Source organism: Hypanus sabinus, chromosome 8 (genome assembly GCF_030144855.1).
Source record: "Hypanus sabinus isolate sHypSab1 chromosome 8, sHypSab1.hap1, whole genome shotgun sequence".
Lineage (NCBI taxonomy): Eukaryota > Metazoa > Chordata > Chondrichthyes > Myliobatiformes > Dasyatidae > Hypanus > Hypanus sabinus.
The window spans coordinates 146,747,056-146,891,234 of NC_082713.1; the positions used below are offsets into that span (position 1 = coordinate 146,747,056).

The 144,179-nt window shown below is 41.6% G+C and overlaps 1 protein-coding gene and 1 long non-coding RNA gene across 4 annotated transcripts; both read right to left on the minus strand.

Moving 5' to 3' along the window:
• Positions 1-4,805: 4,805 nt before the first annotated feature.
• On the minus strand, positions 4,806-62,516 carry LOC132398559 (uncharacterized). 3 transcript variants are annotated; one of them, XR_009513694.1, is made up of 5 exons: positions 62,106-62,516; positions 16,913-17,069; positions 9,917-15,396; positions 7,422-7,589; positions 4,806-5,590 (listed from the first exon to the last, which is right to left on the minus strand). It is a non-coding gene; the product is annotated as an uncharacterized LOC132398559 (long non-coding RNA). The 3 variants fall into 3 exon arrangements; XR_009513693.1 differs by lacking the exon at positions 62,106-62,516 and adding an exon at positions 17,400-18,613; XR_009513692.1 differs by lacking the exon at positions 62,106-62,516 and having other exon boundaries at positions 16,913-18,613.
• Positions 62,517-86,005: 23,489 nt separating this feature from the next.
• Positions 86,006-87,418, minus strand: chrm2a (cholinergic receptor, muscarinic 2a). The gene has a single exon (XM_059976573.1). It carries the CDS (start codon positions 87,416-87,418, stop codon positions 86,006-86,008), a length of 1,413 nt encoding a protein of 470 aa, XP_059832556.1.
• Between the last annotated feature and the right edge of the window lie 56,761 nt (positions 87,419-144,179).

The following is a 144,179-nucleotide window of genomic DNA, read 5'->3' on the forward strand; positions in this document are numbered from 1 at the left end:
TGATTGCAACTGTTTTTTCCTCTCTCTTGCAGCTCCCACTTTGTGTAAAGCTTTCAACTTCCAGAGCAGCATGCAGTGTTAGGGGGAGACATCAGCTGATGATGGCTGCATATCTGGCAGTTATTTCAGTTTCTTTCAGAAATCCCTTATTCAAAAATTGAGGCTGTCCTTACCATCCGTCACCAAGGAAAGCATAAGTGATGCAGCAAGAAATCTTGACAGTAAAAGGTGAAAGAAAATTAAAACAAAATTAAGAATAAGAATATTAATACAACTAACCTGCTACAGAGCGAAAACTTTGGTAGTGCTGTCTGACCATGCACAGAATTGGCCTAATTCTCTCCCACCTGTAGGAATGAGAATTATTAGTATTTACCTGAGAATTGCTGACCCAACTGCACTCAGAACCACACAGGAACTCCAATCCCTTCCGATAACAATCCGGTCCCTTTATAGTTTGCACATCAGTTCTATTTTACCTCTTTTTCTGAACTGTCGCAACCAAAACGATACTTTCCCCTTGTGTCTCATTGTTAACTGAAGAACACATTGAAAGCTCGGTACAGTCTTCTGTTACAATCAACCTTTAGGAAAATCTGAGAATATCAAGCCAAGGTTATTTGATCTCTGGAGATCAGAATGCCGAGCTTCTCCTTCAGATGGTCACTCAGTGCAGAATGAAATACCCTTCACTGCCGGAGATTCAGAGCTGGTTCTCCGAGTGGTGACATTTTGTTGTAGGAGTTATGGGCATGCTTGTTCTCCCTGCTGAGTATTGTCATCAGATCAGACCAGAGCCAGCATTTGTTGCCAGACAACTGACCCTTGACCCTATTGCACCATGATTTCCACTGTGATTAGACACAGGCCAGCTACAGATGGATACAGCTATGTGTGATTTTAATCTTGGCTCACCAGTATTGCCTTTAGCTCTGACTCCACTCTAACAGTGATCCGCTGGGTATTTAAATATTTCACAATGCAACACCGAAAGGAACGGATTAGATCAACACTGCGTCTTGACTCTAAATTGGACATAAATGATCCAATGGAAGTAGAGTTCTTAGAGTCATAGGGTTATAGAGGAGTACAGCATGGCCCTTTGGCCCATCTAGTCAATTCTGAACCATTTAAAGTACCTACTCTTATCAGCCTGCACCAGGACCACAGCTCTCCATATCCTTACCCATTCATGCTTCTCTTAAAGATTGAAATGGAACTCACATGCACTACATGCACTGACAATTCATTCCACACTCTCAAAATTTTCTGAGTGAAGAAGTTTCCCCTTATGTACTCCTTAAACATTTCACCTTTCACCCTTCGGTTGCAATCCCACCAAACCTCAGTGGAAAAAGCCTGTTTGTATTTACCCTATCTATACCACTCATAATTTTGTACAGCTCTGTCAAATCTCCTCTCAATCTCTTACATTCTGAGGAATAAAGTCCTAACCTATTCAATCTTTTCTTATTACACAGGTCCTCCAGGCCTCGCAACATTTCTGTAAATTTTCACTGCACTCTTTCAACCTTATTTACATTGTTGCTGTAAGTAGATGACCAAAATTGCACACGATACTTAAAATTACACTTCACTGTTGTTTCCTACAACTTCAACATAACATCCCATCTCCTGAACTCAATGCTTTGATTTATGAAGGCCAATGTGCCAAAAGCTTTCTTTATGACCCTGTCTACCTGTGACGCCACCTTCAATGAATTATGGTCCTGTATTCCCGGATCCCTTTGTTCTACCTCACTCCTCAGAGCCCCACCGTTCACTGTGTGAGACCTACCCTGGTTGGTCCTACCAAAGTGCAACATGTTTCACTTCCCTGCATTAGATTCCAACTGGCACTTTTCAGCCTATTTTTCCAGCTGATGCACATCCCTTTGCAAGCCATGATAGTCTTCCCTGCTGGCTACTACACCCACAGTCCAGTTAACTACAGACTCGAGGGGCCGAATGGTCTACTTCTGCACCTATTGTCTATTGTCTATTATCATTCAGTTCGTTGATACAGATGACAAACAACAACAGACCCAGCACTGATTCCTGCATCACAGGATTCCATCAGAGATGCAACCCTCTACTACCACTCTCTTGCTTCTCCCACAAAGACCATGCCTAATTCAATTTACCACCTCATCTTGAATACCCAGTGACTGAACCTTCTTGACCAACCTCCCAAAGTGAGACATTGTCAAGTTCCTTGCTGAAGTCCATATAGAGAACATCCACCGCCTTGTCTTTATCTTCTTTCCTATTAACTTTCTCAAAAACCTCTATAAGATTGGTAGACATGACCTACCGTACCATGCACAAAGCCATGCTGATTATCCTTAATCTGTCCATGTCTATCCAAAAGCGTATACATTTGTTCCCTTAGAATACCTTTGAATAACATTCCCACAACTGATGTCAGACTCACTGGCCTACAGTTCCCTGGTTTACATGTAGAGTCTTTTTTAAACAGCAGAGCAACATTGGCTATCCTCCAATCCTCTGATACCTCTCTTATTGCTAAGATGATTTAAATATCTCTGCTAGAGACCTGGCAGCTTCTGCACTTACCTCCCGTAGGGTCTGAGGGAACACCCTGGGGATTTATCCACCCTGATTTGCATCAGGATAGCAATACCTTCTCCTCTGTAATCTGTACAGGGTCCATGCAGTTGGTGCAGCTTTGCCTCACTCTGTAGACTCTGTATCTGTCTCCCGAGAAAATGCAGGTGTAAAATAATTATTTAAGATCACCCCCATCTGTTTGGCTCCACACATGGATTACCATTCTGTTCTTCCAGAGGACTAATTTTGTCCCTTGCAATCCTTTTGATCTTAATATATCTGTGGAATTCCTTCGGATTCTCCTTCACTTTGTCTGCTAGGGCAACTTCATGCCTTCCTTTAGCCCTCCTGATTTATTTCTTAAGTGTTCTTCCTGGTTTTAGATTATCTGCCTATTCTCTCATTGCTTTGTTGGTGGGAATTAGTCACAATACATCCTGAGTTACACCAGCAAAGGTGCTTCAAAAGTACTTTCAAACTACTTGGGTCATCTGAGGTGGTGAAAAGCTTTATAACTGAATATTTGGCTTCTCACATATCCTTGGTGAAGTTAATCATTTTAGATTTCAGTGGGTATATGAATTATAATTTGTCTATTTAGCTACAGTAGCAGTGTTTATATCTTTGATGAACTGCCTATATGTGCTTGGTTTTCTAGAGAACTAAGCACTACAATATGTGTTTAGCTGGATTTATCATTGTGAGACTCTGCCCCAGCAAGGAAGGCTTTCCAGACCAAGAGAAATGGGAGGGAACCTCCACGTGTGCAGGGTTCCTGAGTGGGAGGTGCCTCTACCCTCACTATGACTGTGGTCACAGATCTCTTTCACCACTGGTTATTTCTGATCAGTGGATGAATTGTGGTTGCAAAGGCCATGCAGGTCTTTTAGTGCCACAGGGTCAGATCAGAATGCCACCACTGACAGTAGTTTAACTGTGCAGCTGGGAGTTCACTGCAGGGTGAGGACAATCTATTCTCTGCTCCATAAGATTAAAAGAAAGTTCTACTGGTTTGTGACCACCTCTTGCTTCTTTCAAATCATTTCCTGACTATAATGATGATGCCCTTATCCATCACTGGTCCTCCTCCACACAGATCTTTAGTTGGTGAGTGAGACTGTCAGAGGACAACTAGTTTATGGATCTCACTGGAAGCCAAACATTGACACGGAGGGAAACTTCAGGCAAAACCACATTTTCACCAGATTGAGATACCACCATTTTCTAATCCGGTCTCGACAAATCTACAAGGGTCTTCATGCATAACTACATCTTGCAATTACATAGGTTTGAACTACCTACATGACTGGAATGAGTGAATAGGAATATAACACATAAGATTTAGGGCCAGTAATATAGAGCCTTAGGCCAAAGTCTGAGTATGTAAAATCAAATTCTGCCAGACCATTTTGAGACATTCCCATAAGCTGAAAATAAAATCTGCACATTAATAAACCTAATATTAATAAAAAAGATTAGTAGCCATTTGGATTATTGTGCAAATCTAACTGGTTCACTGATGCTTTTGAAAAAGTAATCCTTTATTCATAATTGCTTTTCGTAAATATAATTTAAACCCCAAACCAAAATGTTGAGCTGGACTCTCTGAAGTGATCTAGAAAGCAGCTTGTGCCAAACAGCCTGAATGAACAGCACATTGACTGCTCCCATGTGCCTCCCTGGACGATCAATGCTGGCCTTGCTGTGATAGTCACCTCACCAGAATCCATTTAAAAGTAGATTTAATAGCAGAACAAAGACTTCAGTGCTGTCATCTTTCACACTCTTGTCTGCGGTGCCCGGGGGGCTGTTCTGCAGTGAAGCAATTGAAGAGGAAGAAAGTGCTCCAGGTCTGGATAAGATTGTAATAAATTACCAAGTACAGATCGATGGATGTGTTCTGTAGCCTGCACCTGGCATAGTGAAATGGGAAGGTGAGAATACTGCAAAGAAATCTCTTACTACGTGATCCTAATTTAATAAAATAGTTATCAGTTTGGGATGGATTCCAATCCTCTTCAAATAATTGGTATCAACCTGACACCACACCACAAGTAAGGAAGAATCATGTAAGCATACTGGTTCCCTTCCTCAAATACAGCTCGCCCCCGAATTCTATCTCATGCATGCTTGTTCCATGCAGGCCATGATACCGTCCTTGTGATCACAAAAGAAATATTCTTCATAAAGACAAGGCTGAAAACTTTCATTCATCTTTATTGCTGTAAGAAATCTTCTTTGTTGTTCAGAGGACTAACATTTCTTCAAAACACATAAGATCCTCATGAAGCACGACAGAGAATAATGCAGTGCCTCCGCCTGTAGGAAATCTTGACCAAGGAGGGCATGATTACAAGAGAATGGACTGGTCACTTACAATAGAAGCACATCGGAAAATCTTACAGAGGGTGTCAAATATTGGCAATTTTCTACTCCAATATGTTGTAGCAACTAGATCACAGGAGGCACCTAAAAAAGGGAGACAGCTACAATCTTGAAAGATCAGGATCTTGAGAGCTCTGTATAACTCATACATAAGAGGCCTTGAGGCTTGTGCGGATCGGCCGTGATCATCTCAATGTGACGGCACATTCTGCTCCGATTCCCTTGCGTATTCAGTGCTACATCTCACTCCAATAAATGTCACGCAGTGGTGGATGGAATCTTCAGAGCTGAAGGAGAAGCATTCAGTCCATAACAACTGTATTCCAGAACTAAAGTTATTCACACCTCAGTAACTGAGCAGTAGTATGCAGATCACTCAGAGGCCTCATTGCAAGTCTTTGTTGACTCATTCACTGAAGCATACAACTATATGGACCTTACACTCAATATCCACAAGACCAACCCCTCTACCAACCTATCCCCATTACATCTCCCAGATTACCCAATCACTCTCCTATCAACCACCAACCCCCCACTCCACCATCTTGTGCAGGGGTCTGCCATTGCCATGTCGAAGTCCTAGGCCAGCTGAGAACCCACCAAACTGGAGTTCCTCTCTATCCTGAAGGATGACCTAATATAGGGAACAAAAAATATATATTCTTAGAGTTACAGATACAGCAAGAAAGCTGATAATAGACATTGATGGTTTCCTGTGCACAATTTAGAATATAAATTGTAATTTAAAAAAAACTAAATTAAAATGTTGTACACATATCACATAAAGAAATCTTCTGGCATTGAAAATTACCATTTGTCCTCTAGGATTTTCCTTGCATGGAACATGGGATTTGCCTTGAATTAAGTGACACAAATTTTTTAAAACTCCTCAGGAAAAGATCTTTTTCAACGCTCCTTGCTTAGAATAATAATTAACCCAAATTCGCTTCCCTGCAATATTCTGTTTAATTGATTCAGTTGAATTATGTTGTTGCTACTTTACAAGTTAGATAGTTGCAAATTTATGCATCACTTGTGAAATTACAATGCATAAATGCACAGTGCATCAGTAGGTATCTTGAAAAGAGAGTAGAGGGTACTTTTTCAAGTTTTATGAATAGAAGATATGTCTTTGTAGGAATGAATGAAAGAACAGGAGTGGGGAAAAGCAGATAAATATCAAACATCGCTAAGGCTTTCTTCTGTCACAAAGAATAGTCAGTGTCCCGAAGTGTCCAGCAAATATGTCTTTATGTCCAGGAGTCTTTTAGATAACTGAATGTAGTGAATATTGTGCCACAATCACTAGTGTGAGATAGTTGGAACTTGTGTGAGAATTACAGACAGTGTTCAAAATCAATGTAACTTCCAGTTGGGGAGTAATTATAATGAGGAATGTGGCTGAGATATTCAGTGAATCTTCTGTATCCATCTGCAGTGCAGAAAGGAGACCAAGCAAATAAATTCCGGGGGAAGAAAAACTTAAGAGTAAAAGCATGAACGAATTAAGATTAGTAAAGTGTAAGTAATGGATAGATTAAAAGGATTAAAAACTGACAAGCTCCCTGGACTTAATAGCATGAATACTAGTGTTTTATAATGAATAGTTGAGGATATAATGGATGCATTAGTGATTTCTAATTCCCTTGATGGTGGTGTTTGGAAGGTTGGAAAAGTAACTTCATGTTTAGAGAAAGGAGCAAGAGGAAAAAAAATCAAAAACAATGGACCAATTAGTCTGACATCACTGCTAAAAAAACATGGGAATACGTTGTCAGGGTTGTTGTAACAGAGCAATTAGAATGTGATTAGGCAGGAGTCAACATGGTTTAGTAAAAGGGAACTCACACTTGACTAATCTAATTGGAATTGTTGAGGATGCACTTAGCAGGATCAATGAGGGAAAAGAGTGGATGTGATATAACTAGATTTTCATAAGATTGTTGGATGACATAATGACTCACTGATTTGTTAGGGAATGGGGGATTGTTGCCTGAATTGTGTACACTTCCCAGAATCTCTGTCCACACTTCTCAGGCCCAGATGTATAACTGAAATCATGCTGAGCTGCGGAAGGCATAGCAAAAGTGCAGCAGTGACAAGGAAGACTTTCTGAAGTCCTGTTCCTGTCTTTGACAGAAAGTAAAGATGACCGTACAATTCTATTTTCTAACAGAGACACTTATAAGCTATTAATGTTGATGTAAATAATTGAAAAGAAAAACTATTTAGTAATTTATTCAAAAAAATTAAAGCTATGCTCACTAAAGCACATAGAATTGCACATAAATGATTCAAGTCATTAAAGTAAAATAATATGTATTAATATCTGCATTCTCCATTGAGATACAACTAAGATCTGAATGTCAATTCCCTACAGTGATGCATTCAAGACTGTAACTTTGCATGAAGTCCAGCGATGGAAAGGAGACAAGAGACAGTCGCATCTGTCACTTTGGACTTACCCCATTTCCATAGCCGTTTAGTGTAAAATTGAGTACCAATAACTCTCTTTGGAATTCCCAAACACACTGGGCATGATTTAACTTCACTTATTCATAGGAGCAGAATGAGGTCATCTGGCCCATCAGGTCTTCTCCGCCATTCAATCATGGCTGATCCTTATTCTGGATCTGTTCATGACAGGAACATGGAAGATAAGTATAAATGCCTTGTTATCATTTACTAGTGTGCCGCAGCGCTGAGTGTCGAGTTTGTGGTGAACTACATGTGCCTGTCTGGACGTGCCCCCTGCTGACTGCTCCTGTGGCTCCTCCCATGGACCCCTGTATAAAGGCGATCAAGGCCTGAGCCTGGCCTCTCAGTCTCCAGGATGTAGGGTGGTGGTCACTCACTGCTTGTTCTTTCTTCCAGTCAATAAAAGCCTATATCTCGCCTCATGTCTCCGAGAGTTATTGATGGTGCATCAATTCTATTGGCTGGAAGTTTTAAAACATGGAAAGTATTTTACATCCGGAAAAATTAGACTTGGACCCCCAAGTTCCAGAAGCAGCTCTTGCCTTTGAACTCTGGCTTGCATGCTTCCAATCATACTTGGAAGCGATTCCAGTGACTGAGCCTGCCACAATGTACAAAATCCTCCTATCCAGAGTAAGTCCGAAAGTAATCTCCCTTGTCAGAGACCTGCCGACCTACCAAGGGGCACTGGACGCCCCCAAAAGACAGTACCTGCGGCCGGTGAACACCGACTACGCAAGACATCGCTTAGCGACGTGGGGGAAGTGAGCCGACGAGTCGAGTGGGGAGTTTCTCCGAGCCCTACAGACACTCATGCAAGCTTGCGACTGCAGAGGACTGACGGCGGAACAACATGTGGAGCTGCTAGTACGAGACGCCTTTGTTACAGGGATCAGGAAGTCTGCCACTGGGACCCCTACCGGCTTGGCTGACGTCCCCGGGGCCAGTGCTGCTCCGGAAACATGTGAGGAGCAATAAATACTCCCCACTGGTCGAGAGGGTTCACCTTCTACATGTGAACCCCCAGTATGCCTACATGGTCTTACCTGATGGGCGGGAGGACACGGTCTCCGTCCGCGACCTGGCGTCTGCTGGAACAGCAGACCACTACCCCGAACACTCCACGGTAACTATGAACCCTGTACCCGAGGTGACACAGCGCACACCAGGCCCTACACAGACTCCTCATGACACTCATATACTGGGCATTTCATATGCGTATATACCAGGCGCCTCGCACATGTGTGAGGGATCACTGACGCCTAGTGGGCTGACACCTCCAGTTAGGCCGGAACCAGCACAACCACCGTCTCCGGTGTAAGCACCACCGGCACCTGTGCAATCACAGCCGGTGCTACGTAGATCGCAGCGACAGATTCAACCACCTGATAGACTTAACCTGTAAGAAACTTCACCACATGGGGACTCTTTTTAAAACGGGGGGGGGGTGAATGTGGTGAACTATATATACCTGTCTGGACACACCCCCTGCTGACTGCTCCTGTGGCTCCTCCCACAGACCCCTGTATAAAGGCGATCAAGGCCTGAGCCCGGCCTCTCAGTCTCCAGGATGTAGTATGGTGGTCAACCACTGCTTGTTCCTTCTTTCAGTCAATAAAAGCCTATATCTCACCTCACGTCTCCGAGAGTTATTGATGGTGCTTCAGAGTTCTTTGTTGTCGATATTCTATTTCAGTCCTCTAAGTCAAAGCACAAAATGTACTGTGTCCATGATCATTGTGATACAAAGCTAGGTGTGAAAGTGACCTGTGAAGTCAATTCAAGTTGCTGACAGGGGAACACTGACAAATGAATGGGAAAGAACTGCTCAACCTCTTCCTCCGATGTCTTGTTTCATGAGAATAAAAATGGTGTTAATATTGCCTCCTGCCTTGGCATGGCTGTATTCTGCTCAGAAGTAAATAATGATGGTGAATGACCTTCAATGTCACCGCTGTAAACGACGATACCAGTGGATTCCAGCAGCCACATGTGCTGGGTCAATGACAGCAATCTTAATCAAAAGCTTCTTCAAATGGATCAAATACCGTGACATTGCTGCATTTACCTCACCGATACAGAGCAAACGTGTCAGGAAATGGAAGATGTTATTTATTGTAAATTGTGATAAACATCGTCCCGACACAGGACACCAATTTTAACAAATATTATTTCTTATGCTTCCAATTTTTTGATTATTTTTGCCTGTTTAATCTTATTCTGCATGTTTTAACAAATAACAAGTGGGAAGCTTTTAAGAGTGAGATGTTGAGAGTCCAGGGCAGCATGTTCTTGTTCGGGTAATGCAATGTTGGATTAGCTCCATGGGTCTGGCAAGTGAGACAGAAAACACTGACTAAGAAAAGTATATTAATCATTTATTTATAAACAGCAAAAATCCAACCAAACATTCATGTTCCCCAGGTTACAGAAACTACAAAGTTGAATATTCAACAAACATAAAAGCACGTGAAGAGCGTACCTTCCCAATGGTGATGTGCTCCGCTTGCCTTAAACAAACGGAAGACAGAGCAGGTCTCCTCCACGTGTTATTTTATACCCAGGATATTAGAAACTGGTCGCCAGGCAGCTAACTAATAGGAAAAGCAGCTGCAGTTTCTGAAACTGACCAATCATTGACTGAAGTGACTTTCAACAATCAAAATAAGCCACGCCTCCCCCCACCACCACCCCGCACCACTCCACAGGACAAGGAAAGGAAAAACCTGGCAAGCAGTTTAGGGTAAAATTCCAAGAGGTTCTTGAGATATATTAAAAGGGAGAAAGTTCAAGTTTTTGATTCTTATTTCTTGAGTGGATTCCCAAGTATCTTATTTTTATACACATCTGCCGGGTCTTCTTTGGACTCTGACACTCCACGGAATAATCCTAGCCTGCCAGACCTCATCCTACAATTTAGGCCCTTAAGTCCTTTGCAACATTCTTGTAAATCTTCTTTGCACTCCAATCCTCCCTGGTGTGCGGTCTCATCATTGTCTTATATAACTGCAACATAATGTCTCTACTCCCGTACTCAGTGTCCTGTCTGATGAAGGCCAGCTTGTCACACGTCATCCTGTCTCAGGTAACTATGTCCTATTATCCTCTGTGTCCATTTGTTCGACAACCCTCCCCAATGTCCTTTTGGACGGACACACTTGCCTATGGTAATAATTTTAGTTTGTGTCAAGAAACACTGCAAGACCGTTATTTTATTTGCCCCAAAATTTCTGTCTAAAATCCAATCTCTAAATTAGAAAAACTCTAAATTTAAAAAATCTCTAAACAGAAAGTGCCAGTGATGTGGAAGGATGTGCAATGTAAATCTTTTTTTATTAATTTTTTAATGCATTTCTACAAACCAACTACAAACAAAAAACAACAACAGTTAAGTGAAGATTAATACTGCAAAATAAACATATCAACAGTAAGGAAACAGTGCCCAGAATACAATCATAAAAAGTTAGTATCCTCCATAAATTTTGACATCAATTGTACAACATTCAAGGGCTATGGACAGATTGGGCTACTCAGTGTGAAAGTGGCTTCACTGCCAATGCCTTTTAGCTCCAAGCTCACATGTTCATTGTATCATTTGCTGGACCCCAGTCTGATCACATCTCCAACACGTTCCAACTCCTGGTTTGTGCCTAACTGCCCAGCTGGGCAACAGCCAAACGTGCAGTTGTGACTGTAATACCCACCTATGTCATCTAGTTAAACACTCAAATCTTCCTCAACTCCAAACCTGGGAATACTCCCCTCCCTCATCTCCTCCCAAAATCCGATGGTGTCCCAACACTCATATCACTACCTGACTGCAAGTCCAATGTTGTTCCTGATCCCCTTTCCCTAACGCTGCCTCACCCAATGGCTCATACACCTAGTTCAACCCCTCTACATCACAACAAGCCCTCTACATTCCCACTTCAGCCCATTCTCCATTTTATCATCAACCTGTGAGCTGTGGCCTACTTTATATCCTCCACCAGCCGTGCCATAGTGATAGTCATGGAGGTAAAGCTGTGTGTGTGTTTAAGTATACGGTGCCTGTCCTTTTATACACAAAACCTAGAGTAGCAGGAAGCTTACACAACATTGCTAAGGGCTGTTGCATCCTACGCAGCTCTAGCAAGCCTTCTGAGTGCACAAACTGTTCTGGGCTCCTTTTGTCTTGGTATAAAAATCTGTTGGAATATATAAATGTGAATAATAAGAAGATTCTGGAAACAGCTAATGAACCAATCGAAATGGCGTATGTTAATACTCATCATCAAATGGGATGAAACATGCATAATTCAGAAATCTGCCTGTGGAGCTCCAAATATTGTGTTGAAGAAACCTTAAATGTACCAGCTGACTGAATGACAAAGTCTTCAAGTGATCTGTGTACATTAAAAAGCCAGATAAGGGAACTCGTTGTGGGAAGACGATAACATTAGTGACGTACTCTATCCTTCAGTTGTGACAGGAAGCCTCCAAAAAGATGACTGCAACATAATGCTAAATATTACTGCTCTCCTCAATACAATCTCCTCAAAGCAGCTACCTCTGAGGGAAGTGTCTCCATTCTTCCTTCTGATGGACTGGGATTTAGTCATTTTAAAGGAAATGGAATAAGCATTTCAGAAAGTGCAGTATGAAATTAACTTAAAAAATGGAGTTTGACTAGATAACTTTAACTATAAAGACAGCATGAGAGTGGATTAGCCTCCTTCTTCCAGAAAGAGGAAATTAGAACTTTCACTGAGGCCGTCTGGCGGCCATTATTTTCTTCTACAGCTGAGCACTCTCAAAAGCCTCGTGAATGTGTATACATCGGGCTTCAACCCTTTGAGCTGGGAGAAGAGTCCTCTTCACACACGCAGTTCAGTGAAGGGTATGGGGCAGAAACGGAAATGGACCAGGAACAGCAGAATTGTTCCTTCAGGTGCACCGTGAAAGAGAGCGAGTCACTGTCATCTTGGGAAACAACCCCTGTCCTCAAACAAAATCATAATCAGAGTCAGATTTATTATCACTGAATTATGTGGTGCAAGTTGTTATTTTGTAGTGGCTATACAGTGCAAGGCCTAAAAACTTACTGTATGTTATGATGAAAAAAGCAATTAATAAACAGCGCCAAAGAGGAATAGTGAGGTTGTGTTCATGGGTTCATGGATCATTGAGAAATCTGATGGTAGAGGGAAAGAAGAAGATTCCAAAGCATTGAGTGTGGGTCTTCAGGCTCCTGTACTTCCTCCCTAATGGTAGTAATGGAAAAAAGCATCAAGATTCTCTGAGTGCTTCTATCATGCCCAGCACTCACCGAGTGTTCATTTCAGTGAGATGTTATTCCAATCACTCTTAATGAAGCTGATTGACTAAAATGGATTAGGATTTCTACAGCCTTGCAGCACAAAGATTCCCATCTACTTGTCAGTGCATTGACACATTGATTTTAAACATTAGTCTTTACAACAGAAATTTTGAATCTGCTAAATCTCAGCCCTGCAGTGTGTGCAGGCAACATTTGTCGGAGCATTTTGGGCTCCTTCCAGTCAGCCTTCAACACCCCAGCAAATTACAAATCTGCACATTGTGGCAGGGGGAGCCTGCTTTCTGTTCATTCTGTTGCACAGTAAGACCACACGAGAAAGATCATTGTACAGTGCTTTTATAGTTCTAGGACACTGCAAATTAACTAATAAATTAGGAAATACAGGTACAGTCGCTAGAGTTGCTATCTCATAGTTACAACTGATCCTGGCTCCAGTGCTTTCTGTGGGGTGTATGCATATTTACCCATGAAGGTGTGTGTTTTATTCTAAAGATATAGAAACGTAGAAACATAGAAAACCTACAACACAATACAGGCCCTACATCCCATGAAGTTGTGCCGAACATGTCCCTACATTAGAAATTACCTAGGGTCACCCATAACCCTCTATTTTTCTAAGCTCCATGTACCTATTCAAAAGTCTCTTAAAATACCCTATCGTATCCACCTCCAGCACCGTTGCCGGCTGCCCATTCCACGCACTCACCACTCTCTGTGTAAAAAACTTAACCCTGACATCTCCTCTGTACCTACTCCCAGTACCTTATACCTGTGCCCTCTTGTGGTAGCCATTTCAGCCCCGGGAAAAAGTCTCTGACTATCCACACAATCAATGCCTCTCATCATCTTATATACCTCTATCAGGTCACCTCTCATCCTCATCGCTCCAAGGAGAAAAGGCCGAGTTCACTCAACCTGTTTTCATAAGGCATGCTCCCCAATCCAAGCAACATCCTTGTAAATCTCTTCTGCGCCCTTTCTATGGCTTCCACATCCTTCCTGTAGTGAGGCGAACAGATCTGAGCTGGGGTCTGACCAGGGTCCTATATAGCTGCAATATTACCTCTCGGCTCCTAAATTCAATTGCACGATTGATGAAGGCCAATACACCGTATGCCTTCTTAACCACAGAGTCAACCTGCACAGCTGCTTTGAGTGTCTTATGGACTCGGACCCCAAGATCCCTCTGATCCTGCACACTGCCAAGAATCTTAACATTAATACTATATTCTGCCATCATATTTGACCTACCAAAATGAACCACTTCACACTTATCAGGGTTGAACTCCATCTGCTACTTCTCAGCCCAGGTTTGCATCCTATCAATGTCCCACTGTAACCTCTGACAGCCCTCCACACTATCCACAACACCTCCAACCTTTGTGTCATCAGCAAACTTACTAACCTATCCCTCCACCACCTCATCCAGATCATTTATAAAAATCACGAATAGTGAAGGTCCCAGAACAGATCCCTGAGGCACACCACTGGTCACCGACCTCCATGCAGAATATGTCCCATCTACAACCACACTTTGCCTTCTGTGGGCAAGCCAGTTCTGGATCCACAAAGCAATGTCCCCTTGGATCCCATGCCTCCTTACTTTCTCAATAAGCCTTGCATGGGGTACCTTATCAAATGCCTTGCTGAAATCCATATACACTACATCTACTGCTCTTCCTTCATCAATGTGTTTAGTCACATCCTCAAAAAATTCAGTCAGGCTCGTAAGGCACAGCCTGCCCTTGACAAAGCCATGCTGATTATTCCCAATCATATTATACCTCTGCAAATGTTCATAAATCCTGCCTCTCAGGATCTTCTCCATCAACTTACCAACCACTGAAGTAAGACTCACTGGTCTATAATTTCCTGGGCTATCCCTACTCCCTTTCTTGAATAAGGGAACAACATCTGCAACCCTCCAATCCCTCAGAACCTGTCCAGTCCTTATTGATGATGCAAAGATCATCACCAGAGGCTCAGCAATCTCCTCCCTCACCTCGCACAGTGGCCTGGGGTACATCTCATTCAGTCCAGGCAACTTATCCAATTTGATGCTTTCCAAAAGCTCCAGCACATCCTCTTTATTAATATCGACATGCTCAAGCTTTTCAGTCTGCTGCAAGTCATCACGACAATCACCAAAACCCTTTTCCATAGTGAATACTGAAGTAAAGTATTCATTAAGTACCTTTGCTGTTTCCTCCGGTTCCGTACACACTTTCCTATTCTTTCATGTCTTATCTTCTTGCTCTTCGTATACTTGTAGAATGCCTTTGGGTTTTCTTTAATCCTCCCTGCCTTCTCATGGCCCCTTCTGGCTCTCCTAATTTCCTTCTTAAGCTCCTTCCTGTTAGTCTTATAATCTTCTAGCTCCCTGAACCTTTTGTAAGCATATGCTGGTAGACTAGTTGACTGTAAGTTATCCCTAATGCAGGAGATGGCGGGCAATCAGACAAGACACAACAGACTGCACATGATGTAATCTGGAGTTCAAGAAAACCAAAGCACTGGAGGAATTCCGTGGGTCAGGCAGCATCGAGCAGGTAAAGAGATCGTCAATGTCTTGGGTCTATTTCAGGATTACTTTTGTCCCCAGTTGTTCCTGTCTCTTTTCTTCTCCATTGATGCCTCCTGCCCTGCAGAGTTCAACCAGAGGGGAGATTGTTAGCATGCGAGAGAACAAGCTACAAAGATATGAGTGGGAGGATGGAGAATAATGGAATGGCCGGGGAGCTGGCATAGACTCACCAGGCCAAATGGCCTCTCTCAGTGTTGCAAGGAATTACAAAAATATGAAGTGGCTCCAGAGTTACTTTCTGCTCTATTATTTTTCTGATATTTGATGGATAAATGCTGGCCATGATGTCAAGAAACAAGAATTATTTCTCTGGCTCTGAGGCACAAGCTGAGATGATGATCTGGGTCTCAATTTAATGGCTCCTTTGAAGGACTGCAGCAGCAGACACTGCTTCACTAACATGATTGCGCACATTAGTCTCCGGAATTGAGCTTAGCCCATCCTAACTCTGAGAGATCATGCTGTGGTATTCCTCTCCATAATAAACTCATAATAATTAAAGATGGAACTTTAATCTAAGTGAACAGGGAAAAGAATAAGGTACCACCTTAAGAGATGTAATTTAAAGTTGGCAATTTAATACAGAAAGAACTAAGCTGGAGTAAAGGAGGATTAAGAAGTTGAATTAAAGAGTATGAATGCATGAATTTAGTGTTTAATGGAAACATCTAAACATGGAAAGACAGGATGACGAAAGAGAGAGGAAAAAAGATAACTAGTTCCAAAAGAAATCCTGAATTTATATCAGTTTATTTCTTCTGGATAAAATATAAGTTCCAACACTCATTCACAGATTTCTGGCCTGGAACGTTCAATAGCTAGCAATCTATCAAGATCTCCAGTTGTGACCTTCACTTGTGTCATAACGGCATTTGAAAGGAGCGGGAAATAGTGAGGATTGTGTTTTTAAAAGCACTAGAAATGTTGCATTTAAAAATACAGAGGGATGATTGCCTAGAAATTCATACCCAGCTCCTGGCACTCTGCCACCAACATTCAATCCATGGGAGTTCAGAGCTACTCAAGATGAATTTCTAAGCAGATGTTGTTTCTTGCAGCAGATGAAATTTCAAGAAATCTCACCCAAACAAAGGCTGTGGGAGGATGTTTGACTTGAGGCCTGTGGGCTTGGCCACGTTTGTTAGTAGAGATTTGCTCAGATGGAAGGTTCGAAGTCTAGAAGCAAAAGACTGAGGAAACTGAGATTTATTGCAGTTACATATAAATTGCTTCAGCTCAGAATTCTGGGATCTTCGAAGTCATGTAATTTGTCTGTGGATAAATCTGAGAACAAATGTGGAAGGAACTGGTATCAACAGTTTAAAGTGTCATATACATATAATCAAGATACATATAAGGTATCAACACCGTTAATTTTTGCATAAAAATACACCTGATTAATAACACACTGAGGAAAGGAAGAAGGAAATAATTTTGCAACAAAATCACCAGCTTAACGACGACAAACCAAATAGGCAGTCTATGTGAATCAAACAGTAAATTTGTCTGTCTGGGTACTTAAAGCATAATTTAGTTCAAAGCATTCAGTCACTTCTTTGTGCGATGTTTCTTACCTATGCTGGAGGACTTGAGCCATTGATTAGCTTGGTTGTTTCATATTATCCTCCCTCTGTGCAGCAATCAATGGAGAAATGAAGCATCACATTCCTGTAATCCATCGCAGGCTGTCAGTCACTTACTAATCACTGTTTCTCCCTCAGTCTTTTAAACCTGCACAAGAGTAAGAAAATGTTTAATATTGCTCATAGAGGAGGGCACACACTGAAGTCTGCCTTCCGAAGCCTGGGGTAGCATCTTCACATTTTTTCACAGATCTGATTAAGAAGGTGTTGCATTTGACTATTTTGAATGAGAGAGGATGGCTTTAAAAAACATAGCTCATTAGTAGATACCTGAAAGGCAGTTTAATACATGAAGTGGAACTAGTTATAAGATCGGCATGGGTAGGATAAGGTCTCTTGGTGCTTAGGAATATCAGGAAGATAAATTTCAGAAGTCGGGAATCAATGTACACACCATGCTGCAGGAATCTTCCTGTACCTTCATCTATCAGGAAGTCTCCAACAGTCAGATGATGATGAGAGGACACCTGCAGTTTCCTCATTCAGAATAGAAGGCTCCACACCAGGGACACACATTCTGTGTTACTCAAAACAAAGGGGATAAATTAAGTCTACACGTAAAAAAAAGATACCATAGTACATATTTCACCAACATCTTCCTTGAAAATATTGGGAGGAGTACCCGGGTAAAAGTGTTGATTTCAACTCTCACAGTCCTCCCCATCAACAGTAACATGGCAGGATCCTCTCATATTTCAAATGGATGCTATTAGTACTGTTGTTTACCAGAACACACATTTAAACACAGATGAACATTGCTATTGAATGAATGGATGCTGAAAGAATGGAAGATTGTAGGAGAGTATTTGCAGGGTGATGAGAAACCTGACAAACCTTGTCTTTAGGTGACTGGGGGCCAAGATCCTAGACTAGTGCCTTTTGTCAGAAGACACTTGGAAGCTCTCTCCAAGGCTATGAATGCCTGCCCATAGCTGGAGCTCACTGTACTCCTGTCGGCTGAAGGAGAAGTGTGCAAAGATGTCTCTCTGTGATTATGCAGTTTGCACGACCTCAGTACGACAGCAGTGTGTAGCAAACCCTTGCACATGTCAGAGACCAACAGGAGCAGCTTGAAAAGATCCCAGATCTAGGAAGCTGAGAGGGCTCACGGTCAACAAAGGCAAAGCACATGAGGACCAATCTTATCAAGAACAAAGACTGCAGCTTGATGGATGAACTCAGTTTCAGGGAAGGTCCAGTTAGTATCATATAGACCAGCTTGCACATCCAGCCATTGTCTCATAGAAGGCCAGTAACCTAATGTCCTTGGGAAAACATTCCTCAATTGCTTCAGTCATTAAGGCCATAAGACCATAAGACATAGGAGCAGAATTAAGTCATCTGGCCCATCGAGTCTGCTCCACCATTCAATCATGGCTGATCCTTTTTTTATCTCCTCCTCAACCCCAGTTCCCGGCCTTCTCCCTGTAACCTCTGATGCTAGGCCCAATCTCTGCCTTAAGTATACCCAATGACCTGGCCTCCACAGCTGCATCTAGCAACAAATTCCACAAATTCACCACACTTTGTCTAAAGAAATTCCTCTGCATCTCTGTTTTGAAAGGGCACCCCTCTATCCTAGGCCGTGCCCTCTTGTCCTAGACTCTCCCAGCATGGGAAACATCATTTTCACGTTTACTCTGTCCAGGCCTTTCAACATTTGAAAGGTTTCAATGAGATCTCCTCCTCCCCATCCTTCTGAATTCCAACGAGTACAGACCCAAGGCCGTCAAACATTCCCTATATGATGAGCCTTTCATTCCTGGAATCATCCTTGTGTGCCTCCTCCGGACCGTCTCCAATGCCAGCTCATCTTTTCTGAGATGAGGGGCCCAAAACTGTTCACAATACTCAAGGTGAGGCCTCACCAGTGCCTTATAAAGCCTCAGCATCACATCCTTGCTCCTGTGTTCTAGACCTCTTGAAATAAATGCTAACATGGCATTTGCCTTCCTCACCACCGACTCAACCTGCAAGTAAGCCTTCAGGGTGTTCTGCAGAAGGACTCCCAAATCACTCTGCATCTCGGATTCCTGGATTTTTTCCCTATTTAGAAAATAGTCCACACATTTATTTCTACTACCAAAGTGCATGACCATGCATTTTCCAACATTTCATTTCATTTGCCACTTTCTTGCCCATTCTCCTAATCTATCTGAGTCCTTCTGCATCCAATCTGTTTCCTCAACACTACCTGCCCCTCCACCAATCTTCGTATCATCTGCAAACTTGGCAACAAGGCCATCTATTCCATCACCTAAATCATTTATATACAGCATAAAAAGAAGTGGTCCCAACACCCACCCCTGCGGAACACCACTAGTCACCGGCAGCCAACCAGACAAGGATCCTTTTATTCCCATTCGCTGTCTCCTACTGATCAGCCAGTGTTCTAACCATGTTAGTAATTTTCCTGTAATATCATGGGCTCTTAACTTGGTAAGTAGCCTCATGTGTGGCACCTTGTCAAAGGCCTTTTGTAAGTCCAGATATACAACATCCACTATATCCCCTTTATCTATCCTACTTGTAATCTCCTCCAAGAATTCCAACAGTTTCGTCAGGCTGGATTTTCCCTGAACGAAACCATGCCGACTTTTTACTATCTTGTCCTGTGTCACCAAGTACTCCATCATCTCATCCTTAGCGATTGACTCTAACATTTTCCCAGCTATTGAGGTCAGGCTAACTGGTCTATAACTTCCTTTCTGCTGCTTTCCACGTTTCTTAAAGGGTAGAGTAACATTTGCAATTTTCCAGTCCTCTGGCACCATGCCAGAGTCCAATGATTTTTGAAAGATAATTTCTAATGCCACCACAATCTCTAACACTACCTCTTTCAGAACCCTAGGGTGCAGTTGCCCTGGTCCAGGTGACTTATGTACCTTCAGGTCTTTCAGCTTTTTGAGCATCTTCTCTCTTGTAACAGTAACTGCACCCACTTCCCTTCCTTCACACACTACATCAGACATACTGCTAGCATCTTCCACAGTGAAGACTGATGCAAAATAGTTCATCAGCCATCTCCTTGACCCCCATTATTATTTCTCTTGCCTCATTTTCTAGTCGTTCTATATCCACTCTCATTTCTCTTTTATTTTTTAACATACTTGAAAAAGCTTTTACTATCCATTTTCTTCCTTTCACATTTCACCTTTTCCCTTCTAATGATTTTTTTAGTTGCTCCCTGTAGGTTTTTACCACTAATTTTCACTTTGTTGTATGCCCTTTCTTTTGCTTTCGCAGTAGCTTTGACTTCCCTTGTCAGTCATGGTTGAACTATTTCACCATTTGAGTATTTCTTCATTTTTGGAATACATATGTCCTGCACCTTCCTCATTTTTCCCAGAAACACACGCCATGGCTGATCTGCTGACATCCCTGCCAGCAGCTCCTTCCAATTTGCTTTGGCCAACTCCTCTCTCATACCGTTGTAATATCCCTTACTCCACTGAATTACTGCTACATCAGACTTTACTTTCTCCCTATCACATTTCAAGTTGAATACAATCATATTGTGATCATTGGTTCCTAAGGATTCTTTTACCTTAAGTTCCCGAATCGCCTCTGGTTCAATACATAACATCTAATCCAATATAGTGATCGCCTAGTAGACTCAATGACAAACTGCTCTAAAAAGCCATCTCTTAGGCATTCGACAAACTCACTCTCTTGAGATCGAATACCAACCAGATTTTCCAATCGACCTGCATTTAAAATTTCCCATGACTATCATAACGTTGCCCCTTTGACTCACCTTTTCTATTTCATAGAAGCAGAGAAAACCTACAGCACAATACAGGCTCTTCAGCTCAGAAAGCTGTGCCGAACATGTCCTTAACTTAGAAATTACCTAGGGTTACCCATAGCCCTCTATTTTTCTAAGTTCCATGTACTTATCCAGGACCCTATTGTTTCCGCCTCCACCACCACCGCTGACAGCCCATTCCATGCACTCACTCACCACTCTCTGCATAAAAAACTTACCCCTGACATTTCCTCTGTACCTGCTTCCAAGCACCTTAAAACTGTGCCCTCTCATGCTAGCCATGTCAGCCCTGGGAAAAAGCCTCTGACTAACCACACGATCATTGCCTCTCATCAACTTATACACCTCTATCAGGTCACCTCTCATCCTCCTTCACTCCGAAGAGAAAAGTCCGAGTTCCCTCAACCTATTCCCATAAGGCATGCTCCCCAATCCAGGCAACATCCTTGCAAATCTCCTCTGCACTCTTTCAATGTTTTCCACATCCTTCCTGTAGTGTGGTGACCAGAACTGAGTACAGTACTCCAAGTGGGGTCTGACCAGAGTCCTATATAGCTGCAACATTACCTCTCGGCTCTTAAACTCAATCCCACGATTGATGAAGGCCAATGCACTGTATGCCTTCTTAACCACAGAGTCAACCTGCGCAGCAGCTTTGAGTGCCCTATAGACTCAGACCCCAAGATCTCTCTAATGCTACACAATGCCAAGAGTCTTACCATTAATGCTATCTTCTTTCATCATATTTGACCTACCAAAATTAACCACTACACATTTATCTGGGTTGAACTCCATCTGCCACTTCTCAGCCCATTTTTGTATCCTATCAATGTCCGGCTGTAACCTTTGACAGCCCTCCACACTATCCACAAAACCCCCAACCTTTGTGTCATCAGCAAATTTACTAACCCATCCCTCCACTTCCTCATCCAGGTCATTTATAAAAATCACAAAGAGTAGGGGTCCCAGAACAGATCTCTGAGGCACACCACTGGTCACCGACCTCCATGCAGAATATTACCTGTCCACAATCACTCTTTGCCTTCTGTGGGTAAGCCAGTTCTGGATCCACAAAACAATGTCCCCTTGGATCCCATGCCTCCTTACTATCTCAATAAGCCTTGCATAGGGTACTTATCAAATGCTTTGCTGAAATCCATATACAGTACATCTACTGCTCTTCCTTCATCAATGTGTTTAGTCACATCCTCAAAAAATTCTATCAGTCTTGTAAGGCACTGATTTCCTGTTGCAACCTGTGGTCCACCTCCTAGCCACTGTTGGGTCGCCTTTATATAACTGCCATCAAGGATATTTTACCAATGCAGTTTCGTAATTCAAAGGATTCAACATCTTCCAATCTTATGTCGCATCTTTCTTCTGTTTTGATGTCCATATCTACACACAGCCTTCTGCAACCTCCACCTTGAGGCTCACAAACATTGTTTCAGACTGTTCTTCTCTTTCATTTCTTGTAGCATTGCTCTTTTCTTCCTCCCTTTGTTCAGTCTCTTCACACTTAATTCCATAACACCACCACTGACAGCTTGGAGCTTTGTGGTCCCAGCCAGCTTATCCACTCTTACTCCACTATAGTCATCATTTGAGGGAAAGGAGAAGGAACATCCAAGCAACGCATGTGATAAAGTATCCAGGGATATGAGCAGGCTTGATCTACTCCAGGTTAACGCGATTTTCAACAGCAGAACATTACTTCTCTTGAAGTTGAATTAACATATTTGTATCCCAAGATGCCAAGCTAGTTCTTTGGTCTCACCTAAATTTGGAGATACAAAAGATTAGGAAGGGTCTCAGCCCACAATATCAACCATTCACTTCTGTCCATAGATAATGCCTGAGCTGCTGACTTCCTCCAGCACTTTGTGTCTGTTGCTCTTGCATCAAGTTTGTGTGTCTTGTGACCAAAGAGTCAACGTATGCAGTTTGAGACCAAAGAGCCAAGGTATGCAGTTTGTTCCCTTAAGCGTTGCAGATCTGTGGGCCTGTGAAGAGAGTTACTTTAGAAAGTGCCTGGATTTATTTGCTTTTGCATCTTTGTAAGTAGGTAAAGTTGACCAATTATTTTTATGCTTCAAATTTAGCTGATACCTGGACATACAATTATACAAAATACAGGCAAAGTCAGCCAATTGGGCCAATCAAGTCAACATTCAAACACGGCTGATACTTTAACTCTACCTCATTCTCCTGCCTGGATGCATAGAGGGCTGTACTGTCTCCAGACGCACAGAGGGCGAGACTGTCTTCAGACGAAAGCCTGATCCCACTCAGTGCTGCAGTTGTCAATAGTCTGATTGGCAACTGAATGTCCAGGAACCTGGAAATTCTCAGTCTGGGTTCCCCACTCTCATGAAGCAGGCATTGTTTAGCTTGAGCAATGGCTTCCACATATTCTCCCGTCAATAAGGCCAGAATAAACCATGTGGGCTGGAAGAGCTGCTGAAGTTGCAGTGGGTTTATGAAGTCCAGGGTCCACTGCAGAATGGATACCAGGTTAATTTATTGCTCTTCAATTACTGTAGTGACGCACTGAATATTTTGTAGAAATTTAAATATATTGCTTAATTTATAACATCACACAATGCATTTCAGAGGGTCCGGAGGAGGTTCACAAGGATAATTCCAGGAATGAAAGGGTTATCATACGAGGAACACTTGATGACTCTGGGTCTGTACTCACTGGAATTCAGAAGGATGAGGGGGGATCTCATTGAAATCTTTTGAATGTTAAAAGGCCTAGACAGAGTAGATGTGGAAAAGATGTTTCCCATGGTGGAAGATCTAGGACAGGGGTGGCCAACCTTTTACGTTCCATGTGTCAATTTTTTTACGCACAAGTTCAGGTGTGCCATACAACTCTTGTACCCCCATTCAATTCTTGTAAAATTATGTTAACATAGACATATTTAGCATTTTACATGATAAATTGATCATGTTTTTTTTTGTTTTTCAAGATGGCGGCGTGACGCAGTTTGCAGCAGCCTCTCCGGAGTTGGTATCTGCTATTTGTCAAGCAGGGTGACGTGCACAATCCTAATCTGATGAAAAATGGAAGTAGGAGCACGGCGGAACATCTGGAAATCTCCAGGAAGGCCTTCTTCATTACTGCTGCTGTTGTGAGGTCTGGGTCTCTGCTGGGAAGAACAGGCCCCAGTCCTCGGGGTCGCGTTGTCAGTGGCTGGTGGCGGGCGCATTGTAGTGCACTCAGCAGAGGATGGTGCTCAGAGAGGTTGTGCCAGAGGAGATGGTCAGAGGCTCGGAGGTTCGATGGACTCCGAGTCCACTGCGGTCGGGGTACTTTCACTGTGTGCTGCGTCTGTGAGGCTGGGTCCAACGGAGCTTTCATTGTGTGCTGTGTCTGTGAGGCTGAGTCCGGTGGCACCGTGGAAGTCCATAGTGGGGGTATTCCCTTCTGCCGCCTGCATGGGATGATGAGTCTATCGGGACCCTGAAGACTTCTGGAAACTGTGTGGTGGTTTCTTTTGAACTTGTAGTCTTTTAACATTTTTGGACTATTTTTGCTGTGCCCATGGTCTGTTTTTTTTTAATCAATTATGGTATTGTTTGCACTGTTGTAACTGTATGTTGTAACTATGTGGTTTTGTGTAGGTCTTGTAGCTTTAGTTTTTGGTTTGTGGGGTAGTAGAGTTGGTCTCCTGACTTGGTGTGTCTGGGTAGTCTTGTGTTGTCTGGTGGGTTTGGAGCTCCTTTCCAGGAAACGCGCTAAGAGGGTAGTGCGATATTAATACGCAGCAGCCTCTCCGGACTCTGGATTTGGGGATTGCCAAACGTTCTGTGGATTTTCTGTTGTAGTCTGTTTTGTCGTGTACTTTTGTGATATCATTCTGGAAGAACGTTGTTTCATTTTTTGACTGCATTGCAGTTGTGGTTTCTAAATAACAATAAACTGAAATTCAATTCAATTCAATTCAATAATATAAAACAAGATAAAAATTACTTACCTTAATGAGACTTTTAACAAACATATTTTGTCATCTTTTGATCTCTTCCTTTTTCTTAATCACATATTCTTTCCATAATTCAGACCCAAGCACTAGCTTCGGTTTTCCTTCTATGTCAGTCTGATGTTGTGTTTTATGGTGTCTATTAAGATCATGTCTTCTATTATGTGAGAAAGAGTTTTCACAAACAATGCACAACGGTTTTCCTGACGGACCCACTGTAAATAAGAACTCATTTTCCCACTGTTCACTGAATTCATGCTTACTATCACTTTCTGCTTTTCTTTTGCTGATTCTCTTTTGCACTGTGATGGGTAACTGAATGTAAAAACAAGGCTTAATTTTTGAAAAAGTACAAAACTGCAAATGTTCACAAAGGACGAATAAAGCACAACTCCATAGCACACGAGTGTCAATTGTAAACTGACTGGCAAAAAAACTGCGACGCACCGCTGGTGCAGACACCTGGCGCCTCAGGATCAAACGAGTATCAAACGTGTATTGAACAGTTGTGGAATGACTGCAGAACAACAGTCCTTCTTTCCTAGTCTGACTTATTGAACATTTTTAAAAATTGAAAACAGGTTAATGAGAAAGATTCGCCAAAGATGTGCATGAGATAATAAAATCGCTAAAAATAATTGCTAAGTTTTAGATTTATTCTCAGTAAAACCCATTTCTAGCTCTAAGCTACTTGAATTCCAGTTATAGATTTTTTTTCTCCAAATCAGTTTTCGGTTAATACTTTTTGCACCAGTAGTCTTACTTTTTTATTATTATCACTGGGGTGCAATGCACCACTTAAGGGACATGCGCCATAGGTTGGCCATCCCTGTTCTAGGACAAGCAGGCACAGCCTCAGCATAGAAAGGTGCCTTTTCAAATGAAAGATGCAGAGAAATTTCTTTAGCCAAAAGATGGTGAATTTGTGGAAATTGTTGCCACTTGCAGCTGTGGAGACCAGGTTGTTGGGTATATTTAAAGCCAAGATTGAGAGCTTCTCGATTGGACATGGCATCAAAAGTTACGGGGAGAAGGCCGAGAACTGGGGCTGGGGAGGAGATTAAAAAAAGGATTAGCCATGATTGAATGGCAGAGCAGATTTGATGGGTCAGATGGCCAAATTCTGTTTCTATATCTTATGGTCTTATGGTCTCTATAAAGCAACTTCATTTCATGCAGGACAGATGAATGTACATGAACACAAGAGACATACAGGATATTTTCTACATTGAGAAAACCACACGATTAGGTCAACTTCCAGTTACCTCTCACTATAGTTCTCCTTCCTAATCTCTCCCTCTCTTTCTGATCTCTCTGCTTATAGTCTCCTTCACTGTTCTAAAACCCTCACTTAAGCTCAAGAAACAGCATCTTATCTTCATCTAGACACTTTGCAGTTTTCCAGACTCTGCAGCTCATCAGATAATCAGACCTTCAAGCCCTGCATCTCTCATTGCCAGTATACAGAGACACAGGTGACTCTGCAGATGCTGAAAATCTTGAGCAATACACACAAAATGCTGGAGAAACTTGGCAGGTCAGGCTGCATCTATGGAGGGAAATGAACAGATGACAATTTGGGCTAATACTGCCTACCCTGCTCAGTCCCTCCAGCATTTTGTGGGTGTTGTCAATTTGCAGTCATTTTCCTTTTTATTCTGATAATTGCAGATTTTCTTCACCTGCTCCACTTTGCATGCCCTCAGACAACCTTTCAGTATTCTCCTTCAACTGGAATCAACAGCAATTGTGTCATTCAATCACACTGAGTCTCTGCGTTATCTAAGAACTTGATTTCATTCTCTCTGCCCTTCTTGTCCATCCTCAGAAGTTAAACCTTGTTTTGTCTCAAACTTTTTCCATCTCTGATTAGGTGTTTTTGATCTGAACGGCCGCTGTTTTACTCTCCATTGACATTTCCAGCATTTTCTGTTTTCAATACGTGAGATTTCTTGAGTCTCTTACCCATTCAGTAAACCATGGCTACACCTTTATTTTCAGCTGCAGTTTGTGTGAACCTCCAGTTCATTATAGCACAGGAACAACCGTTTATCCATTTCCTCTCTCAGGGAACTGACTGTCAATTTGCTAAACTTAGAAGATATATAATCAGACAAGGATGGTAAATACAAAATCAAAATCCTTTGCTGCTGTTATCACAGAGAAAAAAACAGCAACTAATGACTTCTGCAACTAGAATATTTCCTTGTTCACTCCTTCCAAGGTTTTCTTACTTCGTGCCCAGTGCTCCTGCCTCGTTTTGGACTCCCTCATTTTGCTAACAAAAAGACTTATTTCTTCCATATTTCTCCCACAGGCTCTTCTTTATCCTGCACAATGATGAGTGTAAAATTACTTGCTTTTCAAACCGGCAAATATTGCTTGCCCACACACTTTCAAATATGCATGAGAAAGGTCTGTGTTTATATTGCGCTATGTGCGCAATCTGGCATGCTCTGTTTGATACGTTATGGAATATTAAAGTCAAACTGTTTACATGCTACTTTGTATCGCAAAAGTCATGGAAATCTGTGTAATTAAATTATTTTGCAACAACCTTAAAGTGATGATAAAGTACATTTTGTGACAATTGCATATTTCATTGGAGCAGCCTAAAAAGTAGAGTTTCAAACTCAAACTACTTACTTTTGAACTGATGAATAAAGGCTGATATAGATACTTACCACCTGACTCCATCAGAGGCACTTGGCACTGATTAATTGCACACATGTATAATACATAGACAGCAATAAAGCTGGAAGTAAGATACTTGTCCATATTAGCATTGTTGCAACAGAAATGGCCTTTTAAGACTGCTCCCACCACGAGCACATGGACTCTTTAAACACCATAGAACTGGACAAGCTAAGCTTTCTAATGCAAGAATCTTTTGCTCAACGTTGAGTTCTTGAAGGATGAGTCATTAATTCCTCTCAGAAATGGCAGCTGTCCTGCACCAGCTATCTCTATGTTTTGGACCATCTTGTGGTAAATTACCTGGGATAATTGAAGGAAATGGAAAAGCAGTATCAAAGGGGAATTATGAGACTATTCTGAGGAAGATTTGAGTCATGTTCCCCTGACATTACAGAGCAAAGATAAAAGAAACAAAGGGAATTCGCAATTGCTGTCTTAAGTGGTCAAACTTTCCAAAGTAAATTGGTGTTGCTGACCGCTAACAAGCTCAGTCTAACTATTCAATAACCTGCCAAATGGAGCTAATATTATGCTCTAGTGCACAGAAGGAAAACTATTTCACAGCCCATGCCTTGCATTTGTGCTAGTGCTAGTCTCATTGGGGGTTAGGTGACATTCACTGCTCCACTACTGAATCCTCATTAATTCATTTGACCATGGATGTGTGATGGATTTGCCTGCATCCCTTGAACTGTGACATACTTACAAAACCTTGAGAAAAATAATCATAAGTTATAATAATTGTGCAGAGTCAGCAATCATGCATGAAAAGAAAAATGGTGTTTCAATTTTTGGGTCTGTAGCTGGCAGTGTAGATAAGGGGCAATGCAAATTTCAATGAAGACTTTTTTACAGAAGGTCATGATGCAGGATTGGAGGGGTTGATTGTTGTGGATTGTTGGTCAGTACACAAAAATAGAGTATGAACAACAGACTTATCAGGATAACTGTTGTCCCGCTCAGCACTGCAAGGATCAGCGTTTGCAGCTTGGCTATTTATTATTTGTATCAATGACCTTGATGAGGTAATAGTGTGAATTAACTCCAGGTTCACGGAAGATACAGGGTGGACAGGTAAACTATGAGGAGGATGCAAAATGCTGCAGAGAGATGGAGAGCCGTTAAATGATTGGATAAGAAAACATCTGATGGAGTACTATTGATGAACTGTTATGTACCTTGGTGAGGAGGATGGAGAGCAAACTATCTTAAAATTGTTTTCAATTAATTAACCATAGAACTATAGAACACTACAGCACAGTACAGGCCCTTCAGCCCTCCATGTTGTGCCGACCCATATAATCCTTAAAAAAAGTACTAAACTCACACTACCCCATAACCCTCCATTTTTCTTTTATCCAATAGCCTGTCCAAGAGGTTCTAAAATACACCTAATGTTTTAGCCTCCACCATCATCCCTGGCAAGTCATTCATAACTCTGTGTAAAAAACTTGCCCCTGATGTCTCCCCTAAACTTCCCTCCCTTAATTTTATACATATGCCCTCTGGTGTTTGCTATTGGTGCCCTGGGAAACAGGTACTGACTGTCCACCCTATCTATGCCTCTCATAATCTTGTAGTCGATTTTCAGATAGACCTGTGTTTTTGGACATGAGTTACATAATATTAGCGTGCAGATAGAGCAAGCGATTAAAAACATGGATTTGCTGTGGTTTCCAAGGTTTGCAAATTGCAAGAAGATGCAGATTGTGTAAATCTTTGATGAGGTCATGCAAGCAGTGACATATGCAGGCCTAGATTTTTAGCCAAGGAGGATATGCTCACCTTCCGAGCATCAATGAAATGTTTTTACAGATGGGAGGCTGTGCAGACAACCTCCATGCTCTGGAGTTTAGAAAGATCAATAGTGTTCTCATTGGAATATTTAAAATTCTTGAAGTTTTCACTGGATGGAGGCCAAGATGCCATTCCTATACTCAGTTAGAATTAGAAGTCATGGGTCTGGGATAACATATCAGCCATTTAATAATGAGATAGAGATATTTCAGTTCTAAATCTTTGCATTTATGTCCTTTGCAAGTTATGGACCCCCATTTGGTGAGTATATTCAGAAATGGAACAGCACCCATAAAATCAAGGAGTTTAGGAGTAGGATGAGAGAGTATCAATCTGCTGAATGGGCTTTGGAGGTTTACAGTTGCTTTCCTTACTTGTGGCTTTGTGTCCCATCGTGAAAACTGCAGGCAAGAGTTGTTTCCTAAGATTGCCTAAAGTTATGCCAAATGCTAACCTTAATTTGGTGGAGAGAGCTTACTTGCTGTCATCTGGTTTCAATATATTAATAAAAGAACATAACGAGTAAGAGCAGACACGAGGAAATCTGCAGATGCTGGAAATTCAAACAACACACACAAAATGCTGGTGGAGCGCAGCTGGCCAGGGAGCATCTATAAGGAGAAGCACTGTTGATGTTTCAGGCTGGGAACCTTCATCAGGACTAACTGAAAGGAGAGATACTAAGAGATTTGAAAGTAGTGGGGGGAGGGGGAAATGCAAAATGTTAGAAGACCGGAGGGGGTGGGACAAAGCTAAGAGCTGGAAAGGTGACTGGCAAAAGTGAAGTAAGACGTAAGAAGAAAGAAGAAAGAAAGTAAGAACAGAAATAGGCCACATGACCCCTTGAGTATTCTCCGCCATGTTCCCAATGACAGATTGATTTAGAATTTCTTGCTTTTTATCTCACTTATCCCTTCAATACGATTGCTATATTTGTACCTTTACAATCTGTTGGAATCTTTAGCGTGTCTAAGGAATTTAGGAAAACCATGTATACTACCTTTATGGGTCAGAGCAGTTAATGCACTTGGAATGGTGAGCGTTTGAGTTAGTGTGAGGAACATTCACCTGTTTCTTCAGAGACTCTCATCTTGATAAAATGTGCAAGGTATGAAGTGGTCCAATATCGCATGGAAGAATGCTCAGTGTGTCAGTCAGTGGCCTTTTAGTTCAGCCACCTCAGTTTAATTTTAATCCCCACCCGGCTGTACAATCTCTGAAGATGACCAAGAAAAAGTCAACTGAGGACAATGTAAAATGACTGACTCAGGAGATGCTTAAACCCGAAACAAATCCCTGAATAAAAAGGCAATTTCCATTCTCACTGCACTTTCCCATGAAATGGTGGGAGATGCAACACATGCCATTTTATTTTGTCCTTTCCCAGTATCCGAATACTCAAGCCGTGCTTCCAGACAAAGGAGAAATTCACTTGCATTCCTCTAATATAGTACACTGCTTCCAAATGCTCATGAAGAAGGTCTTTGTTCTGGGAAACCAAATGTAGATTGGATGACTGCTTTGTAGAATATAGTTTATTCTATGGAATGAGGGTGGCGTGGAATGGAGGTTAGTGCTGAACTTTGAGTTTATTGTCCCTTTTATTTTCTTACAATGCCCAATGTAGAAAAATTGAATCTATTTCTCCTCCACAGATGCTCTCTGACCTGCTGAGTAGTTGTGGCATTTTCTGTTTTTGTAAGAAGGTTAACACCAGGAAATAATCTGTGAATTCATTCCAATGTGTTTTTTTTTAACCATTGGTAGAAAAGATAATTGTGCCTTAAAATAACTTAAGAAGAAAGCTGTTTTTTATTTCTCTAAATTGCTAAGTACATACGACTCCAGCTGATTGCAAGATATCAAAACATTTTTTGAGTAGCAAATTAGTCAGAATGTAGAAGAATTGAAATAAAGCTAATCAGATTAAGAACAATAAAAGTGTTAAATTGTATATAAGGGCTGAATGCTGCGTAACCAGAAAATGATTTGCTCCTCAGATATAGCATTGCGACTTGGAAATTGATTATTGAGCTGCTGTTAGTCTGGCAATGAGAGTATATGTGCTGAGCCTTTCCTCATTGTGCTGTGCCTTGTGGAGCAGTGTCAGGGAAGTCTATATTGGCAGCTCGGCTTAACAGAAACCAATCTCTCTTCATATACAAAGTTCAAAGTTCACATGGGGATGCCCACAAGGTACAACTGTTTTCAGTGAAATCGTATGTTTTCAGACTGCGTGAGAAACATCTTGCAAAGTTGCCATGTTGAGGCTTGTGATTGTCTGAGCAGGTAATCATTCTATCACCCATTTGGATTTGAGCACTGCCCTAATGGGCCATTCGCACACCGTAAGATCTAAACTATTACTTTATCCGGTATCTATCCCACATCACTCTTTCTTTTACTGAACTGCATCACTTTGTCAATATTTTCATCTGCTTACAGAAGTGAAGATGGCAGATCCTCCACTGGCCCAGGAATACCGAGCTTCTGCCCTAGTCTCATCTTATTTGTTCCTGCATGGCCCCATGGGTACGGGCACCATGCCAAATGACCCATTGCCCTCAATTAAGAGCTAATGAAACCTCACCACAGTCTGAGGAATTAAGACCCTGAGACATAGAAGCAGATATAGACCATTTGGCCTGTTGAATTTGCTCTTCCATTCAATCATGGCTGATTTATTTTCCCTCTCAATCCCATTCTCCTGTCTTCTCCCCGCAACCATTGATGCCATTATAAATCAAGAACCTATCAACCTTTGCTTTCAATATACCCAATGATGTAGCCTTCACATCCATCTGTGGATGACTTTAACTTTCACAATGTTTAACAGTTTTCTAGCCATATTTAAAGAAGTGTTAAAAACTGAGCAATACAGTGGATTCTGGTTTTTTGTTCTATTGGTTAATTGGGACAGCCGTATATTTGGGACAACTCTTATTGAACAAAAAGCAATTGAGAAATTAGCTGGGATTCCCTTTATTTATTTGGGACACTATGCCAGTTAATTGGGACAGGTGAGTGTTGCCAAACAGTTCCTAACTTTCTTCAGTCACGTGAGCTTCTGTGGCCGTTAGACACTACACCATGCTTAGAGCAAACAGTTTTTATATAGTATCAGTTGCATGTGCTTGCATTCAAAAAGCTGTGAATTTTGTAACTGAAATAAGCAGTAAGACAATTCATTGCTGTTTTGCTCACTGTGGTTTCAAGTATTCATGCTTTGAAATGCCAGAATCACCCTGGGGTGAAAATGAACCAATTTCACTACTTCAAGTTAGGAACTATGAAGAATTGAAAGTATTGATAATCATCTTGAATGGTAACTTTACTCCCCACAGGACATTCAACTCTCACTTGTAGCTGTTTTCATGAGACTCGGCCATACCCTAGCACACCACCTCGAAAGGCAGGCTAAACTAGGTGAGGGTAGCCAGTGGGTTTCATACCCTGTTCTAGCATGCAAACTCAGCTCTGGCAGATTGGGTGGATGAGACCTACAGTGAGGTCTAATGGCTAGGAAGGAGGTTCTGCAACACTCCATGGAGAGCAGAGGGCATGACAAGGCACAGAAGAAGGTATAGTCAACAACTGTAGCCAATAAAGACCACATAATGACAACTACATATACAACTGGACCAGGACATCCAAGACCATCCATGAGACTCAACCCATGCCTGTCTAAATATTGAGTGTTATAAATCTATTGGACGTTTTGCTAGTTTGGTGGAATGGACCCAGTCTTATTCAAGATGATCTTGTTCCTTATTGTCTATCTGCACTGTACTTTCTCTGTAGCCATTACACTCTATTCTGCATTTTGTTATTGTTTTAGTTTACGCTGCCTCAGTAATGAATTGATTGGGATGGACAGTATGCGAGGCAAGTTTTTCTCTATAAACGTGACAATAATAAACCAGTTCCCATTCCAATATCTTTGTACAAGGGGATGAGTCTTAGAGATTAGGAGATTATTAAAATGCATCCCTGCTCAAACAAGAGGGTTAAAATTCACAATTATAAACCATTTAATGTAGGCTCAGAGATGGAGAACTATTAAAAACATGAAAATGAGAGAAAATTAACCAGCATTTGAAAGCACAGTAAATAAATGAAGGCCAGCACAGACTTGGAAAAAGGTAAATCATGTTTGAGTGATGATTTAGTTCTTTAATGGAGTATTGGAAATATTAGATGAGCATAATGTGATGGATATTGTCCATATGGACTTTCAATAGGCTTTCAATAAAATAGTGTACAATGAGCTTCTTAGTCAAATTGTAGTGCCAGGGAACAACGAGGTAGTTAATGCATGAAGACAAGATTGATTACAGGATGGAAACAGAAAGTTATGGTAAATGGCAAACAGGAGAAAATCTGCAGATGCTGCAAATCCAAGCAGCACACACAAAATGCTTGAGGAACTCAGCCGGCCAGGCAGCATCAATGAGAAAAGTGTAGTCGATGGTTCGGGCTGAGACCCTTCAGCAGGACTGGAGGAAAAAAAAGCTGAGGAGTAGATTTGAAAGGTGGGGGAGGGGAGAGAGAAACAAAAGGTGATAGATTAAACTAGGAAGGGGATCTGTTCCCTCCTATCGGCCTCCCGCATCTCCAACCCTGCTCTACACTTCATCCCTCCCCCTCTTGGTTTTACCTATCACCCTGTGTTTCTCCCTCCGCTCTCTTCGGCTAGGCTTCACATGAAGTGGTGCATGCAGTTCTAGCCACTCCGCTACGAGCAGGATGCAAAGGCTTTGGACAAGCTGCAGAAGAGGTTTACAAGAATGCTGCCAGGAGTAGACGGTATAAGCTAGAAGTAGAATTTGGACAAACTTGAATCATTTCCTCTGAATCATCAGAGGCTAAGAGGAAACCTAGCTAATGTTTACAAAATTATGAGATGCATAGGTAGGGTAGACAGACAAAGTCTTTTTATCCAAGATAGAAATGTTGAAAACTAGAAGGCAGAGCTTTAAGATGAGAGTGTAAAATCTAAGAGGGACATGTGAGGCAAGTGTTATTTTACACAGAGAATGGCATGCGCCTGGTACTGACAGTGGTGATACCAGAAGCAAATATGACAGCAGCATTCAAGAGGCTTTTAGATAGTCACATGAATGTGTGAGGATTGAAGGGATATGGATCATGTGAAGGCAGGAGGATTACTTTAATTTGACCTCATGCTCTGCACAGACTGTTCCATGTTCTATGTAAATGCAATTTAACAGAGAATTGAAAATGACTCATATTTGTAGGAAGAAGGAGGAGGCACAATGTAAGATAAATGATGTTTTCTTAAACGGGATGCAAAACCAAAGAGACATTAGTACTCTGGGCTTTGTAGGGAATCTGCAAAGTTGGTACAAAATTATTTGGTTGCTTGGTTTTGAGAACAGAGTACAAAAAAGCAAGAAAGTTATGTTGTGCCTTTACATAATACTGGTTTAGAGACATGAAAAATCTAGCTTAGATAGAATATCAAGACTTTACAGAAGTTGTAGAAGAGAATTGCAGGAATGGAATGAGTGATATAGATATATGGTGAAATTGGAAATGCTGAAACTCTCCCTAGAGATTTGATAACCGAAAGCTTTTGACAAAGTAAATAAAAAGAAATTGTTTTGAGTATCAGAAGGATCAGTAACCAGAAGTTACATGCTTACAACAAATGGCAAAGAAATCCAAAGTCAGGGGAGTTTCTTCTCTCAGCTATATGCAGATAACAACTATCCAAAAGCAACATAGAAGCACAGAAAATTAATTTACTTGATATGATCTGGAATTCAGTGAAATGGAGGAAGAAAATTTATTATTAGCACACTCTCGCAAGGAAATTGAGCAAATGTTTGGTAAGATAAACTTTGTTGGTCAATGGGGACAGAGCAAGGAGTGAGATGAATTGATGAGCCAAGTGGCCTGATTCTATGTCATTCTGTCCTATTATTTGTGCAATCGCTTTTCAGACTAAGCTTCTCTGTGTTGCTCATGATTTCTGGGCATTAAAATTTGTCACCTAAATGATCTACAGAAGGTTGACAGGTGAAAGCAGAACTATGATGCCTCCAGGGACCCGAAGAATAGTTCCCTGCATAAACTAAGTGCCCTGAAGTGGAGATAGTATGAATCTAAAGAAGCGGGAGGACTCTGAAAGGGAGGCAGAAATATTCCTTCCAGAGTTTAGTAAAGCACATTTCATCCCCTAATACATAAAAATCCTGAAGAATAAGGCCATGTTGTCTTCTCACTCCCATCCTCCATTCCGACAAGTTGCTCATGTAGCTTTGACACCGCACTATCGGCCTATTTGAAGAAAAAAATAATCTTCGTATGACTTATTTTCTGACACTTTTGCTGAAAACTTAAATTTAAATTTGGTTCCTTCCAAATTAATTGCAACTGGAACCTAAGGCTAATTTTTAAGACAATGAAAATAAAATATTGTCATTTTGGAGATGATTAGACTTCAGGTCAGAAAGTGAAATCAAGATCACTTTAAACTTCCCCAGAAGTGCATGATTGATGGACGGCGTGTTGAAAATCTACTCTGTAGCCTCAAGGAAAAACAATTGGTTTAGCATTACTTGTTAAAACTATGCTCACATTCCCTGAACATTGCCTATATTCGGAGATGAAACTTGTTTCTGTACTCCATTATGTCTGTGGATCATTACAGGTCATTTCCTTAGAGTGCTGAGATTTCTAGCTTTATAATTTAACAGTGTGCCCTTTGGTCCTCATTTTAAAATAGGAAGCATGTCGAATAACTGTAATTTTCTCTTGTACAAGCCAGACCTGAGAGCTCTAGAAGCCAACAAAGGATCAGATACACGATTTCTTGTAATTATTTTGCCTGTTAATGGACTTTTAAAATTAATCTGTTATGTCTGATAGTGTAGGATTTTACAGCTGTGCAAACAGAGTAACATGGTGAACATCTCATACGGTCCCTGGAATCATTACACAAATCCTTGGAACCTTTTCCCTCTGAGCCCTTATTTGCACCCTTTGAGATGCAAAGCTATTTGGGAGTCCTCGTGCAGGATACCATAGGTTGATCTCATTGGTACCTACCAAATATAAAAAGGCTAGATAAAGTGGACATGGAAAGGATGTTTCCTATAGCGGAGAAGTCTGAGACCAGCGGGCACAGCCTCAAAATGCAAGAGCATCACTTTGAAAAGGGATGAGCAGAAATGTTTTTATCCAGAGGGTGGTGAATCTGTAGAATTCATTGCCACAGACTGTTGTGGAATACAAATCATTGAGTATATTCAAAGCAGAGGTTGATAAGTTTTTTTTTAAATTAGTAAGAGTGTCAACTATTACAGAGAAAGGCAGGAGAAAGGATTTGAGAGGGATTATAAAGCAGCAATGATGGTGTCGTGGAGTAGGCATGATGGGCCGAATGGCCTACTTCTGCTCTTATCTTATGGTTTTATTATTTCTTCTATCCTGCTGGGCATCCCTTGCAGATAACCTTTTTTTCTATGCTGAAAGGCCATAGATTGAGACATAGCCTTCAAGAAAGGTTAACATTTACTTCAGATCCACAATCTACAGTGACGACTTTCTTTTTCATTTTTCCAAATCTGAAACCATTAGCAAGGCCGACTTCTTTTGTCCACTTCCTGATGTCTCTTGTTTAACCACTTATGTAGTGTCAACCAAACTGATGGGTCTAGACTCACATTTAAGCCAGAACAGCTAAGGGCTGCAGATTTTCTATGTTGAACCCAATGGTGATTTTTTGATAGTCTATAAAATGCTGGAGGAACTCAACAAGTCAGGCAGCATCTATGGAAAAGAATCAACAGTTGACATTACGGGATAAGACTCTTCTTCATGACTGGAAAAGAAGGGGAGAAGTCAGAGTAAGAAGCTGGGGAACAGGAGAAAGAAGTACAAAGTGGCAGGTGAAACATCTTCCCACCTTGTCAATTGTAAGAATGCCTCCCGTTCTCTAACTTCTTCCATCTCAGCCACATCTGCTCTCAGGATGAGGCTTTTCATTCCGGAACAAGAGAGATGTCGTCCTTTTTCAAAAAAAAGGGCTTCCCTTTCTTCACCATCAGTGCTGCGGAAACATTGACTGTTTACTCATTTCTAAATGTAACCAGCTGACTACTGAATATAATTTTTTATTGTTAAAGTGCACTTATTCACCTACATAATGCTAAAATAACTGTGTGTGCCTTTAATGGAACATGGTGATGTCATTTTACATGGGTGGAGTAGAATGAAGAGTTGCCATGTTCTAGAAAGGACGACATTCGAATGCTTTTCCCAGGTTTGGTGAAGGAAGACTTTCGTGAGTAAAATTGATTGGCGCTGTAATAGCGTGATTGCGAAGTTCCTTAATCAGCTTACTAGTGTGAGCGAGGAGAACTCATTTCAAGGTCTAGCCTATATGTCTTTGGAAGTTAAGCCAATGTATGCCAAATAATTGCCACTACCATATTGGTTTTGTATATTTCACTTTAGCTATCTTCAGACTGTATATGTAGCAAGGGTGTGGTCAGAAGTTAAACTGAAATTGTAATGGCGGGAACTGTTCTTTTTAATTTATCTTGTCGTTTTTATTTTGATACCCTCTTTCTGCAATAAGACATCTCAAACAGATAAAGAGATTTAAGACCCGAGAAAGTATTTGTTGTCCTGCGTATGTAGTTTTCCCCAGGCTACGAAACATGGATGCTGCCTGACCTGCTGAGTATCTCCAGCATTTTGTGGGTGTTGCTTTGGATTTCCAGCATCTGCAGATTTTCTTGTATTTTTAATATTGTAATAGCTTTGTGATCATCATTAATAATGACTACCTTTTTCTAATGCAATAGCTAAATACGATCATTGGACTCTGGAACTCAAATCAGCCATGATGGTCACCTCTGGTCTCAGTGACTCAACCACTGTGGCATCACTGTAAAAACTATATTGCATAACTACATAAATGATGAATCCATCCCAGTGATGCAAACTGGTCTGCAATTCTTAGCTATTGTATCTGAACACATGTAAAAAGAATGAGAATTAATAACAGAATGTCTTTGCTTGGTGTTCTCAGTTTGCAAATGTCTGCATTTCTCCACATCAAGTCCAAGCTTTATCTGGACATTTATACATCATACATCGAAGGGTGTATGATGTTGAAAGACCCGAAACACCCGATGATTCCAGGAACATCACTGATGATGTGTTCAGAAGCAGCAGTAGATGTATGCACACAGCTGCTTGGTGTTCTCAGTTTGCAAATGTCTGCATTTCTCCACATCAAGTCCAAGCTTTATCTGGACATTCATTACCCAAGGCTAAATAGAGTCACATTTTCAACCACTCCTGGTTACTGAGAAATAAGTAGATAAATTTAACTGGACACATCAAAGTCAATCCAATCTAGTTATTTTCCAAAATATGGGGAAAATTACAGTTGCAGATATCTTCATGATGGATGACTGCTGAAGGCAATATGAGTTAATTTGCTATGCCAAACATTAATTTTCAATGGTGGGTGAACTCCTTCCCTTCCTACCATGGATCTTAACAATGCATTTCTAGTAATACATGGCTCATGATGATTGGAATAAGTGAGTAGGCCAGCCAGAGACAGAGAAGGAATGGTAGCATCGTGGTTAGCACAACACCTTACAGTACATGTGATCCAGGGTCAATTCCCACAGCTGCCTGTAAAGAGTTTGTACATTCTCCCTGTGACTGCACAGGGTTCCTCCAGGTGCTCTGGTTTTCTTCTGCAGTTTAAAGACATCCCTCCCAGTTGGTAGGTTAATTGGTCATTGCAAATTGGATTAAATAGTGGGGGGTTGGGGAGCTGGGCGCTGTGTCTCAGAGGACTGGATCTGAACAAATAAATAAAAATCATCATCTGTAAATAGTTACCAGTACAGAAGATGTGAAAACATCCTGATGCAGGGTTGTGACCCAAATTGTCAATAATTCCTTCTCCCTGTCCTTCATCCCAGCTGAGTTATCCTGCAGATTCACGCAGACATGAGGAAATCAGCGGATGCTGGAAATTCAAGCAACATGCACAAAGTGCTGGTGGAACGCAGCAGGCCAAGCAGCATCTATAGAAGGAAGTTCAGTCGACGTTTCGGGCCGAGGCCCTTCGTCAGGACTAACTGAAAGAAAAGATAGTAAGAGATTTGAAGGTGAGGGGGGTAGGGGGAGATCCGAAATGATAGGAGAAGACAGGAGGAAGACGGATGAAGTTAAGAGCTGGAGACTGGAGGGGGAGGGATGAAGCTAGGAGCTGGATCCCTCCCCCTCCTGTCTTCTCCTATCATTTTGGATCTCCCCCTCCCCCTCCCCCTCCCACCTTCAAATCTCTTACTATCTTTTCTTTCAGTAAGTCCTAACGAAGGTTCTGGGCCCGAAACATCGACTGCACTTCCTCCTATACATGCTGCCTGGTCTGCTGCGTTCTACCAGCATTTTGTGTGTGTTGCTTATCCTACAGATTGTTTTTACTCCAGATTCCAGCAACTGTAGTTTCCTCTGACTTCAGAGGATCTGGCCATTGGAAGTGCTTATCTTTGCACACTGGATTCCACTTACTTTAATAGAAACAAGTGTCATGACTCAAGTAAAATTGCTGCCTGATATTCTTCCACAAATGAAGGAACAAAGATTGATTTCTTCTGTAGAGAGTGCTTTTTATTTCGTCCTCCAGGGCCTCCAGTTGAAAATCATATTCCTGTATACATCAATGGAACAATTTCATAGATTAGATTTCCTGACATTTCGGTTCCTGAATCCTTTGAAGACAGCTCTTTCTAGTAAACAATTATAGTAGTTTACTACAAAAATACTTTTCTCAAACAAATCTTCAAACCTAACTGCTCTCAATTCCTTTGAAGACTAATTTTATGAACCAATATCAATCCATGTTATAATTAATAAGTTAATGACAGACCACTAAAGATGTCAGTCATGCTTAATGTTTTCTCAAACATTTATATCCTGTATAAACATGTTTTCTATGTAATATTCAGACATCAAAGGTAGATTATGCTTTTTATTATACCTAAAGCTGTGCCTACGTATTGGAAAGCAAGGTTTAACAACAAAGGTTAGACCATAAGACCATAAGACTCCCCTGTGATATGAAGCATCCTCTCGATATCCACTTTATCTAGGCCTTTCAAAACTGGATAGATGTGGTGAACTACATTTTCCTGTCTGGACACGCCCCCCGCTGACTGCTCCTGTGGCTCCTCCCACTGACCGTGGCTCCTCCCACATACCCCGGTATAAAAGCGATTGGAGCCTGGGCCCGGCCCTCAGTCTCCAGGATGCAGTGTGGTGGTCAATTGCTGCTTGTTCTTTCTTCCAGCCAATAAAAGCCTATATCTCGCCTCACGTCTCGGAGAGTTATTGATGGTGCATCAATAGGATTCAATGAGATCTACCCTCATTCTTCTAAATCCCAGTGAGTATAAACCCAGAGCCAGCAAAAGCTTCTCAAACGATGAACCTTTCTTTCCTGAAATCATCTTTATGAACCTCCTTTAAACCCTCTCCAGAGTCAGCACATCCTTTCTAACTAAGTGGCCCAAACGGCTCACAAAACTCCTGGTGAGGGCTCACCAGTGCCCTATGAAGCCTCAGCATTATATCCACGCTTTTATATTCTCATCCCCATGAAATGAGTGCTAACATCGCATTTGCCTTCCTCATCACTGCCTCAACCTGCAAGTTAACCTTTAGGGAATCCTGTACAAGGACTCCCAAGTCCCTCTAATTTATGAATTTTCTCCCCATTTAGAAAATAGTCCACTCTTCTGTTCCTTCTACAAGGACATTCACTTCCCAATACTGTATTCAATCTTCTACTTCTTTTCTGATTCTCCTAATCTCTCTAAGTCCTGCTGCTGTCTCCCTACTTCCTCAACACTATCTGTCCCTTCATCTATCTGTGGACATCATCCACAAGGCCATCAAATCCGTCATCCAAACTGTTGACATACAATGTAAAAAGAAGTGGTCCCAACGTCCACTAGTCACCAGCAGCCAATCAGAAAAGGCTCCCTTTATTCCCACTCTTTGCCTCCTGCCAATGCTGGTATATTTCCTCTAATACTAGGGGCTCTTATGGTACTAAGCATCCTCATGTGCAGAACCTTGTCAAGGCTTTCTGAAAATCCAAGAAAATAATATCCACAAATTCTTCTTCGTCTATCCTGCTTGTTATTTCCTCAAAACATTCCAACAGATCTGTCAGGCAAGATTTTCCTGACCTCAAGAGCAGGGAATGAGCCAATGTTTGGTCCTAGCTGGAATAAACTTGGAGACAATCCGATGTGGGAGAACTGAGGTGAGGCAGAGCCCGCGCGCAAGAGTGAGGAAAGACCCCGAGGTTTGATTGATTTAAGCGTTGAGCTGAAATGGAAAGGTCAGGTATGGGCCGGATCGAGGCAGCGGGGCCCGAGCCCATGAATATTTTGAAGTGGCAGGTCCTGGATCTTAGAAGGAGAAATGAACCAAGGTTTGGATGACTTAAGCAAGGGGTCAATTGAAAAGATCAGTGTTTCAGGGCTGGAGGCGAAGGATGGGCTGGTTCAGTGTATCTGCACTGAACAGTGTCTGTGACCTGTAACTAATGGGCTTTTGGGAACTCACTTTCATGAACTTCAGTTTTGAATGCTGTTTGCTTACTTGCTTTTGTTTTTTTTCACTGCACCTTGGGTGTTGGATGACCTTCTTTTGCTTTAATGAGTTTCTTTGTTTTGTGGTTGCCTGTACGGAGAAATCTGTACATAGTACACATACTTTGTTAATAAAGGTACTTCTAAATTTTGAACTTTGAACTTTGAAGTGCAGTCTGTTCAATATCTTATAAAACCTTAGCATTACATCCTTACTTTCGTATTCTAGTTCTCTCAAATGAATGCTATCATTCATTTCCCTTCCTTACTGCAGACTCCAGCTGGAAATTAACCTTTGGGAAATCCTGCACAAGGTCTCCCAAATCTCTTTGCATCTCTGATTTTTTAACTTCCTCCCCATTTTGCAAATAGTCCACGCCTTTACTCCTGCTGTCAAAGTGCATGTCCATTCACTTTCCTACACCATCTGCCACTTTTTTTTACATAATATTGGGTGGCGGGGTGAAGTGTGCAGGTCACTGTTGTGCACTGCACCTGCTTAATATCCTGACACGTGAAGCCATGGGACCAGTGTGAGCAGCGGGTGGGTAACACGGAGTCCTGGTTATGTGACCACTGATGCCAGGCAGACCATTTCTGATAATGCCTGCGGTCACCCATTTGTCAAGACCCTGCCCAGAGGAAGACAGTGGCAACACACTTCTTCTGCAGAAAAATTTGTTGCATTCATGGTCATGGAGAGACCATGATCACCCACATCATACAACACACACATAATGACAAAGAGTATAATAAAATGTTGGTGGAGGAAGTGGAAGACAAGTTTCCACATAGCCAAAGTTCAGCCCGGGTTGTGGAACATTGTTGCACATAGATGTCACTCTGACTTCCTAGGCTGTGTGATAATTACATGCAATTTTGTTTAGTTTCGTATATGGATGTCTTAGACCAAGACCATAAGGTATTGGAGCAGAATTAGGCCATTTGTTCCATCGAGTCTTCTCCACCATTCATCATGGCTGTTCCAGTTTTCCTCTCAGCCCCAATCTCCTGCCTTCTCTCTGTCTGCCTTCATGCCCTGACCAATCAAGAGTCCATCACTGTCTGCCTTAAATATACATAAAGACTTGGGCTCCACAGCTGCCTGTGGCAATGAAGGCACAGATGCACCACTCTCTGGCTAAAGAGATTCATCCTCAGCTCCGTTCTAAAGGGTCATTTCTCTACTCTGAGGCTACATCATCAGGTCCTAGACTCTCCCATCACAGGAAACAGCCTCTCAACATCCACTCCAGCAAAACCTTTCACCATTTGATAGGTTTCAATTAGGTCACTCCTCATTCTTCTGAATTCCAATGAATACAGGCCCAGAGCCATCAAACACTCATGTGACAAGCCATTTAATCCTGGAATCATTTTTGTGAGCCTCCTGTGAAACCTCTCCAGTTTAAATACATTATTTCTAAGATACAGGGCCCAGACTTGCTCACAATACTCTAAGTGAGCCGTCACCAGTGCTTTAAAAAGTCTCAACATTATATCCTTGCACTTGTATTATTGTCCTCTTGAAATGAATGCTAACATCACATTTGGCTTCCTTACACAGACTCAACTTGCAAATTAACCTCCAGGGAACCTGCACAAGGACTCCCAAGTCCTGTTACTCCTCAGTTTTTTGTCTTTTCTCTCCATTCAGAAAATAGTTAACCCTTTCATTACTTCAACCAAAGTACTTGACCATACACTTCCTAATACTGAATTCCATCTGCCACTTCTTTGCCCATTCACCCCTAATCTGCCTGTCTTTCTATAGCCTCCCTACTTCCTCAAAGCCTGCTGCCCCTCCACTAACCTTCATATTGTCTGCAAACTTTGCAACAAAGCCATCAATTCCATCATCCAAATCATTGATATATAATGTTAAAAGAATCAGTTCCAACACAGACTCCTGTGGAACTCCTATAATCACTGGTAGCCAAATAGAAAACCCTCCCTTTATTCCCACTGCTGGCCTCCTGCCAGTCAGCCACTGCTTTATCCATGCTAGAATATTCCCTGTAACACCAAGGGCTTGTAGCCTGTTAAGCAGCTTCACGTGTGTGGCCCTTTGTCAAAGGCCCTCTGAAAATCCAAGCACATAAATCAACCAGTTCTCCTTTGTCTACCTTGCTTGTTTATTCTTCAAAGAATTCCAACAGATTTGTCAGGCAAGATTTTTCCTTGAGGAAACCATGCTGACTATGGCCTATTTTGTCATGTGCCTCCAAGTACCCTGAGACATCCTTAATGATCAACTCCAACATCTTCTCAACCACTGAGGTCAGACTAACTGGCCTACAGTTTCCTCTCACACTATCTCCTGAAAGAGTGGAATTACATTTGCAATTTTCTAGTCTTCTGGAACCATTTCAGAATCTAGTGATTCTTGAAAATAATTACTAATCTCTCCATGATCTCTTCAGCCTCCTCTTTCAGAACCCTGGGGTGTACACCATGTTGTCCAGGTAACTTACCTACCTTCAGATCTATCAGTTTCCCAAGACCTTCTATTTAGTCATGGTAACTTCACACACCTCATGACCCCTGAAACCTGGAACTTCCACCATACTGCTTGTGTCTTCCACCATGAAGACTGATGCAAAACACTTATACAGCTCATCTGCCATTTCCTTGTCCATTACTGCCTCTCCAGCATAATTTTCTAGTGGTCCAATATCAACTTTTGCCTCTCTTTTACACTTTATATAACTGAAGAAACTTTTGGTATCCTCTTTAATATAATTAGTTAGCTTACTTTTGTACTCCAACTTTGCCTTCTGCTGGTTTTTAAAAGCTTCCAATCCTCTAACTTCCCACTAGTTTTGTTCTTTTATGTGCCCTGTCATTGGCTTTTATGTTGGCTTTGACTTCTCTTGTAGCCATGGTTGTGTCATCTTGTCTTCTTCCTCTTTTGGATGTATTTCTGCTGTACCTTCCCAATTCCTTCCTAAAATTCCAGCCTTTGCTGCTCTGCGTCATCCTTACCAATCTTCTTTTCCAATCAATTCTGGCCATCTCCTCTCTCATGCCTCTGTAATTCCCTTTACTCCACTGCAATAGTTTTTCTGTCTCAATTTTCACTGCAATTTCAATCATGCTATGATTACTTGCCCCCAAAGTGCTTTTCTCACTTAATCTCTGATCAATTCCAGTTCATTGCACAACACCCAATCCAGAATAGTTGATCCTGTAGTGCAGCTCATCTGTGAGCTACTCTAAAAAGTCATCTCATTGGCTGTCTGTGGATTTGCCCTCCTGGAATCTAGCACTGACCTGATTTCCCCAATCTACCCGCATGTTGAACTCCAACATGACTATTGTAACATTGTCCCTTTGGCTTGCATTTTCTATCTCCTATTGTAATCTGTAAACCACATCCTTACTGTTGGGGTTCTGTAGACAACTCCCATCAAGGGTTTTTTTTTTACCCTTGCAGTTCCTTAGCTCTATCTACAATGATTCAAAATGTTTCAACCCTTTATCACCCCTTTCTAATGACTTGATTTCATTTTTTACCAACAGAGCAGTGCCTTCCTGCCTGTCCTTTCGATACAATGTGTATCCTTGGACACTAAGCTGTAATCTTCTTTCAGCCATAATTCAGCGAATCCGACAACATCTTACATGCCAATCTGCAACTGTGCTGCAAGTTCATCGACCTTACTGCTGCACTGCGTGCATTCAAATACAACACCTTCAGTCCTATATTCACCCTTATCAATATTACATAGAAACATAGAAAACCTACAGCACAATGCTGTGCCGAACATGTACTTACTTTAGAAATTACCCAGGGTTACCCATAGCCCTCTATTTTTCTAAGCTCCACTTACCTATCTAGGAGTCTCTTAAAAAACCCTATCATATACACCTCCACTACCATCGCTGGCAGCCCATTCCACGCACTCACACTTTCTACATAAAAAACTAAACCCTGACATCTCCTCAGCATCTACTTCCAAGCACCTTAAAACTGGGCAGTGTTGCGATAGCCATTTCAGCCCTGGGAGAAAGCCTCAGACTATCCACATGATCAATGCATCTCATCATCTTATACAACTCTGTCAGGTCACCTCTCATCCTCCGTTGCTCCAGGGAGAAAAGGCCAAGTTCACTCAACCTATTCTCATAAGGCTCCACAATCCAGGCAATATCCTTGTAAATCTCGTCTGCACCTTTTCTATTGATTTTGTTTGGCCTTGGTGGGCAGGATTAAGGAAAACCCTAAGACATTCTACAAGTATGTGAAGAGCAAGAGGATAAGACATGAAAGAATAGGATCTATCAACTGGGGAAGTGTGTATGGAACCGGAGGAAATAGCAGAGGTACTTAGTGAATACTTCAGTATTCACTATGGAAAAGGATCTTAGTGATTGTAGTGATGACTTGCAAGAGACTGAAAAGCTTGAGCATGTAGATATTAAGAAAGAGGATGTGCTGGATCTTTTGGAAAGCATCAAGTTGGACAAGTCTCTGGAACTAGATGAGATGTACCCCAGGCTACAGTGGAAGGTGAGGGAGGAGATTTCTGAGACTGGAGATGATCTTTGAATCATCAATGGGGACGGGAGAGGTTCTAGAGGATTGGAGGGTTGCAGGTGTTGTTCTGTTATTCAAGAAAGGGAGTAGAGATAGCCCAGGAAATTATAGACCAAAGAGTCTTACTTCAGTGGTTGGTAAGTTGATGGAAAAGATCCTGAGAGGCAGGATTTATGAACATTTGCAGAGGTATAATATGATTAGGAATAGTCTGTATGGCTTTGTCAAGGTCAGGCTATTCCTTATGAGCCTGATTGAATTTTTTGAGGATGTGACTAAACACATTGATGAAGGAAGAGCAGTAGATGTAGTGTATATGGATTTAAGCAAGGCATTTGATAAGGTAGCCCATGCAAGGCTTATTGAGAAAGTAAGGAGGCATGGGATCCAAGGGGACATTGCTTTGTTGGTCCAGAAATGGCTTGCCCACAGAAGGCAAAGTATGGTCATAGACGGGTCATATTCTGCATGGAGGTCGGTGACCAGTGGTGTGCCTCAGGGATCTGTTCTGGGACCCTCACTCTTCGTGATTTTCATAAATGACCTGGATGAGCAAGATGAAGGATGGGTTAGAAAGTTTGCTGATGACACAAAGATTGGGGGTGTTGTGGATCATGTGGAGGGCCGTCAGAGGTTACAGCGGGACATTGATAGGATGCAAAACCGGGCTGAGAAGTGGCAGACGGAGTTCAACCCAGATAAGTGTGAAGTGGTTCATTTTGGTAGGTCAAATATGATGGCAGAATATAGTATTAATGGTAAAATTCTTGGCAGTGTGGAGGATCAGAAGGATCTCGGGGTCTGAGTCCATAAGACACTCAAAGCAGCTGCACAATTTGACTCTGTGGTTAAGAAGGCATGCAGTGTATTGGCCTTCATTAATCATGGAGTTGAATTTAGGAGCCGAGAGGTAATGTTACAGCTATATAGGACCCTGGTCAGACCCCACTTGGAGTACTGTGCTCAGTTCTGATCGCCTCACTACAGGAAGGATGTGGAAGCCATAGAAAGGGTGCAGAGGAGATTTCCAAGGATGTTGCCTGGATTGCGGAGCATGCCTTATGAAAACAGGTTGAGTGAACTTGGCCTTTTCTCCTTGGAGCGACGGAGGATGAGAGGTGACCTGATAGAGGTGTATATGATGATGAGCGGCATTGAATGTGTGGATAGTCAGAAGCTTTTTCCCAGGGCTTAAATGGCTGCCACAAGAGGACACAGGTTTAAGGTACTGGGGAGTAGGAACAGAGGAGATGTCAGGGGTAAGTTTTTTTATGCAGAGAGTGGTAAGTGCATGGAATGGGCTGCCGGCAATGGTGGTGGAGGCAGATACGATAGGGTCTTTTAAGAGACTTTTAGATAGGTACATGGAGCTTAGAAAAATAGAGGGTTATGGGTAAGCCTAGTAATTTCTAAGTAATGCACCATCAATAACTCTCTCTGAGACGCGAAGGCGAGATATCGGCTTTTATTGACTGGAAGGAAGAACAAGCAGTAGTTGACCACCATACTACATCCTGGAGACTGAGGGCCGGGCTCAGGCCTCAATCGTCTTTATACCAGGGTCCGTGGGAGGAGCCATGGTCAGTGGGAGGGGCCACGGTCAGTGGGAGGAGCCACAGGAGCAGTCAGCAGGGGGCGTGTCCAGACAGGTATATGTAGTTCACCACATTCACCCCCCCCCCCCTTTGTTTTAAAAGAGAGTCCCCATGGGGCGAAGTTTCTTACAAGTATATTTGCAGGTTAAGTCTATCAGGTGGTTGAATCTGTCGCTGCGATCTACTTAACACCGGCTGTGATTGCACCAGAGACGGTGGTTGTGCTGGTTCTAGCCTAACTGGAGGTGTCAGCCCACAGAGGCGCCTGATATATGCGCGTGCGAAACGCCCGGTATAGGAGTGTCGTGAGGAGTCTGTGTAGGGCTTGGTGTGCGCGGTGTCACCTCGGGTACAGGGTTCATAGTTACCATGGAGTATTCGGGGTAGTGGTCTGCTGCTCCTGCGGGCGCCAGGTCGCGGAAGGAGACCGTGTCCTCCCGCCCATCAGGTAAGACCACGTAAGCATACTGGGGGTTCGCATGTAGAAGGTGAACCCTCTCGACCAGCGGGGAGTATTTATTGCTCCTCACATGTTTCCGGAGCAGCACTGGCCCTTGGGATGTCAGCCAAGCTGGTAGGGGTCCCAGTGGTAGACTTCCTGGGAAAAGAGAATAGGCACTCGTGAGGGGTGGCATTGGTGGATGTACATAACAGGGAGCGGATAGAGTGGAGTGCCTCAGGGAGGACCTCCTGCCATTGAGAGACCAGCAACCCTTTTGACTTAAGGGCTAAAAGTGCGGCCTTCCACACTGTGGCATTCTCCCTCCCCACCTGTCCATTTCCCCGGGGATTATAACTCATGGTCCGACTAGTAGCAATGCCCCTAGCTAGCAGGTACTGGCACAGCTCGTCACTCATAAAGGAGGACCCTCTATCACTGTGGATATAGCAGGGATATCCGAACAGAGTGAAGAGCTGGCGCAGGGTTTTTATGACGGACGTGGTAGTGGTGTCGGGGCAGGGGATGGCAAAGGGGAACCGCGAGTACTCGTCGATAATGTTGAGAAAGTAGACATTGCGGTCGGTGGAGGGAAGGGGGCCCTTAAAGTCAACACTCAGTCGCTCAAAGGGGTGGGTGACCTTGATAAGTTGCGCCTTTTCCGTTCGGTAGAAGTGCGGTTTGCACTCAGCGCAGACTTGGCAGTCCCTGGTCATCGTTCTGATGTCCTCAAGGGAGTACGGCAGGTTCCGGGCTTTCACGAAATGGTAAAATCGGGTGACCCCAGGGTGGCAAAGATGTGCATGGAGGGCGTATAGCTGGTCAAGCTGTGCGCTGGCACATGCTCCCCGGGATAGGGCATCAGGGGGCTCATTGAGCCTTCCAGGCTGGTACAGGATATCATTGTTGTAGGTGGAGAGTTCTATTCTCCACCGCAAAATTTTATCATTTTTGATTTTGCCCCACTGTTGGTTGCTGAACATGAACGCAACCGAGTGCTGGTCAGTCAGCAAGGTGAACCTTTTGCCGGTGAGATAGTGCCTCCAGTGCCTAATAGCTTCCACTATGGCCTGGGCTTCTTTCTCCACTGTGGAGTGCCGAATTTCAGAGCATTGGAGGATACGAGAAAAGAATGCCACTGGCCTGCCTGCCTGATTGAGCGTAGCAGCCAGTGCGAAATCGGAGGTGTCACTCTCTACTTGGAAGGGAATGGTCTCGTCCACCACATGCATCGTTGCTTTGGCAATGTCCCCTTTAATGCAGCTGAAGGCCACGCAGGCCTCGGCAGAGAGGGGAAAAGTGGTAGACTTGACCAGGGGGCAGGCCTTGTCTGCGTAATGGGGGACCCATTGGGCGTAATAGGAAAAGAAGCCCAGGCACCGTCTGAGGGCTTTGAGAGTGGTGGGAAGAGGGAGTTCTAACAGGGGGTGCATACGGTTGGGATCAGGGCCAATGACCCCGTTTTCCACGACCTACCCAAGGATAGTGAGTCAGGTGGTTCCAAACACACACTTGTCCCTATTAAAAGTAAGGTTCAGGGCTTTGGCCACTTGGAAAAATCGTTGGAGGTTGGCGTTGTGATCCAGCCAGTCGTGACCACAGATGGTGATGTTATCCAGATAGGGAAATGTGGCCTTCAGTTGGCGCTGGTCCACCATCCGGTCCATTTCCCTCTGGAAGATAGAGACACCATTTGTGACACTGAATGGGACGCGCAGGAAGTGATAGAGCCTGCTGCCCACCTCGAAGGCGGTGTAGGGGCGGTCCTCTGGGCGGATGGGGAGCTGGTGATAAGCAGATTTCAGATCTATTGTCGAGCACACCTTGTACTGAGCTAACTGGTTGACCATATCCGCGATGCGGGGTAGGGGTACGCGTCAAGCTGCGTGAACCTATTGATGGTCTGGCTATAGTCCATGACCATCCTGTTTTTCTGCCCGGTCCGAACAACAACCACCTGGGCCCTCCAAGGGCTTGTGCTTGGCTCAATGATCCCCTCCCTGAGCAGCCGCTGCACCTCTGACTGAATGAAGGCCCTGTCCCCTGCGCTGTACCTCCTGCTTTTAGTTGTCACAGGTTTACAGTCAGGGGTCAGGTTGGTGAACAGCGGTGGGGGAGGGATCTTGAGGGTGGAGAGACTGCAAGTGGTGTCGGTAGCGCAGCTGTCGGCATGGTGCTGGGTGGGATGTGTGGTTCGGTGTTTGTATGTGGTCAGTAGAGGGGTAAATGGCAAAGTCCCACAAAACTGAGGATTCCTGACAGTGTGTGGTGGGAGGGGCCCATCATATGCCATAGTCACACTTTCGAGGTTGCTCTGGAAGTCCAGCCCCAATAGCACAGGCGCGCACAGTTGAGGCATGACCAGTAGCGCAAAGTTCCGATATTCTGTGCCCTGCACCACCAATGTCGCTACACAACCCAACCGGATTTCTGTGGAATTCGACCCAGAAGCCAAGGTGACCCTCTGGCTTACCGGCCGTGTCGCGAGTCCGCAGCGTTGCACTGTGTCCGGGTCAATAAAACTCTCAGTGCTACCCATGTCAAACAGGCATCTAGTCCTGTGCCCCTCCACCAGGATGTCCATCATTGACCTTGCAAGCTGGTGTGTTGCGCTTTGGTCGAGGGTTACGGAGGCCAGAATTGAACTGCCGTCTTGGTGCCCGGTAAGCATCGGTGGGTAGAGGGCGGGGCATGTTGGCACTGACAAAGATGGCCAACCCCATCCGGGCAGGCAAGATGGCGGCCCCCATGCCTCACACGCAGCGCTGCCCGATCCCACTCGTGGTTCAGACTGACAGACCTTGGCAAAATGGCCCTTCTTCCCGCAGCTGGAACAGGTCGCTTCTCGGGCCTGGCAGCGTTTTTGGGGGTGCTTTTCAAGTCCGCAGAAGTAACACTGCGCGGGATTGCGACTGGCAGCAGCTGTGGTCAGGTTCGGCATTGGTGAATTCGCTCGCGGGAACTGGCGGCGGCGGAGTCTGAGGTGTCCACGGAACCGGCGGGGAATCGCGCAGCTGGACAGCGTCAGCGTTGTACAGCACAGCCTCCAGCGTGTCGGCCGTCTCTGTCGCTGAGCGTAAGGTAAGATCGGCATTTTCCAGCAGCTGCTGGCGCACGTACACTAACCTGATCCCTGTAACAAAGGCATCTCGTACGAGGAGCTCCGCATGATGTTCTGCCGTGAGAGTTTTGCAGTCGCAAGTTCGCACGAGTGTCTGTAGTGCTCGGAGAAACTCGGCGCTTGATTCTCCAGGCCGCTGTCATTGCGTAGCTAAGCAATGTCTTGCGTAGATGGTGTTCACCGGCCACAGGCACTGTCTTTTGAGGGTGTCCAGTGCCCCTTGGTAGGTCGACAGGCCTCTGATGAGTAAACTTTCGGGGTGACCCTCGAGAGGAGAATTTGGTGCATAACAGTGGGTTCAGTTGCACTAACCTCCTCCAAGTATGATTGGAAGCATGCAAGCCAGAGTTCAAAGGCAAGAGCTGCTTCAGGGGCTTGGGGGTCCAAATCCAATCTGTCCGGACGTAAAATGCTTTCCATGTTTTAAAACTTACAGTCAATAAAATTGATGCACCATCAATAACTCTCCGAGACGTGAGGTGGGATATAGGCTTTTATTGGCTGGAAGAAAGAACAAGCAGCAATTGACCACCACACTGCATCCTGGAGACTGAGGCCGGGGCAGTGTCTCCAATCGCCTTTATACCGGGGTCAGTGGGAGGAGCCACAGGAGCAGTCAGCGGGGGGGCGAGTCCAGACAGGTATATGTAGTTCACCACACTAAGGTAGGGGCATGTTTGTTCTGTAAGGCCTGTATTGATCTGTACGTTTTCTATGTCTCTATGTTTACGTTATAACTCATCCTGTTAACTGCAATTTTGCCCTATATCAACAGCCTCTCCTCACTACACATTGCCTCAGTTTATAAATCAGCTACATCATCTTCAGCACCAACATCTGTCTTTCCTATGATCCTGCAGTATCGATGTCTTAACCCAAGACAAAAGAGTTGGAATATAAAAAGCTGATTTTAATTTGCTATAATCCGTTTTGGCTATGGTTGGCTGATAAATGTTACCCCTGGATTCCCTCAGGCATTCATTGTGCAGGAAAACTGTTATCTCACTGATAATATGCATTCTGTAAGAAGCAGAAACCAAGTTCGGACATTCAGTGCAGAAGATTTGTTTAGTCTATCATACTCTTTGAAAAAGCTAGACTGTAAAACAAATTGAATAGAAAATATCCAGCTACTGAGAATTTGAAACAAAAAAAAACAATGAATATATATATATATATATATATATATATATATATAAGATTTTAGAGATAGAGCATGGAACAGGCCCTTCTGGCCCAGCATCCCACCCGTTAAAATCTAGCCAAGTCACAGGACAATTTGCAGTGACCAATTAACCTAGTAACTGTACATCTTTGGACTGTGGGAGGGAACCAGAGCGCCTGGAGGAAAGCCATGTTCATGGGGATGATATTCAGACTCATCACACACAGCATTGAAATTGACGCACCGAGCTCTGGCAGCCTTGCACTAACCACTCCACTTCTGCACTGCCCCCCCAGCAAGTGAGCAGATGTGGAGACAGCGGTGGAGTCAACATGTCACATCCGCGACCCTCCATCAGAACTGGAAAAGTGGGAAAACAAGGATGTTTAATGTAGCAGTGAGGGAGACAGGTGGCAAGAACAGAAAGCACCTGTACTGACAAACAATGTCCAGATCAGTGCACCTGTGATGCTGCTTGCTAGAGAGAGAGAAGAAACAAAAGAATACACCACACGGTGAGATACAGAATGTCACAGATGCTTGACATCTGAAACAATGAGAATACTGGGAAGGCCCAACAGATCAGACAGATCAGAAGGGAGACAAATGTAGAAGAACTGGAGTCCTTGCATCATTTTTAAGGATACACAACAGGCAGTCACGATTGCAAACCTCCCACATTAAACTTATTTAAAATAGGAATTCTAAATTATTAAAGTTCTTGCTGCAATCAGCTGGCCCAGATTAATGCCACCACTGTGACAGTTTTTTCAGTCCACAGCTGGGTGTTCCTGCTTTATTGTTCAACCTGCAAAACCATTTGCCAACTTCCATCACTAGGGTAGGACTGAAGAATCGAATCAGGGCAGACAAAAGCATTAACATAACGATGGAATAAAGTTGCACAGGAAAACCACAAGGAGGATTAGCTGATGTTTGTGCCATAATTTCATTAATAGATTTAGTTTAGTATGTTTAAATGTGTCAGTTACTCTAGTTTTTTCTTCCTGCCTCGCCTGTTCTGAGGTCATTGTGTTCCTTCTGGAGAGTATTTCTCCTGATGTTGTATGCTCCCTGATATATTATCCCATGGGCTATGGTTCACATTTGAGATCAATACCAGCATCTATTCATTCACATAAAACAACAGAGACAACTGAGTCCTTGCCCATCATTGATGCTGGAGAACTACCAGCAGAAGGCACTGGGTAGTGATCAAGAGAGGAAAAGTGGACAGGTTTCTCCAGCACTGAGAAAAGCTTCTACTATGGGAATGCAGATATAGGTGCAACTTTAACCCAAGAACCACTGGTGCCTACAATCTTTGTTTCAATGAATTCTGTAACATTGCAAAAAGCTATTTTCTTTTCTAGTGCATTTGAATGAACAGTAAGAGACTCACTCTTAAACCCTGCAGATATCTGTTGGCAATCTCTGAGACAAGGTCGTTTGATTTCAAAGTAATTCTTCTTTGTAATTAAAAACAGAAAATGCTAGAAGCATTCATCAGGTTAGGCAGAAATGATGAAAAGAGAAACAAGCTTAATGATCTGGATTAATGACCTTCGATCAGAATTGGACAATGTTGACAATGAATGTATAAGCTACTTCTTAGGTCCTTTTCTTCTCTATAAGACTCATTGGTGAGACTTCATTAAGTCAGTCTTGAAAATCTGAGTAGGCAATATCTTCTGGATTTCCCTCATCAACCAATTTAATTATCTTTGCATAGAATTTGATCTGATTTGCCTTTAGCTGTGTTGTGAGTAATGCTTCATTTTCATTCTAGACACAAGTGAACAATTTGCTTTATAGCCATGGCATATGTTCTGTGCAATGTCATAAGCTGTAGACTTATGGAAGTTCATATTAGATTTTTTTTTACCTGAAATACTTTAAAAATACCTCAACTGACAACCTTATCTTTCTCCAGCAACAAGCAATGCATTTCACAATAGTGTGTCTGCTCTGTGCAAATGATTCCTGTGACAATCATTATTATTCCAGAAATGTGCTGGCTCATCGAACTGGAAAAATCCATGCTACTCTTTCACCATCAAGAAGACAGTGAAACAGCTCTGAAAACAAACCTTTTATATGGAACAATAGATATTAGAGAGAACGCTTATTTCTAAACTGAATTGAGTTATGAAGCTGTTGCCAATGAAGCACGATTTGGCTAACAATTAGTTTGAGACTAAATTCTGGTGTGTCAGGGAAGACAGCTGTTCTTCCCTGTGGGTCCAAAATCCTTGATGTTGGAGAAGGACCTCCCTTGAAGCATTCAAGTTCAGCAGACAATTCCTGCATCCTTTACTAGTTACATCCACCGATAACAATTCAAGTCGGCCAGCTTCACCTGGAGTTGAGATGCACTCTGCATCAGTGGAGTGAAGCAGCTGCAGGTTGCTCCTTATCTTTGAGAAGAACATTGATAAAAACAAACTAGTTCAAGCATTTTGGACAGCAGAGTGTGGCAGCAATTCCTGCCACTGCCTCACAGCTGTGGTTATCTGAATTCCATCCTGACCTCTGTTCAGAGTCTGGTCATTTCCGTGTGATCACATGGGCTTGCCCTGTGAATTTTCAGCTGTTAAACCCTGGGATGTGTGGATTGGTAGGTTGATTGATAAATCACCCTTCGCTCAAGAGAATAAGGGTGGAGTTGTGTGTGGGACAGAATATGTTACAGTGCAATAAATGGTACTGGGACTGTTGCAATTACCCTGGTGGAAGCAAACGTACACCTAAATGGCTATAAAGACTCCCTCTACATTGTAAAGAGGGAGCCATAACTTGCCAGCAAATATCTTCTTTTGGTAAAATCACTCAATGAGTTAAATGCCTTGTTCCATTCTCCATATTCTTGTTTTCTTCAGCTAAAGCCACTGTAAATGTGAGGGAGACCCTGTGAGGCAATTTTTCTTTATTAAGTAAGAAAAAATCCTTCTGCTTGAATTGTAATTGAAACTTAAATGTAATTTTCTGAAATTATGCAGACCAAAAAGAGTAGGAGTACTACTTAATGTAATTCTGAGCACAAAGGCATTTGGTTTGAGAGACACAGAGGAAAGGATCCACTTTCAGTTGCAATCTGATTTTATTTTGCTAAGATTAAATGTTAGCTATATCCACTGAAGGAGAAATGATCTGGTCTAAGAATCATGCACTTATAATACTGATTATATAACATGTGGCCTTATGGATTCAAGTTCATTTAATTAATCACCCCACGAAGAATTTACAGGCCAAAAGAGAAATATCTTCCAAATATAATTATAGGAAAACTTCATGATGTTGGAGCAAATGGTGCTGACTACGTCCCTGGAAAGAAATCGGTGTTCACACTGAGAAAGCACATTCACTGTGCAGCCACAATACTGGCTGACAAATCCAAGGGCAGCCTTTATCACCAGGCTCCTAGTTGAGAGAAACCACAGGCTCTAGACTGGATAAAGATGACCCTGCTTTAACAGGGGGATTGTCACGAAGGACCTGTATTAGAGCTGGAAAGGGACCTGGAAGTCCATGTATCACAGTGGGGAATCCAGGTGTGCTGAATTGGAGTAAGGAGAAAATAAGTGAATCTTAAATTATTTTTCTTCACTTCGATGTTTTTCATTGTATATTACCAATGTTTAGCTTTTAATTTCAGGTGTGGTATTCTTCAAATGTCTCTGAAGGTCAATGCTAATTTCAGTGACACTTTCAACATATGCCAGATGTCTGGCCTCTGTTTTGCCTCCATTCAATGCAGGTCAACGGCATTTCAGCAGTGCCGCAGTACACACTGCATTCGGACCTGTTGTCCCAGGGACCACGGCACAGGAGCCAAGGGTGCAGAGAGCCCTCTGGATCAATCAAATACGTCAGGCACATGTAAGGGCAGGTGTGGAATCACAGAGGACCATTCTAAGCTGCTGGCTCGCTCCGATATGGTCTGTCCAGTGAGAAGTTGAGTAATTACCATTGAGTAATAAGTAGCTGAGGAGAGCATTCCACTTGAGGGTTGATAGGTTGTTCTAATACTCCAAGAGCTCCATGGTTCTGATCAAGAAGAACACATCATGGGAGATCTTCTGCCACAGAGATGGTAGACACCACAGCCCACAGAGGACAACTTCAGCCTCACTGCATTAGCTCCTTTGTTTCACAAGCGGTAAAATGTGAATGTTAAGAGGGATCTATAACTTTGGCACCTTACCTTTAATGAGACAATACTCCATGAATGCCATGGAGATGCCATTGGGAGTCCTGCAACATTACCTCAGGAACTGCAGCCATTTATTGGGACTTGGGATGGTGGGGATGGTCTGGGAGACTCCACAGCCAGCACCGAAATAACGATTTCTCACAAGGTGGCATGGAGAGGGAAAGGAACTGCCAAGCCCAGCAAGGCACAGCGGAGGAGAATCCTGGTCAGGCCAACTTATTTTTTGCCTATTAAGGCAGAATGTGAGAGGAGAGTCAGACATAATGTATCTGGAACCCCAGAGGAGCACTTGATCTGTTGCATCCCTGCTCAACTTTCCAGAAAATTGTTAATTCTGTATTCATTCATTTTGTTCTACAATCATAGCTTAAAATCACAATTCACAGCCTTTATGTTTTTAATCATTCTGAATTCCTTGGTGCCTCATTTTAATAATTTTTCTCATTCTCTCGTAATGGAACTAGCTGCTGTTTTGTATCAATCCTCACAACATAACTTCTCAGCTCCCAGAATCGTTGCTTTCTTCGAACTACTTCTACTTGGTCAGTACTCAACGGTAATAGCAACGGACATTAAGCAACTAAATTGTCATGTAACTGATAAAATTGGCAAATACTTCAGTCATCCTTTTCTACTGGGATTGTGCATACGATCTCCAGCTAACTGGTGCCTGAAGTCTAATTAAAAAGGCCCTATAGAATTCCAAAGTACAGACTGGGACCAGACAATGCGACCAAATGCTTCTCATTAAGCTGATAACACTATCCAACCGCATTAATCTAAAATCATTGGCTGGAATCTGGTCATACACAAATTACAAATTAATTTTGTTGGCAAGCATTTTAAATGAATCAGGCCCAGTGAAAATTTGTCACCGTTTTGGGCTGTGACCTTTTATCAGGGCTGATAAAGTCCTGATGAATCTTGATAAGGATCCCAGCCTGAGACTTCATCTGCTTATTCATCTCCATAGATGCAGTCGGACCTGAGTTCTTCCAGCATTTTGTGGGTGCTGCTCTGGATTTCCAGAGTCTGCAGAATCTCTTGTGCTTATGCTAGTGGAAGTTATTCAGCATTGCTGTTCTTGGGCTGGCTGGTGGCGCAGTGGCATCAGCACTGGACTCCGGATTGAAGGCTCCTGAGTTCGAATCCAAGTCTGGCCACCCCCGCGCACGATTTCCATCCGTGCCGGGTTGAGCGCCGAGCTGGCCACTCGGCCTCATAAAAAACAAGGATCGAGTCAGGAACATTTGTATTGTGACCCGGTTAATCTGAAAGGAGATCAATCCTGACACCACACGCCAGACAAGAATGGCAGACTGCCTGGTGCGACACGCTAAAAGAAATCTAAATCAGAACTGTATGAACTGTATGATTTGAAGAATACCACACCTGAAATTAAAAGCTAAACATTGGTAATATACAATGAAAAACATTGAAGTGAAGAAAAATAATTTAAGATTCACTTATTTTCTCCTTACTCATATTCAGCACGCCTGGATTCCCTACTGTGAAACATGGTTATCAGTCCTTGTATACCTGATCGTTCAGGGTGTTCTTCATTGCTTTGTACATTGTTTTGCAATCATTCACCCAGTGTGCACTTGACCTCTTGATGCATAGTCAAATACTCACTATACATTTGATGGTCTATAATAAACTGAATCAGACTGTGTACAGTCAGTCGTTCTGTGTGCAGACCTTTCTTCATTGTGCTCAATCACTCAATGCGGCTAATCATTGAGGTATACTCAGAGTATACTTCAACACTCAGAATATCCTCAGTCACGCAATTATTCAGTGTTCACTATCACTCATTGATTATTCTGTGTGCATTCAGGTGATTATTCAATGTTTGCCTGAGCATTCAGCATGTCCTCTATCACTCCCAAGGCACCATGCTCAAACTCTGTAAGATTTCAATTACTTCATCAGTCAGTGCACACTTATAAACTCAATGCACATTCGATCCCCAGATGTGAAGCTGAACCTCACGTGGACCGGATCATTTCCTTTGCACTCTGCCACCTGGTGCGCGTGAGAACATTTGACACACGTCAGTAAATCAGCATGCACACACCTGTACCCTCGACCTACATTCCTGTGACCTTTTGTGAGTTCTCCGCTTGGCCTGAACCTCCTTGGTTGCATTCCTATTGTTTGTAACCCCAGAGCAGGACCTCAGAATGAAATCAACTGGACTTCATATTCAAAGCAAAGGCTCCTATCCATGTGAATTGGCCTCGAATGCAAATAGCAGAATAGCTTATTCGAGAATAGGAGGGCAGTTGTGAAATGAAGTCCTTTGTTCACTCCTACCAAATAGCCTGGTTTTTAAGTTGGTTATTTGTTTTGAAATGTCTATCTCTATTTTAAGACTCTTTCTGTTTGGAATTAGTCTCAGTATGCATAAATAATTCATATCATCGCAGTGTGAACAACACTGGTTATGCAGATAAGCAGAGTTTTAAGACTTCAATTATACTTTACTGAGAGTGATTTCCACGCTAACTTTCATCCTGCAACTATTCAGCACCTCTTGAGCTTTCCTCACAGCTCCTGCTGAAAATCTCTTTGCTCTGTAGAGATTAATGTTTAATTAGTGGAGAAAATGTGGGGGTCATTGAAGGCAAAGTCTTAAAATCATTGCATTTTCTTGGATCTGCCTCAACATCTCTACACCTATGTTTGCTATAGTAGTTAATGGTGCAGAAACCTGAAGCAGCTCTAACGTGCTGTTTGATGCTCACAAGTGTGCATTTTTGTTAGGAAACCCATGAACCAATACTTCAGTTCAATGGTTCAATTTAATATCAGACTATCTATACAGAATACAACCCGAAATCCTTACTCTTCACAAACATCCACAAAACAGAAAAAAAAGCCCAAAGAATGAATGGCAGAAAATGCTAGAATACAGAGCTCCCCCTCTCCCCCCCCCCCCCCACGCACAGCAGCAAACCTGTCAATCTGCCCCTCCCCCCACTTGCTCCAGCAAAAGCATCATAACCAACAACCCCCCCCCCCACCCACCCACCATGCAAGCACCAGCAAAGCCCCCAGAGACCATGATCTAGAGTCCATCAAACACTACTGTCCGTGCCAACACTTCAACACGTCAGACAGGCTCCGTCTCCCACTAACAAGAGAGAGGGGTATATCGTCCCTGTCACAAAGAGAGGGTTGACGAACAGCCTGCTGTACCAATGCTACAATCTGCCACATGGCTTGCCCGAGTTCCCCGACGCGAGGACCAGCGGACTCTCTCACCATCGAGAGAGGTGGTAACGGAGTAAGGGAGTAAGGATACGAGGACCATTGGTAAGGGAGTTCGCCCATGTAGTTACTTCCCCTCGGGAAGTGTACAGAGCAGGCAGATTGTGACATCAGTTCATGTCAATGTTGATTTGGTGTCACTTGCAACTCAATGTTCCAGGTAATTTTCTCTCTGAACGTCACACGCAGAGCAGGTGTTTGAAGCAGGGAGGATCCCACCCCTCAGTTGCTTAAAGAGAACCTTGGGTAAGTCGCTGGTTGATTTTCCTTGTAATAGCAATGGTTTTATGAATGTTTGATGCCTTCTTGAGTTTTAAAAGCAGTTGAAGTGTACAGGGAATGGTGTGCCAGATGCTGAAGGGCTTCTGGCTGGCCTTCAAGGCTCCTGAACAAAATCAACTGCTTGCAGGCATTGGAGGGATTAGTAGTGCAGCCTGACTGGGAGAATGGGCAGAAAACATGGATCAAAGGATGACCACTGAAGGTGACAGGAGGAGAGTTTACGTCCTCAGTGGAAAGGTATATCCCAGAATTTCCGGGAGAAACAGCATACAAGCTGCCTGGTTTTTACAGTGTGGAAACCCTCGCAGAAATCTGCTCGCGCTTCAATTTGGACATAATTTCAGTTGCAGGGTGAGATTTTGGTCTCTGTGGCTTTTACAGGTCAGGTTCCCTCCTGACGGGAGCTCAGTTTGTTTGCAACACATCACAACACCTTATCTATTTCTGCATGATACATACTACTTAAGCAGACCAAAGCTCCCTTCACTCTCTCTTGCCTGAGAACAACAGACAAGGGGTCTGTCTCTACAGAGACTGCAGGGTCACAGGTGACACGTTACGAAGCAGATTTAATACATTGCTTTGTGACAACTGAGAAATGTTCCAAATCCAAGAGGGATTCCATTTCTTTATTCTCCTCTAGGTGTGCTCTGAACACAGAGTGTGGCACGGGTCAACACTCAGTGGCTTGGCGGCAGACTAATCTTATTATAACAAAACAGAGGGTGACAACTAGCCAGCACCAGTGTTAACTATGCACAAAGGAGGAAAACACAGACGCATAGATTAACTGAGTCATACCTTCGGCCCAATTCATTCATACCTTCCTCTGTTCATCCCATTTGCCTGCATTTGGCCCATATCGCTCTAAACCACGGCTTCCCAACCTTTTTTATACCATGGAGCCTTATCATTAATCAAAGGGTCTGTGGACCCCAGGTTGGGAACCCCTGTTCTAAATCTTTCTCATCCACGTACCTGTTTAAATGCCTTTTCAATAACGTAATTGCACTCAGCTCTACTGCTTCATCCACTACTCTCTGTGCACAAAACTTGCTCTTTCAGTCTCCTTTAAATCCAAGTGTATATAGTACACATGGGATGCAGTCATGGGGAAGACTACTGGCTTGTGAAAACAGCGATTCCACTGCCTGGAGCCTCTAGATAAGTCCTCCAGTCGGGGAAAGGACGAATGTAAGGATTTGTAGTGCCCCTGCTGTGACAATGGCCATCAATACAGCCCGCAGTTCAGTATTCTAGAAATGAAGGGAAACGTATTACTGAACAGTTTTCAGTAACTGCACCATGGAGATGAGGCTGAAGCCTGGACTTATAAGGGAACAAGGTACACTGTTTCCACTGTAGCATTCAGAGCTCTCCTGGCTCCTGGTTTGTTTCCTAGTGGACCATCAATTACTCTTCTCCAATTCTACCCATATTCCAGATCTATGATATGAAAAGTAGCCATTTTAACTCACTGAGCATGCCATTTTGCCCAGTAAATCGATCAATCCTATTTCCTCAATTATTTCCCAGTGACTTGTTCTCTCTCACGTACCAAGCAAATTCTGCTACTACCCACCTGGAGAACAGGAAGCAACTGCATTGGACAATTGACCTTCAAACCAGCTCATCGTCAGGTGTGAGAGCGGAAACCCAAGTGGTCACAGGGAGGAAGTTAAAAGTCCACACGGACAGCACCCAGGGTCAGGATTGTACCCGAGTCCATGAAGCTGTGAGGCAGCAGTGCTAACCGCCATTCCGCTAAGCCATTGTCACATGGAGGGTTGAATTAGTTGCCGGTCGAAAGCCTCTTCTGCCGGGTTGGGTAAACGGTGCAGCTGCTGTTTCTCTTTGGCTGGCTTGCCCTATGCAGCACAAGCACCCCAGAGGTAGAAGAATAGTAGATGCGGGAGGCTTGGTCCTTCTGTTTTTGTCCCCAGGGTTCGCTTCAGACAGAGGTCACGACCCATGCTGAAGAATCATTGGGAAAGTATGCTCCAGACTAAGAAGGCCTGCCTACACTCTTAGCTAGGTATCTATTTGTTGAATATTAGTTTTGTTGTTTGTGTCACTCGGGGGAACTTCAATGCTTGGTCAATTTTTTTTAATAAGTAAATGATTAATATGCCTATGTGGAATCAGTAGTTTCTGTGTCACACCAAATCCTTCAACTTGCTTCCAAGTAACAGCCACCTGCCTGATGTACGTAAGCCGGCTGTCTCGTTATCTGTAGCAGAGACCGTGTGAGCTGCTGGTGTGGAGAGAGAGCTGCCACTTTCACTGAGCTGCCCCTGTGCAGGCCACTCGCAACACTGACTTGCTGTACACAGACTCTGCCATTGGTTTAAGTTCTAAATTAAATGCGGTTTTAGTAGCTGAGTAGCTTATGGCTCATTGATAAAGAAAGGAACTATCCAGGAACTGGGATGCAGTGATGGAAGGCCAGTGGAAACTTCTGGAGAAAATAAGAATCTCTGCTTAAACATGTGGGATGATGAAGTGATGGGATATGAGAAAGGAGATTAGGTGTGTCAATAGTTTTATTTTAGACTTGCGTCATATAACAAAGAAAGAGGCCCACAATATCTATGTTGATCACCCAATACCTATCCATACTAATCTGATTTGCAGCACTCAGACCTTAGCCTTTTATACAATGGCAATTCAAGCATTCTAGTTGCTTCTTAAATATTCCAAGTCAATCTGCCTCCAGCACCAACTACTCAGTCAGTGAATTCCAGATTGCATCCACTCTCTGAATGAAACAACTTTTCCTCAGCTCCCCTTTAAACTTCTTATATTTCATCTTAAATGTATGACCTCTAGTCCTAGACTGAGGGAAACATTTCTTTCTATCTACCCTATCCACACCTCTCATAATTCATAATCTTTTGTACCTCATTCATTTCCTGCTCAGCATCACCTGCTCCATGGCAGACAGACCCAAACCATCCAATCCCTTGTCGTAATTGTAATGCTCCATTCCAGGTAACATCTTGGTGAAAATCCTCTGCACCCTCCCAATGCAGTCAGATCTTTCCTATATTGTGGCAACCAGAATTGCACGCAATATTCCAGCCATGGTCTAACCAATTTTGTATGAAGTTGTGCCGTGACCTTAATGATTTTATGTTCTGTGTTGTGATGAATGAAGGCAAAGATCTCACATGCTTTCTCCCCGACTTTATCTACCTGCGTTATTCTTCTATGATTAGGGATAAACAATGATTACACCTTCTCTGCCATAAAGAGATGTTACAGCCAGACCTGTGCTTCTCAGGTTAATTGCTGCTACTTAATTTTTTTTTGCATCTTCTTTACGTAGCAAAAGAGAGGGTTGAGCATTTTTTGACTGCAGTGAGCTTGGGTGAAGTTCTTGGGTTAGCTATGATTTGACAGAGATTATTGGTGAACATGGTGGATGTGTTGCTTTCAGAAGTGTGTGAAGCTGGTGATACAGTTGTTGGCATATACCAATCAAAAATGCATTAATTGACACCAAGAACCAATCTGTTGTGAGGAAAGGAATAGTTGATTTTTTTGAGTCAAAACCCTGCAAACAATGCATTAATTAACTTTGGTCACACATGAGATCTAACTGCATACTTACAGCACTCCATTGATCTACCCATCCATCCTGGAGACAGATTCCTGGTACTGACTGCCACAGTTAGTGCCTCTCGTTGCACAAGGATTGGCTGCTTCCCAGTAGATAAAGTGTATCTCTGCTACCCTGATCTTTTCTAACATGTTTCCAATACAGGGTAAGAAGACTGATGGTCTCCAATTTAGCCATTGCTTCACTGCACAGAATTTTATGCAGCCAAGTTAAGGAAAGCCTTAATAGGATTAGACACAGTAAAACTGGATGTGCCTCAATAATATCCTAAAAAATCCTTTAGAGGAATCAGAGACGGGATAGGAAAAGACTCCTGACTTTTAGTTCCTACGTGCTCGACTTCCTTTCTCAGTGAAGCTCTGAGATGTTGCACTTTGGGAAGTCAAATCTAAAAGGAAAATATACCATAAATTGCAGGAGCTCTGATATGCAAATAGATCTTGGGATGCTGTCCATTGCTCTATGAAAATGACCACATGAGTTGAAAAGGTGATAAAGAGGGCGGACAGCATAACTACCTTTATCAGTTGAAGTTTTAAGTGTAAAAGTTAAGAAGTCATGTTGCAGCTGTATAAATTTTGGTCAGGCCACATCTTGAATATTAAGGGCTTTTCTGGTCACTGTATTACAGGAAAGAGGTGGAGGATCTGATGTGGGTGCAGAAGATATTTACCAGGATGTTGCCTGAAATAGAGAACATTCCCCCTAAGGAGAACATAGACAAGTGTGGATTTATTTTCTCTGTAGCATGCTGTGTGTTGACTTGATAGAAGTATATAAAATAATGAGAGGCATAGATGCAATTGACAGAGTTTTTTCCCTGATTGGAAATGTCAACATCAGAGTGACATTTAGTTTCGGGTGAGGGAGGAATTTTGATTTGAGATTTGTGAGACATTTTTTACACACAGAGTGGTGGTTGCTTAGAACTCTTGCCTAGGGGAGGTGATAGAAGGAAAGTTATTGTGGATTTGACTGGAGGGATACAGACTTTTGTGCAGGCAGGTAAGAGAACTAGGATTGGCATCCTGGTCAATACAGAATTCTTGAGCCAACAGGCTTGTTTTTGAGCAATACTGTTCTCTGTTCTTTATACACTATATCATTTGAGCAGGATTGCCACAGTCACTTGTTTTCTGAAATGCTCTCTTCTTTAAATTCCAATATAACCCTTGTCCTGCTTGCTTCCTGGGTTCAAACTAAAACAGAACATCATTCTACCAGACCATCAAAGGCAAGGAGTGTATGCTTCTTTCAACTGAATCAGGCACGTGAATCCAGATAACATTCACTAAGGTATAGATAAAATCAAAATCTTCATCATTATGCTTGAAAGCTGAAGTCATGTGTTGAGCCAGAAATGTGTTTTTATTCTCAAGATAATTGCCATGGACAAATTCTGTCATGTTACTTTATATATCTACTAGATTTCTGAGCCTAACATTATGCTTTATTTGTGATTTTTATATCGTCACCACCAGTACATCCAGTTTCCATGGTGAAGTGAATTTTATTTTGCTTACATTGTGTTTGTACCAGTTCGATATGAAGTTGAGATAACCATGTGCGAGACCCACTGTAAATGAGAGTTCGCTGTAAGATGTTACAGCTGTATACCGTGAACGAAGCTGAGTTTTGCAGATCCCTGTGTGCACAACTCAGACAATTACCGCAACTACAGAAATTATCATAAATATAAAGTAATTAAATACAGCCTAGCAGCTAGAGTACATTGAAGATTTGTTCCCTAATCAGCTCCTTTATCTTGAAGTGAAAACGCACACACATTCCAGGGATGACATTAAGTATCAGAAATCCATGATCTATAATGTTTCTGAAGCTCTGGTATAATTACTGTTCAGTTAAAATGAAAGGCTTTTCACCCGGTATCAGTCAGAAAAAAAAACACAATCATAAATTCTCACAGTGACACTCAAAGATTGGGGAATATTAGTAGGTTTCAAAATAAATGTTCTGTGATGAAAATGCTCTGTTGACTACATCATTAAGTGAAATATTCTGAGTTCAAATGCCAAGACAGTACTAAGTAAGTCTTAAAGGACTAATGCTCTTGTGTATATAGGAAAACGTGTTAAATATCAAATTACAGTGGATGCCTCTTATACAAAGCTGAGACCATTTCCGTGCTATAAGGCTCTAAAGTTTACCTAGAGAATCCAATCAATGTCTACATCAATCACCAAGATTGTGCTATGCTTCAGCGATAACCTGCATTTCTATCTCTCCATTAGATTTTATTGGCTGACCTAATTCAGCATAGTTACAACTTTAAGGCCACAAATCCCAAGTTGGATTAATCACACTGTTGCTGCCCATTTATGACTTAAAATGAGTTTCCAGAATTACCTCACGTCAAATATTTTAGCATTTCCCTGCGTTAAGTTGGGCAGAGCAGCAGTGGAAAATATACGAGGTAATCCACAATTTCTTGCCCTGGAACTCTTCTGCTCATCACAAGACCTCCTCTGGGTGCTGCAGCTCTGTCTGCTGGGACCTGTGCTCTCACTCCATTTCATCCCTGGAACCAGCATCCTCCAAATGTGCTTTACGTGTTCGGGCCATGTTAGTTAGAGCGTTGAGTAACAGCTGAACAGTGTGTGTGAAGATCTACCCAAAGGCAATCATCACTAGTGTATTTAAATGAGAAGAACACGAACAGCTAATGAGGTTGTTAGTTTAGTGTCAGCTGACTTCCATCAGAGACTCCTTATGGTAAAATGGCAAATCTGCCAATGGGCAAATATATGGGAGAATAGTAGGTTACATTCATCATTGAATTTACTCTGGTAAAAAATGAATAAATGTTCCTAAGGAGCAAAATCAAAACACCTGCATGACAAGAGAGGTAAAGGACAATATAAGTCAATGAGAAACATAAAATTGAAAAGCAAATATTAGTGCAGATCCTCTTAGCTGTAAGAGATGCAAAATAAAGCCAAAACATAATAAAGTAGATTGCAAAAGCTACAAAAAATAGGGAGTAAGAAAAGAAACTTGCAAAACCAAAGTCAAATGCTATTATTTCACAACAATTTTAGGAAAAAGGAAGTGTTCAGTAGTAAGGTGAGGGTTGTATACTTAGCAAAATTACTCATGAAGTCAAGAGAAGTACCATTACTTGGACTGCACCTCCTCCCATTCTGCTTCTGTAGGGCACCATTCCATTCCCCCGGTATCTATGGCTCCATCATATCAATTATAATGCTGTTTCTATCCACCCCAGTTCTTCTAAAATGCCTTCCCTTCTCCTCACCTCTGGCTTCCCTCCAGGAACTCTCAAATGAGTTCCCTTTCCTTAGACTTCCATTCTCATCCATTCACAGCCCATCCAAATTAAAGATAAAACCTTCCTTTGTCCACACTGACTACCCCACCAGCCTTCATATTCAGCAAGACAAGGATTTCTCGACTAACAATATCTTCTGCTCCCCTTCCAGTATTCTGAAGAGATCACACCCTAAACAATATCCTGGTTCCCTGTTCCATCTCCACCAATGCTCACCCCTCCTACCATGGCACCCTCCCATAAATCTATTGGAAATGTAATACCATCTTCCTTTGCCAGGAAAAGCAGCAAATCTCCTGCACATTTTTCAATTTCTTTACCTGTTTTTTCTTGACACCATCTGGTTCTTCCCCGAACTGTGAATCACAAGTTGGGTGAACATTTAATACCTCATTTCAGTACAAAATATAACCAAAGGGAAGTTACCAGTCCCTTTGATTCTTCATCTCACACTCATATTGACCTCTCCGTGTTCCAACTCCTACACTATTCCAACAATGTAATCTCAAACAAATAACTTGTTTTCTAACTTAGTCTTTCAGACTCGATATTGAGTTCAATAATTTCAGATAATCAGCAAGGTCATGCCGCAGGACGAATTTCTAAAGTTACAACTTTGCTGCAGTCAAGAAAGACAGAATTAGGAGAAATTTAATTTACTTCTATGAATTCCAACAATTTTGAAAAGTTAGTTGGCATATTTGTTTCTAAGGGAATAGAACTTAAATTACATATGCATTTTTATGTCATTAAAATACCTCAGTGGGATTGTTTTATCTCAGTAACTGTTGTTTGTGATGCACGTCCTTGACTATTCTGTTTTTCATTGCTCTAATTTGGTCTGTATGTCTGCTGCAGAAACAGGACATTTCAGGTCTGAAATTCCGTGGGTAGGCAGCAAGCTCCAGGAATGACAGGGAGGAAGATCAGGAGATCAGGACACTGTGGACTAGCCAGAGATGTATGAAACAAGAATTCTGGTCCACTGTTACAACCCTTTGTTGTTCACAGATGTTTCTTTTCCATCTTCTGTCACAAGCACCATCAACAGTGCACTCAATCTCTCATATCTTTCACCTCACACAGCCTTTCCCTTTCATTTTCTCCACCTCACCATCCTTGCATTTCCTTGAGTTTTGCACATCCATGTATAATCTGATGACACTATGATATCTACACTTGTACTCTGTGAGGTGATGGGAGTTGTATCTACTGATATTCCCAAGAGGCGGTGGTCCTTTGTTCCTATGTCCCGCAATAAGGAGCGGGAAGACAGAGAACAGACAATGACTGATGGAATCATGGCAATGACTTGTAAAGCTGTCCCAGACATGTGCATGTGCAATTGCTCACCAATTTACTGTTCATCTTCCTATTACATGGGATCTGGTCGATAGCACCACACATATAAACCAGTGATTGTGCAGAGGTTCTCAAGCATTGTCAGATCTGAGTTCTGTCTCCCTGCTTTGTGGCAATTATGGGGAACGATTACTGTTTAGAGAAAAGGATTCGAATTACAGGGAAAATTAATTAATGCTACAATATTAGCTGCAGTTGCCAAAAATGAAGCACAGCTATCCTTGGTCTCTTTGACAGCGGTGAGAGATGATGTGGGTAACATCCTGCTGGGCTATAGATGATGCGGCAATCATTGTAGAGCTCTGAGCCACTTCCCAGTTAATGAGAGCTTCCTGAGACAGGGATCTGAGGCAAACTGCGGACAGAAGTTCTCAGCTCCACGTGGTCCAGAAAGGTTCAGCTTCTTGCGAATAGCTCCTTTTGTGGAGTTCCCTCTAATGTTGCCACCCCCTGGAGTCTGCCTCCTCTCCTCAACCCATTCTTCAAGGCTCAATAATGGTGAAAGCACCAAATTCACTGAAGCTACAGGAATATGTTGCTATTTCTGATCATTCAGCCCATCGAGCTTTTGACTGCTCTGTGTCTAACACATTGGCTGCTGACCTACAATTATATACTTTTACAATCCTTTGTGTTTAGAAACATTTTCTAGCTTCACTTGAAAAGGGCCTCACATTAATTTTGTAACATGCCTCTGGTTCTTTATGTTTTAGTCGGCCAAAGAAGTTTCTCTTTGTCCACCCTGCCAATTCCAATTAACTGCCTGATCTTCCCGGAAAAGCCTGATCTATCCTTGTAAAATAAACCCTAGCCCAACAGCTCAATCTAACACTCATTGCAAGACCTTGAAATATTTCCAGTTCACAAAGTTCTACAGTAGTCTTGCCAGAACTACAACAAATGTTTCTATTTGCCATCAACATAGAGGATTGCTTCTTGTATATTCTCAATAGAACTTGGCCATCCAGTTTCTTACCTGGTAGCACCTACATTTCTGTCCTTCAGGCTCCGGTCTGACATTTCACTGTCCTGCTGAAGGGTTGAAGACCAAATCTTATCACATAGACTAGAGACTGCTTGGTCCAGAGCTGGGAACAGTGGATACACTGACGGGCTGAGACAAGATTCCTAGCAAGGGCCTTAGTTGAGCCTGAGCTGGGTTTCAATTGATTTTCAAGTTTGTCTTATCTAGCTACTGTATTTCCAAGGACTGTTTCTGGAGTTTTACTGTCGATACATTATTTTCTACAATCTTTTAAGATCTATATGGGATGGCCAGAAATTCCATTGTCCATGTATTTAATCTCTTAATATGCGCTCAGTGGGGTGTATGGGGCATCCAGGGAGTGGTACACCCCTAGTGAAGGGGCTTGTCGTGTCTAATCTAGGGCAGCTCACTCACCTTTGGTCCCCACCGGACACACAGCTCTCACCTGTGGCTCCAAATAGCTGTTTGCATGCGACAATGGCCACACCCCGGTACACTGCTTCGACAGGTGGGCCATGTCAGGTAAGGGCAGCCAGCAGCCTCATACCCCGGTGAGACAGGGACACACCTGTCCGGTCATGTGAAGTCAGCTCTGGCAGGCTGGACGGATGGGATCTACAGTGAGATTGAATGCCCGGGAAGGATGGTTCTACAATGCACCATGGAGAGCAAAGGGCACGGCGAGGCACAGGAGAAGTCATGATCATCCACTACAAACAAGGAAGAGCCCAGTCTTGATGCTTGTTCGTACCACTGGACCTGGCCTTCCGAGCTTGAGTAGGTGTAACTGAGCAGCTTTTCCACTTTTAACAACTCTCCTGCACAGGTTTCCTATCGTTGTCAGATACAACAGGACAACAGGTGGCCACTTTATTAGGTACACTGTACACCTGCTTCTTAATGCAAGTATCTAATCAGCCGATATGTGGCAGCAACTCGATACGTTAAAGCATGCAGACACAGTCAAAGGTGCAGCTGTTGTTTGGAGCAAATCTCGGAATGGAGAAGCAATTTGATCTAAGCAAATTTGACTGTTCCTGGCTTGCTGGTTCTAGATGGGGTGGTTTGAGTATTTTAGAAGCTGCTGATCTCCTGTGATTTTCACTCACACAGTTTCTAGAGTTTGCAGAGAATGATGTGAAAAATTAAAAAAAAAAAAACGTTCTTTGAGCAGCAGTTGGTGGGCAAAAATGATTTGTTAATGGGAGAGGTCAGAGGAGATTGGCCGGACTGGCTCAAGCTGACAGGAAGGTGGCAGTAATTCAACCAACCACACGTGACAACAATGATATGCAGATCGGCCTCCCTGAATGGACGACGTCTTGAACCTTGAAGTGCATAGGATACAGCAGCGGAAAACCATGGACATACACTCAGGTACCTAATAAAGTGGCCCCTGGGTGTATATTTGGAAGTTAATATTTCCATCTTCAGTGCAAACAATTTTGTGTTGTCAGCTGACTGGATGTGTGGCTTTCTGACCTAACTTCTACAAATAGAGCGCATAGTTGAGTTCCAGATCCCATTAGGAAGCCTGTCTATTATCTGTCCTTTCTATCCCCTGAGGAGATAGGAAGAGATTTAATGGCCAAGTACTCTAATTGTCAGCACGTGACTAGTGGCGTTCTACAGGGACTGTTGCTGATGCTGTAACAATTCACTGTGTTTATTAAGGATTCGGATATGACAGACCGTCATTAATCCAGGTTTGCTGATGACACAAAGATAGGTGGCACTCTAAGCACTGTTGCTGAATATTTACACATAAAAAGATACATATATTTTAAATAATTGAGCACAACTGCGGAAAGGTTTGATTTCACTGGAGGTCATTTGTGTGACTCTCAAAGGATAGATCAGTATATATCCAGATGGTGAAAATGCAGAAATAGTGGCGTTCCAGTGGATTTAGGAGTTAAAAACAAAAACACCATAGAAAGTGAAGGCAATAAAAAGATCTGACAAAGAACTGGTCTTCAGGTAACAGAGTTCAGATCTCACATCGCACTCTCCTGTTAGTCCATGCAGGGAGCAATTTCAGCTTTTCAGAGCAGCATACCTTAATTGACCACAAAGGAGCTGTTGGGAAGATTTATCAAATTGATGCCTAGACTCTGAGGGCAGTGTTAAAGTTAGCTTTCCCGAATCAGGAAGAGTAAGAAATGAATTGATCATAGTTTTTTATGGTATTAGGAAGAAATTATTTATACTGAGTGCTGGACCTAGATCTCAGGGACATTGCCTAAAAATCATATTAGTGCATTCTAAGGGACAGTTAAGAAGTAATTCCATGTGTTAAAGTTGTTAAAAGTTTGGTAAATCTCTTCTGCAAGATGTAGTTGATTCTCAGTCAGTTGAATCTGAGATTAACAATCCAACAGCTAAGGGTAGGCAAGTAGATGGAGAGAGGTCAGCAATGATCTCATCGATTGGAAGGATAACTGTAAGGTGCAGTTGACCTTCTCAGAAACCCACATTCCTACAGTTCAGGGGGATGTGGAGAGTGGGTGAAGTAAGACAATATAGACAATAGGTACAGAAGTAGACCATTCGGCCCCCCGATATCTATCTAGCTCAAGCTAGTGGAGGCAGAGGATTGGCTCTTGTCCTGTCTCCCTCATTTTCTTTGATGCTGACTGATGGTACATCATTACACACCCTAGCCAACCTACAACCTACAACTGTTTGGACCAGCCATTGCTCTGAGCAGGAAATGTTTACACACCCTGACTGTGGTGTGTGTGTGTGTGTGTGTGTGTGTGTGTGTGTGTGTGTGTGTGTGTGTGTGTGTGTGTGTGTGTGTGTGTGTGTGTGTGTGTGTATGGGGTAGAGTTGTCGGGGCGCCGTCACTGATCTTTTTGGTGATCGTACAGCATGTCTTGGGCATCTGAAACCTGGCGAAGCCCATCCCTCTCCAGGTTTTCGCAGCAGGCTGGATTCAAACTCGGGAGCCTTCACTCCGAAGTCTGGCGCTGATGCCAGTATGCCACCAGCCGGCCTAATATACTATGCATACTATGAACTTCTTAATCGAACCTATCCTAACTTAATTGAAAATGATAAATTTGAAATCACAATATTGCTGAGATATTTTAAGGCAACACTTCTGTTGTAGTTTATAATTGCAACTGAGAATATTTTCTCAGACTTGCAATATTCTCTTCCAAATTCAATATCACTTGCATTTGCAACAGCAACAGGGTCAAAGGTTTGCCATTCTCTTATCATCAGGAAAACTACTATAAAAGTGATTACACAGACATTGAATGAATCGAATAATAGGTGCAGTAACAATGTCAGAACTTATTGATGCAAGCAAATCTTTCACTCTGTCACTTCAATAAACATTATTGCCAAGATAGTGTGACTGTAATTTGTTAATTTTTGCTTTTGCATACTACTGTTCTTTGATTGTATTCAAACAGCTTTTCTGAAGGAACTTACAAAGAGATGCAAGATCTTCTAAAACACAATTAAGGACAGTTAATTCTACTCGATACTATGGATTGGTCAAATTCTTCAGCCAGTTCTTACTGATTGGATCGTTTCATTCATTAACTTGCTCTTTGAAAGACAGGCTCAAAACTTCGTAATGCATGATCAATTACAGGATATTTCACAATTATATTAATATAGATTTCAAAATTATAGTATATCAGTGTTATTTCAAAGTTACATTAAGTTATATAAAAGAGAATTCCAGCTGCATGGCATCAAAGGAGATGTGTGTGGGAGCATTTCAGCTACTGTGTGGCTGTGCACCCCCACAGCTTAGAAGGAACAGTGATCCTAGCATTAGTGGAAGTTATCCCTTTACAATATAAAACCCCCCTCCTACAGTTTAACCTGTTTTGAGATGTCTGGTAAAATCACGAGTGGCAGCCAATGTGTAGAATCTCCAATCTCAGCACAGAGGACGTGCAGTCCATTTTTACTTTTTTGTGTTCCATCTGCTATACAATCACTACCAACTGTAGATAAAACTGAAATTAATTAAGTGCAAATGATTTACGTATTATCTGAAAGAGAAGAGGCATATACTCAATGAACACCTCAAGGTAGAGCTGATAGTAGAACAGTATTTGTCTTAACACCTGTGTTGGATCATGCGCTTCATTAATGCAGGATAGTGAATGTCAGTGGAGTGTCTCTGAGTTGAAGGACAGCTGGGAAGATTTTTCACTGCTCTTTCTTGACGTTTGCCACCATTTTGATTTTTTTCCTGGTGTTGGAAAGAAAGTTGAAGTGACAAATTACAGGAGTTTGGTTCAGTTGTCATTTTATTCCCTGGTATTCAGTGCTACTAAGACAACGTGAAGATTTAGAAATGAAAGGTCACTTTAGATACTGAGAAAATCAATTGCAATAGGCAAGACATGCATTTTAAAGCTTCTGTTCTGAGACTCCTGGGAATGTTATGCCCTGGCATCATCATGGTTAAGTTATTAGACCAGCAGTGAGAGTTCTGAGCCACTGATCCAGGGGCATGCTTTTGAATTCCATTACTGCAGCTGGGAAAATCAAGTAATTTAACTAATCAAGTAACTTGGCTTAAAAAAAGTTCTGGTTCATCAATGACCTTCAGGGAAGGAAATCTGACATCCTTACTCAGCCCAGTCTTTATTCGACTCCAGACTCGCCACTGTGGTTAAAGAAGAAAAAAAATCCAGCAGTGCTGGGAATACAAAACTAAAGCAGAAGATGCCAGAAGCACTCAACATACTCGACGTCCTCCCTGAGGAGAGAAACAGAGGCAGAAATCCAAGTAATGATCCTTGCTGAAAAATGGATGTGAGGAAAAAAAGAGACCGGTGATTGATGGGGAGAACGGACGGAATATCTGTGAGAGACGCACGGAAGTTGTCAAGGTAACAATTACTTTAAATGCTGCGTGCTGGCATATAGAGATAGGAAAGAAGCAGTAAATTTTAAAAAAACACAATCAGAACTGAAATACTTGACAACATCTGTAGCGAGGAAAGGGAAACATCGGTTACTGAAGGTTATAGAGCTTAGTATTGTATCTCAAAGACTGCATAGTCCACAAGGAGGAGATAAGGCATCCAGACTGGATAAACTAAATAATTGGGAGTAGAATACCCCACTCACTGCTCGGAAGTGACCCTGAGCTTCACTCATTGTCATTTCAATTCTCCACTCAGCACTCCGCTTTCTGAGTTGCTTCAGCAATGTCGGCATGAGCTTGAGAAACAGTCCCTCATCTTCCATTGAGGCACATTGCAGCCACTGCGAGGTAGTCAGCATTTTGCATCTCTTTCTCTCTCTTGATTAAGACCTGGTCTAACTGCGCCATCCAGGGACCCTGCAGGAGCAAATGAGGGAGGCCTGAAGTTGCTGTAGGACCAGAGCTTTAAAGGCGACTTAATCATGCAGCAGAACAGACATTAACCATGGTGGTCTGATAAGGGTGAGAAGAAATTTCACTGGAAAGTAGATCACAGACGTAAACATAAATTTATGCACATAACTGAGTGTTTGCATTTCTGGAAAACACTGAAAATAGATGTATTCATGAGCTCTTAAGATTACTTATTATTTTGATAGTTTGAATTAAAATTATTAATTTTTTAATAAATAAGTTGTGATCATGGCTGCCATTTAATATTTTCATTGAATTCTACCAATCCATATTAACAGCAAAGCAAACAGATTCCAAAGAAATTAAAATCCAGTGTAGACAGATTAGCAAAGAGGAAAATCATGGGAGTGCTCCATTTGCAAAACACTGATGTTATAACAAAGTTTAGATTTCTGAGTGCCTCATTGTGTTGAAAGGTATCCAACAAATGAATAATCTCTGTGGGATTACTATTACTATACAACTCATACATAACTGTGCCAAAAATATTAACATGCCCTTCATCTGCTTTTAGTGGAGGAGAAAGTTGTCTCCATACACGTGGAAGGGTACCTGCCCATTTAAGCTTACTACCTGTCAACTAGCTGATGCAAAGCTATTGGCTTTTCAAAATTCCTAAGTTGCCAGTGGGGCTTTTTCAGATACGCTACCAATATTTCTTAGATTAGGAGAAAAAAAAGTATGTATTTGGACCAAAGTTTTCAACTATATTTGTATTTTGTAGAATTTCAGGATGGATTTTTCAAGGATTGCATTTTACAGTTTTGTTTCTGAATAAACAGGGCCAAAGGTCTGGAATAATTGGAAGTGCTGGGTTCCTTTGTTATTATATAGGGCACTGGAATTTTTATCTCTGGTTTGTTAATTGTGTGACAGGGCAAATCCTCCTTCATAGCTGGGATGATAAATTGCCAGAGTTTTTATGCAACTGCAACAAAGCTAACCATTGATCCTTAACTTTCATTTATGTTTCAATCGATTGAAATTAAGATTGGGCTGCTCCTATAATGGCAGCAGATACACCCTGCGAACTGAACACCTGGAGCTGTCAGTGAAGAGCCAACGCAAAAGAGACAAAATGAAAATTATTCTCAGTGATTCCATCCATTTGTTCATGAAAATACAAAATCACCAGCTTTGATTATTATATATTATAAATAATGACAGGAAGACAGGGTGTTTCACAGGATCATAAATGCTTTATACCAATTTTCAAACACCATAAAACTAAACAAAGACACAACACGTTACAGCAAATTTACACAAGTTGGTACAGTACTGCCATATTTATGTTGCTGGCCTTGTAATTCATAGGCCCAAATTAATAATCCAGAAGTGCTTAAATGCTAATATGCTATTGTCCACATTTGAATTCAGCTTTAAAGTAATATGGAAATAAAAACCTGTTGCCAGTATTAAAGTGAAGCTGACAAGCCTTCATCAAATCGCACTGGCTCAACAAAGTCCTTTGGGGAATATTCTTCTCCAGCTCAGCCTTCTGTGAAATCTGTGTCAAACTAACACAGTTGACCGGAGACCATCGATTGAAGTGAGCCACCAATCTATCCAGAATCATGAGGGATCAACAGTGAACGCCAGAAAAACTTTCACTCCACCGATAAAAAGCAGCAAAACTGATATTTTCTGCAATACACTAAAAAACCAGATTGTAAAATAAAGGAACTGCATCCCATTTTTAGCACTGCATGAGCACACTACTATACATGTGGTGCATTACCCACCTAATATGTGCATGAGAATATAGCAAGCAATGTCTACTCATATAAATTACAATGCCACTTTTGGCCAATCTCATTTGCTGTACATAAAGATACTGTGGATTGTCCATATCAGCTCGGCTGGAAATAGGAACTCCTTTCATGTTGAATTTGCATTGAATAACTTCCTCGCTTCACATGCTGCTGCTCCTAAATTCTGTGCCGCAGTAATGCAATGATTAAAACTAATCAATATAAATATCTGTACATCATGTACAACACAACCATCAGACTTTTTGTTCTGTATAAATATATGTCTATATTCTTGCTCTCTTAACACTTATAAATATTCTATATACAGATTTATATCAGACCCATAGTTAGTGCACAAGACATTCACCAATTAGTAAGAAAACAGTTGGCATATAATGCCATTTCACATATTTATCATTCTTAATTTGTTAATCCTACATTTGTATTTTTCCTATCAATAACTATGATGTCATGAATAACTTGTTTTTTTTAGATTCTAGTAATTTGTCATTAATGCATCATTTAATAAATAAAACTTTCATGATGAAATTATGTGCTATGTGCATCTAATGAGATCATTTACTGAAAGGCACAAGTGTGCTTCAATGCAATTAATCACTGTTATTAACAACATACCTGCGCTTTGCAAACTGTAAGGGAAGCAAAATGCTTTATTTTTTTTAACCAAGTAATGAAAGACCAAGCGGCTAATAATTAGTTAGAATATGTAACTGAAAAATCTTTGATGGAAAATACAGTATAAGCTACCTTTCTCAACATTTCAGTGCAGATTTGAAACTCGCCCATTTCCTTTAGTTGGTGCCTAGTACCTGAATTGATGTTGGCATTTAAGTTTGCCATCAGATCCATTCCTCCTCAGTGAATTCTGGTTCAATTATGTACACCACCGTGCTGTTAAAACAGGTTTGCCTGATAGATCTATCACGAAACCACAGTGCGATCACGAGTCAAGGGCTGCACCACTGCACTGCTTCTGCCCCTCTTAACCAGAACATTGTGTAATTTTCATACCACAGTGCCCAAAATCCATCTTGAAGACTTCGTCTCATTCATGGATTCACAATGTAAGGCAGTCATTTCAAACAATGAAACTTCAACGAATCAAGAAGTTAATACACTTTCTGTGCATGCATATTGAGGGTATTAATGAACACCGATGTCAAATGACGTTAACAGAAATCGGAGAGACATCAGAGAGCATGATAGTGTTACCAAAAAGATGACAGTGATACATGTCAGTTTTACATTCATATCATTCAATCACAATGATTAGAAACTAAAGGAAGGCAATGATGTGGAATGTAAGATGCAACAGGCACCTTACTTTAGCCCTATTGTCCCATGAAAATTTAATAGTAAGATATCGTTAATGATTCACTGGCACTGACCTGAAGGAAAGACATTTCCACTTTGACACATATTTGAATAAAATAAGCACTCTGCAAGTGACCTTGTCTAACAGCAAGGCAGTAATCATAGAGGAATCAATAATTACATATATTTACAGAAAGAGTGTGCTGATCATTTGTATTGAGAAGTTTGCAACCTATAACTCAGCATTGCTTCCAGCGTTCAGAATCAGAGGTAATCAAGCTGGAGAATTTCTAAAAGGCATAATAGTACAAAAGGTATTTTGTTTTTGTTATTTTAAAACAAGACATGATCAGCAAACTACTGTGGCATTCTCTACTTATTTGATCATAAAACTGTGCTGTAAATCATAATGCAGGATATTGAGTAAGGATACAGACAAGTTACTGGAAACAAAACAGTTTTTCTCTCTTAATATTCATTGAAGAAGACAAATTAAGTGTGCAGTCTTTAAGGTAGATTATTTTTTGGAATCCATTTATTAAAATAGTAACAAATATTTTCTTTTATGTCACCAGTGGCACCTCTTCCTTGAGGTTTAGTAAAAGGAGGTCAAATGTGCGTGGGAATTAAAATTCCATACCAGTTGCAGCATGACAAAAGTATAATCCCTTCACTGCTAACTGAAAACAATGACTATTTTATCGATGTTTGGAACAGGTGGCAGGTTTTAGAGAGAACATCTTTAATGAAACACGGATATCTGAAAAAACTGTTTCTTATTGATGTTTAGGAGGATGAATTGCTTTTGGATATTCCATGCAATTATCAAAGCCCTTTAGTGTTCATTCCTTCCTCTTCCTCTTTGAGTTGATTGCCCTCCTTCTCCAGGGCCTCACCTCATTCTTCATCACAGGAAGAATGGCTCCAAATCCCTGTCATATCTGGGATAAACTAGTTTCTGCATAAATAAAAGAGAAAGCACAGCACACTGATACCTGTGCACTAGCCCAAGTCTAGGAATTCAAGAAACAAACAAAGCCTTGAGACACTCTAATCACAGCAAGCAGAAATCAATCAACAGCCTTGGGACTCCTGAGGACCGACTTTCCTTTTCAAAACTGGACAGCTATTTCAAAATATCCTGATGTGCAATGGTAATCACAAAATGTTTCCTTCCTTTAGACAGCTCTGCCGATACAAAGGTTCAATCCTTTCATCATTGTGATAAGTGTCTATACAGAGTAGTGATACATTCCTATTTATTCCAAGACACTTACAGTGATAACACTGCACCTTTTATCACGGCAGACTATCTTGAAACACCCTCTCGCTTTTTGAAAAACCCAAGTTAGTTGAGACTACGCTGAGCGGGTTGATTTATTTCTCATTGGTAAACTGGAAATCTACAAAGGTTTGGTTGTTTCTAACATTTACCCTAGGGCAGTGTGCAGGGAATAATGTGCCAATCCACTCAGCTTTTGGCTTGACTCCAAGGCTGCTGCTCACACCAGTTTCTCCGAGATATGGGGGGGGGGGGGGTGGATTAGCAGGTATCCTTCTTGTATGCAGAATGAGCAGAGAGCACAGAGAGAAGGACAAGCTGAGAGAGGAAGCTGTGGGAGACGGCGAGAGAAATCTCTTAGAAGAAGGGCTCTCATACACAAAATATTCAGGAGCAGTTCTCTGAAACAGAGTGACAGAACAATCTGCCAGGCGTTGGTGGTTCAGTAAAGATGCTCTCACTCAAATCTGTCACCTTCTCCAGCCATAATTAGAAGCTCAAACCTGAAAGGGCAATGCACTGGCTGTCATCCTCCTAGATACAGTCTCCAATGCCAGAGAAGCAAGAATGGAATCTGTGAATAGCTTCGTGCAAGCTTCTTCACTGTGCAGGGTAATCAGACCACAACTCTGCAGATGCCACATTGAAGCTCTAGATCAGGGGTTCCCAACCTGACACGCACGATCCCCTTGCTTAATGGTATTGGTCCATGGCATATAAAGGTTGGGAACCCCTGCTCTAGGTGTAACTTCACCAAAAGGAGTAACCACTTTCTCGATGACTGAGCAGTGCACGAGCAATTGGTGCATTGACACAGATCAATGCTGTCGAGGTGGTTGTATTCTGTAATGGTCCGCAGCTGAACCGCCACAACTAACCAAAAGGCAGTTACAGGAGTTCAAGGGTTAATGCCTACAACATGGTCTGCAGCATAGGGATTCTTGCACACACAAATGCCACATGGCTACCAGTCAAGATTGAGAAAGGGCAAACTACTGTTGAGCCACAACGAAGACTCTACTGCCTACATCACCCAAGAGGGGCTCTGCAGTATACAGCAGAAAAAAAAGGGGAAAATTTAAAGGGGAGCATGAGGGGAAACCTTTTCACTCAGAGGGATGTGTGAGTGGGGAACAAGCTGCCAGCACAAGTGGTGCATGCAAGCTGAATTTGAACAGTTTGCATGGGTACACGGATGGTAAGGGTATGGAGGGCTATGGTCCCGGTGCATGTCGATGGGGGTAGGCAGTTTATATTTTTTGGCCCCCTCACTAGATGGGCTGAAAGGTCTATTTCTGTGCTGTACTTTTTGATGATCCTATGGCTCTAATTCTGCTGTGTGCCACACAGGCTTCCCCTTACAGGGGCTCTGCTTTTGTTAACCAGCTCCATGTCAGGCAGCTAAACACTAAGAAAACGTCGTGGGGTGGGGGGGGGGGGGGTCAGAAGGAGAAAGGGAACAAGAAGAAAGAGAAAAAGAAGCGGCATGCTTGGCCGGGCTGTCTGCTTATCCAGCTGCAGTACCAATTCATTCAACTGCAGCAGCAAAACACATCCTAATTCCCTATTCTGCAAAAATGTATTCAGCTGCAACATGAAATACAAGCCAACTCAAAATAAATATTCCAAACCGGTTTTATCAATCCAATCTTGGCAAATGGAGTAAGAACATTTTTTCACCCTCAGTGTCTTTACCTAAGCGGATGGCGACAGAATAGCTCCATTGGTCAGCTGGAGCAGACAAAGGCCAACAACACAAATTAATCACCAAAAAGTCCAAATTACTTATTCAAAGATAGGTAAGAGAGTGGAAATCAAAATTGCCATGACAGAAGGTGCCTTAAGTAAATATACAGACACACTTAAATGGAGACTTAATAGAGTTTGTGAGGAAGGAAATACATTTTTCTGCTGATGGAGAGAGAGCCTGTGGTATGTCAAATACTGGGTGAAACGTGAAGTCTTTGGGGTAACTGCAAGTTTTTGTTTTTGCTATTGCTTTGCTCACACCTGAGTGCTCAGTGGTGGTGCCATTGCTAATGCTTGCTGTTTTGTGTCGGTGGGGGGAGTTGCTCGCTGCCGCTTATGCACAAGAGGGGGGGAGCTGGGGGCGGACTTCGGGGTTCTCACGTTTAACTGTCGTTCATTCTTTGGGACACCTCTTTGTTTTGGCGGATGTTTGCGGACATAAAGCATTTCAGGATGTATGTTGTATACATTTCTCTGACGTCAAACTGGACCTTTGAACCTTTGATGGAATTATTGAAGCATGTTGGGAGGAGATTCATGCAGAGCAAAATCAGCAGTAGGGCCAGCTGGGCTGAATGTAGCCTGGTCATGGAATTTTAGTGAAGGAGACTGCAAATGGCTTTGGTGTGCAATTGTGGGTCTGGAAGGCTGTCTTTGAACTGTACCCTCCCACCAGGATTGGCATCATTTCTGATAAGAAGGGCTCCTAAACATCCTGTGAGGCTTGAATATCCTTTCTCATGACAAGACAACCGGCAGAATGACAATGGTTGGATAATGAGTGTAGTCTTCACTGCACAGTGCCACTGCTGCTCCCTCCACGTCACTGCCCAGTTATCCCAGCACTGTGAACGAGGTGAGATTGCTGTATTGTTGCAACAGCCTGTCATCTCCTTTGAACATTAGCATTCCCATCATGCTGGCCACATCTTGGTCTTAGACAGTGAAAATCTGAGCTTCCACATCAACACACAAACACTTGGTTGGAGCCTGCCTGTGCTGCAACAGGATCTGAGATATCAGCTGCAAGGCATTGGGTCTTCAACCCAAAATGACACTTCTGTGAAGCAATGGATGGGCTCCAATCCCTTTGCAAGCTTGATATGGATTCCTCCATGCTCTTTGACATTGCGCATGTTTTCTGGAATTAAGAATTTCACCTTTTAAACTTTCTTATCCACAAAAGTCCTTACTTAACTCCTCTTTACCAGAACGTGTCTGTGATCTACTGAATTATTCGTACATCCCCAGCCCAAGGTGCGGGCTGCGTGCCCAGAGTCACTCCACATGAAAAGATACACCACTGAGCCCATCTCTAAATAATGCACTTAGTTTGGACACAGACTGAGTGAATCTGTGCCATCACTTAAATTCCTTTCCATCACCACTTTACTGGAGTGTGATTTTTTGCCAGCTGAAATGGACCGCACAGGATTAGCAAAGTGTTGAGGGACACGGGCAAATGTGGATGATGTATTTTTAGTAAAACAGGAGAAATTGTGGCTTAAAGGAGAAGTAGTATTTGAAAAGGGTTAGGCTTTCAGCTGTGGTTTGACCACTGACCCAATAGGGAAGTCCCACTAACATGAAGCAGCACCTCTCTGTGAGGACATGTGATGCAATGTCTCAGCCATTCTAACTACTGCTCCCTGTCTAGTATCCCGGATGGAATGAAGTGGAACAAGATATCCTGCTTTATGCAACACTATTTGAATATTGTGTCTGTCATTGTTGAATTGCGTGCAGCCTATGAAAAGCAGATACAAGACTTACTACGTGTGCAACTGTGCTACTGACTGTGTGGACCTGATTGAAAGACAGTGCTCTATAGGGCAATGGTTAATGTGACAGTGGTGCACAAAGGATGTCAGATGCACTGGGTGGAGTATGCTGTCTGAAGATATATTCACTGAATCTGGGTGGTTTTCTTCCAACAGTGCATTAGATTAGTCCAGCTTTTCAACTGGCATATATAGCAGAGTGATTTGCTCGGAGTGTGCTAGGGGACATCCCAATCCCTTCTAGAAGCAGAACAGCTCTCCTGCTTTCCAACTCCTCCACTGCAGTAGAATAGTCCCGAAGCCTTCCCTTTCCTGTACTGTACCATCCGTGAATATCTCACAGTTCAAAACGAGTACCCAAACAATTTCCACCACCTGGTATAGCTTAATCCCACCCCCTGGAGGAAGAACACACTCAGGCTTTGAGTACTGCAAGTTAGTTTAACTAACGTTTGCTGAACACAAATTTGCATCCATATTGAGGCACTCAGATAATAAATAGCCAATGAAAGCTGACTTCAAGCAACTATCATTCAGAAGTGCAGTCAGCATAAACTGACATAATTCCAACATTGGAAATTACAGGCATCAGGCTAATTGGGCACAATCCTTATGTTAGTTTTCTGAACCCATCAAATTTAGTCCCCAAGATATCGCCTTGACAAGTTAGTGGTTTTTGGATGAAGTTTCAGTAGCAGGGAAATTTATTAGCAGTCTATGCATAGGACTTTTAGATGCCAACAGTCAGAAATTAGATGTTGGCTTTTAAAAAAAGGCAAAATATTATCCATGGGTACCTTCAGCTCCAGACTGAGGGTGTGTATTTTGGTTCATCATGTTCTTTTGGGACCAGTCATAGGAAGTCATTCTTACCTGTGGCCATCAAACTTTACAACTCCTCCATCGGAGTGTCAGACACCCTGAGCCAATAGGCTGGTCCTGGACTTATTTCCACTTGGCATGATTAACTTATTATTATTTAATTATCTATGGTTTTATATTGCTATATTTCTTCACTATTCTTGGTTGGTGCAGTTGTAACGAAACCCAAATTCCCTCGGGATCAATAAAGTATGTCTGTCTGTCTGTCAGTTCCTAGTGTGTTGTGCTTCTGGTTATACTGTGATTTTTTTTTTTAACCCTACATTGAGGGTGCCATACAAATCTCTTTAGTCACCTAATCTTGTGGAGAGCACACTCTGCCAAGATCACCGAGTAATCCCAGTATCAGATAACAAAAGGCAATATCCTGATGCCTTGCACTCTTTGACTAAACACACTTACAACAGGCTTTATAGCCAGGAAGACACAATGGAATCTTGTGCACATCATCTCAGATTTCCAGAGCTGGAGCAGATAGACCACAAGGTTTACATTAGCTTATTTACCAGTGTTAGTAGATGACTCCAGTCAAAAATCCATGAAGGCTAAAGAAATTTCATTTTACTTACACCTCGTGGATTATTGATGTTGATCCTTGAATACTCAAAGTTTTTGTGTTCTTAATAATCAGAAGTAGATCTTAATGTGTTGAAGGATAAAAATCCACTAGGAGAATCATTCTGGTATCTTTTTATCAGCCTGGGCCACAACAAAATGCTATGAATTATTAGAATAGGAGACCATCTATAGAAAACGTGTTTTCTTTCTTTAGATCTAAATTCCAAATAACAAGTGATTAAGTTTTGAAGCAACCAATTAGAACTACTAACTAAAAGGTAATGAAGTGTGTATCCATTAGAAACACAGAGTTATTAAGAGGACAAGATACAATTTTTGATACTGAGTAATACTATAAAAATTAACATTACCCCTTGAATGTGCCTGTTGAATTTTATAATTCAGTGAATTGGGATTAATTGGGCCATTGGTTAATTGGGGCAGCTGCTTTTTTAGGACAACATTTAATGAAAAAGATAAATTTAAAAAATTAGGATTCCTTTGTTTATTTGGGAAACTATGCCACTTAATTGGGGCAGGAATCTATTGCCAAACAGTTTCAAACTAGCATCAGTCACATGCAAGTTATGTGGCCGTTATACACTACACTGTAATTAAAGCAACAGTTTTAAATAGCATCACTTGCGTGTTTGTGTTCAAAAAGCAGTGACTTTTGTCATTGATCGTAGAGAGATGATAAATAGTAAGACAACTTGGAACTGTTCAGTTCACCGCGGTTTCAAGCATTGAGGCTTGCAGATGCCAGAAATGGCTGGGGTGAAATGAATCAATTTCACTACTTCAACAAGTCAGGTACTATGATGAATTTGAAGGTATCAGCAATTATTTTGAATGTTACAATTAAAACGAGGATTTGGTGGCTCCAATCATCGAAAGCACTGTTTGAAAGCTATCCACTATCTGCACTTGGTGTCTGTGATGATTTTGTTTATTTACAGTCAATCAAAAGAGCACATCAGTGTACACTGAATTAACTCCAGCATAACAATCGGGAACTTATACAGTTTTATATACTGTAGTGATTTTGGTTGTGTCCTAATTTATTCTGTATTTCATTTCAATACATAATTTATTACTTATTTAAAGGGTAGTTTGTCATTTTTTTTACCTTGTTAGCTATTTCCATGAAACTTTGGATAATTGGGGCAGCCATTTAATCAGACTAAAATGTACAAGTCCCAGTGAGCCCCAATTAACTGGAACACACTGTATTTGAAATTTGGGCAGATTAATTTACCATTTCGCACAGAAACATAATAATAATCAGCACACTCTTCATTCAAACAAATATTAGAAATTCATTGGACAAAATTCAAGTGTGCTTTCACCATATTACATATAATGTCTACTTGAACCATAACTTGGCATGTTGAACATTTTACTTACAGACATTTATAGATAAACATTATGAAAGTCATCTTCAACATGTATAAAGTGTTCATGGAGATGAGCTTGTTGTTGATTTTATCTTGTTGCACTAATGTTTTTATATTGACACAAGAGGAGATGTTTGAACGTTTTCTTGAAGGTTGCGTTGCATAGTGCATAGCAGGCTGGGTTGATAGTACTGTTGATGTAACAGAGCCAGTATCCAATAGTCCATACTGTGTTAGGGACGCAGACTGAACAGAAAGTGTTAATGAGCACCATGACATTGTATGGCGTCCAGGTGATGATAAATGCCAGCAGGATAGCCAGGATGGTCCTGGTCACCTTCTTCTCCCGGGTTACAGCTCCCTTCTTTTTCTTAGCAGGGGTCTTTGTCATTTTAATGATCTTGTGGGCTGCGGCGAGCTCTCTGTCTTTACCATTCTTGGTGCTGTTGTCTGGCACTATTTCAACTGTGGTAGCACAGTAGTCACTCTTTTGGGATTTAGTGACAACCTTTATGCAGGAGAGCTTGGAGCTGCCGATGCTAAAATGCCTTTGTGCAGTGGAGACCTTTGTGCTCTCATCAATCGTTCCTTCCTCCTTCTGGATGGAAGGGACCACACTGAGGGAAGTCGAGTCATTGGAGACCTCCTTTTCCTCTCCTTGGCCACAATGATCCGTCATTGCTTCACCAGCCGCCTTGCCGTTCTGTACTTTGACACTCTGCAACCCGTCAGGTGCACTTGAAATGTTGTTGTTATTCGGTTTCATTACTTTGCCTCGCACTAGGCTGGGAGAAATGGTGCCCTTGTTTGATTCTGGCTCTTTCTTATCCTTCTTGATCCGACTCTTGCTAGCACGGGATATGTGCACGTACAAAATAGTCATGGTAATAACCGGGAGATAGAAGGCTGCTATTGCAGTGCCAAAAGTGACAACCGGATTTGAGAAGAACTGCACATGGCACTCGCTCTCTTCAACTGTCCGCCCACCTACAATGAACTGCCAGAAGAGAATGGCAGGAGCCCACAGTATAAATGACAGCACCCAAGCTGCTGCAATCATCATCCCTGCCATCTTGGTGGTTCTCTTCACAGGGTAGCTGAGAGGCTTTGTCACACAGAAGTATCGGTCAAAGCTGATGATAAGAAGGTTCATGACAGATGCATTACTAACAACGTAATCTAGAGCCAGCCATAAATCACATACCACTGGGCCCATGGGCCAGTAGCCAATGACGATGTAAATGGTGTACAGGTTCATAGAGAACACGCCAATAATCAAATCAGCACAGGCTAAGCTGAAAATAAAATAGTTGTTAATTGTTTGTAACTGCCTGTTTACTTTGATAGAAAGCATAACCAGAATGTTTCCAATAATGGTCACCAGACTCAAAGATCCTGCTACAATCACAATGAAGATTACTTCAACTGTTTTATAAGCGCTCCCTCTTTCAATGTCTGTTAGGTTGCTGAGAGATGCGTTTGTCAGTGTTGAGTTAGCCATCCTTTCCCTCTGAGTTAGCACTGAAGCGGCCTAAATGTAGAAAATAAGAGAAAAAGGAGAAAATATTAGCAAACAAGCATTAAAGGACTTCTAATTGAAGTCTCACCAGCAAGAACACACAAGACCATCTGTTGTAATAAACTTCAAGATTATTGCTGAGGGATTAATTTTTAAACAGGAATCAAAGAGATCACTTATTGTACATACAATTAATTATGAATTATTAGTTAATTACTAGTGCCTAACTGAATGAAGATGTTGATGCCTGACACTGCAAACATGTTTTCATTACATTGGTCCACCTTTGTGCACTTAAAATGAAGGGAAACCTCTGATACTTTGGTTCCTTCAAGTGCACGTGCTTTAAAAGCAAAAACTACATGAACACGAGAAATCCCAATTGCCTAAAGAAATGACGCAAGAAGAACAGATGCGCAGGATTATCCCTCTCCTACAGGAGGAACAACCATCCAATCCAATAAACTTGCAGTCAGAAGCTGAAATGAAGCAAAGTCCAGCAGGGAGAGAAGAATCTGGGACTAAGTTGCATCAGATCAACAGCATGTGTTTCAAAATAGAATACTACAGAACCATGTTAATGGTGGCCTAACACTATTGATTTCCCCTGGTTATGTAGCCCATGAGGACTCTAAACAATTATGGTCTAATTTTCTTGAAACTAATAGCCTAAAAAGGGAAGTTATGACCTGTAGAAGAGGGATAGGTGACACCTGAAGCCAAGGGCCACCAATATCCTTGTGGACAGGTTTGCTGGAGCTGTGGAGGAGGGTTTAAACTAATTAGGCAGGGAGGATGGGAACTGGAATGAGAGGGCTGAAGATGGGGCAGTTGGTATACAGCTAGATGCAGTGCTCAATAAAGTATGTCTGTCTGTCTGTCTGTAGTGAGACTGTGAGGAATTATAGGCAGGTGATAGGGCAAAGTTGCAGTCACTAGAATGAGTTGAAGTCTAACATGGTGGCAAAATTAAAAAAGGGTGAGGAATACATGTCTAAAGGTGTCATATTTGAATGCACACAGTACAATATATGGAATAAGGTAGAGGTTAGAGATTACAGGTATGACATTGTGGGCATCACTGAATAGTGGCTGAAAGATCATAGTTGGGAGATTAATGTCAAAAGATACATTGTATAGAAAGGACAGGCAGTTAGGCAGAGGGGGTGGAGTGACTCTGTTAGTAAAAAATGAAATCAAATCCTTAGAAATAGGAAACATAGGATTGGAAGATGGAGTACCCTTGTGGGTAGAGTTAAGAAACTGCAAGGTTAAAAAGACCTTGATGGGAGTTGTATACAGGCCTTCGAACAGTAGCCTAGAGGTGCGGTACAAATTACAACAGGAGACAGAAGAAGCATTTAAAAAAGGAAATGTTACAATAGTCATGGGGGATTTTAATATGCAGGTAGATTGAGAAATACAGGTTGGTGCCGAACCCCAAGAGATGGAATTTATAGAAAGCTTACAAGTTGGGTTTCTAGAAACGTTTGTGGTTGAGCCCACCGGGGAAAGACAATTCTAGATTAAGTGTTGTGTTATGAACCAGATTTCATTAGGGAGTTTAAGGTAAAGGAACCCTTAGGTAACAGTTATCATAATATGATAAATTCACCCTGCAGTTTGGGACGGAGAAGATAAAGTCAGATATATTAGTATTTCAGTGGAAAAATGGGAATAACAGAAGCATGAGAGAGGAGCTGGCCAAATTTAATTGGAAGGGGACAGTACCAGGGAGGACAGCAGACCAGCAATGGTTGGTGTCTCTGGGAGAAATTCAGAAGGCTCAGGATAGATACATCCCAAAGCATTCTAAAGGGAGGATGAGGTGTGGCTGACAAGGGAAGTCAATAACAGCATAGAAGGAAAAGAGAACAAATAATATAGCAAAAATTGTGGGAAATTAGAGGATTTGGAAGCTTTTAAGAACTAACAAAAGGCAACTAATAGTCATAAAGAGAGAAAAGATGAAATATGAACATAAGTTAGCCAATAATATGATACCAAAAGTATTTTTTCAGGAATATAAAAAGTAAAAGGAGAGGTGAGAGTGGATATTGGACCACTGGAAAATGATGCTGGAGAGGTAGTAATGGGGAAAAAGAAATGGCAGGCAAACTTAATACATATTTTGTGTCTGTCTCCTCTGTGGAAGACACTAGGAGTATCCAAAAATCCAAAAGTATTGGGGACAAAAGTGAGTGTTGTTGCTGTTACTAAGGAGATTGTGCTTGGGAAGCTGGAAGGTCAAATGGTAGATAAGTCACCTGGACCAGATGCACAACACCCCCAGATTCTGAAAGAGGTAGCAGAGGAGGAAGCATTAGTCATGATCTTTCAAGAATCACTAGGTTCTAGAATGGCTCTGGAAGACTGGAAAATTGCAAATGTCACTCTGCTCTTTAATAAATGGGCAGACTATTATTTAAATGGAGAGAGAATTCAAAGTTCTGAGATGCCAACAGGACTTGGGAGTCCTCGTGCAGGATCCCCTTAAGATTAACCTCTAGGTTGAGTCGGTGGTGAAGAAGGTGAATGAAATGTTGGCATTCATTTCTAGAGGAATAGAGTGTAGGAGCAGGGATGTGATGTTGAGGCTCAATGAGGCACTGGTAAGACCTCACTTGGAGTACTGTGTGCAGATTTGGGCTCCTTATTTAAGAAAGGATGTGCTGACGTTGGAGAGGGTTCAGAGAAGATTCACTAGAATAATTCCAGGAATGAGAGGGTTAACATATGAGGAACGTTTGACCGCTCTTGGACTGTACTCCTTGGAGTTTAGAAGAATGAGGGGGGACCTCATAGAAACATTTTGAATGTTGAAAGGCATGGACAGAGTGGATGCAGTAAAGCTGTTTCCCATGGTGGAGGAGTCTAGTACAAGAGGGCATGACTTAAGGATTGAAGGGTGCCCATTCAGAACAGAGATGCAAAGAAATTTTTTTAGCCAGAGGGTGGTGAATCTATGGAATTAGTTGCCACGAGTGGCAGTGGAGGCCAAGTCATTGGGTGTATTTAAGGCAGATATTGATGGGTATCTGAGTAGCCGGGGCATCAAAGGTTATGGTGAGAAGGCAGGGGAGTGGGACTAAATGGGAGAATGGATCAGCTCATGATAAAATGGCAGAGCAGACTCGATGGGCTGAATGGCCGACTTCTGCTCCTTTGTCTTATGGTCTTTAAGAAGGGAGGGAGGCAAAAGAAAGAGAATTATAAGCCAATTAGCCTGACTTTAGTAGTTGGGAAGGTGTTGGAGTCATTATTAAGGATGAGATTTTGGTGTAGTTGGAGGCACACGATAAAGCAGGCAAAGTCAGAGTGGTTTTCTTCAGGGGAAATCATGCCTAACAAATCTGTTGGAATTATTTGAGGAAATAACAAGCAGGATAGACAACAGAAAGTCAGTGGATGTTGATTACTTGGATTTTCAGAAGGGTTTTGACAAGGTGCTGCACATGAGTCTGCTTAACAAATTAAGAGCTCATGGCATTACCAGAACGATACTAGCACAGACAGAAACGCAAACATGAGGAAATCAGCAGACGCTGGAAATTCAAGCAACACACACAAAATGCTGGTGGAACGCAGCAGGCCAGGCAGCATTTTGTGTTTGTAACATAGATAGAAGGCTGGCTAACTGGCAGAAGAAAAGGAGTGAGAATAAGGGGCCTTTTCGGGTTTGCTGCTAGCAATTAGTGGTGTTCCACAAGGGTCTTTGTCAGAACCTATTCTTTTCACGTTATATATCGATGATTTAGATGACTGAATCGATGGCTTTATGCCAAGTTTCAGGATTGCACAAAAAGAGTTGAAGGGGCAGGCAGCGTTGAGGGAGCAAAAAATCTGCAGAAGGTTTAGGCTGACTGGGAGAATGGGCAGATGGAAAATAGTGTAAGGAAGTGTATGGTCATGCACTTTGGTAGAAAGAATAAAGGCGTAGACTATTTTCTAAATGGAGAGAAAATTTAATCAGAGGTGCAAAGGGACTTGGGATTCCTTGTGCAGGATTATCTAAAGGTTAACTTGAAGCTTGAGTCGGTGGTCACATTCATTTCAAGAGAACTAGAGTACAAGAGCAAGGATGTAATCCTGGGGCATTATAACCATTGGTCAGACCACACTTGGAGTACTGTGAGCAGATTTGGGCCCCTTATCTAAGAAAAGATGTGCTGGCATTGGAGACGGTCCAGAGAGGTTCATGGGAATAAAGGTGTTAATCTACGAGGAGCATTTGATGGCTCTGGGCCTGTACTCACTTGAGTTTAGAAGAATGACGGGGGATCTCATTGAATCCTATCGAATAACAGCCTAGATAGAGAGGATTTGGAGAGGACGTCTCTTATAGTGGGTCCAAAGGGTACAATTTCAGAATAGGACATCATTCAGAATAGAACAGAGATGAGGAGGAATGTTTTTTTGGCCGGGGGTAGTGTATCTGTGGAATTCATTGCTGCAGATAGCTGTGAAGGACAAGTCATTGGATATATTTAAAGCAGAGGTTGATAGGTTCTTGATTAGTCAGGGCATCAAAGGTTACAGGGAGAAGGCAGGAGAATGGGGTTGGGAAGGATAATAAATCAGCCATGATGGAATAGTAAGGCAGACTTGACAGGCCGAATGGCCTAATTCTGCTCCCATGTCTTATAGTCCAAAAGTATCATCAAATTTAAAGATGCAATTGAGACTGAGACAGATGCTTCATGCCTAAAGTCATAGAATACATCAAGAGATTTAATTAAAAGTAATACTGAGAGCTGTATTCTATTCGAGATAGAATGGGAGGAAATAATGAGGAAAGAATAGAGAAGGATCACAAAGAGACAGGAAAGAGTAATATATAGAAAGAGTTGACAACTTTAGAAAATAAAGAAATTAAGGTCGTATTGAAGATTAAGCAGAGCAGATGTATATAATCTTGGACAAGATGGACTATTTTCAATATTTATAGCAGAGTAAAACACACAAAGAGAAAATAATAATTGTCTCCATGTCTTTACGTGTTCTCAGCCATGTGCACATGCATGAAAACAAACCAAAATAAAAATGAATATAGAATGTTTGAAGAAATATTATCAGCAGCACATTTACAGTATTTTGCACCACCTTGAGGAAGTTATTAGCCAAGTAAAATTACTCCTTTAACATCCAGGTGTAAAATGAAAGTTTTGATTAGTTTTATAACTGCAGACTTGGTGTTGATGAGAATTCCACATTCAGAAATGGCTGAGGCACGAGGTACTTCTGATCAGTTTGCAGGTAACTTGTCAGTATGGAATTGGAACTGGTTTATTACTGTCACATTCTGCTGAGATACAGTGATAAGCTTGTCTTGAATATTGTTCATACAGATAGTTACAAAGTGTGTTGAGATAAAACAAGGTCAATGAATAACAGTGCAAAATGAAGTGTAAAAACTACAGAAAATATGCAGTGCAGGTAAACAAATATTGCAAGTGCATAATGAGGTTGATTTAATAAGGTCAATAATTCATCTTATACTGAGGAATCATGTTAAGTTTCACTAATAGTTGCTTAATGACAAGGAGCACAGCAGGAGTCATGGCGTCGGACAGCCTGTTGGCCCAGGACATTGTGCCAAACAATGGAATAGTAAAGTTTATATTTTAGAGGATGAATCTTTGTATTTGCAATTCTGGTGAAAACTTCCAGCTGGTACAACATCCTCTAAAATATAAACTTTATTATTCATTATTTAATTTCATCCTTGCCATGCTACTTCTGGTAACTGAAGCTTCCATGAGTTGTGCAAGCCAATGTCAGCTGATTACAATTAAGTATCCAATCCCACCCCAATCATCTTCAGAGTCCAGGATGCAAATCTTTTTTGGTCCACTTTCTCCTGACCACAGGTAGATGACAGTCACCACAGGTCAGTTAAAAAACTTATCTTGCAAAAATATTACATACAGGCGAAAAATCTCAATGATGGATGAGATCTCCTTCCTCCTGATTTCTTGAGCCGAAAGATAACTTACTTTTACTCCATTTGGAGTGAATGATTAGGCCATTGTGGGAACTATAGACTCTTCCACAAATGGGGCCGGATGGATGGGAACTTAGAAGTACTGTGTTCCTTCTGCTATTTACGCCACCATGCATCACGGATGCTGCTTCTCCACTTTGAGTTGTTATGGGACAGAGAGTCCCAAAAGACACTGGGGATGTTGTAATTTTCCAAAGACATGAAACTTTTCCTCTCTCTGTTTAGTCATCCTTTCCTGCAACATGGCTTAGAATAGCGGGCGAACACGAGGAAATCTGCAGATGCTGGAAATTCAAACAACACACACAAAATGTTGGTGGAACGCAGCAGGCCAGGCAGCATCTACAGGGAGAAGTAGGGTCTTGGCACAAAACGTCGACTGTACTTCTTCCTATAGATGCTGCCTGGCCTGCTGCGTTCCACCAGCATTTTGTGTGTGTTGTTTGAATTTCCAGCATATGCAGATTTTCTCTTGTTTGTGATTGGACCTTTACCTCAGATATCAGCAACATATTTCTCCGTACTACTGCTGTTCTGCACTTCCAGAATGTTTTGCTTACCTTTCCCTGTGTCTATCATTGTTGGGAATTAGATCACATAAGCTCCCTTGAAAGCTACCATTACTTTATACAGAACCCTCTAAGGAAATGACATCGAGCCTTGGTTTAGCATTTCAAATCAGTCTTTGATACCTTGGTAACATGAGGTCCCTGTCATCAGCATTGAATAATAAGCAACTCACCAATACAATTAGCATCTCAATTGCTGCCTCCCACCAGTAAATCTTTTGGCACTTCAGTCCCAACACTGCGCACTCCCTTTTTATGTATGCTTACCGCACACATTGCAATTGCCTTTTCCCCCCATTATTGACAAGAGTATTCGTAGATATTTAATCAATTGTACTCTGCCTTTTTCCTTCATTTTCTGCTCTTCCTTCTAAATTGGATGCATTCTCCTACACTTCTGAGAAGCAGATCTTCACTAGAATAAGACGAGCCCTCCGTTTGGCTCAGTTATACTTCAACTCCATTTCCCTTGCATTTGCAACAAAACCCTCCACCCCTACTGAGCCCTCTCTTGAAAATTTCAGAGCTCTCGGCCTTCACTTATTTTATGGGAAGAGCTCCTGAAGTGAAAGGGTGGAGCAGCAAAAATCATGAACACAATGAAGTCTGCAGCTGCTGGAAATCCAGAGCAACGCACACAAAGCACCCTCAAAAGCACCTATAAGTGGCGTACGAGGGGTAATTGACAGGTTTGTGGCCTAAGGTAGAATGAGATGCGCTATTAACTTCAAACTTTCTGCATAATCACTCAGACAGTTGACTTGCATGTGCATGTAATGAGAGCTGCATAACTCATTTCCTTCTACCTTAGGCCACAAACCTATCAATCACCCATCTGTGGACACTTTCTGGAGGTCCAAGATCCGTATGCTCCATGACCGCTGGAATAAGTGTGTAAATGTAGGAGGGGACTGTGTTGAAAAATAAATGTGCCAGGTTGACTCCTTCTACTTTAGGCCACGAACTTATCAATCACCACTCATACATTGCAGCTCCATTTGATGGTGTAACTAACAACCCAGGAGGAGAATTAATCCAGATGCTACTGTCCTGCCTCCTCACCGCTAACCTCAAACATGGGATCACCGCCTAACCCGCACACCGGCTGTTATCTTAAATGTGCAACTGCGCTGGAGGAACTCAGCTGGCCAGGTGGCATCTATTGAAATGAATAAATAGCCGATGTTTCAGGTGGAGCCCTCGGTTTCCCTTGCTTTCTGAGACCCAGGAGCCTGCAGATGCTGCAATCTGGAGCAACAACAATCCATTGGGGGGCTCGGCAGGGTGAGCAGCAGAAAATCCCCGATGCAGAATTTTGACTCAAAACATCGGACCTCCTTTCCCCATTCAGATGTTCCTTTGTTTCTTGCGTGTCTGGATTGAAAATAAGACCGGATGGAAGAAATGGCTATTAACAAAGATTTATGACTCGAAAGAGGGAAGTTGTATTGAAGAGGGTCTAATAATAGCTGGAGGTGTACTGCTATCGTCGTTGCACTCTGATCCAGACCTTCACATACTTTGCCAGCAGAGACGTTGAGCATCTGCTGAATGTCTGATAAGACTGCAGTGTGCTCAGTCACAGCGGGCTCTCCAAGTTAAAACGAAGGCGTAACTGTTCCGCCTTTGCATCTTTTGTGTGATTGAAAGATATGGCTAGATATTGAGAACAATACTGCAGGTCTGTCCCACTGGCATGTTCCTCAATGGCAGTGGAGCTGGAGCTACAGCCACCCAAGGAGTAAAGCATCTGAGGCAGTCCAACTAATGGCATAAATGATTGTCTTGGATGTTTTTCTTGTGGTTGCAAGATCTTGTTGCACATTAATAATGTAGAATACTGCAAGTCTGGTTCACTGGTTCATTGGTGAGACTGGCGGTGGGGGAGCTGCATGGCCTCGGTTGTAATGCGGACCGAGCCCTCACAGGGTCACCTACCGGGAAGGAGGCGCTGGAGCCGATGTGGGAAAGAGCTGGGGGCTGGCCCCTCCCGTCAGTACACACCAAGTGATGGAGGAACTCAGCAGGCCAGGCAGCATCTAGGAAAAGAGTACAGTCAACGTTTTGGGCTGAAACCCTGCCGTCAGTGGTCGTTTGGTGGAAAATGAGTGGGTTGGATTGCTTTCTCTGTGACTGCACTAGCATGTGATAAGGACTGCTGCACCATCAATCTATAGGCTATGAGCTCTCTCTATATATCTCACTTTATAGTATGTTTTGCACCTGGGCCCTAGAGAAATGCTGTTTCGTTTGGCAGTACTCGTGTGTATCACTGAATGACAATTTAACTTAACTTAAAACTAACCCAAGAACTCCCTGTGACCAAAAAAAAACTGTTCACAGCCTGGAAACAGTGCGAGAGACACAAAATGCTGGAGGAACTCAGCAGGCCAAGCCGCATCTACGGAAAAAAAAAAAGAGTATAGTTGACTGCCAAGACCCTTCAGCAGGACATGAAAACAGCGACATGACAAATCATCACCTCAAGGACTTCCTTATTCCCTCTACGAACAGGAACAAGCTGTACAAGCAGGGTCAGCTCTGGTAGAGACTCTGAAGAGAACCACAGCGAATTTTGGCTAAGGCATACAGGAAAGCCAGAAGGAAAGTGTCCAATGACTTCAAATGGTGAACAAGGCCTTGAATGATTTATTGTTCTTACGCTGAGCTTTTCCAGAAGACCTCTGACAGGCAACTTTGGATGATTTACTGTCAAAGAGCTGGCAGGGCATCCTGGACCAAGTGAGGCCCCTTCGTGCTGAATTACTCTGCCATTTTGAACCTCTTGTATAAAGCCTCAAAATACATCTCACAAAGGAAAGTCCACGCTTTCAGAAATGGGCTGCAGTGATGGTGGGTCAACTAACAGCATTTCACAAATGTAACTAATTTCATGGGCTACTTTATGGAAGTTATTTCATGGGCTCTAATTAGCACACCCCACCACCTTTCTGCTCCCTCTGGTTTGACCTCTCACTCTGCCATCCGCCATATCTCAATCAACTGGATGAACACACCCAGTTCAGAGAATCTGACTGACTTCCCACTCCCCACCCTGAAATCTGCCAGCATCTTTAGTGTACTCTCTATGGGTGCCCCATATGAAGGAGTGCTCCCTCCTCATCAGTGACACCAAATATCTATGGTCTCAGGCGTTACTGGATTATCGAGCAACAGGTCCACACCCGACAATCTTTAGCCCACCGATGCATGACAATTAACGCATTTCTACTTCAATTCAGGATTGCATTCTGCCTCGACACGGCAAGAAATCTCTCCATCTGCTACATTGGCTATAATTGGTAATGGCATCTAATTAACAATCAAATGGGCAAATTAAAGATGGGTGATAAATTCAATGGTAATTGGACTGGTTGTGGTATTTGAACAATGTTCACTGCGCTGCATCAGTCTGTGGTCTTGCACAGATATTCAGGCCCCTTGCAGCCTGAAAATAGACCTGACTGCTTCCATCTTACATGAGCGAATTGGGGTCACTCAAGTTACTCGTCTACCACTTAACTCCTTGTTATACTTTTTTTTTCAATGTTCTGATCCCCATGCTCTTTCTGGAGCTGCGTGCAAGCTCAGTTTCTCACGCTCTGTCTGAAGTGTCCATTCCTGACTGAGAACAATCCAGCTCCCTGATCTCTCTCCTCCGCGAGAGGTAGGGTGGACACCGAAGTATTGAAGTGAGAAAAGAGAGAGGAGAGTTTAAAGAAATGAGGGTTCAAAACCAGACAGGAATAAAAGAGAGGAAAGAAAAGAAAATGATCAAGAAAGCAGGAGGAGGACAATTGATATAGGAGAGTTAATAGCAACAGAGAAGGAATCATTCAGGAGAGAGGGAGCACAGGGAAAGGTTTGACTGTGGAAATGATAGCGACTAAGTGTGAAAGATATACATGAATGTTGGGTGCAATAGAAACAAAAGCAAAGCTGTTCTTTCCTCTTACTCAAATCCAATACCCTTGACAAGTTAGAATATGCCAAGGACTATGATAAAACTCAGTTGAAAACATTCTCAATCGCTGCTAAGTAAATGGCTTCCTTCTAGTGGAAATAAGAACTGTTGAATCTATACAGTCACACAGAGAATGTACAAACACCACAGAGACAGCAACGAAGATCAGGACTGAACACAGACTGCTGGAGATGTGAGACAGCAGCATAACTTCTTATTGGTCACAAGCGGCCCTGTGCTGCACTACGGTGCCGCCCAGAACATTTTAAAAAGTTAGTTGAATTGGTGAATTCACTGCTGAATCTGGAAGGTCACTACATGCTCAGACAGCAGACAGGATACTATACCTGGAGTTTAAGTTGGGCCTCATTAGAAGTGAAGGAAGCCGCAGACAGACGGGGGTGGAATGGAGAACTAAATTCGAGTTATTTCAGATGTCCAGTTTATTTGATTTCCATGGGGGAAAAAGTCAGAGTTGCAAACTATTACATGGTTTTCATGGCACAGAAGCAAGCATTTCAACACAATAGTGTTTGCGTTTCACAAAATACTTACTTCGCACTTGTGCATGTAACTCACCTGAAATATTCTTCCATTTCTTTCACTATCTTTCTTATTGGTCATGAGTGGCCCAGCCTTACAAGTGGAAACTTTCCCATCAATCCCTCAGGGGTGCAGAGTGGAGCAGCAGTTAGTACTGCCACCTCAGAACTCTGCGACCCAGGTAAGACCCTGGGCTCCTGCACACCCCCTCTGTGGACATGTGTGCTTTCCTCAGATGCTGCAGGCTCCCCCTCATCTCAAAGTCAAATTGATGCATTGACCGACCACTCTAAGTGAGCCTTGGTGCAGGTGGATGCCAGGTGAATTACAATGCAGTTTTTGGGCATGTGATTGACAGTAAGTGACAGGGAGGTAGAAGAATGTTACTGATAGGAATTCTGAGAACTGATAAAAGGCTTGGTGAGCCAAATGGCCTCCTCTTATGTTGTCAGAAATTGTGAAATATCTTTAAAGACTTAGTTCAAAAAAACCCTTAGTTTCTGTATACTTTATAGATTTTTAATGTAGACATTTAAAATTTGTCACATTTCCCTTTTGTTTCTTTGATTTTTTTCCCCTTTCATCTGCTGCATTTTCCCTCCTACTGTTTCTGATTTAACTCTAATTCATTCTTCATCTCTATTATTCCTTTATTTCTTTCTCTGTCTCCAAATCAGAAGTAAGTCTGTTAGCTCCGTCATTTTCTAGTGTTCCGGATAGATTATCAATTCCAGGACAGGTTCTTGATGGAAAAAAATATGGAGTCGGGGGGGGGGGGGGCTGCAGGTAAACTCTCAAAGATTCAGGTACACTAATCTTGCAAGATTTGGCTAATGATTTTCAAATTGATGCTTAAAAATATCAATTAGTTTGTCCAATCGTAAAAGCCTCTTGTCATGTGTACTGACATTGTCAATACCAATGCATATATTACATCATTTTAATGTTTTCGAAGCATCATTACTAGTTGACAGACAATTAACAATAATTCTCATTTGTCCATGTAAAAATTTCCAATGCTGACTTTCATACAAGATAAAAACAATGTTCATACAGCAATGAATCTAACATCTGCTCCAGAACAAACATTGCCTGCAGCCAAAAGAACTGCAAGTATTATGAAACAGGGGATGTTAATAACACAGAATAAATTTTAAAAATCCCTTGTTGTCAACATTGATGTGGGAAGCTGGAAGGTATGCATGGACTGGTTAGACGTGTAAAAAAGTGTCAGATAGAATTCTGTCATGACCACTTGAAGAGGTACAACACGGTGAGGGATGGATAATTGGGAAAATGTGGAGGAACAGACAGACTTTGGAAAGGATGAGTCCTGATCCTGAAAGGTCACAACATAGATCAATAAGGATGTTAAGAAGCATTCACAAAGATTTCAAGTTCAAGTTTAATTGTTATTCCACCATACACATGTATACTGCTAAACGAAGCAGCATTCCTCCAGGGCCAAGATGCAAAACACAATCCCTACAGTCACACACTGCGTATCGAACAGAGAGATACAATGGCACATACAGTCACAGAATCATATTAACACAGTTTGCTGAGTGGGATGGCCTGATGATTAAAGCAGAGAATATAAAGCACAGGGATTCTCCACGAGCTGTCTTTCAGATGAGTTAAGAAACAACTACAGAATGGTGAACACATGACTGAAAGGATTAAAAAGGTAACAAAGAGCCTTAACTCAGGCCTGGAAATTTGTAGCTATGGAGATAGATTGGATAAATTAGGGTGAATCTTTACTTTACTTTCTGTATATTCATGACTGTGTCACCACCCACAGCTCCAATCTGCTATTTAAATTTGCTGATGACACTACACTGATTGGCCAAATCTCAAATAATAATGAGGCAGCCAACAGAGAAGAAATCATCACCCTGACACATTGGTGTCAAGAAAACAACCTCTCCCTCAATGTCACAAAAACAAAGGAGCTGGTTGTGGACTACAGGAGGAATGGAGACAGGCTAACCCCTATTGACATCAGTGGATCTGGGGTTGAGAGGGTGAACAGCTTTAAGTTCCTCAGCATCCACATCACCGAGGACCTCATGTGGTCTATACACATCAGCTGTGTGGTGAAAAAGGCACAACAGCACCTCTTTCACCTCAGATGGTTGAGGAAGTTTGGTATGGGCCCCCAAATCCTAAGAACTTTCTACAGGGGCACAATTGAGAGCATCCTGACTGGCTACATCACTGCCTGGTATGGGAACTGTACCTCCCTCAATCGCAGGACTCTGCAGAGTGGTGTGGACAATCCAGCGCATCTGTAGATATGAAATTCCCATGATTCAGGACACTTACAAAGACAGGTGTGAGAAAAGGGCCCGAAGGATCATTGGGGACCCGAGTCACCCCAGCCACAAATGGTTCCAGCTGCTACCATCTGGGAAATGGTACCGCAGCATAAAAGGCAGGACTAACAAGCTCTGGGACTGCTTCTTCCACCAGGCCATCAGACTGATTAATTCATGCTGACACAAGTGTATTTCTATGTTATGTTGTTGCACATACTATTTATTATAAATGACTATAAATTGCACATTGCACATTTAGATGGAGATGTAACATAAAGATCTTTGCTCCTCGTGTATATAAGACCATAAGATATAGGAGCAGCATCAGGCCATTCACCCCATCGAGTCTGCTTCGCCATTCAATACTGGGCTGATCCAATTCTTCCAGTCTTCCCCACCCCCCTGCCTTCTCCCCATATCCTTTGATGCCCTGGCTAATCAAGAACCTATCCATCTCTGCCTTAAATGTACTCAATGACTTGGCCTTCACAGACACTTGTGACAACAAATTCCGCAGATTTACCACCCTCTGACTAAAGTAATTTCTCCACATCTCAGTTCTAAATGGACGAACTTCAATCCTGAAGTCCTTCCCTCTTGTCCTAGACTCCCCTATCATGGGAAATAACTTTACATATGAAGGATGTAAGTAATAAAGTCAATTCAATTCAACAGAAGCAGAGAAATCTAAAAAGAAATGTAATTGGGTACATACTACTATAAGAAGCTTAGTGTAAATAGAGAAGGCATTTCCTTAGCAGAGATTTGAACAATTTAAAATAATTGTTAAAATATTTAGAGGAGAAATATGATGGGTAATGGGTCTGGAACTCAATGTCTGAAAGGATGATTAAAGCAAAAGTATAAAGTCTGTTTGTATATGTGAAGAACCATGTGCTGTGGGGCTAAAGACCTGTTTTCAGAAGGTGGAATTAGGGTGGGTAATTCTTTATAAATTGCTGCAGATATAACTAGACAAATCCCCTCCTTTTAGATTCTAGTTTTTCTATGAATCAGTAGATTTTCAATGGAAAGGCACAGTGATACTGTGGGTAATGATCCGAACTCAATCCTGATCTGCTTGTGTGGAGTTGGTGTGATCTCCTTTTGTATTTGTCCAGGATGCTTGGGTTTCCATCCACAACCCAGGGATGTCTGGGTGGTAGATTCATTAGCTACTGTCCATTTCTCCCCTGGGCTAACGGAGTGGCAGGAGAACCAAGGTGAAGTTGAAGGATTTGTGAAAATGGTGACAGGGAAATTAAATGGAGGAACGGGATTGCCAGGAACGCTCTGAGAGCCAATATGGGCTTAATGGCCACCTTTCTGCGATAAGAACATGTGGATGTTTTAAAATTAATGTTGAATAGTTCAAAAGTTCCACTTAATAGCAAAGAATGTATGCAATATACATCCTGAAGTTCTTATTCTTCACAGACATCCATAAAAACAGAAGTGCCCCAAAGAATGAGTAACAGTTAAAACGTTAGAGCCCCAAAGCCCCACCTATTGCCCCTCCCCATGTACAAGCAGCAGCAAAGCAATAACCATCCCCCATCCCCACCTACTTCCGCAAGAAAAAGCATCAGCACCCTCCGCCCACCCAGCAAGCAATCACAGAGACCATGATCTGCAGTACAACAAAAACTATTCATTCACCCCACAGTTCGACATGGCACAGGCTCTTCCTAATAAAGGGAAAAAGAGGTGACCCTTTCCTCAGCAAGAGGGAAGACATAACAAAGAAACTTGCCGATTTATGGCGTTAAAAGTTGGTTACGCTGCTTTCTTTTCCGAGTGCTGTGACCCAAGAATCGGCAACAATCTCTCACCCACCAATGAGAGGCCGAGCCCAACTCACGAAGTACACAGCTTCCCACAGATGATCCGCTGTTCCCAATGTGAAGGCTTTAAAATAGATGCTACAGGCTCAAAGGTGATGGGATATGACGAAGTAATGAAATAATAGATGAACAAGCCACTCATTAGAATAAGTAATGAGGATCTCACTGATCAGGGAACAAGGTTACAAGCAAGCATTATATACACAAGAGGGGGAACAGCAAAGACAACATCGTAAAATAGCAGGTATGAGGTCACACAAGGCAGCACAGAGGTGAGAGATTATAAAGCAGCATAGCAACTAGATCCAAGAGCAGCAAAGAACACCCATCAAGTCGACAGTCAGTGTAACAGAACAAACATCATCAGAAAGCTGAGATGGGAAACGTAAACTTGAGGTAGCATAGAAATTGGAATAAATTACCAAGATAGCATAACAAAAAGAAACAGAACACAACTGTAAAAATGTCAGGAAGACATACATTAATTTGCAAATACAGTGACACATCTTTACTTTACATATCACTGTGCTTAAAGTCCTGATGGATTCTCTACACGTATGTAAATTGTGTTTATGCATTAAGTTGCTCCCTCAGACTGCCCACCCTCATTTCATCCATCCAGAAGTGTTATAATTGAGGTAGCTATAATCGGGGTTGTGCTTGAGTTGTTAATATTTGGACTACTTAATCAGCTTTTTTTCATTTGCAACATATAGGCTATCCCCGGGTAACGAGCAGGTTCTATGTTTACAGACGTACATAAATAAATTTTGGCAATAAGTCGTAAAATGCTTGAAGATCACCCAGTATAGCAACCAACAGTATCAGAATGAATGGCATCAAACACAGCTACTAAGAATGAATGGGTGCCATTTGTTGGAACAATCATATGTACATATATTGGACTTTTGTATTTAATATTATTTTGGCCACACATTCGTATGTAGGGGTGTGTGGCACGACAGCAGCGTAGCAGTTAACACAACACTATTCCAGCTCATGCTGATGGAGTTTGGAGTTCAATTCCAATGCGTTCTGTAAGGAGTTTGCAAACTCCCCCCTCCCCCGGAATGTGTGGCTTTCCTCCGTGTGCTCCAGTTTCCTCCCACACTCCAAAAACGAACCAGTTGGTAAGTTGATTGGTCAATGGAAATTGTCCTGTGTTAGGGCTAAAATGGTGCACTTGCTTGGCCGGAAGTGCCTGTTCCACACAGAATCTCTAAATAAATAATTTTTAGTATTAACCTCGGATGTCTTGTATGGTACTTCTTTGTAAATAGTTGTGCATCTCCCAAAGGCTTCCCCTTTCCCCAGAACAGAAGGAATGTTGCAACTAAATCTGTCCCTGCAGAGTGGCATGTGATCTTACCCAGAGAAATTTGTTATAGTTCCCTATTTAGTATGAGAAAACAAACTACTGCTTATGGTCCTACCACAAGCTCTATTTCCTAATCACTGGCTCCATGCTGCACCAGGGTAATTCTGAGACAATGCTTGCATCCATGCTGTTGTATATGTCCCCTGGGGTGAGATTACTGTCCCAATGGTATGCCCATCCATTTCCATCTCAGTGATGTCACTGACTGTGCCTCTCCACTGGGTCATCCAGAGGCAGGGCAGTAAGACCCATTGTCTAGAACCCCAGTACTCTGGTGTAAACAATGGAGCTGCCTCTGATGTCATTGGGCAGCAGTATTTTTATTTATTAATCGAAAGACCAGGGTATCGCAGACAAAGGTAGCATTTATTGTCTTTCTGATGTAGGCATCACTACAGTAGAGCTGAGGAGGAAGAACCAAGATTTAAATCCAACGATGGTGACATGCTAGCTTTCCTCATTAGGTAGTGTTCAGATTTGAGTAGATCAATATGCCTGTAAGTCTATCAGAAAGCTGTTGTAGCATTCAATCACTTCCAAATACTGCCAACTATTCACCCTTTATCCTATTCTCTCTCAAATGCATAAGACCATTAAACATAGGAGCAGAATTAGGCCATTCAGCCCATTGTGTCTGCTCTGCCATTCGATCAAGCTGATTTACTTTCCTTCTCAATCTCATACTCCTGCTTTCACCCCGTAAAAAGCAGGACACCCTTACTAATCAAGTGGGTGGCGGAGTGGAGATAAGGAAGTGTAAGGCAGTCCTTCCCTCTGTTATCCTGCAGGTCACCTTTGGGCAAGGTGTAGCACCTACTTAGCCCCCCCGGTCTGAGTCACTTGAAGCCATGGGAGCAGGTAGTGGATGGGCGTATGAGCAGCCGGTGCATATCACACGTTCTGGTTATGCAACCACTGACGCCAGGCAAACAGTCTCTGAAGAGTATCGATAATGGCTGGGGTCACCTGACTTGTAAAGACACTGCCCAGAAGAAGGCAATGGCAAACCACTTCTGTAGGAAAATTTATCAAGAACAATCATGGTCATAGACCATGATCGCCCATTTCATATGACACGGCGCATAATGATGACCATGATTAATTCAGAGTCTATCAACCTTCGCTTTAAATAAACCAAATAAGTTTGCCTTCATAACTGAATTCCACAGATTCACCACCCTCTGACCATCCTCCTTGTCTCCGTTCTAAAGGGAGGTCCTTCTCTGAGGCTGTGCCCTCTGGTCCTAAACTCTTTCATTATTAAAAAAGTCATCTCAGTATCCACTCTATCCAGGTCTTTCAGTACTCGGTAGGTTTCGATGAGATTCCCTCCTCGATCTTCTGAATTCCAGCGAGTACCTCTTCATTTGTGTAAGCCTCATCTGGGCCTTCTGAAATGCCAGCACATCCTTTCTAAGGTACAGAGCCCAAATCTGTTTACAATATTACAAGTACGGTCGGATCTATGCCTTATAAAGGCTCAGTATCGCACCCTTGGTTTTATATTGTAGCCTCACAAAACAAATGCTAACATTGCGTTTGCCTTCCTTACGACAACTCAACCTACAAGTCACTTGTAGGGAATCCTGCACTAGGACTCCCAGGTCCCTTAGCACTTCTGATTTCTAAATTCACTCCCGGTTCGAAAATAGTTTATGCCTTTATTCCTTCTGCTGAAGTGCATGACCAAACACTTCCCTACATTATATTCCAGTATAGTAAGCCTATTAACTCCAGCCAGCTGTTCTGCCACTCACCCTCAGCGGAGACTGCTTACGGTAAGATGAAGCAAGATAAAGTGCCAGCACGCCTTTTGGTATCGGGGGAAAGTCCTCGCTGACATGTGGAGAACATGCAGCCTCCACATCGAAAGCACAAGAGGTAAGATGTGCCGTTTCTCTAATGAGACTTCAAATCTTTGAAACTCTGAATCTTTTTCTCTCTCCACTGACAACCTCTCCCTGTAACATAGCTCAGAATAGAGAATCTGGTTTGGGCATGCCAACGATATGACCTGCTCAACATTGCTGACTCTGTGTAACTAATGGACCAGGTGCTTGGAATGTCAGTCCAGAGGAGAAGATTGACATGAATTCATTTATCCTTTCGATGAATTTGGAGGGTTTCACTGAAAACAACTGACTTTTTTCTCTTACCTCTTTTATACAAAAAGGACAATTTAGCCTTTACCAGGGATATTATTATGCATTGGGGCTTCTTCTACCTACACTCCCTGACCAGCAAGCTCTGCTCAAAAGGGATACAAGATGGGAGCCTCCTAATTTCCGATTCTCCAGCTCAGAAACCCTCAGGAACTTTATTAGCTGTAGGCCAGACTGCTTTCGTGCACCTCTGGTAAGAATTTTTTGGTGTTAATTCCCTTAGTTTTAGGTTCTCTAATACTCCCTTGCTCATGTTCTGAGTTGCATGAACTCTTAGCTTCCAGACTGGCATTGCTTCCTGTTTAATTAGTGCCGTGATATTGAACTTCACATGCTTGTTTTCGAAACTATCATTGAATGTTGCTAATCTACTCTAAAGCCTTCTTATATGGTTTAGTGTCAAATTTTGTTTGATTGTAGTCCAGTAAAGAGCCTTAGTAGATTTCACTGTGCCTGAAACGTTATATTAGTTCAAGTAATTTTTTTGCTTTTGTATTCAGCTTCTCTGTAAGTTTCTATTATTATACAGCTCATTAATGTGTTATTCTGCAATACAAAACTTGTCAGTAAATAAAAAGAATTCCATCAAAGGAAAAGAAGTGGAAGGAAGTTTTGATGAACATAGCGCAGTGACGATGCATTAAAGAGAAAGAAACATCAGTCCAAAGAAAAACAGGAGGCTGAACCATTAAATTAAAGAAAAGAAGTTGTAGAACACAATTAGATTTAACTGAAAGATCCATAAATTATTTAAAGAAAATCTAGGCTTCAGGAGATTTAACAGAAAAAACAAATAGGAATGCAAGTAATTTTAGCTATATCTTAACATCACATAGTGCAGACCAATCCTGACAGAAAATACTGCATTGTGTTGTGCTATTACACAATATGAGGGATTCATCAACAGTGCCTTGTGTCTTGCACATCCAACTCAAAGTGTAAGTACAACACATTCCATATTACAATAAAATGTCGGCAGAAACATTTTTCTCAATGCTTTGAGTATTTCAGTTTATTTCTTTCCTAATTGGAACCTGATCATTTAGATTGCTTCAAAATTCAATTAATGATGAATGTGACAGTTTTACTTGAGGTAAGTCAATTACAGATGAAGATGTGAAGCAATAGATTTGCATTTCATATCTATCAGTTAAATACGGAATAAAGGAAGAACATGGAAACCAAGTTCATCATTACTGAGTTTGCTTTAGCATGCGTATCGATAAAACGTGGCTGCACATGCTGCTCCAATCACAGATCTAAACAGGATTGCACATGCATTTATTGCGAATGCTAACATGCAGCTCATATGCCAAAAGTTGACTGTGAAAAATCAGTAAGCCCTAAGTGAGATAGACAATGTGGAAAATGACCATTCTGGAAGACACTAAGGTTTGGTTATCAGCAGGTGAGCCCAGACACTTCACATATTGCTATCAATTGGTTCCACAGACTATTTCAATTTCTTATCTTTGAAAATGGCTGAATATTCCTCTCCTCTGAGAATCTTCCATGCCTAAATAATAGGAAAGGAAGATTATTATGATGAGTGTCCTTCATGGAATTATCTCCCACCGCCTAGTCCCTTTTCTCTGTTAATCCTTATTCTTAAATCCTGTCATAATAAACTGCCCTCCATCTCTCAGGCTGAGAAGGTAGAATTAGCTTTTGGCACTTCCCCCATCTATCTTCAATCAATATTATGTTTTAACACTTATAGGTCTGGAAAAAAAATACATTATTATTTTCAAGAGGAGACTGGCAAATTCATTTAAAATAATAAAAGGAAATTTAAACAATATTTCCCACCATCAATTGTTCGCATCAATTTACTACTGGCTCATGTGGATCCTGCATATACAATGAGGACTGGCATGCATTTATACCATACGATCAACCCAACACGTTATCTTTCCCCTTCCTTCTGAGGATCCGAAAATCCAATGCAAAACCAAACAGGGCCTCCGTTGAAGTGAAGATCAAGAGGGCAGCATGTGGCTCAGGCACCACTAACATGCAAATTACTCTCCGTCGTGTTTGTCACACCATAGGACGGCATGTGAGGGGAAAGTGCAAAGTTAATCTCAGCAGAAATTCCCAGTGGAATCTCACCTAAATATAACATATTAGCCCAGGTTAAGCACATAGTTGAACACTGACTGTGTCAACTCTTGCACCAATCCACAATGCACCAATCAGGATTCCAGATCAGGTTCATAGCATCTTCCAGTCTGCCCAAATGTCTTAATTGTATAATTAATTAATAGTGCTGACTTGTTAATTACTCAAAAGGAATGCTGTGAATTCTAATTAACCAAATAGCTGATGAATTACAATTGATGTTTCATCACTGATTCCCTGATGGCTGTCATTTTGGCGATACAATTATGCTACTCATGTAGCACAGTCTTAAAGATCAATAACCTCACTCTGCAGCTTAAGTAAGAGGTTTGTGCTGGTATATAGTATATTATTGGAATAATTTCATCTATCCAATTATAAGGAGGTCACAAAGACAACAAGAATTTCTCTTAAAAACACAAAATGCTGGCAGAACTCAGCAGGCCAGACAGCATCTATGGGAGGAGGTAGTGACAACGTTTCAGGCTGAAACCCTTCATCAGAGTGAAGTAACATGGGATGGTCAAGGGGGGATAAGAAGTTGGGGGAAGGGATAAACTAGAGAGCTAGGAAGTGATAGGCTGGAGGGAAATGGGCTGGGGGAAGGTGGAGAATTATAGGAAATAAAAGAGAAAGAAAGGTAGGGCTGGGGGGAGATTATAGTGAGGGGGGAAAAAGAGAGAGAAAGAGAACCAGACTAAAATAATGGATGGGGATAAGGGGGGGCAGGGGTATCAACGGGGGGTTGGATGTTCATGCCGGCAGGTAGGAGGCTACCTAGGCGGGAGATAAGGTATTGCTCCATCGACCTGCATGTGGCCTCATCTTGACGGTAGAGGAGGCCATGGACAGACATGTCGGAGTGGGAGTGGTCTGTGGAATTGAAGTGTGTGGCCACAGGGAGATCCCGCCACTGCTGGAAGACCGAGCACCGGTGTTCGGCAAAACGGTCTCACAGTCTGCGACGGGTCTCCCCAATGTATAAGTGGCCACATCGAGAGCACCGGATACAGTATATCACCCCAGTTGACTCGCAGGTGAAGTGGTGCCTCACCTGAAAGGACTGTCTGGGGCCTGGGATGGTGGTGAGGGAAGAAATGTGGGGGCAGGTGTAGCACTTCTTCCGTTTGCAGGGATGAGTGCCCGGAGGGAGGTCGGTGGGGAGGGATGGGAGGGATGAATGGACAAGGGAGTCGCGTAGGGAGCGATCCCTGCGGAAAGCCGAGAGTGGGGGGGGGGGAGGGGAAGATGTGGCTGGTGGTGGGATCCCGTAGGAGGTGGCGGAAGTTACGGAGGAACTTCTCTTAATTTCTCTTAAGAAGTTATTCCCACATGCCCAGAGAAGTTGAGATGGACCCTAATTATTTATGGGTCTCAGCTTCTGATGCTGTTCAATATTTTTTGAATCAAGCCCAGAGCATTGGGATGGCACTTCTTAATCCACTTTTTGTCAAATTGAAATATATTTCAGGAGAAGAGACAATGGCAGAAAGATGTCATTAATTTGAAGGGCCTAAGGGTCCTGGTGGTGACAAATAGAAACATCATACCGATGCAGAAGACGATATTCTCTTGAGGAAGGTTTCTGAGCGAAAGGGAAGAGAGATTTAAAACAAGTAGTCATAAACCCAAGCTCTAAAACTAAAAGGACAGTAGTTCTCAGAATGTAAGTTTTAAAGGACCATGGATTCCAAACCAATAAATTAAAGTAGATGCTCATGATTTTAAAATGACTCTAATAAAACGACTCCTATAAAACAGGTGCTGATTGTAAAGACCCAAATGATGGTTTGATTTAAGCTGAACAGTTTCAGGACACTTTTAATGAGGAGAGGGAAAGAAGCAGGGGCAGGTGGTCTGACAAGATGGTGCCAGTGACCAATGGCGACATTTTGCAGACAGCTTACCGAACTACTGGATACTTTGCTTCTTCTAAATATATTTCTTCTGAACTGCGATCAATTGAAGCCTGTAACTTCCCTTTTAAGAATGCACTTTTGGGCTAACTGAACAATCTGGCACTTCTGTGATCTCCTGGGGGATTCAGTGTGGATGTGTTGATTCCTAATGGCAGATAATGATGGTTGGTTCCATTACTCCTCAATGATTAAAACGTCGAGCAACGTTAAAATTGTCAAAGACGGAGTGCCATCTGCCTGCGTTTGATCAATCCCTCTCGCTGTTGCTGGCAGCTGTAAGGTTCAGCTGTCTTGGGTCCCATGCCTCTGGGTTCACCAGCCTGCAACCATTGGTCTTCTGAACATGCTCCACAATTGTGGACTTATTTGGGGACTCCACAGTTCATATTCCCTGTTTTCTTTTTTTAAAAAAACTGTTTGCATGATTTGACCTGGGTGCTTTAGTACTGAAATAATTCTGCCGTTGTGGCATGCGGTCATCAGCACGGCGCTGAGGACTCAGTTTTGGGAACTCTGCAGTTAATGTTAGTAGTTTAGTTTCTATTGCTTACATGATTCCCCCCTTCCCTCGCATTCAATGTTTGTTGATGTGGTTGTGTTGGGTTCTTCTTTGAACAGGTTCCATCATGTTTCTTTGTTTTGTGGCTGCCTGCAGAAAGATGAATCTCAAGGTTGTATACTGTATTCATACTTTGATCATCTATATACTTCGAATTTTGATTATAGTGAGATAAGAAGAGTATGGTAGAGTGACAGAAGTAAAGGAGAGAGTGAAGGTGGAGGGGAGAGGCTGAAGAAAGGAAAACAGTGGAAAGAATAAAGAAAATGCAAGGGTGCTATAAAAGAAAATTGAAATCAGCTGCAGTGGGGAAAATGGAGCACAGAATACTCCGTTCTTGTGGGAAGCAGTGAGATGCAATGAGTTCAGGTTCAGATTTATTTAGCACATGTACAACAAAACATACAGTGAAATATTTCATTTGCATTAACAGCCAGGACAGCCTGCACACGTCGCCACACATTTTTGCACCAACATAATGTGCCCTCAATGCTCAGCAGAACAAACAACAACACAATAAGACAACAACCACAAAAAAAAAGCACTTTTCCAGACTCCCACCCACTCAGCCACAGGACAGGCTACCTTAGACCTCCAGTTCCTATAATTGATGGCTTACCAGCCCATCTTTAAACCGCCATTCACTCTAATTACATACCTATGTGCTCACTCAAAGCTTTAGATCTGTACGGCCATCCTCATCCCAATATAATGCTGATGAAACCGCAAAGTAACTGAAGCATTAAGCCAGAGGCAAGCAAGGTAACATAAAATAAGTGTAAATATTAGCACAGACTTAAAGATGCTAAAGGACACTAAACAAATAATGGAAGGAAAAAGTGCTTGTAAATTCATTCCTGACTGGTAGAGTTACGTACACTATACAGGAGCAAAAATGCTTTGTATACTTTGTATATCTGCTAGTAAATATCATTTTCAGCTCTTACAAACGGGGATCCATCTCTCAGCTTTAGATAGTTATGAAGAAGATATCACAATGTTCATTACACATTTCATCTGTCAGGTTAAAAAAAAGTTCTTCATTCTCATACTAGGACACAAGAAAATACAAGTGCAGGAATTTAAAGCAAAGTCCAAATTGCTGGAGGAGTCAAAGGACCAGGTAGCATGTGTGAAGAAACAGTATTTCAACCCAGTATAACAGCTATCCCTTTCCCTCCACAGAATCTGCCTGACCAGTTGAATTCCTCAGCAATTAGATTTTCTTTGTCTCATGCCTGGATTTGCTTGTTTCCTAATGAAAAATTTTGCTAGCCAAGGGGGCTTTAAAAGAAGTTCACTGAGAAAGGAAATTTCTACTGCAGAGGACTGAGAAAGGAATTCTCTATTCTAGAACAATGAGGAAGGAATTCCTTATCTAGGAGAGGTGAGGAAGGAATTTCCCATCCTGGAGAGTTCCATACCCCAGAGATAGTTGAAGTAACTTTATATCCTATAAGAGAGAGAAAAGAATTCTCAATCTCACATACCTTATCTTAAAGGACTCAGGATATATATTCCTATACCAGAATACTGAGAAATTAAGAAATCCTTATTACAGAGAAAAGAGGAAGAAATTTCTAATTCCACTTTTCATAAGAATGAAGAATGAACTCTCAGTTCTGGATTCTGAAGAAAGATTTCCTGAAGAAGGAATTTGCTAGCCCACAAAAACTGAGGATGGGATGTTACAATGGGAAGGAATTCTCTACTCCATTCAATTAAAGAGGAAATATTTTCCTAGATGATTAAAAAAGGAATTTTCTAATAAAAGAATTCTCTACCCAAGTGCATTTAAGTCCTGGAGCATTGAAGAAGGAAGTCTTACTTCAGGATCTTTTGGAAGAATTTACCCATGAAGACCAAGGAAGGAATTTTCTACCCCAAAGTAAGAAGGGATTTTCTTTCTCTGAAAAAAGTAGTTACAAATTCTCCACAACTAAGGATAAACAAATGCTGAATTGATTTCAGCAGGGAATTTCCAATGCCAGAGAACTGGGGAAGGAATTTCTTATAGCATTAAAACAAGGAAGAAGTTCTCTACTCTAGGCCATTGAGGAAGGAGTTTCTCCGTTCCACCGAACAGAGGAAGGAATTCTGTACACCAGAGAACAATGGAGGGGTAAATAATTCCTTTCTCAGGAACTCTTTGATTAAATACAAATTGAGAATAAACTTGCAATTAATTTAAAAGTGAACTACAAAAGCTTTAACAAAAATGTACAATAACGTCTAGTACATTCAGATTTCAGTTTTCTAGAACCAAAAATGGGGAGTTTACAATGAGGAACAGTGAAACAGCTGAGCAATTTTTGTGCCTTCATAGCTGAATGTTCCATAAGCCCTCCACAAATGTTAAGGAACTGCAAATCTGATAGAAATTAGAAAGGAATTCTCTACCCCATGGTTGGAATAAATAAGCATTTTTCAGAATAGCAGGCAATAAATGGGATACCACATGGACCAGTGCTTGGGACTGAGCATTCATAATATTTGTCAATGATCTGGATGAGGGGATAAGACGCAATTTTTCACAATTTTGCTGACAACACTAAATTGGGGGGGATTGTGGGGAGAATGCAGAAAGGCTTCAAGATGACAGGTAGATAGACAGGGTATAACATGAATAACTATAAACTTCAAAAGAAGGAGAAATAGAGTGTACAATTTAAATGATGTTAGATATAGAACTTAATAATAACCACAAAAACAAACATGCAGTTGCAACAAGCAGTTAAGGCGGCAAATTGTTCATTGATTGCAGGAGCAAGGCTTATACTGTAATTATAAAGGGGCTTGCTGAGTGCATTACTTAAGAGCTCTCTGTATTTTTGGTGTCCTTTTCTAAGGAAGGACACGTTTGTCCATGTGGCGGTGCATTGAAGGCTTAGCGGGCTCTGACCTAGGATAGCAGGACTTCACTATGAAGTGAAAATAACATAACTAGATTTGTATTCCATAAAGTTTAGTAGAATGAGAGGGGATATAATTAAAAATATAAGTTCTGAAAGCTAACTATTTACAATTATTATTATTAAATTGACGATTAGTTAAATAAGACATCTCTGGAAGGCCGCAGTTGCAGAATATCATGTTCTCCACGCACTCACGTGCATACGAACTCATATGCACATTATGTTCTTTCCAGTTTAAATTGTGTATAATTTATGCTTAATTTGTGTGCTTATACGATGCTATGTGTCTGCAGATATGTTTTTCTTTGTACTTGTGCGCACATATGCTTGCGCAGACGACAATAAACACGACTTCGAATTTAAAGAGCTACAATGAAAGCAGAAGAGATTTTAGATCAATAGAATCCCATGACCCATTAAGATCTTACTCTAAATCAACCCGGTTGTCCTCAGTGGGATTTCTGGTGAACTGTTCACCATTATCTCTTCACCTTTTAGTTGTCAATTGTTTGACTGTCATAGGGTATTACTACTCTGTGAAAGTCCTGTGGAAGGATACTGAACTGAGTTCACCAAGAATGCCTACAGCACTGACCCAGCATGCTGATTCATGTTACAAGGCAACAACTGCTGAGCAGTCTGATTGCCATGCATAGTCTGGAAGTATGATACTGAAGATTTGTACAGTTCAGTTTCAATTGACCAGTTATCTCTGACTATTTTACACTGAAGACTAGGATAATCAGGATTTTACTCCAAGCAAATTATTGTGCAAATGTGCATTTAAAAGTTTCTTTTCCCTTACTTGATTAAAGTGTAATTAAAATATATCAGTCCCAACCTATTGCAAAGATCGGATTTGAATGGCACACATTTTTGTTGTTCTGTAGCAGAACTAATTTTTTGAGTATTAACTCAGGTGTAGTTGTGTATTCAATATTGCCCCAGGTTTGGGGTTGGGAAACCTTGCTATTGAGAAAGAGGCAGCAAGTTTTGCTATCAAGAAAGATATTCCACATCAAAAATTTAAATTTTACCTCTCTTAGAAGTTCTCATAGAAATAAATAGAGTAACATTATTCAGGTATTTATTTATAGTTGATCATTAATTTTTTTCATCAGTTCTTTATTCTTGCCATGTTCCAAATCATTAGTTCGACCATGTTCACTTTCCAGTATATGAAGTCATTGAATTTATTATATCCTGTGTATTATATTTGCCACTCTGCCTAATTTGACAAGAGCACCTACTTTCAATATGACTTGCACAATTTTCAAGCCAGATTCTTGAAGAGTATACCAAAATGTTTCATTCAGCTGGCATGTTTTGCTTAAAATGAGGAGTTCTGGCATACATCTTAAGGTCAATTTACATTTAACATTGTCACTTGTCTGAATTCATCCTGACTTTCACTTTCACTTTTCCTGTATGAATTTCCTTTATAAATCATTGCATCTCTGAGCAATTTTACATATAATGAGCTTGTATATGAAAGATCCTCACTTATAAGTTTTGTCATATTTTTCATATCTGTTGCACTTTGACTAATGTTTTCCCTTTCAAATTGAAAATTATTCTCTTGTGGTATTAAATATTTCTCAAGCCTGTCTTTCTGTTTTACTTGTATGTACATCTCGAGGCTTTCTCACCTAATGCATGTCATGAAGTATTCATCTGTATCTTGTCAGTTTTGTTTCTGACATTCATTACTACTGGAAATAACTCAGGACTCAATTTCTGATTTTGCCCATTCTCTTCCAGTCTCAGATAATCTGTGAGATGTAAAGAAATCCATCTTTATCCCTCTAGTATTATAAAATGGACTCTGTACCTCACAAAATTATGATCTTGCACTTTAATGCACTTTCTCTGTAACTGTACCACTTTATATTCTTTGTATGACCTTATTGTCAGAATAAAATCATCTGTATTGGTGGCATGCAAAACAATTTTCAAGCTATGCATAGGTACACTCAACAATAATAAGCCAATTTACCAATTAACTATTCATGCAATGTAATGATTTTTATACAATTTTATGAGCACCACTTGGAAATTAAAATCTGTTTTGTTTAAATTGATTATAAATGTCTAAGAGCATGCATTTGTTTTCTGATTACTTACTGCTCTACATAACTTCCTAAAAAGCATGTTAGATAAGGAAAGTGAATTCATTTGGACTGGACAGCAAAACCAAGTAACTGGAATTATCCAGTGTCCTAGTAAGTATCTGAAGGTGAAATACACTGTCGTTCAGAGGTAACCTTTTAGCAGCATCATGTGACATTTTCCAGCATATAATTTATTCTGCGTTGCTTTTCTTCCCACAAGATTTTCTGGATCTCAGCAAGTTGTGATTGACTTAAAATTTAATTCTTTCCCTGTGGAAGAATATAAAAACAAGGATGTAATGTTGAGGCTTTATGAAGCACTGATGTGTCCTCACTTGGAGTACTGTAAGCAGTTTTGGGCCCCTTATCTTAGAAAAGGTTTGCTGACACTGTACAGGGTTCAAAAGAGGTGGACAAAAATTATTCCAGGATTGTACAGAGCGTTTGATGGCTCTGGGCCTGTATTTACTGGAATTCAGGAAAATTAAGGGGGACCTAATTACAACCCGTTAAATAGTGAAAGGCCTCGATAGAGTGAATGGAGAGAGGATGTTTCCTATGGTGGGAAGTCTGGGATCAGAGAGCCTCAGAATAGAGGGGCTTCCATTTAGAATGGAGATGAGAAGGAATTTCTTTAGCCAGGATGAGGTTAATCTGTGGAATTATTGCCACAGGCAGCAATGGAGGCTAAATCTTTATGAATATTTAAGGCAGAGGTTGATAGATTCTTGTTTGGACAGGGCATGAAAGGATACAGGGAGAAAGCAGAAGGGGGGCTGAGAGGAATAATGGATCAGCCATGGTGAAATGGCCGAGCAGACTTGATGGGCCAAATAGCCTAACTCTGCTCCTATATCTATGGGCTTATAGTCCGTGTCTCCTTTTCACATGTCCTCTATTCTCAAAATCTTCAAATCTCAAATCAAGTCACCATCTTATTAATATTGTACTGTTCACCATCTGCTCATTGTTCAAATTGCATAACTTGCTGCGTCTATGTTCATTTCAGCTTATGATCGCCTGTTTAATCAAACCAGTAATAAAAAGGTAATCAGATTTTTTATTACTCAAGAACCTTCAAAATATGATGGTTACACTCCAAAGGTTTTCTTTCACTAGGCACGAGTCATGTTTTAGTCAGAGATCCTAACCTTTAACAGAAGTGGCCCATTAAAATGAATTAATGCCCACAGAAGCAATAATTTTCAACAAGTGAAATATGTTCAGCTGCAAACACTCATCATGCTGAAGGAAAGAAATAATATAGCAGAGGAATAGCTTCTATATATATGCAAGATGAAAATTTAAAGCTGTACTATATATATTAGACTTAGAAGTAATTCTCTACTTAGGAAGTCAAATTATCCAACAAGTTGGTTATTACTTAGTGGCCTGTAAAAGGAGCCTGCTTTTTATTGCTAAGATTGTACAACATCGGGCAACTTGATTCTGAGGTAATTTAAACACATTATCTTGAGGAGGGAGCTCCTCTTCCATATGAATGGGGTAAGGTCTGACAACTATGTAAATATCATCAATAAGCTTGTTAATTGATTTGAGAGCTGAAGACTTTTTGAGAATGTAGGATATGGGTAAAGGAGCCACAGGGGAAGAATTAAATTTTATGGCAATCGAGACTTGCTGAAATCTGGAAAATCTTGTGGCAGCTTACTAAGAATGAATTATATTATACGCAAATATCACCAGACTTGCTCCCAGAAGCTACATGTGATGCATGTGATAAAGTTGCACAGACTGCTGAAGATAGAATCCCTTTCATATGTTTTATACTCTGCACATCCTGCAATGATGATCCCAGCACCATCAATAATACCCCTTCCTCCTTTCAAGTCAGTAAGGAATCTTTCACTGGCTGATTGTATTTAAATGCAATTAAACCACAATACTGACCTCTAATGTACTTCTCTCTTTTGGGTGCACTTTCTATGTTTCCTTGTCATGCACTTGACATAGAATTGCTTCCTTTGTCTAGCAAAGCCTTTAACAGTGAAGATATTTATTAACTGGAGTATAATTAATAGAAAAGTACAAAATTATAACTTAGGCTAATTTTTTTTATCCGAGGAGCAGTCATGTCGGTAATTCCTGGTGTCAGACCAAGACGGGCCTCTAAGCTTTCAGCCAGGCAACTGAGAATTGGATTTAAAGATGTGTGTTAAGTAAATAAGAGAATAGCAAAAGTAAATTGGGAGCATTAATTTAATTGCAAGAGTAGAAAAAGAGATTAAGGGGTTCACTTTCAGCTTGTACAGCAAGTAGACAGTTACAGTATTATTTTTTCAATGGACTTTTTCTTCCAAAATAAGCCCCATGGATTAAAATTTGTAGAAGGTCGTTTTAGGACTAATGATAGAATGTTCTATTCAGAAAAATAATCAATTTTGATAATAATCCTGGGAAATATAGAGGTGACAAGCTTGAACTTAATTTTGTTGAATCATTGAATATTTTAACAGGGACACAGGTCTTTCTGGATGCATCTCCTAGGATAAGCAAAACGGACTTCCAACTGCAGAATGATCTTTTAATCTTACAGACCAAATGGCATTGAAAGTAATCTGCAGTTCCGCTGACATATGCAAATAAAATCTTTAAAATAATGCTACATTTAAAATCTAATAAAATGCTACAAACCATCCTAAACCAATGACTGAGTAAATAGAGGTCTGGGAAGGTCAAGAGATATTTGGCAGCTAACAAGGGAGCTCTGTATATGTTAGATAAGGTTGTCTGTTTGGTTTATTGTGGATATCTTAAGGAGAATTCTGTAATAGCCTAGCTTGGGTTTATTAGCTGGAGGATATATGTCAGAGTAAGTATGGTGCTTGTGAACTTCAGCTTCTTTAAATGTTATCTTTCACCTTCAATTTGGATTGGCATCTTTTATCAATACCAGTACTCACATTCACATTCATCAAAATGAGTCATTTAAAGTTGAATGTGTTAGTTGAGAAGTTCAAGGAATGTTGAGAGTTTATAAGTGAAGATACCATTTGATTGATGTGACAGTAAATAATTGCAAGTTCACCAACTGATGATAAGAACCTCATCAGGACTTCTCGCTGGTGCATCAAGAACAAACACTGATAACTGAATGATGATGGTTTAGAATGATTTTTATTCCTGTGTTATACTTATTAAGGCTTTAAAACAAATCATTCAATGATTAGTTAAAATTGAAGTTGCTGTCCTTATACTTGAAGCTTATCTAATTAATTGATTGCGTGAAAAATAACTTAACATTAGTCCTAAAATTCATTAGTTTTAATCTATGAAATAATTTTGGAAGCATGTAATAATTGAAGAACAGCATAGATGAATAAGCTCAAGATACTCTGAAGATGTTGGGGTCAAAGCAACATGCACAACACACTGGAGGAATTCAGCAGATCAGGCAGCATCCGTGGAAATGAACAGTCAACGTTTCAGGCTGAAACCTGATGGGTCTCAGCCCAAAGTGTTGACTGTTCGTTTCTATGGGTGCTGCCTGAACTGCTGAGTTTCTCCAGCATGTTGTGTGTGTTAGATGACTAAGCTGAACCTGATCAGTGATTCTCCATGAGGTGAAAATATACTAGATATACTTGACACTTTCATGTTGTAAGACAAGCTTAATGTGAAATAACAATTAAAAATAGAAGATCATGTCAAAAAAGCATATAATCTGCAAAATGTTTTGCTGTGCTGTGCTGCATAGGACAAAAACCAAGAAAATAAATGAGAAATTAGATATTAATTCCATTGCTTTTCAGAATGTGACTCACCATGAGAGTAAAGCAAGAAAATAAATAGAAAGCAAAGCCATTTTGGCTAAACAAGAATGTGAACAGTAGACTGAAAATGTTTCAGTGTTTTGACACAAGCTTACGAATGTGTAGATAAACGAGAACTCAGAAAGACCAATTGAAAATCACTATCAAGTGAGGAATTCAAGGAATAAGGAGAAAACATAAGTGCAATCTGTAGATAGGGATAATTTCAAAAATAATTTAATTTCGTTCGATCTAGTTGGAGTGCTAAGTAAAAGATATACAGTTTACAAGATGCTGCGTGTTTGCCGAATGTGTGCTTTGCTGGGAAGGAGCACAGTTGAGCTGGTTAAGAATTAGTATTGCAGGTAAAGATTACCACAGCACATTTCATAGGGAAATCAAAGGATAAAATCATTAATGACTCAGACACTTTTTATGGCTTTGTATCAAAGTATCAAGCATGTATTCACCAAGATCCAATGAGACTGAACTTAAATGATTACACTTGATAAATAAAGATAGCACTGTGATACTGAATGTAAATATTGGAACTTACCATTAAGATGAGGGAGCACAATGTAAATGACCAATTTAGATGATTGTGAACTTGATTACTGATAATAGTAAAATATGAAAACTCTGGACTGAATGTGAAAGTGACACACAGAAAATGCTGGAGGAACTCAGCAGGTCAGGCAGCGTCTATAGAAATGACTAGTTGGTTGGTGTTTTGGGTCGAGACCCTTCTACAGGATGGAGAAGGAAGGAGAAAGATGCCACAATAAAAAGGTGAGTGGGGAGGGGGGGGGAGGCAGCTAGCTGGAAGGTGATAGTGAAGCCAGGTGGGTGGTAGAAAGCATTCTTCTAGGGTGCATCACAACCTGGTATGGAAGTTGTCCTGTCCAAGACCGGAAGAACCTGCAGAAGATTGTGAACACAGCCCAGCACATCACACAAACCAGTCTTCCATCCTTGGACTCACTTTACCCCACACGCTGTCGGAGCAGTGCTGCCAGGATAATCAAGGACCAAGACCCACCCAGCCAACACACTTTTTGTCCCTCTTCCCTCCGGGAGAAGGTTCAGGAGCTTGAAGATTCATACGGCCAGATTTGGGAACAGCTTCTTTCCAACTGTGATAAGACTGCTGAACGGATCCTGACCCGGATCTGGACCGTATCTTCCAAATATCCAGACCTGACTTGCACTACCTTACTTTCCCTTTTCTATTTTCTAATTATGATTTATAATTTAATTTTTATTATATTTACTTCGATTTGTACTTCAGAGAACGTGAAGCACAGAATCAAATATCGCCATGATGATTGTATGCTCTCGTATCAATTGTTTGGTGACAATAAAGTACAGTAAAGTAAACGTTGAGGGCGGGAGAAGAAGGGGATTTGACAGGAGAGGAGTGAGGACCATAGAAGAATGGGAAGGATGAAGGGACACAGGTGGAAATAATAGGCAGGGGAGAAGAGGTAAAAGGTCAGAATGGGGAATAGAGTGGGGGGGGGGGTGGTAAATATATTTAAGGGAAGGAGAAATTGATATTCATGCCTCCACCCTGAGGGTGAAATCTTTTGTAAAAGATGAACTGAGACTGATACAATTCCCCCAACCAAAAAAACCTATAGAGTTCTCCAGAATGCATCCACATAATTCTAACATATGTCAGACCTCATGTCAAAACTACTTACAGAAACTAACTTGATGCTCTGGGCATAACCCCTCCCACTTCCCCCAACTCAAGTTCATTTACTTTGCTATTGATTGAGGAGGCTTCCTAGCATGGACTTACTAAATACACTTTTTTTTATCCAGTTGTAATTTCAATTAATTTCCTTTACTGTTTCAATGCCTGAGGTCTTTCTTTCCCTTTGGAATTGTAACACAAAAGTCCACTGAAATTACAGGCATAATAGAAAGTCATAATGAGCCTTTTACTCAGTCCACAGTTAGTTTTGTTTTCTGATTTTAGGCCAGGTGTTGTAACAGAAATATGAGAGTATTAAAAAAGTTGTAGATAGGTTCGTCCAATTGAAGCTTCTCTGTCTAATATTACTCACTTTAAATTGTATTATACACAGTTCAATTGGTGCATCTGAGAAACATTAATGCTACATTTTTAGTGAAGTTCTTTTTTCTAATATCTTAATTTTACAACTAAACATTGCTAATTCTGACATTTGCTATATCCTCTTGAATCTTGTATAAATTATATATGTCTCAGGTTGAAAGAAGTCATAACTGCTGCTGGACAAAATAATATCTCAAGCAGGTAACCAAGAAACTGAGGTCATTCAATTTAGATAAATGCTCACAGTTCTAGAAGAGGGAAAGTGACAAATTTGTCCAGAATTCTCATTCCTTAACATGTAAGGAAAGCAAAGGCTTCATGGTTCCATTGGAATGAACTAAATATCTACCCAGCACAAAGGATGATCTTGAATCTTGCATCTTCAAAGCTCTCATATCCATCATCATGAAGTGTTTCGAGAGATTTGTCATAAGGCACATCAAGACCCTGCTGCCCCCCTTACTGCAGTTCATGTATCATCCCAACCGTTCAACAGACAATGCCATCGCCACCACCCTCCATCTTGCCCTCACCCACCTAGGCAAAAAAGACACAAACATTGGAATGATGTTCATAGACTTCAGTTCAGCATTCAACACAATCATTCCTCAGCACTTGATTGGAAAGCTGAAACTGCTGGGCCTGAACACCTCCCTCTGCAACTGGATCCTAGACTTCCTGACTGGGAGATCTCAGTCAGTCCAGATCAGAAGCAGCATCTCCAACACCATCACACAGAGCATGGGGACCCCCAGGGCTGTGTGCTCAGTCCACTGCTGTTCACTCTGCTGACCCATGACTGTGTTGCAACACACAGCCTGAACCACATCATCAAGTTCGCCAATGACACGACCATGGTGGGTCTCATCAGCAAGAATGACAAGTCAACATACAGAAAGGAGGTGTAGCAGATAACGGATTGGTGCAGAGCCAACAACCTGTCTCTGAATATGAACAAAACAAAAGAGATGGTGAGTGACTTCAGGACAGCACGGAGCGACCACTCTCTGCTGAACAGCTCCTCTGTTGAGATCATTAAGATCACCAAATTTCTTGGTGTTCACCTGGCAGAGAATATCACCTGGTCCCTCAATAACTGCTCCATAGCCAAGCCCAGCAGCGTCTCTACTTTCTGCGAAGGCTGAGAAAAGTCCATCTCCCACTCCCCATCCTCAACTCATTCTACAGAGGTTGTATTGAGAGCATCCTGAGCAGCTGCATCACTGCCTGGCTCGGAAATTGACCATCTCGGATCGCAAGACCCTGCAGCGGATAGTGAGTTCAGCTGAGAAGATAATCTCTTCCCGCTATTACAGACATTTACACCACACGCTGCACCCGCAAAGCTAACAGTATTATGAAGGACCCCACACACCCCTCACACAAACTCTTCTCCCTCCTGCCATCTGGCAAAAGGTACCGAAGCATTTGGGCTGTCACGACCAGACTGTGCAGCAGTTTCTTTCCCCAAGCCATCAGACTCCTCAATACTCAGAGTCTAGACTGACATCTACATCATTTATTATATTGTAATTTGTCCTCTACTGTGCCTATTGTCTTGTTTATTAATTATTGTACTGCCCTGCACTGTTTTGTGGACTTTATGCAGTCCTGTGCAGGTCTGTATTTTAGTGCAGTTTTTATGTTGTTTTACGTAGTCTAGTGTAGCCTTGTGCTGTCTCACATCGTCTAGTGTAGTTTTGTGTTGTTTCACGTAGCACCAGGGTCATGGAGGAACTTTGTCTCGTTTTTACTGTGTACTGTACCAGCAGTTTATGGTTGAAATGACAATAAATTTGACTTGACTTGACCCGGATGCTTCCATTGCTTTTTGCTTGTGTTCTTCACCTTATTTTTAAGAATTTGAAGTGAATGATGAAACCAATGTAGAGTCTTCGATGGATACTGCAGGCAGTGGCTGATGGATCGGCCAGCTAGCTGGTTTGTAAGATAAAGAAGTCCTTTCACCACCTACACAGAGTTTCCCTTGACAGATTGTGTCAAGTTTCTCAATCCCAAATCGTTCCTCTTCACTTTGGGTAGCCATTGGTCAGAGGTCGTCAGGGGTCAGGAGGGAGATGGAAGCTTGAAGCATATCTTTGAATCCTTTTCCACAAAATAAATCAGGATTCTGGTGAGGGGATACAAATGATTTTGGACTAGTACCATTTCATGAAAGTGAATTTCAATATTGGTGAAATGGAGAGAAGTGCAGAGTTAAACAGAAACATCATGAAAGAGTTTTCCTGAAGTCCTGAAGAAGGGTCTCGGCCCAAAACATTTACTGTCTGTTCATTTCCATGGCCCGCTGAGTTCTTCCAGCATTTTGCATAAGTTGCTTTGGATTTTGAGCATCTGCATTATTTCTTGTGTTTATGAAAGAATTTTATAAAATTCAGACCCATCTGTGCTTCAAAATTAAGTATTAAGGAAGGTATTCTCTACTGAGCAGCAACCAGATTTAATTAGTCAGAAAATCACATCTACTGTTCATCTTATATAACTTTTTCCAATACCAACGTATCAATTATCCAGCATCATTCTGGGTGATTAACAACATTTGGGAGTTCAGTTGCTCTTTGTGGACAGCCTCACCTAGTTTCATGTACAACAAAGTAAGACATTAAAATTAGATAATTAAATAAATTTTTTAGTGTTACAAAGTTAACGGGAGAAGATTAAATCAGAAAATAGTCAGAAGAAGAGGAAATTAAACCTTTGCATCTGATATTAAGGGCAAAGTTGTGTGGTTACATAAACCTAAAGCTTTATAATAAAATGTCAATATTTCCCTTTACTCAGTGCCTGACTTAACAAAAACAGCAATTCTTTCTGAAATAACATTTTGGATTAATTCTTTGTTTTGGATGAAGTGGCAGCTGTCATTGGGTTATTGAATTTGTCCTTTATTCTACAGGAATGCTGGGATTTTTAATTTATGAAAAATACCTACTTTGCTTGAATTGTAATATGCAGAAACAGCACTCTACCATTGAACATTTGTGGTACAAATAAGTTGTGGAGAAACCTAAATATTGAACGTAGTATTGAAATATTGTGACAGCTATTTTCAATATTCACACAGAACAGATGGAAACTAAGTCCTACTCCTAGTATTCTGATGAAGTGAGAGATTGGATCTACGGGTTATGTCATGAGTGAAATGACTTTCAGTTCAAAATAAACGTTAATATTGCTTAGGCTGGGAGATCAGCTGCATGCTTACTTGCCTTCTGAGGGGTTAATAATTGAAGCAAGATTGAGTGGTGCTGGCTTTTCACTGCTAAGACATAGTTTCACATCCAGCACAGATTAGAGAGATGAAAATCTCATATGCTGGCTTTAAGGATCGTTGTAGTTTATTTGGGTACATTCACCTGGTGAGCATGGGTCTATAGAACAAGATTACACCAAATCCAAGAATTCCCTTTAATTTAAAAATGATTATTCATGGTTGTAATTGCCTCCATAATCTTGCACTTCCCTTTTAAATTGATTCAATTTAGCTCTTCAACATCCCCAAATTTAATTTTTCCAATACTGCTGACGACACTGTCAACAGCTAAGATCCTAAATTCTGAATTTCCTTCCTAAATCTTTCTCCCACTCTAGCTCTATTGCTAGGGTTTCTTAAAATATTCCAGTTACTCAGATTTTATTTATTAACTGCTTAACTTACATGTGCTAAGTGTACCTTGAGCTGTGTGTGACTGTTGGTGCTGTCTTTTACACCTTGGCGCCAGTGGAACTCTGTTTCATTTGGCTGTATTCATGGGGTACTCGTGTATGGTCGAATGACAAACTTCAGCTTGATGTGGCTTTTTGTCAAACCTTCTTGATATTGCTCTTGTCTCAAGTAAAAGGGAAAAATATACCAGCTGCTATCCCACTGTTATCACTACCTTGAAAAGACCTCTTGTATCCAAAGATGGACTCTTGCATTTACAATCTACCTCATTTACTTCCATTGCACCGTTTCAGGAGATTTTGCACTTCATTCTGCATTGTCACTGCTTTACTTTGTTCGAGCACAATGCACTGTGTAATATTGAAGGAAGGACTGAGTTTGTGTATCTGCTCTCCTTGATGTGTACAGGAAGATTTTTTTCAGAATTCTGAGATTTACGTAATTATTGGACTGTATGTTGCTCTTCTTCAGTTTTTGGTGTTCCCTTTCTTGTTACTTTTTGTGGGAGGGAGGAGTTGGGGATTTGGCGTCCGATATTCCTGTTCGTTGGTCTGTGTGGCCGATCTGTTGGTTTTTGTGTATGAAAGAAGGGTTTGGGGTTTTGATAATGTTCTCTGTTCTTTTCCATGAGGGATGGGTTTGGGGTTTTGATAATATTGTCTCTGTTCTTTACAGTGAAGGATGGGTTTGGGGTTTTGATAATATTGTCTCTGTTCTTTACAGTGAAGGATGGGTTTGGGGTTTTGATAATATTGTCTCTGTTCTTTACAGTGAAGGATGGGTTTGGGGTTTTGATAATATTGTCTCTGTTCTTTTCAGTGAGGGACGGGTTTGGGGTTTTGATAATGTTGTCTCTGTTCTTTTCAGTGAGGGATGGGTTTGGGGTTTTGATAATATTGTCTCTGTTCTTTACAGTGAGGGATGGGTTTGGGGTTTTGATAATATTGTCTCTGTTCTTTTCAGTGAGGGACGGGTTTGGGGTTTTGATAATGTTGTCTCTGATCTTTTCAGTGAGGGATGGGTTTGGGGTTTTGATAATATTGTCTCTGTTCTTTACAGTGAGGGACGGGTTTGGGGTTTTGATAATATTGTCTCTGTTCTTTACAGTGAAGGATGGGTTTGGGGTTTTGATAGTATTGTCTCTGTTCTTTACAGTGAGGGACGGGTTTGGGGTTTTGATAATATTGTCTCTGTTCTTTTCAGTGAGGGACGGGTTTGGGGTTTTGATAATATTGTCTCTGTTCTTTACAGTGAAGGATGGGTTTGGGGTTTTGATAATATTGTCTCTGTTCTTTACAGTGAGGGACGGGTTTGGGGTTTTGATAATGTTGTCTCTGTTTTTTTCAGTGAGGGATGGGTTTGGGGTTTTGATAATATTGTTACTGCTTTTTGTGAGGGAGGTGGGGTTGTTTTGGGGCTTGCAAGTTCTGTATCTTTTACGTGCCGGGGGGAGGTGTTTTATAACTTTTCTTTCAACAGCTCCAAAGTTTTCCCGTATTTCTTGGCTATCTGAAGAAGACGAATATCAGATTTGTATTCTACGTGCATACTCTGTCAATGAAATGAACCTTTGACCTTTGTATAAGTAATCTCTATTTCTATCTTGGTACATGTGGCAATAATAAACCAATAGCAACGTCAGTGCCAACACCAATACCAGTTAAAGACTTGCTGCCTTTCTCGCCATAATATATTGCGGTGATTTAAGGCCCACTGAACCAGAGACACTTGTTACATAGGAATCACAGCTTCCAATTCATGCAGATTTCCATAACAGCAGAATAAAATTAATTCAAAATATTTCTCAGAGACGTTGGTAGGAATAAGTTTGGCAAGACACCATGTATGTCATCATACACAAAATGCTGTAGAAAATGAGGAAATCAGTAAATCAGGAGACATCTATGGAGGGGAATAAACATACAACATTTTGGGCTGAAACCCTTCATCAGGACTGGAAAGGAGGGTGCAGCATAGTGAGAATAAGAAGATGGGTAAGGGGAAGGATTTTGAGCTGGCTGGTAAGAGGTGAGATCACATGTGTGGCTGGGTGATGAGGGATGAAATAGGAAACTGGGATTTGATAGGAGGAAGTAAAGGGCTGAAGAAGAAATCTTTTGAGAGAGGAGAATTGACCGTGGAAGAAAGGAAAGCTGGGAACAGGAAAGGGTGATGGGCAGCTGAGGAGATAAGAGTCGGGTTCAGATATTAAATCCACAACTACAGTACAAAATTGTCTGAGTTTTGCACTGGCATATCAGGTCTGAAAGACTGCTGCATTGTCGTAGGTGCCATTTGTGGTGCAACACATTTAACCAAAATCTTCATCTGTCCTTCCTGTTGGATGTAAATCATTCAATCTCATTTGAAACATTTCTGACAGAGAGAAAATATGACAAAGTAACTTCAACCTGGAACATTTCTAACATTTTCTGGTTTTGCTTAGCATTTTTACAAAAACTTCCAAACTAGGAAACAGTGGCTTTTGTGTGGGGGCGGGGAGGGGTGGGGGATGGGTTGCGTGTGAAATATTAACGTGGGAAAAAAGATGATATGTATCTGGTATTCAAACACACTTCCTAATTAATGTTCCATTGTTTTCAGATGGAGTTCAAAATTCAAACAAAAAAATTCACCAGCTTTTCTTTCAGAATTTTAAATTATTTCCCTGGTTGCTAACATCTGTGAAAGTAAAACAAAAATGAAGCCATTGTTGTTTCATCCCATACACATAATCACAGACAAAGAGGAACCTATACATACAATTAGATTTTCACAATCCATTTGATAAGGTGCTGCATTAAAGGTTATTGCAGGAAACAAAAGCTCATCATTTGGTGCAGATAGATTTGCTAAACAACAGGAGACAGGGTGTAGGAATAAATGCTGCAGATGCAGGTTGGCATTATGTAATAAATGTGCACCACAGATATCTGTGCTGGGATGTCAACCTTTTAAAATTCACATAGATGACTGGTTAAAGATTGCTAAAAAGGCTGATGCCATAACCAATTGGGAGAAAAGCAAGGTATGATGCAGACAAAGGCATGAATCGACTAAGCTGTGGGGAAAATGTGAAATAGTCCATTTTGGCAGAAGAAAAAATGAAGTATATTATCCAAAGAGTGACAGATTACAAAACTAAAGTGCAGAAGGATCTGGGTTTCTTCATGCATCATTTGCAAACAATAACAAAAATAATTGTTTATTGATATGGAGATTGATTGTAAAAGCAGGGGGATTCTGATCCAGATATGATGCACTGGTGAGGCCATGTCTAGGATACAGTATTGGTCTCCTTATTCAAGAAAGGGTGTTAACATATTGAAAGCAATTCAGTGAATTATTATTAGACTAATGCATAGAAGGAACTAATTGTTTAATGAGAAATGTTTAGTGAGGATGGATTTATGCCCACTAGAGCTCAGAGAAATGAAAAGGGGTGATGGAAAAACAAACTCCTGAGAATAAATGAGAGAGGAGTCAGAAGTCATGGGGGGAGTCAGAATGAGGGGTGGCTGTTAAAAATAAGTGGTCACTTGTGACAAATAGATTTTTTTTTTGCTCAGAGAGCAGCAAGTCAAAAGGCAGAGGAAGGTGAGACTTTTATTTGAAAAAAGAGCTGAATAGATTCTTGGTAAACAAAAAGTTGAGTGGTCATCACAAAATGTGAGCTGACATTGCAATCAGTTCAGTAGTAATCATATTAAATATCCGAGTCAGCGGGGTGAATAACTTATTTTTGCTGCTACTTTGTGTGTTTGTATGTAACTGATGTCACAAGTAAGAAATGATCTTCTTAAGTAAGAAATGATTGTTATAATCAATATTCATGTTAAGTTTTTCATTCATAGCTCTTATAGTTAAAGTAGCAATGTCAGTGGACTAGAATTTGCATTCTGGTTTGGGTGTTGACATCTAAGACAAAGGTTCTACACATCACCATCCCCTGAGGAGCTTAATATTTGTCTCTTGATCACTTCCCTCGCTAAAGTATGTTCCCTCCTATTTATTTTGCCCCTCTTAATCACATCCCCATCTCTCAATTACCTTTGTTCCATGCTCTATACCCAAATACTCTGAAGAGCTTGGCTTGCATACTGTTCATACAGATCAAATCATTACACAGTACATTGAGCTAGATTAAAGCAAAGCAGGATAGAGTGTAAAGGCTACCAAAGAGATGCAGTGTGGGTAAACGATAAAGTGCAAGGTCATAAAGTAGATTGTGAGGTCAAGAATCCATCTTATTGTACAAGAGACCTGTTTTAGAGTCTAATAACAGTGGGATAGAAGCTGTCCTTGAGCCTGAGTATTTTCAGACTTTTGTACCTTCTGCCCAATGAGAGTTGGGGGAGAAGAGAGAATATCCAGTGATGTCAGTGTCATTGATGTTGGCTACTTTACTGAGGCAACAAGAAGCATAGACAGAGTCCACAGAGCGGGGAGTGTGAGGGGCTGGTTTCTATGATGTGCTGACCTGTGCAAAGCAGCTGCTACATAAAAGTGATGTGCATTCAGACAGAATGCCTTCCATGCTGCATCAACAAAAACTGGCAAGAGTGCATGGGATATGCCGAATTTATTTGACACAAATTACCTTGAAGATGCTGGAAATTCAGAGTAGCACACACAAAATGCTGCAGGACGTCAGCAGGTCATACAGCATCCAGGGAAAGGAACAAAGAGTCAACAGTTTAGGCTGAGAAACTTTATCAGAATTTCTTTAGCCTCCTGAGGAAGTAGGGGTATTGGTCAGATCTCTTGGCCATGACATTGACATAGTCGGACCAGAGCAGGTTATTGATAATGTTCACAGCCAGGAACTTAAAATTCTCAACTCTTTCGATCTCAACACTGTTGATATAGACAGGAGCATCTGCATCGCCCCTTCCTTAAGTAATGCCCAGCTCATTTGTTTTGTTGGTATTGATGCACCACGTTTCTAAGCTCTCTATCTCCTTCCTGTTCTCTGACGCATCATTAATTGAGATGAGGCCCATTACAGTGGCATCACCTGCAAACTTGTAGATAAGGGGTTCCCAATCTCTTTTTGTGCCATGGACCCCAGGTTGGGAATCCTTGTTGTAGCTGGACAAGCAGAATCTGGCCACAGAGTCATGAGCATACAGGGTGCACAATAGTGGGATGAGGAAACAACTTTGTGGAGAGATAATTTTATTTATCCTTACTGATTGCAGTCGGTTGGTCAGGAAGCCCAGGATCCGTTTGAACAGGGAAGTATTGATTCCCACAGTCAAGAATTCTGTGATGACTTTGTTTGGAATAATAGTACTGGTGTAGTCCTCACCAGGTACAAACAAAAGATTTTGTACAAACCACCCACTTGCCTTTTCTTTTAATTGATACTAATGAACAAGTGGTGAACTTCCAATATTTTCAGTGTCTGTTTCCGAAGATGCCAAGTTTTTATTATGTACGCTTACATTATATAGTAACTAGAACTCAGAACATAAAGCAGTACAGCATAGAACAGGCCCTTCTGCAAACCTTTTAACCAACTCCAAGATCAACTTTACCCTTACCTCCCATATAGCCCTCCAGTTTTCATTCATCCAGGCGCCTATCAAAGAGACTCTTAAATGTCCCTAATGTATCTGCCTCTACCATCATGACTGGCAGAATCTTTCATGCATTTACCATTCTCTGTGTCAAAGCATGACCTCTGACATCCCTCCCATACTTTCCTATAATCACCTTAAAAGTATGTCCTCTTGTGTTAGCAATTGCTGTCTTAGGTAAAAGGCACTGGCTGTTCTCTCTATCTGTGTCTTTTATCATCTTGTACTTCTCTATCAAGTCACCCCTCATTATCCTTTGCTCCAAAGAGAAGAGACATGCTCGCTAATCCAGGCAACATCTTGGTAAATCTCCTCTGCACTCTAAAGCTTCCACATTCTTCCTATAATAATAATAATACACCAAAACTGAACATTATACTCCAAATGTAGTCAAATCAGAGTTTTATAGAGCTGAAATATGACATTGGTGCTCTTGAATGCAGTCCCCAATCTAACAAATGCCAACATACCATATGCCTTCTTAATCAGCCTATCAACTGGTGCAGCAGTGTTGAGGGATCTATGGATGTGGGCCCCAATATCTCTCTGATCTTCCTCGCTGCCGTTAACCTTGCATCCTGCCTTCACGATTTATATTCCGAATTGTATCCCTTCACAGTTTTCCAGATTGCACTTCAACTGCCACTTACCAGCCCAGCTCTGCATCCTATTGATGTCCCATTGTAACTTACGACACCCTTCTGACTATCCAAAACACCACCAACCTTTGTGCCATCTTCCAGTTCCTCACCCAAGTCATTTATAAAAATCAGAAAGACCAAGGGTGCCAGAACAGATTCCTGCAGAACAGTACTATTTACAGATCTCAAAGAAGAATACATTCCATCTACTTCCACCCTCTGCCTTTAGTGAGCCAGCCAATTCTGAATCAATGCAGCCAAGTTTTCATGGGTCCCATGCCTCCTGACTTTCTGAATGAACCTATTATGGAGAACACCTTACTAAAATCCACCACTCTACCTACATTAACTTGTTTGTTACTTCCTCATCAAATTCCATCAGGTTGGTGGAGCACAACATGCCCTTCACTAAACCATACTGAATATCCGTGATCAAACAATGCTTCTCCAAATGCTCATAAGTCCTGTCTTTAAGAATCCCAACCAATAGTTTGACCACCACTGATGTAAACTCAGTGGTCTTTAATTTCCAACTTTATCCTGATTACCTTTCTGAAACAAAGGAATAACAGCTGCCATCCTCCAATCTTCTGGTACAACTCCTGTGGCCAGTGAGGGCAGGAAGATCTTTACCAATCTCTCCCTTACGTCCTATAGTAATCTGTTGTAGATCCCATCTGGTCCTTAATGTTTTTCAAATGCTCCTCTTTGTTAATATTGACATCTTGCAACATATCAGCATATTCACAACTGACCTCACATTCAGTAAGGTTCTTCTCAATGGTGAATACTGAAGAAAAGTATTCATTAAGGGCCTCCAACTCCAGGCACCTTTCCTCTTTTATCCCTGATCCATCTTTTCTTCACTCTGGTCATCCCCCTGTTCTTCGTGTACATGTAGAATGTATTGGGGTTATCATCAAGACCTCTCATGACCCTTTCTAGCTCTCCTAAGTCCCTTCTTAAGAGCCTTCCCGACTACTTCATAACTCTCAAGAGCCCTATGTGATCTTTGCTTTGTAACCTTAATTATGCTTCTTTTCCCTCTTAACTAAATATTCCACCGATTTTGTCAACCATCGTCCTTTCCCCACCTCAATGGACAAACCTATCTGAAATGTCAGCTGTACTTTTTTTCCATAGATGCTGCCTGGCCTGCTGAGTTCCTCTAGCATTTTGTGTGTGTTCCACATTTCTGTCGTACATTTCCCTTTGAACATCTGTTCCCAATTTATGCTCCTAAATTCCTGCCTAATAGCATCACAATTAGACCTCCCCCAATTATTTTTCCAATTAAATACCTTCTTGTACAGTATGTTCTTATTCTTGTCCAAGGCTCAGCTAAGTGTCAGGGAGCTGTGGTCACTCTCTCCAAAATGGTTACCCACTGAGAGATCTGTCACCAGACCAGATTCATTGCCTAGTACGAGGTCCGGAATGTCCCTCTCCTTCAGTTGGCCTATCTACATATTGTGTCAGGAACCATTCTTAGACACATATAATTCTGCCCCATCTAAACGTCTTTCACTAAGGAGGTGCTAGTCAATATTAGGGAAGTTGAAGTCACCCATGACAACAACTGTGCTATTTTTGCATTTTTACAAAACCTGCCTACCTGTTACTATAAAATACTCCCATCCTGTGATTTCTCACTTCCTGTTTCTGACTTCCACCCACAGTTACTCAATAGACAAACCCTCCATGACGTCCTCCCTTTTTGCAGCTGCAATACTATCTCTGATTAGCACGTCCTCAACCTCCTTAACTTCCTCCCTGTCCCTTTTGAAACAGCTAAAGCCTAGATCATCCAACAGCCATACCTGTCCTTGTGATAGCCAAGTTTCTGTAACGGCCACAACATCATAGTTCCAGGTGTTGATCCATGTTCTAAGTTCAACACTCTTCTTCCCGACATATCTTGCATTATAGTAAACAAAGTTTAACTCATCCAACTAACTACACTTATGCCCCATCCACTACCTGTCTATCCACACAATCTATCTTTACACCAAACTGCTCCATCATCTGACTAGTTTAAACCCTCCTCAACAGCTCTAGGAAACCTGCCCAGAAGGACCTTGATCCTTCTTAAGCTCAGATGTAACCCATCCCTTTCATACAGGTCAAATCAGGCCCCCAAATCTGAAACCCTGCCCCTGCACCATTACTTCACACATTCATGTACCAAATCATGCTATTCTTACCTCATTGCTGTCTGACACAGGCAGCATCCTGAAATCACTACACTAGAAGCTGTGCTTTTTAACTTCCTTCCTAGTCTCTACATTTGTTCTCCCCTTTTCCTACTTAAGACATTGGTATCAACATGTATAATGACTACCAGCCCCTTTAGAATGCTGCAAATTCAATTGAAGATACCATCTTAGAGTCACTTTCACATCCACAGAATCTCATGACTATTCCAGTGACTTTTGAATCACCTATCACTAACCCTTCTCTTCTGAGTCACAAAGCCAGACTCAGTGTCAGAGGCATGGTGACTGTGGTTTCCCCCTGTTAGGTCATTTCCACACCCCCAACAGTATCCAAAGCATTATAGTTGTTATTGAGTGGAACAGCCACAGGTGTACTCTACACTGTCTGCCTATTTCCTATCCTTCTCTTGTCAGTCACCAAGCTACCTGCCTCCTGCAACTTAGGTGAGACTGCCTTCTGCAAATTAGGTGCAACTGCCTTCTTGTAGTTCCTGGCTATGGCCCATTCATTTGCCCAACAAATGTGTAGGCCATCCATTTCCAGCTCCAATTCCCTAATAGAGGACGGATGGCCTGGGAGGATGGACTTCTTATAGGTGTAGCTATTAGGGACACAAGAGGTCTCCATGACATCTCATATTAGGATAGAGGAGCACACCACTGCCCTGTGTTCCATTCCCTCTGCTCTATCTATGCAATAGTAGATAGCGTGAAACTTACCAGAAGCTCACTTCAGCCTCAGTCTCTTCTCCCCAAAGCCACTCGAGCCAAGGCCTTAGTTTCCCAGTCCAACCCTGGCCACTCTCACAATGGCCACTCTGTTTAAATGTAACTCCTTATTAATTGCCTTAAATACTTATCCTGCTGATTGTTTTATCGTTAATATTGTTGGTGTAATTACATCCAGAGCTATAAATTTCCATGTTGGGTTCCACAAACACAACAGATAATTCCACTCTGGCTGTAATACTGTTTATTAGGGGAATAACCTGATTAAGGAAGCTTCAGTATCACAATGAATGAGTCATCATGAGGATATTTTAAACTCTCTAGGCAAACATTTAAATATTCAGCTGCTCATATGTTCAGACTTTATTATTATAATAAGAAATGAAACAGATATTTAAAATAATTTAAAATGGAAGTAATGCATTTTAAATGCCTTCATCATTTATGATGTTTACATTCCCCTGCTGTATGGCTTTATGTAAATGCACCCACAAGCACCTCCACCCAGCTTGTTCACATCTAGACAGAATAACTGTGATTAAAAGAATTGATTGATATTTTCTCCAGTACTTTATAAGCTCTCAGCCATGATTCTGAAATGTCAGTTTCATTATTCATAAAATGTAGTGATTTATAGAAATGCAGAATCTTCTCATATTTGATTTTTATATATTAATATTGTAATTATCTGTGGGTATAACAATAAATGTGCAATGCATTGTAATTCTGTATGCATTTTCTGTAAATGATGTGTATATATACATATATTAATTGTTACACACATTACTGTACTCTGTTCCAGTGGAGTTCTGAAACCTCAGCTAGAACAAAGTAACACACACAAAATGCTGGAGGGCTGAGACCCTTCAGTAGGACAGGAGAAAATTACATGAAGAGTTAAAAGGCTGGGGGTGGGGAAGAGACACAAGGAGATAGGTGAAACCAGGTGGGGGAGGGGGGAGGTAGGGAGCTGGGAAGTTGATCAGTGAAAGAGATAGAGAAAAGGGAGTCTGATAGGAGAGGACAGAAAGCCGTGGAAGAAAGAAAAGTGGGGCAGAGCACACAAGAGAAGTGTTGGGCAGAGAGGGAGATGAGGTAAGAGAGGGAAAAGGGGATGGGGAATGTCGGGGAGTGGGGGGAGAGCATTACCAGAAGTTCAAGAAATCCATTTTCATGGCATCAGATTGGAGGCTACCCAAATGGAATATAAGGCGTTGTTCCTCCAGTCTAAGTGTGGCCTCATCATTGCAGTGGGGGCGGCCATGAATCGACGTATCAGAATAGGAATGGGACATGGAATTAAAATGGGTGGCCACTTGGAGATCCCACTTTTTCTGATAGACAGAGCATAGGTGCTCAGCAAAGTGGTCTCCCAGTCTACATTAGGTCTCACCAATATACAGAAAGCCACACCAGGAGCCCTGGAGACAGTATATGACCTCAACAGTCACATAGGTGAAATGTAGCCTCACCTGGAAGGACCCTATGGGGCCCTGAATGGTAGTGAGGGAGAAGGTGTTGGGGGCAGGTGTAGCACTTGTTCCACTTGCCAGGAGGGAGATCAGTGGGGAGGGACGACTGGACAATGGAGTCACATAGGGAGCGATCCCTGTGGAAAGCAGAAAGTGGGGGGGAGGGAAAAATGTGCTTGGTGGTGGGATCCCGTTGGAGGTGGTGGAAGGTGTGGAGAACTACTTTCTGGACGTGGAGGGTGGTTCAGGTGAGGACAAGAAGAACCGTATTCCTGGTAGGGTGGCAGGAGGATGGGATGAGAGCAGACGTGTGTGAAATGGACAAGATACAGTTGAGGGCAGTGTTGATTGGAGATTATCCCTCCCCCTCCTTGTTTCACCTGTCACCTTGTCTTTCTCCCTCCCCTCCCCCTGCCTTTAAAAACTACTGTTCATCTCTTTTTCTCCAGTCTTACTAAAGGGCCTGGGCATGAAACATCAGCTATACTGTTTTCCATAGATGCTCCCTGGCCTGCTGAGTTCCTCCAGCATTTTGTGTGTGTTGTTTTGGATTTCCAGCATCTGCAGATTTTCTCTTGTTTGTAGCTGGAACAAAATGTTGTGTTCTTTGTGAAAGTGCTTGAGATAGGGATCAGCCTAGGGGCTGGCTGAACTTTATATTTATACAAGGCTGAGATTCTACTAATAGTAAATGAATATATTTGACTCGACACTTTATTCTGCTGAAACTGAATTTGCTTTTTACTTATATAATTTTGTAGCAAGTTCACCAATGTGAATAACAGACAATATAAGACATAGTGTACGGTACATGTGTATGAAAGTTTGCCCATGTTTTGTTGATGTCAGCTGGTTGTTGGCCAAGTTTTTTGTTGATGTATATATCCAGGGATGCATCACTCTTTACAAAGCATCAGTTTCCACATGTACAGTGGTGACACTGAGCATAGCTTCATCAGCTGTCGGCTTGCCTCTTATCACAACGAGTTCAGATTGCTTTTTTGGCATCCAGTACCAAATGCGTTAAAATTCTTCAAACTGATTATAGGGGCAAACAAGCCTTTAGTCCACACACAAAAAACATACACATTCCCTAATCACTGGCTCTATCCCTCCATCTGAAACTGATCCAGACCCCAGGAGGAATCTTGAACCATATAACGTCACCATACGCCAGTCCAATAATATTGCTTGACTCTATAACTCAGTTCCCCGCCAAACAAATGTGTATACCTTTGTTTCCCCATGATTTTTACTAATTCTGCACACCTTCCATTATTCAGCAGAGTTTAGAAGATACCCCTGCCTGACCTAACTTGCACCAAATTTCAATCACTCGGCAAGCTTGGGCCTGCTGAACTGATGCATCCTGGTTCTGTATAGTTACAGGAAATGAAATAATTTAATAATTCTCACCTCTGTTTACATATTCTTATTTGCATGTTGCACCTGCTTTAACCTCTCCAACCGTGAAAGTACAGCTTTAAGTTTCTCGGCATACACTTCACCGAGGATACCGCGGGGTCTGTACATAACAGCTGTGTGGTGAAAAAGGCACAACGGCACCTCTTTCATCTCAAACAGTTGAGGAAGTTTGGTATGGGCCCCCAAATCCTAAGAAATTTCTACAGGGGCACGATTGAGAGCATCCTGACTGGCTGCATCACTGCCCGGTATGGGAGCTGTACCTCCCTCAATCGCAGGACTCTGCAGAGTGGTGTGGACAATCCAGCGCATCTGTAGCTGTGAACTTCCCACTATTTAGGACATTTACAAGGACAGGTGTGTAAAATGGGCCCGTGTGATCATTGGGGACCCGAGTCACCCCAACCACAATCTATTCCAGCTGCTACCATCTGGGAAACGGTCCCGCAGCATAAAAGCCAGGACCAACAGGTTCCGGGACAGCTTCTTCCACCAGGCCGTCAGACTGACGAATTCACGCTGATTTGAGTGTATTTCTATGTCACATTGAAATATTTTTTTTATTTGAATGTGAAATAAGCCTTGAGTTTCAGGACTGCAAAACAATCCATCCCGTTGCTCTAAAGCTGATTAATTTTGACGGGAGTTGAGATGTCGCTGTTTATTAATAACTTAACAGCACCGGACCGATTGTTCAATATTCGTCTCCGGGACTCGGCTTAGTGCTCACGGACTACAGAATCATGTCCGAATCTCCATTTTGGCGTCTGGGCAAAGTCGTTTAGGGGGAGCGGCGTGATGGTGTTAGTTGTGCGCTTTGGGATCGGGGTTGTAGGAGGCGGAGAGTGGGGTATGGTTGCGTGGCCCGCAATGTACAAAGAACCATCTGGTCAAGGTAAGATGCAAGTCATTCTTCGCAGCTTTGAGGTTATCCCTTTTAAAGCTGAAGTTGATGCATGATTTGTTGGATAGAATGGAAACAAATGGAAGAATTACCAGGATTTAAAACAAGACGCTGCGCCCTCCTAACGACTACACGCACTCTTGAGCTGAGGGAAGCCTCTGAACATAAAGATCCGGTTACTTTTAAAGCAAGAACATAAAACCACAACTGCTAATCAAGTTTAGAGGGAAAGAGAAGGGCGTTTTTAATGTTTCCATCGGTTCCGATTGGGTTCCATTACATGTCGTTGCTTTAGTTCACGATATTTTTGCTTTCATCAAATCGAGTTCGCATCGTGTGAAAAGGAACGGGAAAGGTTAGTCCCGCCGCTCTGAAATAGTGAACTGTATGTTGACTCCAAATGCAATCAATGCATAGAATTACTGGGCAGGCCATTGATTGTTAAATGACCCGAACTCTGAACCAGCTGGAAAAGTTCCCCGCTCTTTTATTTACATAATCATACTTTCGAAAAATAACAGCAAGCCTCTCTGCTCTATCTACCTGACCTGAAGACTGATGTCACCCTAAACACCCACGCAAAGCCACAATTAAATAAATTCACTTTAACTTACTGAATTGTTATTTGGGATATCGAGGTACTTTGATAATAAGGAATCAGAATCAGGTTTATTATCACCGGCATGTGTCATGAAAGAGTCTTTAGCAGCAAGTTAATAAAGCGGGTATAATCAAAATGGTATTGAAACTGAGTTCTGGAATAGAGAGAAAAAACTAACACCAAAAGCTTTGCTGCGTGGTAAACTCATCGTTTCTGTTTTGGTTGTGATACGAAGATTAATCGTGTCTTTGTACTAGATGGTTTGTCTATTGTCATCAGATACAAACGTCATTAAAATAAGGAACTTTAGAAGGACATGCAGATGTATAAATAAAGAAAGAAACATTTTTGTATGATTTTCCCACTGTTCAGTGGGAAACCAGTCAGGGATGTTGTGCTAAAGCTATTCTACATGTGGACATATAGCCAAGTAAGGGATATACAATGGCTTGAAAAACAAAACATTGTGCGTCATGTCAAATCAAAAGAAAAATTCCAAAACCTGTCAACAATTTACTAAAAAATGAACAACAAAATTGTGAGGCTGAAAATGGATTTGTTCCCTTTGTAATTACTGTGCTTCCTTTTCTCAGGTGCAATATCTTAGTAACTCACACAATTTGTTGATGTAGAGAATTGGAGGATCACCTGTTTTCAATGAATTCATAAGAAGAAATACCACATCTCCCTGTAAGGTCCAACAGTATGGTAGACTTTCAACAAAAGAGCATTCAAAACAAGTCAGGGAGATGCTAATCTAGGGAAGGGTACAAGACCATCTCAAAGGCACTAAACACATCTCAGTGCAGTCCATCATGAAAAGGTGGAAAAAAGATGAGACCACAGCCATACAGTCTAGCTCAAGCCACCCCTCTAAATCTAGTTGCCAGAGAAGAATGGCACTTGTAAAAGAGGCTACAGTAACACCAGCAGTCACTCTGAGGAAGCAGCAGAAGTCAATGGCTGCAACTGGAGATGAAGGTCATGGCTCCACAATCTGTAAGGCCTTGCACAAAAGGGGTATTTATGAAAAAGTGGCAAGGAAGAAATCCTGGCTAAAAATAGCATATCCTTGCTCATAAAGACTCTGCAAAGTGTCACTTAGAAGATACTATAAAGATGTGGAAGAAGGACTTGTGGTTGGATGAGACTAAAGTAGAACTTATTAGCCTCAGCACTAAGTGGCACATGTGGCACATATTGAATGCTGTGCAACAGCCAGTTAACACCACCCCTACTATAAAGTTTTGTGGAGGTTACATCATGCAATGGGGATGCTTTTCAGCAGCAGGGACTGGAACTATGGTCAGGGTTCATGGGAAGATGAACTACAAGGAGATCATGAATAAAAACCTGCTAGCATCTGCCAGAAATCTTAAACTGGAGAGGAAGTTCATCTTTCAGCAGGACAGTGACCCAAAGCACACAGCTGGAGCAACCATGGAGTGACTTCAAATGAAGAAGACTAAAGTCTTTGAGTGGCCTAGTCAGACTCATGACCTTAACCCAATCAGACATCCTTGACAAGACCTCAAGTTTGCTGTCCACCACTGCTCCTCAAGAAACCCGCACAGCTTGAGGAATTCTGCAAGCAGGAATAGGTACCCATCTTGAGCACTAGCCTACAAAGTACCCAGGACATCTTCAGGGAGCGGTGTCTCAGAAAGGCAGCGTCCATTATTAAGGACCTCCAGCAACCAGGGCATGCCCTTTTCTCACTGTTACCATCAGGTAGGAGGTACAGAAGCCTGAAGGTACACACTCAGCGATTCAGGAACATCTTCTTCCCCTCTGCCATCTGATTCCTAAATGGACGTTGAATCTTTGGACACTACCGCACTTTTTTAAAATATACACTATTTCTGCCTTTGCACATTTTTTTAAATCTATTCAATATGCATATATTGTAATTGATTTACTTACTTATTATTATTATAACTGTATTTATTTTTTCTCTCTGCTAGATTATGTACTGCATTGAACTGCTGCTGCTAAGTTAACAAATTTCACCTCACATGCTGATGATAATAAACCTGATTCTGAATCTGAGCATTCTAATTCTGAAATCCTGCTCCATCATATTGTGCAAAGCTAACAGAGACTTATCCAAAAACACTATTGGCTGCTAATAGCTGCGGGAGGTGGTTCAACTTAAGTACAGAGCAAAGGCGGATGAATACTTTTGAAATGCTAAGATATCAGTTTTTGAATGTTTAGTTTTTCATGCTTTACGATTTTCCCTGTTTGTGTGTGTGTGGGGGGGGGGAGGGGTGCTCTACTGCGCAAAGGAGCACGTGATTCTCAACTAAAATTTCTCACTTAGATTGATCAGAATTGCTGTTTGTTAAACTCATTTATGTGAACAAAGGTTTGGGGTCTGAATACTTTTACAAGGCACTGTATACAAAAACAAGCGTAAATATATAAAAGTACAATGACAGTTCCTATGTAGCTTGTACAGGTGCATTCAGACTCATGGTTTATTGTATCCAAAAGCAGCCAAGAACCAGCTCTGCATAGTTTGCATATTGATATGCACTATTGGCTGTCGCACTTCGGGTAAACTATGCATCCCGATGGTGGAGTCATCCCGTCACAATTGCAAACCCCTGTCGATGACAGTGTTGGAAAGACGCAATTGGCCCTTCCGAAGTTGCTAAAGGAGGAGATCAAGTTCGTTTTGCCTATGTACCCTGCCCGAGGATACGATCAAATCCCACTTTTTACCTTTACGCCCCTGCCATTTATTTGCTTTTACTTCGGATTTGAAGTATTGTATACAGTACACAAAATGCTGGTGGAACACAGCAGGCCAGGCAGCATCTATAGGGAGAAGCACTGTCGACGTTTCGGGCCGAGACCCTTCGTCTCTATAGTTGCTCCCTATAGATGCTGCCTGGCCTGCTGTGTTCCACCAGCATTTTGTGTGTGTTGTTGTTTGAATTTCCAGCAGCTGCAGATTTCCTCGTGTTTGCTCTGTATACAGTATCTTAGATAGAGAGCCCGACACCACGGGAAGAAAGAGAAGGCAACTTTTCTGCCCTCTGCATCAAAAAAAAACGCGGATAATGAGGAAAACTATTAAAATGCGCTGATTATTTAACAATACAGCCTGGAGAAGCTGACGGGCGATCGTGTTGCATACTGATATATGCACATGCCGTTAGTTAAAAGATATAAACATACGATGTGAAACACTTCTTTAGAATACCAGGTAACTATTAGCTGATAGAGAATGAGCACAGTTTGCTAAATTAAAGGTGTAGTCTCTTGGAAAATCAACTAAATTGCTGGAGGCGGGTGGGCTTTTCCTCGGGGTGCTTTTGAGATAAATTTCCTTTCATTGTCTATGAATTCCAAATTTCTTGATTTACCGGCACCCTGCTGTACTTAACCCCGCGCCGATGGTTGCAAAATACAAGCGAATGCAACAATCAGGCTCTCCTATATGCTCCATTTAATTTTATAGTAATTCAAAGGAGCTATTCGAATCAGTTTTGTGAGACCCATCAGGCAAACTAATTCCTCGATAACATCTTTGACTTCGATTAACGCCATGCCACAACTGAGGAATTAAATGAATTACTTTGAAACAATAATCTGATATTTCAAATAACAAGGCTTCTCTGTCCACGGTTTTCTTGGATTGGTAGAACTTTTTTGCTGAAAGACAGTAAAAGGAAGATTGGACTTCGGAACAACAACTTCATTTGTGTGAGTTCCCTGGAGAAAGTGTATGGATGCCCACCAGGCAACTGAAACGATTTAGTGATGGTCTGGTTTGGGAACTTCTTAAGCTGATTACAGTCCTCTTCCCCGCAGATATTTAGTAATCAATACATCATTACAATGCATACATACAGCATAAACAAAACAGAGCCAAGTTCAATGGTTACAAAATTATCCACCAGCAGTATATACAACCCTAGATAAAATTGAAATAAGCACTAAAGTAAGATCTGGAAATACTGGGCAAATAGGCATCACCTGGGTGGGAGAGAAACATAGATGCCATTTCAAATGAACGTCTCAAAATAGCTATAATGGGTATGGAGGGCTTTGGTCCTTTGCAGGTAGACGGGAGTAGGCTGCTTAAATGGTTCAGCATGGACTAGATGGGCTGAAGGGCCTATTTCTGTGCTGTGCTTTTCTATGATTCCATGACTCTATGATGTAAGAAGATATAACAAAATATTACATTAAGTTCAATTAAGCTCATTGGCTAAGTCTACCAGATCTGTAACTATCTATAGAGTTCCTGTTCAATAGAAATTTATATTAGGCCTCTTTATAGACAGCGAGAACTGTCGTAAACATGAACCAGAAATCCAGAATGTTTAGTTAAAGAACAGTACATATCAGGTGTATTTGTATAAAAGTTCAAAGCTAGTAACCTCCACTATAATGAACCTGTAAAATATTAATCAAAATTATTGTTTCATACTTTCTTTTAAAAACATGTTAGCATTTCTAATAGTTCTGTAAGAAACACGTTCTTAATAATTTCTCAGTTTAGATGCCATTTGGAGCCCTGCTTTGAGGAAAGGATTATTATGAATGTGTAGATTTCAAAACCAGTAAATACGATTCAGGTTGCTGCTCATAGTGCCAGGAAGTGAACTATTCCAGTCTCTGGCATGAAAGCAGATTACCAGGTGGATACAAAAAAAGGTTGATGAGTGTCCTTGGGAAAATGCAACCACCCAATATCTGACAACAGCTAAAGTTTATTTGGTCATTTTAACAAGTAAGCCCATCTTAAATTTCAGAGCCTTCGTACAGCTTGAGAAATCCAAGAGATTTCTGGTACATGAGCATGCAAGGTGGAGGAGCATAGAAGCCATGCAAAATGGTGGCAGAAGTACACCGCCTCACCCACAGGCCCTATCAGGACCATCTGCCCATCTGCCCACATTGACCTCATCAGTTACCTCAAGACCGGCAAAACCTCTCGATCACAAGGGACTATCTGAAAAGGAGTGGAATGATCTTGCCTCTGAGAATACTTGCCATTTAATTAACTTACATGTCTTTAAGAATCATCACTGTCAAAGCTCAATTTATAAAGTCTAGCATTTTCTGGTTTTATTCTTAATTTTATGTCATTTGAGATGGCACCTCTGAGGCCGATACTTTAATTTTTGGTTGTAGTGTAGTCACTGACACTGTTGCACACAGCTCCTGATTTTCCTTCCCACTGGAGTAAGTGTAAACCAATC

Bases quoted from the DNA above. Each gene is read 5' to 3' on its own strand.
- chrm2a (XM_059976573.1), bottom strand. From the start codon at position 87,418: ATGGCTAACTCAACACTGACAAACGCATCTCTCAGCAACCTAACAGAC.